The sequence below is a fragment of the Barbatula barbatula genome, assembly GCF_947034865.1.
Source record: "Barbatula barbatula genome assembly, chromosome: 1".
NCBI lineage: Eukaryota > Metazoa > Chordata > Actinopteri > Cypriniformes > Nemacheilidae > Barbatula > Barbatula barbatula.
The window spans coordinates 6,386,065-6,507,311 of record NC_136766.1 but is presented as its reverse complement, the minus strand read 5'-3'; the positions used below and the strand labels follow the sequence as shown (position 1 = coordinate 6,507,311).

Below are 121,247 nucleotides of genomic sequence, written 5' to 3'. Positions count from 1 at the left end.
AGCGACGTATCGAGTGGGCGGGGCATTGCCACGCACCGCACGCACGCACACACACACACACAAATAATACAATGTAATACAATGTAATACAAATATAGAAGCAGATCAATATTATCAATATATTAATATTAAGTAATATAATGCTTTTTTGACAGTGTCTGTAGCATGTTTCTTTTTTTTAATTGCTAAATTTCTCGCTTTGATGATAGGCAACCTCTGTTTTGTGCCATCAATGCAATCACGTGACCTGATCATAGCGACGTATCGAGGGGGCGGGGCATTGCCACGCACCACACGCACGCACCCACACACACACGCGCGCACACACACACACACACACAAATAATACAATGTAATACAATGTAATACAAATATAGAAGCAGATCAATATTATCAATATATTAATATTAAGTAATATAATGCTTTTTTGACAGTGTCTGTAGCATGTTTCTTTTTTTTAATTGCTAAATTTCTCGCCTTGATGATACGCAACCTCTGTTTTGTGCCATCAATGCAATCACGTGACCTGATCATAGCGACGTATCGAGTGGGCGGGGCCTCACGTGAAACAAACTAAACACCGTCGTGCTGGCTTGCCGTACACACTCAGTACAACCAGCGCGTAACGACGCAAGTACTTTATTTAAGAAGTGACATCTCATACTTTCCCCGCACTTGGCTTTTGTTTGCATTCTTTTATCATTTGGGAGAAGACGAAACGATGGCGGTCTGTTAGGATCTGCGTGTGAAGAGCAAGTGTGTTTTCATTTCTTTGCGGATCGGAGGCTCTGCGATGCCCTCTGATTTCACGTCGCTTTTCAGCGCGGATATCGACCTCGATTCGCCCAAGTCTCTGTACTCCAAAGGTAACTCACTGCACATTTAAAATGGGGTCTTAAAATCGTACTCTTTTTCCCAAAACCTAACAAGCTGTCTAGACAGCATCAATGGGCACGACGTTGGCATATGGAGCAATTTTGGGCATCTACAGTATAAGTGCGTTCTAAGTCAGGTGAACTCGCTATGATGCTGTCTAGGTAGGGAGCACGCTAGGTTTGAGACACAGCCCAAATTCCATCCGACTGGCGAAGGTTTTGTTTACATAGTCTATGTGACGAGAAAAGTTGCTTTGTGGGGTGATGCCAACATTGCATGATTCTGTTTGGGTTGAGGGAGTGTGTAGTACACAGAGTTTATTGATCCTTGCGGTTTTATGTCGATACATAATGAAATGAGGTTTAATTGTGTACATTATTGTTTGTTTTATAACTTTGTTGGCTGTAGATACTTTGAAAGTCTTTATTGGATATTACAAACAGCAGAGATGGGGATGAAATAAGTCATATAGGATGTGTCTCTTTGGTCATGTCTAAACAGAATAAAGCAGTAATCTTCTGTTATGAACTGCAGTAAATCAAACTTCCACTAAAAACTTTATTTGTGGTTGCTTGTAACATTGTTCTCATAGTTTGAGAGTCATTATAGACTCTCTCTTCTTTTCTATTGGTGCCTTTTTAATTTCCTGGGCTTTAGGCGTTTTTTATAGGGAACATACGAAGCCTTAGATAGGATGCAGACTTTAATTTGCCAAGTGATTTAATAGATTTTCTCCTGTTATTAGAGTTTTCTTCTTCAAAGACAGTTGTTATTTCTCTGGTGTCTATTGTAGTAAACTAAATCAGGGCTTTGGCACTGCCCCCTGCATGGTCACACATGTTACGTAAGACTCAGCCTAATCTCATTTGCTTAGGTTTTCTAGGTAAAGAGCTGCTGGCCACCACTGCTGTTGTTATTATGTTTGCGTTAGTTCACACACAGCTGGATTCAAACATTTACACCATTGCGTTTTTTGGCATTGGTTTTGTGTAATTTCTTCAGCAACAATTTAACTTGATAAAATGTGAGTTCATCTGAATGTTGCTCAGCAGCTGTCGTTTTCTCTCTCTTTGTTGAGTACTGAAAGCTGCTTAGAGTAATAAGTTAACAACAAACAACCACTCTCTTTTCCTCTATCCAGTGTTTACTTCCTCTGGACAGATATCTTAGGTGTACAGTAGTTTACTAAGTGGAACAACCTCAAGTCACCAAGTTAACATAAGGTCAAAGGGATGCTATATTGCTGTTAAATTAAATAGTATTACAGGCATGCAATATAATAGGCTTAAATGCAGATTTAGCCCTTTCTAAAGTCCCAGGCCAGGGTTTTAGACCCCAGGTTTTGTTCTGTCAATGCACGTTTAAACTTACGAGATTTTCTTGCCGCCATAACATCTGCAATCGACCTTTTCACATTGTTGTTTCCCTTTCCATGTCCCTGCTGCGTGGATCTCTGAGTGGACCGGCTAATGAGCTCTCGTGTCATGTGACAGGGTGCTAGAGACGACAGTGGGATGAGACGTAGCTAAGCATATGGCCGTGCATTCCCTGAAGCATAACAAAATGCCCCAGAGATGTGGCTCGTGAATGTATTTTTAGATAGATGTTGTACGGTAGTGAGCAGTGGGGCCACTGCTTTGAAATCACATCATTGTCCTCTGCGATGTGGAATTGATTTCCAGCCAAGATCCGATTCTTTCCATGCAGCCGGTCACCATTATCTATAAAGGCAAATCCTGTTATGTCATCCTTTAGATTAGTTTTGTTCATAGAGTCTATAACAGATTCTGCGAAAGCGCTCTATCTATAGGTCTGTGTTGGGGTAGTTGTTATGGCATGTCAGTCAGTATTAGATTCCATATATCTAAATATACCTAAAATGATGTTTAACAACATTCTCATCCTTGGATAAGCATTATACATTAACTTTATGAACTTTTTATGATTGTTATGTGAAACGCTTCATACTACAGCATTTATAAACTGCTAACCTTTTTTAATAAACTGGAAAACATAACATAAGCAAATATAAAACATAAAAGCAGTGACTTATAATATACACTTTTTGCTTTTTTACAATAGTTTACGATCATTAGTGAAATTGGGACACAGAGCAATGCTTTTTTAATTTAAGTTAAAACTGTGATGACATTTTAAGGGGGGGATTTAATGCTGTTTTATGTATTCTGACTTCTTTATAATGTTAAACGTGCTGGCTTCTGGTGCTTAACATTGTCAACTTGTCAAAAAAGGAATTGGACGTATTAATTAGTATTGCTGTGCTCGATACACTTCCCCAATACGATCGTATTGGGTTCCGAATTTTTTTTTTAACATGAAAAACCGTTATGTTATATATAACCGTCAAGATTGGCCTGTGGGCCTTAGGTGTACAGTCTTGCGATAGTGAAAGAAGTTGAGGTGTGTTTGTTTGTTCACGGCATTTCAGTGATGGATGTTATATAAACAGTGTCTATAACGCTGGATTTTGCAGATCGTTTGAAACTGATAGAGGGTGCCATCCCAGCACTAAAAAGATGCGGACATGAACATATATCTGTGTTTTGGCAATCGCCGCATACGTGCATATTAAACTGAATCAAAACAGTTATGCAGGGATAATGCGATGATGTATTGTGTGCTTGTGATTTAGTTCCTTCCCCCGCATCCACCAGGATGTTGTCTGTTTTCGGAAATGATCGTACAGCTGCATATATCTTTTATAAATGTGATCAAGCTAAATACTCTTCGGAGATATGAAGTATGCAATACTACTTTATACTCAAAATTAATATGAGATTGGAAGAAACTGTGCATTCAACCGGAGCTTAAAACATTTTCTGTGAAAACTAGTTAGCTTTTGACATAAAAGTGTCATTTGTGAGTTGCACATTATATTATCTGTTTAGCTAACAACAAAACTAATGTTTTATTAGTTCCACGTGGACTTCCTCATTGCTCTGAAGCGGAAGGTAAGTGGTGTCATCTCACCTGCAGTTCCTTTTAGAGTTACAATGGGAGGACATTGATTCATACTTTATTGTTAGTTAGCGAGCATGCAATGTAGAATGAATGCTTGAATGGATTCTATGGCAGCATTGTATAAATCCCTAAAAGACGATCCCAGAATGCATTGCACCGAGTTCAGTAAAAAAAGTTTTTAGTGCGGCGTGCGGCGCCAACTTCTGGGTTTGCCAACATAAATACTTCTCTGCACCACTCTATTGAGAGCAAGATTGCTCACAAGTGTTGGAACAGAGCTTATCAAATTCTTGCAACATATTAAAGGTCATTTATATTTCACCAACACCATTCTCCAGACCCCGTGCATGTTTTCTGTCTACACAAAATGAAAAGACCCATGTAGAACAAAATTAAGGCAGAGCAGTTTGGACTTAATACTTGAATGGCATTTCACAGCCTGCTGAAATGGACCAGTCAACTATGTGACAGCATCGCAAGTTCAACTGGCCTTCAGTGAAGCAAATGAGAAAATCATTTGGAGTCTTTTAATGTGATCTTTGAACATACATCTTGATACATTTATTGTGCTCAATATTAATGATAATTTTGTATTTCTATAAACATACACTTACGTATATATTTAAGAAAAATGTAAATTTCATAATTTATATTGGTAAATATATCTAAATATTTCCTAAAGATGTTGCAGTCTAGCAGCCATGCTGGCACAGACATACAGTGTAATCCACCATCACATTCTTCCAAAATTGACTGATGACACTGACACACTTACAACAGACCTTACAAACCCACCGAAATACTTTGAAATGTTCTGGTTTGTTCAAAGCCTTAACAGAGCTTCTCATTATTTTGTAATATTTGCACCTGTTGGTCATTCCTTTTTAACCAGCATATAAATATACTGTACGTACGTATATGTACGTATGCATATTTTTGTGGTTATAAATACAAAATTTATATGCACAGTACGCAGACATATATTACGTAAACACAATCCTTATTCTGGATGTGATTATAAACTATTAATTGTTTGAAAAATGAATGCATAGGGTCTCAAATCAGATTGCTCTGGTTGGTATACGTATTTATAAAAGCAAAAAACACTTAAAGGGATCGTTCACACAAAAAAGACAATCCTCTCATCATTTACTCGCCCTCAGATTGGTACAAACCTGCATAAATGTATTTGTTTTGCTAAACACGAAGGAAGATATTTTAAAGAATGTCAGTGACCAAACAGTCTCATGGACTCATTCTCCATTGACTCCCATAGGATTTATTTCCCTACTATGACAGTAAATGGGGGATGAGATGTGTTTGGTTAACGACATTCCTCAAAATATCTTCCTTTGTGTTTAGCAGAACAAAGACATTTGCACATGCAGGTTTGGAACAGTAAATGATGACAGCATTTTCAGTTTTGGGTGAACTGTCCCTTTTAAACATAACCGTGTAAGCTGTGTTTATTGTGGCAACATATATTAAAGCAATGCCTCTGTTACCAATACACTCTTTGTTTATTGCTAGTTGAGAGAAATGACAGATGTCCAGACCTGTTTTAAGTTATGAAATCTGATTCTCGAAACCTCTTTTGATGTGTGGAATTCTTTATTGGTTTTGCTTCAAGGTCAGGAGGGTGTAAAGTGTGCTGCTGTCATGGCCCAGTAACTTCTGCCTCCACATTCCTCGGTTGTTAATAGTTAACGCTAACCAAACTATAATTTAACAAGAGACAGAAAAAATTGAAGAGTAAAAATATTACCTCCCCCACTATTTGCTGTGCACACGCTCGCAATGTTGTTTTAGGACCAACAATGAAACGCACGAGTTGTTGAACTGTTCCATCAGTCCCTGGCAACTACAAGAGAGCGGCTGTACAGTATGTCCCCCTCCTACATTAAAAACAAAACAATCTACAGGTATTCCACACCTGCTGTGACATAGAAATGATAGGATTTCATATTTTAAACAATAAACAGCTTGTGCCAAGCTACATTATAGAATGCAATGGTTGCAAGGACGTTGCGATCGCTAAAGTGTTGTTACCATTTGTTGGTTTTTACCATGTTGCTTTGTGGTTCCTCTGGTGTGCTAGGTCATTTTTGACTGTCCAAGCCATTGCTGATTTGTGTTTTCAACAGTTTTTATGACACGTGTTCCAGCTGTCCAACTGAGACGGTGTCACCTCAAGTCAACTTATCTCTTCGGCTGTCTCGAAGATATTTCTCGAAATGTTTGATCAGACATGTGTGAAACCCTCAAGCTCTTTTTAGTCTTCCGCCAAGCCTCTGCCACATTTTAATATCACACAGTGTTAAATATGTAGGAAGCTAATCTAAGCTTCAAGGAGTACGCTTTCCAGTGGCTGATGAGAAACGCTTACAGGGTTACAGGATCGACTTACCACCTAAAACCGAGAGCTCATCGGAGAACATGCTTTCTTGTCCCGCAGTGTCCGTTACCAGACAAGCCTTTTCGCTTTTTGTGTCATCCACCGGCCAGATCTCACACTGGACAGGAGAGATGGGTCGTGAGGGTTACTAGGCTAAGATTGCATGTCGGGTTAAAAATAGTCCAAGTTTTGAACCCTATCGACAGCCGTTCGTGGCTGTATATTCGGATCCAAACTTGTAAGCGAATCGGTGCTTTGCTGCTTAAAAGGGTTTTCTTCAAAGACAAACATCGTGGGTCACACACAAACCATTTTTTTGTTCCTCTCTGTGGGGTAGGGAAGGGAGATACGGCCTTGCAGTTTCTATTTCCTGTGTTTTCATTCTTACTCTGAGTCACCTGTATTCCCTGTAGGTGGGGGAAAGAGTTCATTCAGATGCTAACTTACCCCTCCCGACACAAGACGACAAACGATTAACCGAATCCCTCCAAATATGTTGTAGGTATGCAGCCGTGATGACACACTTACAGTACAACTTAAAGACCCACTGAAATACTTTGAAATGTGCTGCTTTCTTCAAAGCGTTGACATTTTCAACTGAAACTAGAAATTAGGGTGGTACATATATTCTGACTCCAAGCCTATAGCGGTTCGTTTCAGTGACAGCCTGGTATCTAATAAGAAGCTAAGGTGCAGGATGATGTCAACCCTATTGGCAAACGTTAGAGAATACACACGTTTTGAATGTGGATCTTTCTCAGTGTTTTGGAGCACTCTTATTTACACAGGGGGTACGGAAAGTATTCAGACCCCCTTACATTTTTCACTCTTTGTTATATTGCAGCCATTTGCTAAAATCATTTAAGTTCATTTTGTTTCTCATTAATGTACACACAGCATGCCATATTGACAGAAAAACACAGAATTGTTGACATTTTTGAAGATTTATTAAAAAAGAAAAACTGAGTATTCAGACCCTTTGCTGTGACACTCATATATTTTACTCAGGTGCTGTCCATTTCGTCTGATCATCCTTGGTTCTACGGCTTCTTTTCAGTCCAGCTGTGTTTGATTATACTGATTGGACTTGATTAGGAAAGCCACACACCTGTCTATATAAGACCTTACAGCTCACAGTGCATGTCAGAGCAAATGAGAAGCATGAGGTCAAATGAACTGCCTGAAGAGCTCAGAGACAGAATTGTGGCAAGGCACAGATCTGGCCAAGGCTACAAAAACATTTCTGCTGCACTTAAGGTTCAGAATCCTTAATGGCATAATCCTTAAATGAAGATGTTTGGGATGACCAGAACCCTTCCTAGAGCTGACCGTCTGGCCAAACTGAGCTATCGGGGGAGAAGAGCCTTGTTGGGAGAGGTAAAGAACCCACTGTGGCTGAGCTACAAAGATGCAGTCGTGAGATGGGAGAAAGTTGTAGAAAGTCAACCATCACTGCAGCCCTCCACCAGCTTTATGGCGGAGTGGCCCGACGAAAGCATCTCCTAAGTGCAAGACACATGAAAGCCTGCATGGAGTTTGCTAAAAAACAACCGAAGGACTCCAAGATGGTGATAAGATTCTCTGGTCTGATGAGACCAAGATAGAACTTTTTGGCCTTATTTCTAAGCGGTATGTGTGGAGAAATTCAAGCACTGCTCATCACCTGTCCAATACAGTGAAGCATGGTGGTGGCAGCATCATGCTGTTGGGGATTTTTCAGCTGCAGGGACAGGACGACTAGTTGCAATCGAGGGAAAGATGAATGCGGCCAAGTACAGGATATCCTGGACGAAAACCTTCTCCAGAGTGCTCAAGACCTCAGACTTGGCCGAGGCTATTCTTTGGCTCATTTACACCAAGGAGGATGATAACATCAAAGATTATCGATAACTATAAAGTATTTATTTTACTAAATGTAAGAGAATAGTCAAGTCCACAGCACAACTGTTATAGCAATATAGAGGAACAATATTGTTGAGGACATTTTCACCAAGTGATAAATGATAAAAAACTGACTGCCGTAAAAAACGTTCTTATGGAAAGAGCATTTACATTTAGGTATTTAGCAGACGCTTTTATCCAAAGCAACATTCAGAAAAGATAAGGAAACAATGAAGTGATTTGTCTATAGGAGGCAATAATACACTTAGTGCTTGCATTTAGACACTAGTTTCGCACCACGCGTTCTCTTGTGGTTCACTGAGCTTTGAATGATTCATTGATGTTTTATATGTCGACAGTTTAAACGATTCGGTTCGAAGGAGTCATTTGTTTGCGAGTCGTACTGATCGCAAAGTGCGTTCATGCTAGTAAACTCACCATCTACTGTATAACGCTGAATCAACGATACATCTGCACATTACAAACTTAAAACATTGTAATGATGTACGCCATGTTAATTTAAGAAACATTTTAAGAAATTGAACTTACTTAGATGCTAAGCAAACCATATTCACCTGAACAGCTGTGAAACCCAGCAAATACAGTCTCATTGGGCTGATAAGGAAACAGCGCCTTCCATGAGTCACAATGCATATTATGGAATAAACCTGTATGCGTTCTTGCCGTATTGTCGATTTTAGTTATTGTTTATGGTGTAAAGAGGCCATTACACAATAACCGTAATATAGTGTATAGGTAAAGCACCAGCAGCTTAATGGCTTATTAGAGTTAGGTAAAAATTGAGCTTTCTGCAGATGGGCGGGTCAGACGCAAGTGGGCTGTACAAACCTCCAGAGGACTTTGCTTGGCTTATTTAATGTTGTGTGTTGTAGTATTGGTTCATCCACAGTTGTTGTAGTATTTTAGTATATTAACCAAAAAGAAGAGAAGGCCTTAATTCAGAATGGTCACTTTGTGATGAGGACCCATCACAGCTTCAGACATGCACACATGTGAAAGTGACCTATTTGTCAGATATGGTGCATCCTCCCACATGCAGTTCTCCAAGCTGCAGCGATCACTACTTGGCTTATTAGGCTATCCATTATAATCTTCTCCAAGTGGCTTTGGATAAAAGCATTTAAGTGAAGGACAATGCAAAGTATTTTGCTCAGTAGCGCTATATTTTTTTGACTTGTGACATGACTGAGAAGCTTGTCATGTTGATCTAAGCAAAGTATTGACTTATTTATACGTTTGGTTTAAAATGTGGTTTGTTTGTTTTGTTTAGTGCAGTTTTTGTATCAGTAATATTTTCTGAAGTCGATATCTTTCATTTTTGTTTTCTAGGTTGCTTAGATTAGACACATTTCTACTCAAAAAGTGTGTTCAGGATGTTTGTTTTTGTAAGTGTTGTGAGTTTTAAGATTTACTCTCTGCTTCATCACTTCACTGTAAGTTTATTATTTTGGTGATGCCGTTTCTCAAGTTGTCCTTTTTAACAAGTAAGACTTAAAATAAGAATTAAACTGTGGGATGTTTTTATTTTTTTACAGCTAAACTGTCTTGTCTTTGTAAATCTTTGTGAATAACGGGTGTTACACTCCTGCGAAGCGTCACAACGCTCTTCTGTTCTTCCTCACATATTTTGCTACCAATTCAAGTTTTATATGAATGAAGTTATCCTAAAACTTTTTTCTATCGGTGCGTTTATTTTTCCAAAGAGTGTGGGAGAATTTAAGAGGCTGATATCTGTGCATCTTTTATATATTTTATAACCAATTTGTACATTCTTCACAACAGTCAAGGCTAACTTTCATCTAAGCCCCTCCTATTGAAGAAGCCAGCATATTCTGTGTTAGGTATGTTTTGATGCTGGTTTGTTCTGATTTAAGCTGGTCATATACTGGTTCAAGATGGCCATGTGCTAGTCCGGAGTTGGTTTAAGCTTGTGAGGAACCAGCACATGACCAGCTTAAACCAGCTAAAACCAGCACATGACCAGCTTAAACCAGCAAACAAGCATCAAAACAAACCTAACCCAGCGTATGCTGTTTTTTCAACAGGGCAGTGTCAGTTTCTGTCCTGGCCTCTCCGCCCTGTGAAGCCGCTGGTAAACATCACCGACAAAGGCTTGATTCTGTGCTAAAAACACTTCTGAGAGCCAGCTGAGAGCTCAAGCTGTTTCCTTACACGTCACCTCAGGTGAATCAAAGCTTCATGTTGCCATGCTGAATAAAGCATTATTTCATGCATTACAAATATCCTTCGCTAACATATTGGTGGTAAAAACAAATATGCACCTCATTACCTTTAGAACATGTAATGTTTATATTGCTTTTTTATCATGAATGTAGTACAGTTTCAACTTGTTGACTCAAAGGTCTAGGTTAAGAGGAATGTTTACCCAAAAACAAACAAAATGAAAAGAACCCTAACGCAGTCAACGCAACTTCAATTTCATGCGCTATATTTCAAGTCTTCTGATTGCTTTGTGTGGTAAAAGATGTGTGAAGATTGTGATCGTGGTGTGAGATTCTTTTTTTCCCACATTCAATGAACTCTTGGCAACCTAACTTAGATCCAAAACATCTCAGAAAAATAGTTGCCCTCACGTCAACAGTCATCAAGGTCTTTGAGAGACCTCTTCTATCCCTGATAAGTTGGACCCTCTTTCTCTTCAGTCGTCGTACTGAGGGCGCCATCTCGCAAATCCTGCACTCTTCCCTCACGCACATTGACAGCAACAATGGGAACTATGTTTGGCTGCTATTCATTGACTACAGCTCAGCTTTCAATAATATAAGTTCCAATAAGCTCACTGTCAAACTCCTGAATCTTGGTCTGAATCCTTCGATTGGATCCAAGATTTTCTCACTGACAGACCTCAGGTAGTGAAAGTAGGTCAGTTCACCTCCAACTCCATCACCCTGAGGGTAGGAGCGCCACAGGGCTGTGTCCTGAGTCCCCTACTCATCTTTCACTATACACATGACAGTGTGTCTTCTCACAGCTCCACTACTATTATCAAATTATCAAAAAAAAGAACAATTGTCTCCTTCTGAACATGACCAAATCCAAAGAGCTGATTGTGGACTTCAGGAAGAGGCAGCAGCGAACTATACTCCTCTTATGATCAAAGGGACCCCTGTGGAGAGGGTAAGCAGCCAAGTTCCTCGGTTTAAACATCTCTGAGGACCTGTCTTGGACTTCACACATTCAGACACAGGTAAATAAAGCCAGGCAAGGACTGTACCGTCTGTGACAGCTGAGGAAATTCAGGATTTCACCAACAATCCTGGAAACTTTTTATTCAGGGGTGTTAAACTGTTGATGTGGGTGTTGTTCTTTTTTTAATCTCAGAATGAACGAGGAGCCCAAGGGAAAGCTCGCCCTCCTAGGTTGGATTTACGTGGAAGCAAAGAATGTGTTATTTGTTGTATGCCTTTGGTAACTTCATCTAGTGTATAGGTAGAATGTATACAGTTATTACTAGGGGTGGGTGAAAAAATTTATTCACAATAAACATCTATTAAATCTACTAGAGATGCGAATCGATTCACAAATTTCGAAAATCGTAAATATTATAACGTAATGTCTTTGGAACAAATAAGGCAGAAGTCAACTGCAAGAGCGGTGCACCACCCGGACCTCTTACAGAGTGCAGAAGTCACAGCGGAGCATATAGGAGAAAACCAAATTCATTCATCCCAGTAGGACTAAACTGCAAGGATGGTCTTTCTCTGTATTTGCTCTGTGCAGTGAGTGAGCGGCAAGAAGAAACAGCGCATTCAATTTACTATACGGCAGCTGACTTATAGCGGTTCCCAAACCCTGTCACTGTTTAGTCATAAAAACATGAACATACTTCTGTAAATATCCACAGTTTGTTAGCCAGACGGACGCGCTAGGAGCTCTGCACAGGACTAATACACTAATATAACTAAAATAATCGCTCTCCTTGGTTTTCCGGGAGAATTGTCCAAAATGGGACTAAAGAAAGATATTATGAAACGGATTTTCATGTTCGAAAAAAAAACTTTCCGAAACCTATACGACCGCTGAGTGTATAGAGCACCTGCCATGGTGCAATCTAATTTGCAAAATAATTTGTCGAGTGTATAAATGATCTCCTGCCTAAATCCCTCTTGTCATTTTAAGAGAGTCATTTTCTGATCATGTCTTCTCTGATAAACGTTTATCCACCTCTGTTTTTGTGTAGAATTTGTCTTTTTAAAGTTGTTTGCACAGCAATTTCACAGAATTGGTTTTGCTAGTTGGAGGAAAAAGAGGATCAAGCCAAAAATCTGACAAGAAGAAAAACATGGGGTTGGGGTGTTGTTATGGGGCAATTGGGCCACCAGCCAAACTCATTGCTACACCCATGTTGCCAGGACTAATCAGAGCAAACATCAGGAATTTTCAATGGTGAATAAAAGTGTTAGTTGTGAATTACATGGTGTGCCTCTAACTTTTCTTTCTTTTTTTACATGCACGGTAGGCTTGAGAAATGTTGAGCTTAAGGGTTTCTGAGCAAGGAATTGGTTTTCTGTCTTTATTCAATACTATTATAACTTTGCAAATAAAACAAGGACATGAAATTCATTAAAGGATAAAGTTGACCCTGAATTTACCCAGCAACAGCCATGGTTCGATCCCAGAGGAAAACAAACAGCGGAGACGAACAAAAACTGCCAAATCTGCCAAATGCATGATTCTGAATGTGAACAATGACAACAAAATAAAAAGACATCAACATGAAAAAATGGCAGGATGGGTTTAAATCAGCTTGCATTGCATTAAGGGTATTCTTTTGTATGCATTCTCTATGAATCCAACGTGACATTGGCATTGCTAGTCTGAACCAGTTGAGCTGCAATAATTTAGCTAAATATCTCCGTTTGTGTTTCACAGAAGATTGACAATCTTGGACTGAAAGGAGCCTGAAATTGTTTTGCAGAAGCAGAAAAATCATAATGTTTACCGAATTATTTTTCTTTTTCCCAGTGAAAGGAAAACTGTGTTTGGGACATGAACAGCAGACACTGTGTCACTGTTTGTTTGGAAGGAAACTATGCAGCAAAATACAAATTTTCTCTCTTAAAAGCGAGTGGAAACACTTAGAAACAGGCCAGGTACTGATTCCGCAGCCGCAGTCATATTGCACAGTGCATATTTTCTGCCTATGTGGTTGGCAATCTTTTTACTGGAAGGGCCCTGTGCACACAGCACATGTTCCAGCATGTGCAGACCAGCCTAATAATACAGAACTTGGAAATTGTCATTAAAGGCAAATGGAACAAGATATTAATTCTTTAGAGATTGAACTTGATATAAAAATTTCATTTTTCAAAATTTTTACAATAGTTTAGGGTTGTGGGTGCATGGAGATGTGGATTCCTATCATGCAATGTGTTGTGTGTTCATGCACATGCCACAGTTGTAAAAGCACATGTCTTTATAGTAATATACCATGGTTTATGTAAACTGATATTATCATTATACCACGGTACTGCTACAACACCTAAATGGTATAGGCTGTGTAAAAAGCATCTGCTTACAGTTCAGTGATATTTGACTTGAGGGCTGGTTGTGAAAAAAACATATTTTTGTTTTCTCAAGACCTTCAAATTGACTTTCAGGAACAAGTTTGACTTACGAACAGGAGCGCCCCTGTTGATGTCTGGCATCTGTAAACTGTGTTCAGAATTTGCCTTTGCGTGTCCACTTGTTTACATGTATTCCGGATCATTAGGGATGCAAATCTAGAATAACTTTTTAAACAGGGCTTAAAACAATTGTTTTTTAAAGTGTGAGCTCCCTTAAGACTACATAAATCTGCTGTAAAGCATCATGATTTCGTGCACAGATTCATAAAGTGATTGTAGACTGTCATTTTTTAGATTAAGACTGAATAATATTAAAATAATTAATAATGTGAAAAACAGTTGAATGTCCAATAAGAAATAGTTATGGTCACCCGTCATTGACAGTTGTGCTATTCTCCTTTGATCAGTTTTGTTTAAGTAAGTTGTACCCATCAGCATACCAAACAAAGTTTGAAGGCATTGTGTTCTTCTGTTAAAAAAACCCACTACAATCACACAGTAAAGAAGGATTGTTGACTACGCCCTCTGGTACGCGAAAAATGCAATTTATCTCCCACTCTTGGTGTTAAATAAGAAGTGTGGACTTTTTCCACGTTGATGGCCAGGCAGGTCGATGTCGAGGCCTTTAGAAGGACACTGTATACCTAGAATTGGACTGACAGATGTAGACCACTTTTATGGTCATGGAAAAGTACTGAAAGAAATGTTGGTGCTGATTATCACCCCAGCCTGGCGATGAGCCACCGGAGATATTGGAAGTTCGGAGCATATATCAGTTGCTAGAAAGAAATCTGTTCAAGGATTTTTGACTCGCTGCAACGTTCGATTTTAACACTTCGTTTTCTGCTTTTTATTTCTTTAGACTCAGTATATGATCTTCTTCCCAGAGAGCTGCAGCTGCCATCTTCGAGAGAGGAGAACGCAGCCGCTATGAGTCAAAAAAGTGGTGGAGAGGCCGGACCACCCCCGACAACAGCGATTGCCACCGGTAAGCTTTACTTTGATCTTTTTACGTGTCTTGTCTTTCTGTCTCAGGTTGATTTGGGCTTTGTTCAGACAGGCAGCGACAATCTGATTTTATGAATCGTGTCTAAATTAAATATGTTTAATTCGAAAACCATATGAAAGTTATGTTGTTTGAAATATGACTCAAATGTTTTTGTATAAAATGTGCATTTTTGTGAACGGTTACTATAATATAATGATGAGTGATGAGTGAGTGAGTCAGCGGGTTCGGCATATGCCCCAATGCATTAAAAGCCTCTCGCTTATGTGCTCTCACATGCCTGGTGACTTGAGCATCATGGTAAGATGTCATGATAGAGGCCAAATATTCAGTTTGTTCTTTGAGAAAGTCTTGTGCTGATGCTAAACATACTGGATATTGATCAGACCGTCTGAACAAACAGATCCGATTTTGAAAAATCAAATCAGATTTGAGTGCAGTGTGAACAAAGCCAAATATCCTGTGTCTGACGCTGAAGATCGGCACTAACACCAGACCTCTTCTTCATAAGGCCCATCAGCATGCATACTCATGCATCATTCTCTCACATTCTCTTAAAGCTCTCCAAATGTGTTCTGGGCTTTGTTTCTTGAACGGCGCTGGGAAAAGTCACATTGCATTTGCACTGGGTCACTTTCTTTGAAAGTTAATTTTGTGAAATGGTTAGGCGAAAAAAGCACTTCGTTTAACCTTACGTAAACTTTGGCGAGTTTATGTGGCATCACATTGTTGTGGTCTGGTACAAGTTTTGGTATTCAAATCTAGGGCGAATATTTTCCATATGTTTTGCTGGTGAAAGCATTAACTGCTAAAATGTGATTTCGAGATTCTTAAAATGCAACAATAGCTGTAAATAAAAGAATATAATACTAAAGAATTACAGACAAAACAAATGATAAACATTACAGAAAAAAACAGCAGCCAGATCTTTTTCTATATAAAATTTCAATTGGCTTGTAAAGTTTTGCAGGCCTCGTGCTTCTGGCTGATGTACAACGTTTGGGTAGAGGTGGTTCACAGGTTTATTTATTATGAGGCTACGGAAAATATTCTTTTGGGAAAATAAACAATACAAAAATATCTTCTCAAAAGCATGCATTGAACGTTAGAAAACAAACTATCCACCGTGAAACCATTATTTTTTTTTGTCCAAACAACCATTATTTTTCAGTCTGTACATTCAAAATGCAATTCACTTTAGTTTCTTTTACTCTGCCCCTTTATCAAAGTGCCCAGGTTTAGGGTGAGTTTCAGTAAACCAGAAGTCTGTTGCCTTTGGACGTCTGTACCTACAGTAACTGCAGCCAAATGCATCTCTGTGACGAGGCAGGACATGCTGGCTGTAGCTGAAGGAAGGTGATGTATTTTCCAGCTTAAATGAATTTCATTGTGGGATTTTAGGATTTCACTGCAAATTGGCCTTACTACTTCTGACTTTTTTCTTTTCTTTTTTCATTAATATTTTGTTTGTGTATTTTTTTCAATTCTTGCTTAACTCTTGAATGAAGGATATGTTTTCCGAAAGCACATGTTTGTTTGACTTATCAGGGGGCAATTTCATTGCTTATTTTGTTATTTTTGTGTTGTTTTTATTTGTTTCATTACCTCTTCCCTCACACAAGGGCGGCTGTTTGGGGTTCACCTGCGTCTAAGCAGCATGCCAAATGCAGCAATGAGCAATATAGCCATGCACTCTTTTTTTTGCCTAAGAATGCTGTTCACAGCCATTCTTGTGTCACCACAGATTAGCTGGGAGAGTTGCTTGACCTCATGCTGATCTTTTTCTATTTTGTGCTCTTGTTTTTAACCCTGTCCTGTTTTTGCTTACATTATCTTCACTGTTCCACTGCTTAAGTAATGGCAAAACATAATTGCAAGTTCCATGGGGGCGATTCTGTGTAATATCCTCCACATTTCTGAAAGATAATGGGCCATGTTGCTTATTTAACTTCATGTTTTTCTAAAATCATATAATTAAATGTTGTTATATTCGTATCCGTGTTCAGTCATATGATTCAAAGAAAGTTCCAGGTGGGACATGTCAATACATGTGATTAAAGACCCCCTGTGGTGAAAATCAAGTTTTTAATGCTGGTTATATGTCTATGTGGTGTTTTTAAAATGCTTTAAGCTAAACCATGTGCAAATTCATCATTTTAAACCATTGCAGAGTATTTTCTTTATAAAACTGCACAGTTTACCACAGTCAGTTTGAAACTGCCTCTGTTTATGACATCATAACCCTGTAACCAATCACATTAACAGATTTGAGCCATACGTAAAGATGCCGCATAGACTCGACACTAAGACGATCGCTGCGGTTTCAGCTCTGCTTCTGCAACAGTTTTCACATACACATACTAGGAATTTGTGTCTTTCTTTAAAGGGGTCATATGACACTGCTTAAACGAATATTGTCGTTTGTTTTAGATGCAATGCAATGTATAAACACGATTTAAGGTTCAAAAACGCTGTATTTTCCATATACCGTGTATGTTTGTAAGTCCTCGTTCGTCTGAAACGCGCAGATGTCACCAGTTAACCAGTGCGTTGTGATTGGCCGAGCGTGTGACGAAAATATAACTCTTCTTACCATATTTGGAACATCAGGCCTTACTTGCATATACATTTGGGCGGTCTTAGTCAAACTATACTTGGATGTATGATGTTAGATGTCTGCTAAATGACTACATGTAGAAATGACTAAATGTAGATGTGTGGGGGTTTGGTTACACAATGGGTTTCAGGCAGGTCTAGGTGAGCATTCGCTTTTAGATAGAATGCATCGTTTGTTCGGACACTAAATGTTTTGCCATTTTACGTGTCTAATACATGCATGGGCAACTTATAATGCACCACACCAAAGACACAGAAAAACACGTATTCGCGCCATATGACCCCTTTAATAAATTCATCTTACGGTTTTGTTCAGTCCCCCTTGACTTGTGTTACAGTCTCTATCAATAGTGAAAGCTCTGAGAGCCCTCAGTATAACACAACACACTCGGGTTGCTGTGTTTACTTGGCCATTTGCCGAGTAAAGAGTACAGCGCGGCCACAGAAATGGAGGGCAGACTAATGAATCGGACGGAATCTTGCAGCTTTTTATACTGATTCTCCAAAGTTGGTCTCTTTTTTTCTATTTAAAATTACAATATATTTTTATACTGTAATGAAAAGTGAAATATAAACTTGGAAATGTATATAAAGTCAAATATTAACCCTTTCATTTCTGAAGCATTTAAAAATGCAAAAGGTGTCCACAATACTGACAAGTGGAACTGTCAGAGCGCTGTGTAAGGACTGGCAACATAACGTATTTGCAACATAATGCTTAACGAAAAACGCTGCCCTCGTTGTCTTCGACCAGAACAGGGTTTCGATTAATTTCATTAACAATTCTACACAAACATAAGAGCAGATGACTCGACTGTCGCTGTATCAGTTATCGTCCTGGCAAATCCTTTACTGCTCTGGCAAACTCCCCAGTCGCACTTGACTGACACTTTGGGGAAGCCTAAACTAGAGAGTAAAAAGAGTTCGCTTTAAATTAGCTCATTCACTGGTTACTGTAAAGGATTAAAATGTCACATTGTTAAATGTCAACCGGATTAAATTCATTTAAAGAAATGTTAAGGAAATGATGGTGCTATTTTGTTTCCAACATCAGGGCCCCTTTATTATTTAGGTCCATTTAGCAGCATCTAGCAGTGAGGTTGCCAATTGCAACCAACAGCTCAATCCACACCTCCGTACACTACGGTGTCTGACACAGGGCTAAGATGTCGTCCCGTTTTTACTTCTTTGCCGAATGAGATAACGTATTTATAAAACACGCTCTGTAGAGCGGTTTGTCCGTTACGGGCTACTGTAGGAAAAATATGATGAATTCCATGTAAGGGGACCCGCGGTGTACGTGGATAGAAATCACTCATTCTAAGGTAATAAAAACATGACGCTTCATTATGTAAGGTCTTTATACACCCTTAAAGACACAGTTATCTATTTTATATTGCTTTTCCGTCAATAGATCCTCCAAAACATTACTCACTTTTATATTAAAGTTGGCAAAAAAAAGAGAATTTGTGCTTGGTATTTATGTCACCGGTTAACGTCAGGCAATTTATAACATGAAAGGATTTCTTATTTAATCTATTATATGATTAAGTATAGCTAAATCAATTCTTCTGGGCAGGCAGATTTAAACAAATTCATTTAACCTGTTTGATGTAAGAAACAACAACAATTCCATTCATGAAGATATAACATGATCGACGAATGTGTTTTTTTATTTTCAGAAACATTGTATGTTTATCTTTTTTGTATCCTTTGTCAAATATTGTACTTTCAAATACATTCTCACATTCGCCTTTCAAATGTTTCAAACAGTAATGGAGTATTTCAAAATATTTCCCATATCATAGAACATGCTGGTGTTTTGAAGTAGGCAATTGTGTATTTATTCATGATACCTTTTATTAAAGTTGCAAAACAACTGTAGTATAATCCCACGTTGCAACACCCCACATATTTGAGCATTTGGATTGTAGGGGCTGGACTGGTGACCAGAAAAGTATTGAAATGAAAACAACACTGTCATCAGACCGTTGTGTTTTCATGCCACGTACCTAATACAAACTTGAGATTTATAAAATGCCCCGAATAAATTGTCAGATGATCTGCTCTTACCAACATTAGTTGGTGTTTGTTAAGTCAAAGCCCGCTCGTTCTGACTCGAATTTCACGGAATGGTCATGAGCGTTTCTAAAATGAATGTTAATCTCAGCTGTGAAATATAGATTTTGGCTGGAAATGTGCCGTCTCTCTTTAAAAACTCATAATCCAGTTTGATGCAAGGACTGGAAAAGTCATAAAAAATGAAGTTATTATATTCTTTGTATCTTCTAAGATCTGTTAAATCCAAATTTTGTAACAATGCTTTCAATAGGTGTGCTGAAATTGTCTGAAACGTTTTCCTTCTTCAATCATTTGCATGCATTTTGAAGGGTTTACCGCAGATATGCCACATGCATATGTTTTCTGTGTTTTTCCTTTAAACAACACTTAAAGGAATGCGTTTTATCAGTGAATTACTGTCGCTAACAACCTAGGTTTTTATTATTGTTCATGTCAATGGATTCAATTTATATAACTTTATTGCACAAAAGCCTTTTTTTACATATTTTCACTGGCTTTATAGCTTTAATGGCTCATTGGTTGTCTCATTTTCATTCCAGGTAGTTCACTCTGAAGCAGGGAGTGTCTGCAGTTCTCTGCTTTATAGGTCAGACACTGGTTTATGTTGTTTCTGTGGCTATGTTCACTCCCATCCCAATTTGTATACGAATTTGCTTGCATCATTTGTCACCCGTTTACAGCATCCGGTCGAGAGATGTAGACCCTCAACATATGCCATAAAAACCACGTACAAGAGCTCACTCATCAGATTTAGATCCCCTGTACCGTATACATAAATAAAGTAAACCAAGACAGGAGAGGATATTATGGCTAGCTAGCTGTGTGTAATGTCTTGGAGAGGGATGATTTGTCATGCACGGTCACGCAACACGAAATGTCTGTTTTGTTTAATGTCTGGAGGGAAACACAGATGTTATTCAGCTCAATCATTTTGTTGTTTGTTTACTTATTTTGACAGCATTCAACTGCTTTTTTGATTTCTGACATTCACCCTGCGAATTTACAATTATTCATGGCAAACCATGCCAAAAAACATTTGAAACTCACTTTTAAATGTTGAAAACAGAAGCAAAATGTCTTGATTAAAATGGGACGGCTGCCTCATGTTGATACAGATGCCTAAATATACTGTTTAATTGTACACATACAGATGCCTCCTCTGCCATGACCATGGGAAGTCCTCGCAGTCCTTTTGCTACCTCTTCCAGTTCATCCTCACACTCCACGCCGGCGTCGGAATGGGCCACAGCGGACGAAAGTGGCACGCCGGGAGATGCAGGTGGCCGAAGGAAAGCAGAGGAAAGCAAGCTCTCCGGCGGTGCCAGGGTTTGCGGAGAAAAGGGTGCCGGAACCAGCCAGCAGCAACACCAGATGACGCCCTCCAAGCGTCCTGTTCTCAACATCTCGCCTCCACCTGAGGACCTGTTCGATGATAGCCAAATGTCCTGCCAGGACGAGTTGCAGCTCGACTCGGAGCAGAGCAACAGCATCTGGATGGAAAAGTCGGCATCTAACTTCAGCATCGTGAGCTCCAGCTCTTACAATGACAACACCGAAGTGCCCCGCAAGGCCCGCAAATGCACCCCACGGCAGAAGCCAGGACCTAAGCCAGCCTCTGCTGAAGAGGCCAGCATGGACGTCTTTGATGCAGATAGTGCCAAAGGCCCACACTTTGTACTCTCGCAGCTTGGCCCAGACAGCAAGGCCTGTTCCAAAGCAAGGTCAGTCATTTTAGTACAATGGTACGTTTGTGCCTTTGAAAAAATTCTGCAGCCTTTTTTTGTTGTTTAAACCGTTCAACTCCTCCCTCTCTGTTTCTTCTGTTTAATGAAAACCAATGTTTCTTGTCATGTCATAACTTGATAGCTCTATTTTCATTATTTGAAAAGCTGTGGTTGATGGCAACCCACCAGTGAGGTACGATCTTTAGTTTGATACTCATCAGCAGTCCTTGTTTTTTTTAGTTCTGAGGGACCACAGGCATCCGGTCACAAAGGTGTGATACTGTCTGGTCAGTATCCTCAGAAAAGCGAAGGCAAAGAACTGAAGATTCTGGTACAGCCTGAGACTCAACACCGAGCGCGCTACCTGACCGAGGGGAGCCGAGGGTCCGTCAAAGACCGAACGCAGCAGGGTTTCCCTACTATCAAGGTGCGTCAGGCACAGCATTGGTTCTTCTTGTTAAGACAAAGCAGATGAAACACACATCAATGTGGTCATTTTTTACTTTTTTAAACCACACATTTTTTTGGTCCTTACAGCTCGAGGGAGTGAAGGAGCCAGTGGTCCTGCTCATTTTTGTGGGCAACGATGCTGGACGTGTCAAGCCCCATGGCTTCTACCAGGCCTGTAGGGTTACGGGCCGCAACACAACCACCTGTAGGGAAGTGGACATCGAAGGCACCACTGTCATCGAAGTGCCTCTGAACCCAGGCAGCAATATGACTTTAGCGTATGTAACTTTTGAAAATTATATATTACGCGGTCCGTTTACGCTTTGAATTTCCTTTAAATAGTTCTGCTGTAACTGAATAGCCAATAAAGAGCAGTTCCCAGTACAGATATGAATCGTTTCCAACTGACTGTCGGGTGTATTTACAGCGTGGATTGTGTGGGAATCCTGAAGCTCAGGAATGCTGACGTGGAGGCCCGTATCGGGGTGGCCGGATCTAAGAAGAAGAGCACCCGAGCCAGGCTGATTTTCCGAGTCAACATCCCACGGCCCGATGGCTCTGTGCTCACGTTACAGGCCTCCTCTTCTCCCATACTGTGCAGTGAGTGGCTTTGGGTTATTCATAGCATCTCCCTGCTGGCAAGCCCAGCTGGTGCTCTCATCACATAGGAGACGTAGAGATTAGTGCAGGGCATAATGAATGATTATACTATTAAGGTCAATGGCGTGGAGCCAAATAAAAGAAAAATTGCGTGTGGTTGCATATCCAGGTAAACGGAGTAGTAGCACTGGCCATTTAAGAAAGAAAGAAATGTATTTGTTAACTTGGTTTTCTTTTCAAGGCTGATAGGGATGGTTCAAATGAGATATGCTACGATATATCTACCAATAATCGGTATTGGTTGATAAAAGCAGTTTTTCACATTAAATTGGCTATCAGGGCCGATATACCCCATCAATCGAAAGCGGACAGGAAAATGCAATGAATTTGTGCTCTGTATGCAGAAAATTTTAAGAAACATAGCAGTGTATTATATTCATTAATAACATTCAGAAAGTTAAGAAATATTAATTTAATCTTCAGAATCGGTATCGGCAGATATCACTTTAAATTAGCCGGTATAGGTGGAGAAATTTAGTATCGGTGCATCTCTAGTTAAAGCAGCACTATAGACCTTTTGCTCACAGGCTCCCCCCATGTGGTTGAAAATTGCGGTGTGCTATTGCGATTACGATAAACTGGGAATAATGGGTCAACTTGGTTGATATCAAGGAAAATGCACACACAGATAACTGAAAATGCTGAAATTTGTATTTCTCAACTGAGATATACAGTACAAACTAGCAACAAGAACTAGAATTGCACAAAGTTTTCAAATTAAAATAAAATGTTAAACATTTAAAAAAAAAGTAACATCTTTGCATTACTGAATTAAATTAACTTATATATCAAATATATATTCTGTACACATTTTTAGAAAAATAATCCCAACAAACAGACATTTAAGCAGATTGTAACATATCATTGTTTGAACTCTTTTGAAAAAGAAACTGGATATAAATGTGTGGTTAACTCTGTAAAGCGTAAAACTCTATAATCTTTGTTGTTATTTTAAATGGTTGTTTCTCAACCAACTGGTTGAATCCTCTTTCTAAAACATTCAATTTAGTACTTTATGTACAACTTTAGTTTTGCAAATTCTGCACAGTACCTCTCTCTGCTCAGTGTCTGATATCCTGAAACAAAAATAATATCGCCAAATAACAGAGGTAGCATTTTTTCTGGGCACTAGTTCAGTGTCGGTCTGTTCTGCATCCATTTCTCCTGTCTCCACACTGCGCCCCGAAAGTCACGTGACCAAGCACAACGCGCCACCGCCACACATAGAAAATGGGCATATATCTCTTAGATCTTCTTCTTCAATTTCTCTTGTTGTACCTCGGATCCGACTTACCCCCATGGGTGCTAGATCCTTTAGTTATGCTGCCCCCCGCCTATGGAACTCTCTTCCTCTACTTTTAAAACGCGTCTAAAGACATATCTTTTTAAACAGGCTTTTGTATAACATGTTTTACTGAGACTTATCTGCACTGTACATGTATATGCTGTTGGTTTGTTGTTTGTTTTGTTTAATGCGACCTTGGGTGTTTTGAAAGGTGCCGTGAAATAAAATGCATTATTATTATAGAATGGGTCTTGTCACGTCCACGAATGCCCTTGTTTCTTTAATATAATCGCAACATTTTGCCGTCATGTAATCGCATAGCCTGACATCGCGATTGCGATATGATTAATCGTGCAGCACTATTGGAAACCATATTGCACTCTTCTGCAGTCAGAGGATGGCTTTGCACCGACCCGAACACCGAACTTGTAGAGTGTGGTTGTAGCCGCTAAGAGCCTGCTCAGGTAGCACCGGCAGTATAATTCGTCCGGTTAAGAATTGTTCTACCACTGAAAAAAATTTTAAGACATTATTTTATGGTCAACTACAAGGTGTTGCTTTAAAATGTTAGTACCCTGTTGCATTGTAGGTTGCTTGGAATTTAATCCACATGTGCAAATATTAATAAAGTAATAATAGAAAGGTTTTTAAACTTGTAAGAAACAGATGCTATTACATTTTAGCACATCATAAATCAGGATTGATAAACTTGTAGCTATTTAGTACTTTGTTGGCTCAAATACGTGAGTGAAACTTAATGGTCATGGTCTTCTGCACAGAAACATTGTGTGCGGCTGTGGTCCTAACGGCAGCTCACTTGTGTTTTCACAGCTCAGCCTGCAGGAGTACCTGAGATTCTCAAGAAGAGTTTGCACAGCTGTTCGGTCAAAGGTGGCAGCGAAGTCTTCATTATTGGAAAAAACTTCCTCAAAGGAACCAAAGTTATATTTCAGGAAAACGCTTCGGGTACATGATCAGCGTTTTATCGTAACGTGTTCTGTTTGACCCGCGACTGCTTGTATCATTGTCTGTTTTTTGTACTGCTGTAGATGATAAGTCATGGAATGCAGAGGCAGACATCGACATGGATTTTTTCCATCAGGTAAGCTGCAGCATCTGCTGCTCCTATTATTTGACTGTGGGCTGATCAAGCGCTGCAGAAATAGAGGCAGCTTTGTGCAGGTCACAGATATCACCGTCCCCAATTGGTGCCTGGCGGGACTTTGGCAAGCTTTACAGATTGCTGACCTATATACACGAACAGAATCCTCTTCCGTTGCGTTTTCAATGTTGTGTCGTGGGCAGTTTTTTGTTATGTTATATCTTGGTTTGGTTGTGGCTCTGTTGTGTGTGACTTGAGACGTAATATGTGCTACTGATTAGTGATACATATTGAGGTACATACTAAGGTGTTGCTAGGTGGCTATTTTCTTATTCAAAAGAGCCTGCTCAAAGGGACAGTTAAACCCCAAAATTCTGTGATCATTTACTCGCCCTCGAGTTGTTCCAAATCTGTATAAATGTATTTGTTCTGATGAACACAAAGGAAGACATTTGGAAGAATGTCAGTAACCACACAAATCTCATAGTCTTTATTTTCTCTACTATGGCACTAAATGGGGGATGAGATCTGTTTGGTTACTGACATTCTTCCAAATATCCTACTTTGTGTTCATACTTTTGGGTGCTTTTATTTCTTCGATCGCACAGTGCACAGTGTATAATCTATTTCTCATGTCTTTACTCTTTCAGAATCACTTAATTGTCAATGTCCCTCCATATCAAAACCAGGCTATCACATCTCCTGTGTCTGTTTGTATCTATGTTGTGACAAACGCTGGACGATCCCATGATTTCCAACCATTTACATACACTCCACAACCAGGTCAGAGTAATAAAAGTTCAGAGTTTTAAGTTTAGCAGTTATAAAACCCTTAAGTCTTACAATAATAAAACATCATTGCTTTCAGTTGTTGATTCCTCAGTGAAGAAGGAAGTCTTGCCTCCAGTGACTCCCTGTTGTTTTGAACAAATAAAAGGTGAGCAAACCTCAACATGGTTATGAGCATCACATGCAACACAATCATAAATTACCTTCTGTCTGTTGTTTTTAATAGCAATAGATAGTGCCTTGATGACCCCGGTTTTGTCTCTTGTTAAACAAGAAGAGGCGACTCCGATGGAAGTCTCCAGTAACCCCTCTGCCTTTAAGGTCTGTATGGAGAAGGGCTAAACTGAACCAAAAGCAGTATTTCAATTATTAGCCAATGAATTTCAATGATTTCTTGTAGTTAAATTATCTTATTTACAATCCAGCAGACCTCCAATGTCATCAATTCAGCTCAGCAAGCCTTAGATATGAGTACAGAGATCTCCGCCAACAGCTGCACGTTTTCCAGTCCTCTGACCCACCAAACCCGAGAACAGGAGCAGTCACAGAACTCCAGCTTTTCCAACAAAGAACCCTTCAGCACCATCCAGGAACAGGACCTTGCCCCCAGCAGCTCTTTCCACGTGCCTAGTAAATCTCTTCTCCAACAAGGAGTTCAGCCATTCCTCCTGGAACACAGAGACGGCCTCGGACAGGAGAGATCCAGCAACACCGGCGGTTCGGTGGTGGGACTTTCGCCAATAGACGACAACCCACAGCAACAGCTTTCGCTACTGCCCCCGGATGAGGTGGCACAGCTAGAGCAAGCTGTGCGGCAACTGCAAGCGAAGGGATTCTGCAACATTCAACTTCAGACTGAGAATTCGCTGTCAAAGCAGCGACAGCATCATCTTCAGCAACAGCAGCAAATTCAGCTTCAGCAGCAAATTCATCAACAAGAGCAGCAAATTCAACTTCAGCAACAAATTCAGCAACAAGAGCAGCAAATTCAACTGCAGCAGCAGATCCAACAACAAGAGCAGCAAATTCAACTGCAGCAGCAGATCCAACAACAAGAGCAGCAAATTCAACTGCAGCAGCAGATCCAACAACAAGAGCAGCAAATTCAACTGCAGCAACAGATCCAACAACAAGAGCAGCAAATTCAACTGCAGCAGCAAATTCAGCAACAACAGCAGCAGATCCAACAACAAGAGCAGCAAATTAAACTGCAGCAGCAGCAAGTTCTGGAGAATCTTCAACATCAACTATTTCAGCCTCCAGTTCAACTTTGTTGTAGTACGGAGCAACAAGGCTCTCCGCAAGTTATGGTGCAGAACGGATCTCCTATCTTCCAGCAGACACCACCACCGCAACAACAGCAGCAGCAGGCAGCCTTGTTCCAGCAAGCCAAGGAGCTCATATCAATTCAAACTGGCTTTCTTCAACAACAACCCAATCATTCCTCACAGTCCCTCTTTCACACTCCCACAGCCATGACTGAAGCCCAAAGCCCACAGGAAGCTCTTTTTCACACTCAGAAGACCTCGCCCAACCAGGATCAAGTCCAAGCTTCTCTTTTCCAAGGCAATGTCACGGTTCTCAGCGGGTCCAACATGGCCACAGATGCTCAGCCCTCTGCGACCAGCATGTTTCTTTCCCAGAATGCCATACCTAGTCAACTCGCTGTCAACACCAGTCAACCACAGCAACTGGCATTCCTCACGTCTTCTCTAGAGGCCCCATCTGTGTTTCAGACTCCAACCCAACTGTCCCCCATTCAGCAAAGCACTCCGATGGAGCAGCAACAGTCACCACAGCAGGCCCAACCTGGATCCATCTTTCAAAGCATCTCCCAGTCACCAAGCAAACTTTCCTCTGGCCAGCAGCAGACGCCCGGTTTACTCCTCAGTTCCCTAACTTCTACAGTAACACAAGAGCAAACCTCCAGTCTGTTATTTGGTGGCCAGAACAACAGCAGCCTAAGTTCTCCAGAACAACAGGACTCTTCTCTACCTTTTAGTATCAGGCAACAGGAGCCTTCTGAGCCCATGACGTATCAGGATCAGAGTGCTATGGTGGTCAACCCGTCCTCAAACAAGCCCATGTTCCAGGACCAGCAACCCATGCAGCTTGCGTCAAGTTCTGGGAGTGACCCTTCACAGTCTCTAAACCTCTACATGGCTCAACCTACCATGCCAGGGGGAGTGGCTCCTCAAGAAAACCTTTTTGCGCCGCAGAGTGACATAACTGGTATTCAGACCAGCACTTCATCACCGATACAACAGCCTGGTCCCATTTTTCAGACAACAATGAGTGGAGGCCTCAACCAGCCCAACCAAAATCCACAGCCCAATCTGTTCCTCTTTGAGATCCAGAATGGTAAGGCAATGAATATTCCTTAGTTCCCAGTAATAAGCGAAATAAAATAAATTCCCATAATTCAGAGGTATTAGTCATTTTCACCATTTCCTTTCTGCAGAGTGCCATCAACTGATGAACTCTCAAGGAACTACACTCTCCGATCAGATTATCTGCATCAATCAGTCTGGTCCAACTCAACAAGACAGCGAAGTCCAGTCTTTACTTGGGCAGTCCATGTCAGACACTGGATCTGTGCAGACCCCCATGACAACGTCTCAGAACATGGAAAAGATTGATGACCTTCTGGTGAGCCTTCAGGAGCAAGGCAATAACATCTCTCACTCCTATTAGGGCCTTTTGGGTTCAGCTGCCCAGTATCTCCATTCCACATATGATTGGATTTTGCAATATTTTCGATGCCGGACTCGGAGACATTGTAAATGCCCCAAATAGCGATTCTTAGAATTACAGTCTGTCAGATAGTACTTTTGGACAGGATTGAAAAACCAGACCACACTATATGGGGGACAACAATTATGTATCAGTGGCATCACTACAAACAAGAACTTTATTTGTAGACACCATGTCTTTCTTAGTGGGCCTTTGTGATGTTTTTAGCTGTGAAGTAAACGTATCATAAATATTAAAAGTTGGGTTCACATATTTTGATTCAAACTAATTTGTAAACACTCAATTAAAACCTCTTCACTTTCAGTACACTTGAGTATCTGTTTATAAGCTGTTTTTAAATTTGTAAGTCAACCCGTAAGATAAAATATCTAATTTAATAATACAAAATTTGCTCAAGCATTTTCCTACTAGCACTTTAAATACATTTTCAGTGTGGTTATTTGCTTTTGACTTCCATTAAACTTTCTATCTGAAGTCATGTTAACTGTATATGTAACCATGTCTTTATTCTGTCTAGACTGTATACTTTAGACTGGTCCTGTTAATGCCATCAATAATAAACAGACATTCCCGGTTAGAAATCAGATCCAATATTATCAGAATCTGAAGAAAAAAAATCAGCCTCATATATCTTTTAACTTTGGTTTACACGAGTCATTTCTTGCCATTTCATTTAGATGACATCTGTGTTTTGAATGTCTGAATATTGCATACGTTTGTGTGTCTTTATTTTATGATAAGATCTCTAAAAGCATTTCTTTATTTAAATGTATGTTTATTCTTATACTGAATCTGAAATATTGACATATGATGTTATTTTATCTAGTTTTATGAGTCAGCGTCTGGTACGCTGAAATGTGGCTTTCTTTGCAAAGAATTGTCTGACCAGTATTACCAACAAGTTATCTGAATATACTGACATACAGTATATGTTTAGGAAGCAACTCTTTATAGGACCGATCGCTCTATAGAAATATTTTTTTATCAAGTCTTATAATAGCATCTTACTGTTAACTTCTAACCATGTCAAGACCTCAGACCATGTCGAGTTAGCTCTGTCATTTATCTACATAATGAATAATTAGATTCTGTGGTTCAGTTGGTTACATTTTTCTATATTTGGTTGTGAAATGAATTTGTTATGAATGTATGTGTGAGTTCTATTGTTCTGGTTATTTCAGGCTCACATACGCGGTCTAGGGCAAGGCATGAAAAAGCTGTCAATCTGGAATTATTTTGTTGGATATATACATTATGATAAAGCTGTAATGTTTTAGAAATGGCTCAATTCTGCTTACACTGTTTGGGTTAAAGGTCAAATTGTTGACCACTTCTTTGCTCAAAACATACTTTTGTAGTCGAGACTGTTTTAACCTCGTTTTGGAGACGTTTTGATTGAAGGATGCTCTCATACATCTCTGCACGGGGAAGAACTGTGAACTTTAACTGGTTAAAGAGCTTTCCGTAATTCATTTTCATCTCTGTAAAAATACGATTTTTGTCCTTTTTGCTTTCCATAGTACTCATTATTTCTATGAATATTTACATTGTTCACCATACCTCTTGGTAGGAAAGTATTAATTTATTTTTTGCTAATGTTGTGTTTAGACTTTTCACAATTAGAATCAATGGATAATACATTTCAACCCATCTGGAGAATTGTTACAGGACTTTTTATTTACATTGTTGTTTTATTTTGTATTGTTTAAAGGAGAAAGCGTCTGTGTGCAGCCCATACACTGTTGCAACGTGATATTAAAGAGAATTCCGAAGTCTATATCATAGTGCACAGTAATAGAGTTGTACATTCCTGTTTAAACTCTCATTATCACAATGTGTTGTGTGTTAAGTCAAAATATTTAATCATGGTTCCTATCACAGCAATTTTGTAAATCAAAAATAACTTGAGTTCCTTAATTTCATTAAGCTTTTGGGAAAATAAAAGCTGTATAAACAAACACTACCCTTAACATTTGATTTTGTATATGGGTGATATTATTTATGGGTGAAATAATGTCGGAAAAACTAAAATAATTTAAAAGTGCAAGTACAGTTCGTGTCCTTTAATATAATTCAAACAAAATTGCATATTATAATGCAACATAATGTTATTGACACTTGGCATAATATTCAGACACAAAATTCATACCAAACAGCATACCTCTAAAAACAGTTTTATATTGGTTGCATGAAGTGTAGTTTAATCGTAGCTGTGCCTTTGAAAAGCAGATTATTTTCTAGTTACTATTGCCTATTTTGACAAGGTTACCCTTCAGTAGTTTCAAGAAAGACACACTTTACATTTAATTAGAAAAAAAGGATGCTATTTTATATATATTTTTAAATATTATACATTATTGGCGTATAATGTCAATATATTCCAATAAACTGCTATGCAGTTAGAATGAGAGCAAGAGAAAAACTTTCCATATTCAGTTTACTTATTTGATCTTTTAACTAAGAGAAACTTTTAATGTTGTTTCTTATTGAAGTATGATCATTCCTAATGTGCCGTAATAAATGGCACAATCATTCTTATCGCAAGCTGTTTGTGTGAGTTTAATAGAAAAGATGTTTGATGCCTCTGATTTGTTAAATGTTGTCATGACTGACAAATAGCTGACGCTGGATGTTCTTCTAAAATATACATTAATTGTGAAACCATTTGCATTTATGAAAGTTTGTGCTTTTGTTGGGCATTTGTACAATTGCAGCTATTATTTTCTGTAAATGTGCTACAAACAATAAAATAGATTAAAACAGTGCAGTTTCCATTTATTTATTTGTATTTTAACGACATGAAAGTAATAATTTAACATCATGTGTTTGGTAATTATGTTAGCTTGTTAAACACAACCTTAGATCGTTCATTATATTAAAATTTAAAAATATAATCTTTATTTAAGATGATTTATGGGTTTTCCAGTGGTTAGTGAAGGTAGTGCAGGTGACCAAGACATTTAATCGTAGTGAGTGAATGTATTTTACAGTATTCAGTCAAGTATTATTTAAGTACATCATCAAGTATTCATGTTACTATTCAGTTTTATTGCTTACGAAACAAACGTAATACATTTTTAATCACATCAAATTCGTGTATTTCTAAAAAGAGTAAATTTTTCTTACTTTATTTGTATTTCTATAAGTGTACAGATTAAGTTTTATACAATCATGAAAATATTTGTAAAAGTCTATTGTATAGTTCTCATTGAATATATATGCCATATATCGTTTATATATTTAATATATTATCCCATTTTTGTAATGTAATAATCAGGCAAAAAACAATTAGGTTTCAAATATGTATCACCTATTAATAATAATAATATAATAATAATAAATTTTGTTTAATGGCGTCTTTCAGGACACTCAATGACACCTTACAACAGAAACACAATCAAAAAACACCAATACATACAATAAAATAAAAGCACAGAGGATTATAATAAATAAGATGATTTAAAGAGGTAGGTTTTGAGTTGTGATTTAAAGATGTTGATAGTCCTGTTGACGGATATGAAAGGGTAATGAGTTCCAAAGTATTACACTTTCTACACGTGTAAATATATATAATTTTTTGACATTTGTGATTATAAAACGTACACGAACTGACCACTGATGCAATCCGAAGCAACGCTACTTTAACATTGAAATGTCGGCTAAACATTAGCCATTTTATTGCTGTTGTTGTATCGTCTCTGGCTTCACAGTCAGTCACTGGTGTGTGTGTGTTAGCGGCGGAGCGAGAAGATGGCAGACGGGGCTGTTTTGGATGGAGAGAAACTCAGCAAAAAGTACGTGCATTTAGCAGCACACCCCTATATATACTTATTCCACTTTTATGAGAGGTCTTTGAATGTTTAAGTTGTACGGTTTGTCGATCAGCTACGATACAATGCTGCTAGTTTCGTTCTGATGAAATGCACGACGGGCAACGTGGTTAGACAGTGACTTTGGTTGCATATGATGTATATTCGACATTTGCGGCTGTAATTTGCTCCCATTAACATTTCTCATACAATTATATGTGTGTATGTATATTTTCAAAGATGAATAACCGGTGTTTATAGTTGTCCGGAAGGAAACTGCATTGCATTAACGTTACACTACAGCTGTCTGTCGTGGCGTTTTTTCCCGTGTCCTTTCGCTTTCAGGTATAGAAATGACGTTTTTGGATCTATTTATTTTCTTGTTAATAAAAGCAAACTTGCCTAAAGCGAATGGTTCAATATAAGTAACTAAAGACTGCCTCAAAGGAGGCTTAAAAGTACCATGGTACAGGCTGTTTTCTAGTATGGTATTCTTTAAAATACTTTGAAGTACTATGTAAATACCGTGGTACGTAAATGTGGTAATAAGACAGTACCATGGTGCCACTGCAGTACCTTTTGTAAAAGTACCATGGTACAGGCTGTTTTCAAGTATGGTATTCTTTAAAATACTTTGAAGTACTATGTGAATACCGTGGTACGTAAATGTGGTAATAAGACAGTACCATGGTGCCACTGCAGTACCTTTTGTAAGGGTGCCATAAATCTGACCCTTATTCTTTCTTGATTCATCGAATAGGACACTCGCATCATGTTGACTCTAGGCAGAGTGTGCAGGGTGCTGAAGTTTGCTCGGCCCTGCGCTCAAAACCCGCCTTTGCTTGTACAAGGAAGTCGATGGAGAAGTGACAAAAGGTTGGTGGCGTTTCCATTTAATGTGAAAAACGACCAACCTTTTGCCACTGAATATTTCATTCAGTAAAGACTTCCAAAGCGTCCATGTGCATGTGCTTCGTGGCACATGCTTTGAGTGACGATCTCGCTTCTGTGTTCTTAGTGAGCAGAAAAGGCGCATGAAAGCTGAGAAGAAAGCAGCCGAGAAGGAAGCCAAGGTCAAAGAACAGCATGAACAGGAGACCAACGACAAGGCACAAGAAGGCGCGGATGGAACCGATGAGGAAACCCTGGACCCCAACGTATGTCGAACTCTGGTTACAGAAGTCATGTGAAACGCTTTGTTGAAATGGACAGATACATCAAACCTCTCTGCTTTCCTTGCAGCAATATTTCAAGATACGTTCACAAGCCATTCAAGCACTGAAGGGAACGTCTGAAGATCCATACCCTCACAAATTCCAGGTGGATGTATCGCTTACTGACTTCCTTGAGAAATATAACCACCTACAGCCAGGAGACCATCTAACAGACGCTGTTCTCAATGTATCGGGTAAATATGAAAAACATCTTTAAGGTTCAGTATGACTTAATTTGTAATATTTTCTAGGGGTGCTCCGATCTGGATTTTTGGGGCCGATCCCTGATTACTGGAAGCTGTATCACCCGATCACCGATTACAGGGTCTATTTGAAGCCTTCTATTTGTCATGTAGCATTATTTATTAAACGATATGTACATTACGTGTTACAATTAAGAGAAGACAATTTATCATGGATTGACAAGAAACATGTTCAGCATATTAACTTAGCAGCCTGTGCTTGGTTGTTGGGAACAGCTTAGGGCTTGACAAATACAACTTTCCAGTAGAATATAAAATAAAGACAGAATTAGCGCTAGCTAATTTAGGAAACTCCTCATATTCCTTTACGTGACTAACCTTCAAATGTCTGATGAGGTTGGTTGTGTTAAAATGTTTTGCTTTCATTCCGCCTCGTGGAATTTGCTTGGTACACACATTGCTAATGTATTGTCTTTTCACACATCTTGTACAATTGTACAAGCCATTTTAAGCAGCGCGTAAAAAAAATTTGCGCGAGTTTTGTGTCATCTGATCGGCTTTTCTGGATCGGCCTTTATAGAGACCGCCGATCAAACATCCCAAAGCAATTATCGGTCGATTATGATCGGAGCACCCTTAATATTTTCATAACTTTATTTTCTGTTCTATCTGTTCTTTTATCACACGGATATGAACATGACTTTGTTGTGTTGAACCTGAAACAGTTTTCTTACAAACCACAACAGGAAATCACAGAATAAGATGCAACAATGCAACTTTTTTTTAGGTCGCGTTCATGCTAAAAGGACTTCCGGTGCCAAGCTGCTCTTTTATGACCTGCGAGGAGAAGGAGTTAAACTGCAGGTCATGGCAAACTCCAGGTCTGATTCACTGATTTCCCAATCTGCAAGTTTCGAGAAAGAAAGCTGATTTCTTTATTGCTGTGATGTAACCCATTGTTTCGCTCCTAAATTAGGCACTACAAATCAGAAGACGACTTTTTCCACATCAATAACAAATTAAGACGCGGTGATATCATCGGTGTCCGTGGCAACCCTGGCAAGACAAAAAAGGGCGAGTTGAGCATCATCCCAATCGAGATGACACTGTTGTCCCCATGTCTTCATATGCTTCCCCACCTTCACTTCGGCCTGAAAGACAAGGTCACTTTGCATAATATGAATTACCACATGACTATATGCATCAGTTAAGATATTGTCCAAATGTATTGGTATGTATTGTTCCTACAGGAAACTAGATTCAGACAAAGATATTTGGACCTGATTCTTAATGACTCTGTGAGACAGAAGTTTGTTACCCGTTCCAAGATTATCACCTATCTTCGCAGCTTTCTGGACCAGCTTGGGTTTCTTGAGGTGAGAATGTTTTCTACAAGGTGTAGATGACCTCTGCAAAGGGCAGACAGTGAAGATTTGAACTTTATGCTGAAAGTAGTTCTGTTTTGTTTGCCTCTAAAGTTGATGTTGGTTCTTAAAATTTCAAAAAAAAATTATGCAGTAGAATTCGGTAGTCCAGTACCACATTTTACAATGAAAGGCTAAATAAAGATGTGTCATTTTGTTTTATGGTAAATGACTACGCCTTGTCTCAGCCTAATATGAACAGAAACCTCTTAAAGATCGCGTATCACAGGCGGTTTCTGCCAATCTCATATTAATCTTGAGTGCCTATACAGTAGAATTGCATATGTCGTATCTTCAGAGAGCATTTCGTTTGATCAAATTTATAAAAAGAGATGCAGCTGTACGATTATTTTCAGAAAAACACGAGCTGCTAGAGTTCGGACTAGTGGGGAGAGCGGGATGGAACTACAACACGAGCAAACAACACATCGCATTAATCCCTTCGTGTTTTGTACATTATACACGTACACGACGATTGGCAACAAAACTTAGTTTGACTTGCTGCGTGCAGATCACGTCCGGCATCTTTTAGCACTGGGACATCGCGCCATCTATCAGTTTCGAATGATCTCCAAATCCAGCGTTATATCCATCACTGAAATGCCGTGAACAAACAGATTCACCTAAACTTCACAATCGCAACAGTAGTAGCGCAGTGCATAATAAAGATGATGGTATGCGGGTCTCGCTCGTCGGTTGGCTTGTGGGCGAGCTCTGTCTTTCCTTCGCCTTGCTGTGCTTTTCCAGGAGAATTAGAGGAATTCAGAATTAGAAAAAACTTTCCGAAACAAGTTGGGAGTGCTGGGGGAGTGAACCAAGAACAGAAATGCGTTCGACTTTTCATGTTTTTAACAAGTTGTACATGTTAGGCATGAGAAGTGACTGGAAAACTATAATTGCATACTTTAGGTTTAGGGACATTTATCATACTTTTTATGTCATACTGAATCTGATTTTATTTGTCAATGTTTCTTACAGATCGAGACACCGATGATGAATCTAATACCTGGTGGAGCTGTGGCAAAACCGTTTGTCACCTACCACAATGATCTCAATATGAACCTCTACATGAGAATTGCTCCTGAGCTTTACCATAAAGTAAATCATGGAAATCTGTGTTCATAATTGATTCATTTCTGTGCAGTTTCTTAGTGGACATTTAATGTGAATCATCTTAACATGTTCTTTGTGATTGCAGATGCTGGTAGTCGGAGGCATCGATCGTGTTTATGAGATCGGCCGTCAGTTCCGTAATGAAGGCATCGATCTCACCCACAATCCGGAGTTTACCACATGTGAATTTTACATGGCTTATGCAGACTATCACGATCTGATGGAGATCACAGAGAAACTTCTATCAGGTTTGTTAAACATTTTATGTGTGTTCATAAAAAAAGTCATTTAGATATCAGTCGATGAGAGTAAAATATTTAGCTTGACTGTATTTGTTTCATAGACGGACGGCCCCAACCCCAAATTCTGATGGGAGCTTTCAGTTTTATTGTAGTTTTATTTATAAATTCAATTACCTTTTATTTTTAGAGTTTTCATCATGTTAATTGTTGTTAATTTTAAGAAATGTGTGCGTTTTATAATTGTATTTATTTTTCAACATATTTTGATATGCTTTTAATTTATAGTTATACAGTTGTAGTAAAAATATTTTATTTTCAGTTGATGATTTTAGTGGCTCAAACTATATTAAATGTATTGCTGAGACATTGGCAACATTTCTAATTCTTGTTTAGAAGCTATATTTTTAATATTAAGGCAAGTCATATAATATAAATATAAAACAAAATTGTTTTACAATTTAATAATAAACTATAATAAACTTGGTTCAAAGCTGTTTTAAAATGGCCCGATTTAGTTTTTTCGTGTCTGAATAAGTCCTGATATGTGGTATCTTTGCGCTTATTTTACTACTTGGCTTTTCCGATCCCAAACATGCTTGATATTTATGACTTTTGATCAGACTCTGACGAGACGGTGGTCTCCCATGGATTTAAAATCGGTTAAGAATTAAAAGTCGTCTATTGTGTACCCGGCCTGAAAACCACCTAAAACACTTTGAAAAGCTGTCTTCTGTCATTGTCATTTGTACAGGAATGGTGAAGCACATTACCGGAGGTTACAAGGTCACTTATCATCCAGATGGTCCAGAAGGAGCGGCCTGTGAAATTGACTTCACTCCTCCCTTCAAAAGGATTAGCATGACTCATGACTTGGAGAAGGAAATGGGGGTGAAGTTTCCAGCTCCTGACACCTATGACAGTGATGGTAAGGTTGACGGTTACTCCAGACACCTCTTTACTGTAGTGTCTGAAACGAGAGTTGACAAAGTTGATCTTTTTGACAGAAACTCGCAAATTCTTCGATGAACTTTGCGCTCGGAGAGAAGTTGAGTGCTCTCCTCCTAGAACAACTGCACGTCTTCTTGATAAGGTATGATTTAGAAATCATACCTTGGATAGCTTGTACTGAATATTTAATTTCTAGATATGGGTATAAGAAATATAACACATTTTGTTTTGATAGTTGGTGGGAGACTTCCTGGAGGTCAAGTGCATCAACCCAACCTTCATCTGTGATCACCCACAGATCATGAGTCCTCTAGCTAAATGGTAAGTGCTTGTTTTACTTTCGCCTCATTGGTGATCTTTTACCGTATAGTTACAAATAATCTTAAAGGTTGAGTGTTTGTGTTTCTTTGTCTTCCTCAGGCACAGATCTCAGAAAGGTCTAACTGAGCGTTTTGAGCTTTTTGTGATGAAAAAGGAGATTTGCAATGCCTACACGGAGTTGAACGATCCAATCAGACAACGAGAACTGTTTGAGCAGCAGGCTTTGGTGAAATTTAACTACCAATTATCTAATTTTATTAGAAAATATACTGCAAGTAAGGTTTATTTTTCCAGTCTTTTAAAGCTTGGATGTTTATATACGTTCATGTGCAAAATATCTAGTTAGATGTTTTTTAATCATGTTTTCTTGGTTTTTTGTCTTTGTATCGTCACACATTTGTTGGGAGTCAATTGGCACTGATAAAATAATGAACAGCATTTTATTGTTGTCGCTGACTTACTATAGGTTGGAGTTCTGTTTGAATAAATGTTCTCACTGTTTTCACAGGCCAAGGCAGAAGGTGACGATGAGGCCATGTTCATCGATGAAACTTTCTGCACTGCGCTGGAGTACGGCCTTCCACCCACAGCAGGATGGGGCATGGGTATTGATCGTCTCACCATGTTCCTCACAAATTCCAACAATATCAAGGTACGACCTGCTAGTAAATTTTGATGAGCCACTGATACATTTGTGACCTCTGTTTAATCTGGTTTGATGAAAACCCTGTCATTCATATAAACTGATGTGCTCACTTTAGGAGGTACTCCTCTTTCCTGCCATGAAGCCTGAAGACAATAAACCAGCTTCACCTGCAGAGGGCACATCGGTGTAGCTTCATCTGCTGCTGCACTAAAGCTATCGGTCATCTCTGACCTGCCCAAGCTTTTGTCGGTGTTCAGGGTTGGATTCCGAATATTACAGACCTATGCACTGTCCATACTCGAGGGAAAGATTATAGCGGTTGTTTTAATGTACGGCTCACTCTTTTATGGGTTATTGTCCTGTCTGTTTTCCATCGTCATTTTTCTGCAGTTTTGTGGCCTGGGTGGATTGAACAAATGATGTTTCTCAGCCATGTTTGGCGGTTTTATGATCTTCTGTCCAACTTAAAAAAAATCAAATGGCTGTGCAATTGAGTTGGTAAATAAAAAAATAGGCAAACCTAACAGAGTGTTGTATTCATGTCGTTGATGCAATTCCTTCTAGTTGTTTTTGCATTATGGAAATAACAAAATCTTGCATTACACATAATATTTTTGGTGCCGCAAACAAATCACAACTTTTAATCTAATTTGCCAAAATTGATTGATAACATATTTCACATTTTAATATTTAAAAATCATCCGACTTAACAAAAGCATTAGAAGCGTCACTACACTGTAAGTCACTTTATATAAAAGCAGTGCTCGAATTGAAGGGGAGCTGGGGGGATCCGGGACCCCATTAGGCATTAGGGACCCCCATAAGAAGTAAAAATAGACTTGGGGGATCCCTCAGATATATTTATTTGAGTAAAAATTATAATGACAAATGTGATTAAATGTATGCAATGGATATGGGCAATTTCCTGAATTATTTACAATAATTTATATTACGTTTGTATATGGGCTAGTTGTCATGTCACTTTAAATTTTAAAACAAACATTATTATTCAAAGTGTCAATCAAAAATAGTAGATACTACATCGGTAAATAATGCATGTATTATTCTGTTGGATATAAACTACTGTTCAAAAGTCATTTCTGTTCACCAAGCCTGCATTGATTTGATCCCAAATAGAGTAAAAGAAGCCTGTTCTTGTATGTAAGCCTGTTTTAAATAAATAACAGTTATGCATATTATGATCAAATATATTGTGTTTTGTATATATTGTATATTGAGAGACGAAATGTGAATGTTTAGCATCCAGGAACACCTATGATTTCCATTTAATAAATGAAAACAAGCACTTACTGGTTATAATCAAGTCCTATTAACTCAATATTGGATTATATGACCAAGTCGAGTTTAATTACTTATACTTTATATATCAGCAGTTAAAAACGTCTGGTCCAATGGCTGTGAAACTATAGTTTGCTATCCGTTGAACCCAGACTCGTGTCCTTTAACACAAACAAATCGTTCATTTGTGTTCATCGCGGTTGGACTTTGTCTAATGTTCCTTCTATCGATCTCGGCGGGAGCGCGCTTCTTCTCCCTGTCGCGCGCGCGGTCGGTCAAGTGCATCGGGCTGTTATTTTAATGATCGGTGAAGATGGCGATGTGCGCCGCGGTCCGATGCGTTTCGGCAAACTTTCCTCGTCTCACGAGACCCGCACGCATCTCTACGCGACGCGTTCCGCAAAGATCAAACGAGTTCAGGACGCTTTACGCGAGCTCGCGGCTCACGGGAGGTACAAACTTTATTACTTGTATAACTTTATTATAACTTGAACCGCAGCCACCCTGTTTGTCTTTTCCTCTTTGATGAAAAAAACCTCGATATGCTGAAAGTAAACGTGTGCTTTATCAGATGATATGCTACAGAGTAACATGTAACATGTGTTGTAAGAATGTAACATTTGTCCATCTTTGGTTACTTAACAGGTTTGGTTTCGGTCTCCGGATGCCGATTTGTTGCTTTTATTGCCGGACCTTTTTTCTTATAATTCCACTTTATCCCTTTGAATTCGTTGCTGTTTTGCTCTACTGTCTTATTACATTACATTGCATGAGTTGTTTTTCTCACCGACTTAAATAGTTTGTTCTGCAGGGGATGTAGGGGAGAGTGGGGTTAAGCGAGACATTTTTTACATTTGCTCCTCTCTAAGCGAGCTAAAATGATATATCAGTAAAATGTACACATTTCCCATTAATCCAGGATGTTTCCTAGCTATGCAAATGACCAGAATGTATTCAGGACGAAGGGCAGTGAAAATATGATTGTTTTTTAAAAAGTGGGCTTGTCTCACTTTACCCCACTCTCCCCTACTTTCTTGTTTTCCTGCTTTTATTGAATGTTTACGTGTGTCTCGTTAAAGAATATAAAAGCTAAATTTATAAGTGAGAGCGCATGCAGCATCTAAAGTTTGACCAGAGGCCCCCGACTCCGAAAGCTCTGGGAAATGTAGAACGTTTCTGAAAATCGGCTTGTTTCTCAAATGAGACTCGGTGTGATGTGACATTTCTTACAGATGATTTCAGATTTCCTTCAGATGCATCCAGAAGCAACCACATAACTGTCCTGCACGGACATGCTTCAGCCCGGTTCACAATCTGGTTTAAACCTGTATTTGTTCTGCACGGGCTGATCTGAAGCGATTGAGGCATTGCACCTCTGGAGACTCCAGAATAACATTTGTTATATATATGCTGCATCACATTTAAAATCGGATCTATCAAGTGAGACATTCAGTTTTTCACTATGATTCTTCTGTTTACAGCATTAGAGTCTTATTTCGTAAGCTGTTTAATGGTTACTTGTCATGTCACATCTTCCATGTCCAGCTCTTATTAAATTGTTCTTGTATGTAAGAGTAAATGGAGTTACAGCGAAACGTAACTAGTCGGCATGCCTTAACCTGATCCGTGCCTCCACCCTCAGAAACTGCACATTGCACTATTTTATTGTTGTGATCAGGTAGATAAGATAATTCAGGAGGGACGAAATCATTTACATGTATGCATATGGCAGACACCTATACCCAAACAACTTAAAGTGCATTACAGGATGTCTTATCCATATGTGTGTTCCCTGGAAATCAAAAACGTCTGCTGTGCTTCTAATGCAAAACCAACCGAGCTACAGAAACACGCTGTTCTGAAAGCTGTGGTCTGAAAATAACGAACGCCTTGTGATGAACCTGCCAAATGTTCAACGGTCATATGCTGAGAAGTTAATACGGTATATATAAAAACTGTTCCCAGTAGCGTCATGAATTATTAAACTTTTTCTTGTTTCGTCTCTACAGCTCTCAAGTTTACAGACAAACATGAATGGGTGCGTGTGGAGGACGGTGTAGGTACGGTTGGCATCAGCAACTATGCTCAGGTTTGCAACTCTCAAACCTCTTTAAATAGACGTTTAGCCTCTTACATAAGCACCCCTGTTTTTGAGCATTTTATTGATTGCAAAAACAAGTTCAGAACATAAATGTTGAGTGTTTATTACTCAACTGCTGAATAGGTGATGGAATATTCATGTAAATTACAAATGCAGACACTATAAAATGATTTTCCTTGGTCTCTGTGCATGTTAAGGGGTTACAAAAGCGACACATTTAATGTTTGTTTTTCTGTATGGTAATGCACCTGAAATGCAACGCAAAACTGTATTTGCAACCCATTCCTGCTATATGACAGAAAAGGGAAAAGATGTTTTCCAATGCAAGTTTTTGTGTTTTGATAAAATATTATTAAGACAAATTTTGGATTAACACGCACACGAATCACATACAATTAAACAAACATTCAAATGATTTTGTTTTATAGAGTAGATGCAGTCGACTCGCTTTGAAAGTGATATCCTGCATCGTAATGTTATAATTGTAATATTTACTTTTACAGTTTTGCTTTAAATTGGTCTTCTTTAAATACTGTGTTTTACCGTCGTTCCCTACAGGAAGCATTAGGTGATGTGGTGTACTGTGGGCTTCCAGAAGTGGGAACAAAGCTTGAACAAATGGGTAAGAACTGGTATAATTTGAATTCATATTACTTGTTGCAGCACTGGAGAGATAAATTGTAATATCCTTTCAGAGGAGTTTGGTGCTTTAGAAAGCGTCAAAGCAGCGAGCGAGTTGTATTCTCCACTTACTGGAGCGATAACCGAAATCAACACAAAGTTGGCAGATATCCCTGGACTAGTAAATACGGCCTGCTACGAAGCTGGTGAGTGCGTCTCTTATTGAAGCAAAACATTTGACACAGAATGTCTTATATGTCACATAAACATGCATTTCTCCATCTTGAAGGTTGGTTAGTTAAGATGACCATAGAGAAACCTGCAGAACTTGATGCCCTCATGGATGAAGCCGATTATGAACAATTCATCAAATCTCTTGATTCATAATGGTGTTCAAGAAACATTATGTGATATGAATAATATACAGAGCCTCTAAAATTATAATAATGATGGTTACGTTAGAACGCCACTGTTAGAACTAATACATTTCTTTGAAATATATTTATTTTGATTTTGTAATTTTCCCCCAACCCAAATAATCTTGTGTAATGTGGTAGTTTACATAAGCAATGTGTTTTGCTGTTTTACAAGCCAAATCTTTCAAAGGGCTTTCCGATACAGTTTGAGGTGCTTAACGTGGACTTCTGGTTTTGCTGATTGTATTAAACATGTATTAAACTTTCATCTCATTAGTTGTTCTTGTGCTGACACCACTAGTTTAGCTATTACCATATTTGCGATACATGATCAGGTACTGCTGAATTTGAAATATGCTGCACGTGCAAAGGAGAACATTGTGTTTTAATGCACGTGATATTTGTAAAATGCAAACAGTTTTAAAATATTCTTATGCAGTCATCATGGTTTCTTTCGCAACCATTGCAGCTTTTTTTACCGTATGCACAGTTTCTGTTCAGAGCTATTGTTTCCTCTGTGTTGATGCTTAGATTTACATGGGGAACAAAATGTGCACACGAACAATATCACTGTGACCACTCTGCAGTAGAGCAAACCTTGACCTTTGCCCTGAGATTAGGACAACAAGTGTTTTAGTGTTCTGATTAACAATGATTAATGAAGTGGAGATCATGGTTTCTTTCTCTGCAATCCAGAAGAAAGTCTGAAAGTGGTGCAAAAGACGATAAATGTGTCAAGCTTTTCACATTTCTCTGCCTAGAAAGAGATTTATTTAAATATATATAATGTTTTTTGGCCTGGCCAATATCCAAAACATATAGGTACATATACTTTAAACTATTAATACTTTAAACTAATATTAATGTGGTCGTATTCTAAAATTATAGAAAGATAAATTAGCACATATACATTGTAACCTTTATCATGGCATCGGCATCAAGGACATATAATAATAAATATTTAATTCTATTGAATCATTCTAGAAAAGAGTTTACAAAAAGTAATGCTTGTTTTGTTGAAATTAGTAACTTTGTATTAACATCTATTATTGCTCATTGCTCACATCGCCTTATTTCTCCCTGAACTCTCTGTTTAAGTCTTAACTCTGTAAGACGCTTTGGATAAAAGCGTCTGCTAAATGTAAATGCAGTGCTGCAGCGTTTGCGCTTACTTGTGAATGAGAAAAGATCAAGTGTCCTATTGTTTGAACAAATCTATTCGTACAGTGTGTGCAAATTGAAACAAAAACACACCAGAAACAATAATAAATCTATACAGAATGTGATATTAAAAAAACATTTGAGATCTGTGACGACCGGTTCTCAAAGAGAAAGGCCGGTGGCACCAGGGAGGTCACAACTATTACATTTGATGAAATTTATCATCAATTCTGTGTGGTCAAACATTAGAAAATAAGGCCAACAGTCATTTATATAAGGCATTGAATAAATTAATGTTTGGGTTTATATGAATTCTGAGACTGTGTCATAGCCTACAATTTAATGGGGTTGTCACAAAGAAGTGCACCCTAGAGAAGGGGGCATCACACACAGAGAAGGTCTGAGAAGCCCCTGTGTCAGACCATGGCCGCTTTTTACATTATTTAAAGATACTATAAAGATTTAAGCAGCAGTGATTCTCCAAATCAAAACAATTGTGAAAGAGCAACCATGCTTTACAAAATCCCCTAGCGGCCGATTGAAAACACGTGTCTATATAAGAGTCACAATTCAGATGACACATACGCGTTATTTAACCTACAAATAAAACAGATTACTTCCACATTTTATGAAGTAGCCAGTTTTCTATATAGATCACTATGATCAGAAGTAGCACGTATTTTAAGGCACATTATGATATCAATATTTTTAAATAATTAACCTGGTTTAGTGTTTTGTTATTTATTTTCGGTTATATTTCGTATATCTTATTTTGACTTAAGATGACTTACTCTTATTTTACTTTGTCAAAGTCACGCATTTCTTCGGTAACAGGTATTAGTCGTTGAACTTTTAATTTGCTTTATCCTCCACGTGCTCATATATGTCGAACAGCTTCACGCTTCCGGGTCAACGGCGCGTCCAGCGTTGCTATTGGTTCTTTTCTGCATATCCCACCAAACCTTGCGTCGCTATTTCCTTTTCCTTTTTCAGCCATATTCCGCCACGGACGGTATGTGAATTATTCCATCCAACACAAAGTTTATCCGTTTTAATCCTTATTGTTAGCTCACGAGACGGCGCTCAAATGTGTCCAGCCTTAAAGATGACTTTGTTATGTATTCAAAATTGCCATTATTGTTCGTGTCGTACTTTGATTAGACTAAAAAAAGTTGATGTTAGTATGCTGAACCTTCGGCGGGAGTCTCTCGTACTTCGTGCACTTGGCTGCATATATTTCAAATGTTTTAAGAGCAAGTCGGTAGTTTGAAATATAATATGAAGTTTGAAATATTGTTTTATTTAAAAATGATGCTGAAAGAGATGTTTACCGTGTGTTTACACTGACTAGCGCCGCAAGCATGACACCAAGTCCGGTCATTGGCAATACAAAGATGTATGCTTCATTATAATAATGGTTATAAATCAAGATATAATGTGGTTTTCTTTTTTAAATTGTGCATTGCCACATTCTTAATTGTAACTGCGTTTAGCATGTAGAAATGGGCCTGTCTGCTCATTACTGTTATGTGTGTTTTGCAATAGGAGTGAGCAATCATGGCTCCCAACCGGAATGGCATGATTTTGAACCCCCACTTTCATAAAGACTGGCAGAGGAGAGTACGTACTTGGTTCAACCAGCCTGCCAGAAAGCTCCGCAGGTAAGATGTGATGCCTTTATAGCCTTGTGGCAAGAAACCATTTGTAGGATGTACCTCATTGGTCCGTTTCCACAGGCGCAAGGCCCGTCAGGTTAAGGCTCGACAGATCGCCCCGAGACCGGTTTGTGGACCTCTCCGGCCGGCAGTCAGGTGTCCAACCGTCCGGTACAACACCAAGGTCCGAGCCGGACGTGGGTTCACTTTGGAGGAGTTGAAGGTAAAAAATATATTTCAAGCATTTGTTTAATGAAGTGAATTTGTTTAATGTTTTATAGTTTCTAGCTGGTGACACTTCCTGATGTAGGGTTATGTTAATTTCAAACAGTCAGATGATGACAAATTCTCCGGAATCGCTGTACCACCTTGATGATACACCTTGAACCCATTTTGCTGATGACTGTTTTATACATTGAACGCTTGTGATTTTACAGCAGCTCCAGGACTACATTGCTCAATGTCACACTTAGAACCCTTGTATTGTACCTTAATCTGTCCACAGGCTGCAGGTTTTAACAAAAATTATGCCCGCACTATTGGCATTGCTGTTGACCCCCGTCGCCGTAACCGATCCGCAGAGTCTCTGCAGGCCAATGTACAGAGGCTGAAGGAGTACCGCTCCAAACTCATCATCTTCCCCAAGAAGGCTGCTGCACCTAAGAAGGGAGACAGCACCGTAAGTGCCTTCATTTAGTTCAGAATGAAACTCATTTTGCAATGTCTTTAACCTGTCATTGCAATTTAGCACAGTTTATGGTTTACAGTGACTTGCAAGTTTGCATTTTGTTTGAGCGTCAAGTTCGATCCATGTTAGACCTTGTTTGCAGTCAAATGATGAAAATTTCTCCGGAATCTCTGTACATCCTTGATGATTCACATTGAACCCTTTTCCAGCTGATGACTGCATAGTATTAGCAAAAATGTTTTTCACTCCTGAATATTTTGGTCTCGATGTAACGCTTTTTGTTCTTTAGGAGGAGGAGCTTAAGATGGCAACACAGCTTATTGGACCGGTCATGCCCATCAGAAATGTATGTATATTGAAGATCTAGTCATGTCATAAAGGGTTGCTTTTTACTTTGCATGGATTTCAATCATTTCTTTAATGCCTGTGGAACATGTTCTAACTGGAGTGTACACGGTCTGTCCAGGTTCACAAGAGAGAGAAGGCCCACGTGATCACGGAGGATGAGAAGAACTTCAAGGCCTTTGTCACCCTGCGTATGACCCGTGCTCATGCCCGTTTGTTTGGCATTCGTGCCAAGAGGGCAAAGGAGGCCGCAGAACAGGATGTGGAAAAGAAGAAATAAGCAAAATTTGTAAAGAACTCTCAAAAAATAAATGTGACAAAAAAGCCTTTGTTTTTGCAGTCGTTTTTTTAGAGTCTACCATGTGTGCAGTTTCTGAATCATTTTCAATGATGATGCTGTGTTTGCTGCTCAAATATCAGTGTGATATTCGTAAAGGTAAAAAGATTCTTGTAATGGGTGCCGTAATCAGATTTTTTCTCCGGGGCTTTTCTTGTTAGTGCATTTGCAATCTTGTATCAAAGTAGGGTGAGTGAGTATTTAGTTGCTTTGGTGTTGAAATTACAGATGTGGAAGAAATGACCATTTCTGGGTTTGTTTTTCTAAATCAAAAATGTACTGTATGGTTATGTTTTGGGGTAAAATGATCATTAGTTTCATTCTGTGAACTACTAACAATATTTTGTTCAAATGAAAAGATTTTCTATTTGCATTGGTGCGCAGAAAGCTGGTCAAGATGACACAATACTGCAAAGAAAAGTTCATATTCACGTTTAAGCAATGCAACAGTAAAATTTGTTGAAAGTGTATGTGATAAACTCGATTTATCATCAGTTATCATGCTATGGTATCAGCTGTTGGATGGCTTTGATTTTATTGAAATTCAAGACACTGGACTGGAGCTTCCACAATACATCTAGAAAAGCGGAAATGAAAATCTGGAATGGTCTCATTTCTTTCTGCGGCTGTACCTTATGCTTGTGAATATTCTCCAGCAGATGGCGATATTTCACTTTAAAATATATGCTTTGTTCGTATGTGAGTGACACCTGAAGTTTTTCATCGTTTTGATAATTTTCTTTATCAGAACGGTCTCCGGTAGTGGTACGTTAACTTCATCTTACCACACTTATTTTCTTGCATTATTTGTTGAAGATGGCTGTTAATTTGTAACTGCTGCTTTTTCCACATTATTATTAATTGTAGTATTGTAGTATTAATTGTAATTAATCTGTGATTTAGTATGAATTACAGATGATGTCATTGTCCAGTGTCTGGGATCGACTGTGGGTGTGTTATGCAAACATTGCTTCTCTCCTCCTCATACCTATTTTTGTTCTCTTCTTCATTGGGCGCTTATTCTCTTTATGCTCTTTCTGTTTGGACCTTTAAGGTAGTTTCCTATAATACATATCTCCTGTTTAACACACCTGACGTTTTTAGACCTGGATGTTTCAGTGACCTATTGCTAAGAGACCATTATAGTGAAGCGGAGCGAGGATGATGAGGCCAGACTTCTGGTGTCACAAAATGGCGTGTTTCTGTAGTGTTCAACCTGAAGTGGCTGAAATCAATTATCAGTGAAGTAAAGAAACTGCAATCAATGAAGCAGAAGAGATCTTTTCCTAAAAACCTACACATGGATCAATACACCGAAAATATCTTGACCCAGGAGAGATGAGTAGGGAGATAACCATGAATAAGGTTACGTAAGGAAGTGTGTGCCCTAGTTTTACCCTTGAATGTTGGAAACTGCAGTAGAATGGGTTAAGAGTGGTCACCTGCTAACACCTCAATATGTAGTTTTCATTCTTTACCTTGATCTAAAATAAAAATGTTCAGAAAAACAATTCTGCTCCGCTATACCAAAGAGACGAATGGAATACAACTTTCAAATGTTAAAACACCTACATGCTCTTGCGTTCAGATATAGTTTTTTAATGCAGTCAACATATTAGGGTCATAAGCAGAAACATTAGACCTGCATGGATAACTCAGTTTGTGATTGGCCAAGAGAATACATGATTAGAGATGATAACAGGCTAGCAGCTGGCCGCGGAAGGGAGAGGAGGAATATAAATATATAAATGTGCATGGACAGAATTTCCCTTAAGGTAGTTGTGGCATATTTTCTCTAGCATATTGCACTTTATGTTATATAGCAGTGTTACAGAGTAAACAACCAAGAAAAGGTTTTCTCTATTAAAACAATTAATTTATTGAGGGCTGGCGTTTGGTTCAATCCCAAAAGAGAAACAGTTGCATATCGGTTAGTTTCCCACGTTTTTCTGTTTTCATTGTTTACAAGATGAGCATGTGCATTATGACCTGTTTACTTTAATTGATGTATATAAACAGTTCTAGGTTTTATATTTCTGGAAATGTTAACCCCAATGAGAATGAAATGAATGGTGCTTGAATGTTTCCTAACACGTGTGGTGATGTGTTCCAGAATACTTTGTATAAATGGGATTAATGGACGCATTTTACGTTGGCATGCATGGGTTATATAAGATATGGACAACTCTCTCAGTGTTTTTTCTGAAAAAGGTTGTGGGTGGACTGAATAAGCTTTGGAAATACAGTGATGGCAATTGCTAGAGAATGAGTGTGGGTGTTTCACCTGTGAGTATATCTTCAAGCCGCTATAAGCCACTAATTGATGTACTGTTTAAATGAGACATAATTTAATTATAGTAAATATCGCAGCTAGCATAAGGACATGACAGAAAATGTCCTCCAAATAAACAAGTCCAATTTCTTATTTTATTAAACTCAATCTTACCTTAAAATATCTTTCTTTACATGCTTCTAGAATCACATGGCATTATGTTCTGTTATCTCAGCCGCCAAAGCACGAGTTGAATTAGATTTTATCTCAATTGTCTCTCTTTTGATGTGTGCTAAGTACACCATTTTTGCCTAAAAGCCTATGTGAAGGTATCATACTCAAATTTTGGTTTAATGGGGTCAGGTGGGTGAGGAAAGTTATTGCTAAAACATGTGTTACGTAAGGCCGTATCATTCTAATTCAGCAAAGAGCTTGTTGAGAAGTAATAGTGTAACAGTGCTATTTTGTATCTTTTGCCGTTTTTACTATGAAAAATCTTTAGACTTTACTATTTCACATGTTTCAATAACACAGCTTATACTAGCTATACTATTGGGGCAATACTTGGCCCATTCCTAGTGTACATTTCCAGAAAAAGTGATTTGTGTTATTCATTAGCATATGTGCAAATTATGACAATTAGCAGTCAATGCCAACTTAGTCAACATATTACAGACGTTTTCCGAAGCCACAGCAACAAAGCAGCATTTTTTTCAAAAAGCCCCACAACCTAAGAACACCACATTCAAAGATTGAATTTTTTTAAACAAATTACGCATCAACCCAGTGATCAGCATTACCACCTCCAATTAAAACATAATTGAACGGGATATTGTCATCACAGCATTAATTCTGAAAGGACAAAATGTCTGTACTTTATGTTTATGTTTTTCATTGAGGAAATATAAATGTTATTATCCGTGTTTTCCCTGATTTCCTGGTTGAATCCTCAATAATTAACGTTTCTTGTCAATCTCATGTCATTTTGGAAAACGTGTTGTCACGCTTTGTCTCATCATGAATGAATTTCAGTGTCACTCTTTTCCATAACGCGAACACACTGGCAATGGTCCCATCAGCATCAGAGCTGTGGGCAGGTCTCTTCAGCATCAGCATCAGCATCAGAGCTTTGGGCAGGTCTACTCAGCATCAGATCTGTAAACAGGTCTCTTCAGCATCAGAGCTGTGGGCAGGTTTCTTCAGCATCAGCATCAGAGCTTTGGGCAGGTCTACTCAGCATCAGATCTGTAAGCAGGTCTCTTCAGCATCAGATCTGTGGACAGGTCTCTTCAGCATCAGCATCAGCATCAGAGCTTTGGGCAGGTCTACTCAGCATCAGATCTGTAAACAGGTCTCTTCAGCATCAGAGCTGTGGACAGGTCTCTTCAGCATCAGCATCAGCATCAGAGCTTTGGGCAGGTCTACTCAGCATCATATCTGTAAACAGGTCTCTTCAGCATCAGCATCAGAGCTTTGGGCAGGTCTACTCAGCATCAGATCTGTAAGCAGGTCTCTTCAGCATCAGATCTGTGGACAGGTCTCTTCAGCATCAGCATCAGCATCAGAGCTTTGGGCAGGTCTACTAAGCATCAGATCTGTAAGCAGGTCTCTTCAGCATCAGATCTGTGGACAGGTCTCTTCAGCATCAGCATCAGAGCTTTGGGCAGGTCTACTCAGCATCAGATCTGTAAACAGGTCTCTTCAGCATCAGAGCTGTGGACAGGTCTCTTCAGCATCAGCATCAGCATCAGAGCTTTGGGCAGGTCTACTCAGCATCAGATCTGTAAACAGGTCTCTTCAGCATCAGCATCAGAGCTTTGGGCAGGTCTACTCAGCATCAGATCTGTAAACAGGTCTCTTCAGCATCAGCATCAGAGCATTGGGCAGGTCTACTCAGCATCAGATCTGTAAACAGGTCTCTTCAGCATCAGAGCTGTGGGCAGGTCTCTTCAGCATCAGCATCAGAGCTTTGGGCAGGTCTACTCAGCATCAGATCTGTAAACAGGTCTCCTCAGCATCAGAGCTGTGGGCAGGTCTCCTTAGCATCAGAGCTGTGGGCAGATCTCTTCAGCATCAGCGCTCGAGTTTCTTTGGAGCAACAGCAGGTAAGACACTGGCGCTCATATTTATACTCGCCACTAGATTGCATGTTTATTAGTTATCCAGAAAGTTGAAAGTAAGAGTATTGTTGATGGTGTTTAATGCAATGTGTGATTATCCGGTATATTTGATGGAATGTTATAAGGCATTGGACAAAAAGGATGATTCTACGTGTGATGTACAGCACACCGATACAATACGAATAAGTCTGCGGAAAGGAGAAAATGCAATATTAAAAATCGACACTAACGCTCTGAATATTTATACGTTTTCTGGATCTTATTCTCGTTTAACACTCGAAATAAATACGTTTGTCTGCATTGCGCGGTATCGAAATAACCAGACGAATAAAGTTTTAGGTTTGCTTTAGGTCTCCACTAAAACCGTTTGTTCTACTTGATGCTTATTAACGAAAAGATCAAGTTTGATACTTGTTCATTTCGAGTGTCTGTCCTGAGCCAAGGCTGATCTGTAAACCACAAGTGATTTATAATATTATAAAAAATGTATTAAATTGCATTTGAGATGCTCGACTATATCATCCTTCTGTACCGTAATGGCTCGTGTGATGCTCATCGCCTAAAGTGGATGTCAATGTGAAAGGAGGATCCTGTGATATGATACTGAAACACAGTCTCGTGGTTTTGCGATTGTTATAAAGGGTTATAGCCTGTATTCACTCTATCTAAGCTTTTATTAATTTGTTGAAAATGAAGAGTTACGCGTAATGAGACGCGTAACGCAAAATTGCTTAACGCTTATGGAGACTATGGGAAACGAGGTTTAATCTCGTTATTTAGTTACATTAGAATGCATATTTTCATGCATACCAACGTTCTTCTGTTTATTATGTACAAATTAAGCTTACAGTTGTCTTTGTGCGATGCTGTTGTGTTTTCACAATGCAGTTCATACCTGCATCTATTGAACTTGCAATACCAACACGTTTATTTCCTGCTTAGGGGTCTATTGCTGATGCTGTCAACTTAACATCTCATCCGCGATTCTCTCCATCTTGTTACATCAATGGATACCTCTGAATGATTCCTTCACCCTGAAATATTCTCAACAGACTTGTTCTTTTCATAGTGAATCAGAGATAGAGATGTCACTCTGTAAAGAAGTCGGACAGGCGGAAAGTTAAAGGCAATCCATAAGTAAAGGTGGACTGAAGATCAAGGTGATCTCATCTTCATTGACACACGTTGTTGCCTGCCACCTCTGGGCTGGTCCTCTGCTACACTCCCCATCAGAATGAGTGACTCACTGGAAGCAACATCCCCTGTGGCAGGTATAGGCGGGCCGGCTGCTTGCGTGTCCAAGGTGGAGCTGCGTGTGTCCTGCAAGTCCCTGCTGGACAGAGATACGCTCAACAAATCAGACCCCTCTGTCATCCTCATGGTACAGAACCAGGGCCAGTGGACGGAAGTGAGTTTTTCCTCTTGTTTTCGGTGTGTGCTTATTGTTTACAATGATAGATCTGCCCCATTCTGCACTATGGTTGAATAAATATGTAAAGATAATTCATATTTATGCATATGAATGGGGTTTTGATAATATGAGTGAAAAATCATGATTCTTGATATTGCGTTAATACTACACATATGATGCCAAGGTACATTTTTCAGCTCCCTTTAAAGTTTTGCCACAAACTTCACAATGGTGTCAATCGCTCTCTTTCCGCTTCCCTACTCACATTTTGAGTGTGTTTCATTGGCCAAAAAAGACAAAATAAAAGAGAAATTTGACTGACAGCATTTATTATTACATGTTGACAGATATGTGATAAATGATTTTGCCCAGTGTAGTAAAAATCTGATATCCCGACAGCCCTACATATGAATATATGCAAATGTATTTATGAATGTTTTCTCTAAAAAGATGGCATGTACTCTTCTGTAAGCACAGGGTCTGAGTTTGATTCCCAAGTTTTTTTAACCTTCCTTGCACCGAGTCTGAACAAATTTACGAATGTGTACATTCATTTTATTCTCATTTTTTGTCACATCATTGACAGGTGTACAATGAGTCTAAATTGAAGTCGTGTGCGTATGAACAGTGTGCCGCTTATCGAAAAAGATAAAAAAGTGACGGTGTGGCGGTACACATTTGCACCTAAAGAGTGATGCTCCACCCAAAAATGAAAATGATGTCACGAATGACACACCCAGAAGGTAATTCCAAGCCTGTATACATTTCTTTGTTTGGTTGAACACGAAGATATTTGAAAGAATGTTAGCAGCTGACAGTTCTGGGGCACCCTTGACCACCTTTTACATTTTTCCTATGGTAGTCAATGGTGCCCCCGATCTGTCAGTTGCTAGCATTCTTCCAAATATCTTTCTTTGCGTTCAACCGTACAAAACAAATATTCAGGTTTGGAGTGAATTCCTGGTGAAACAATAAAACATTTTAAGTGGAGTATCTCTTTAAGGTACATTTGGTGCCAAATGTATAAATAATGTTCCTATGTAAAGCTACAAGTAAAATAGCTTAGTTTTCAATCACATCTATAGTAGATGGGTCAAGGCAATCGTCCTTGGGAGATATTGTTGGATGGTTGTATTTTTGCACAATAAATTCAGCTGATATTCCAATATCAGTGTTCATTTGTGAAGGTTAACTGGAATGGAAAGTGCAGTGGTAGGTGGGGTCACTGTTTGGATTGAATCTAGGCAGGGAATTGTCACACAGCAGGAAAGGGCACTTGCGCTTGAAGCGAAGAGCAGTCTGTTTTTTTTCTATATCAAAGCAGTCAGTGTATGAAAAAAAATATCTGGAGCCACGGCGGTGGTGTATAAGACAGCTCGGTGAAGCTGGGAAGTTGTCGGCGAGAATGTGTCAGGCTGAAGGATGAAATCTTAATCCCAGCCCTATTATTCCAACCAGTGTGTCACGTTCAACATCACAGTGAACAAAATGAGAGACGCCAGCACAGTTCAGCAGAATAGCGGCTGTATTCTTTGTGTTTTCAAAGATTATGTTTTAAAAGCAAGTCTATGAAACAGAACAATGCGAGACAAAATCACCAAGATATTGTTTTCGACAGGGCATGATTCATCGCTGCTTTGGTTTTCCAAGGTTTGCTGCCAGTCAAAATGAATTGTGTCTCTAAGAAGAATTGATTTTCATAAACAGACGGTCTCCTTGCATACCGTGTTGCATATTATCCAGTGATGGCGAAACACAAGTCTAGATTGAGAAGAATAGCTGGCCATGTCATGTGCTCGGCATCTTTCTGTCTAATTGGCTCTTTCCTTTCCACGTCTGTAACATCTTCAGTGTTTAACACTTGTCAGTTCCTCTCTTCATTTAGCGCTATTTAAAGGTACATCAGGAAGAGTGGCATCCACATGAACAGCATAAGACAAATGATGCAAAAATCTCATCGGTGTGGATAAGATGCTTGTAAAACTGAATGCATTGTCTTCACACTGCGTGATGATTAAAGTCTGAGCGCTACAACAAGTTGTTTAAAAACCGACGGTGTGAGATGATAGTAAACATGATTAGCATTCGCTGTGGAGGGCTTGTAGTGGTTTTGCTGATGGAAGTACTAGATTGTAAATGGATGAACGGCCATTTAAAGATTTTTATAATGGCAGTGTGAAAGGAGTTCTGTAACTGAGGAGAAAGAGTGAATTAAAATGTATTCCCATGCTTCCCTTGGGTAGGCTATTATACAATCTGAATGTATATAATGTAAGGAATACTGGTTGTCTCTCCATAGAATCTCTTCTCTAAAAAAATCAAATAGATATTTTTTGTACTGTAAATTGTACAGAAATACTATATATAAAATAGTTATTCTGAATGTCATCGCTGTCCTTCCGAAAGTCCCTGGGCTGTTTTTCAAGAAATAGAAAAAACATTGTACTTTTGTAATGGTTCAATACTGTAGCACTTTTTTAAATACTTTCATTGGTTAGATATATGCAAAACGCAGTAACAAACAGAAAGGCTGACAATAATAGTGAATTATTTTGTTTCAATCACAAAATATGGAGATACAACGTTTCAAAAAGACAGCAGCGATATAAGCATATGAATCACGTTGATGTTTTTATGCATGAGTTTTTTGCATACTGTACAGAAATACTTTACAGAAAATATAGTAACTCTGAATAGATATTACTCACTCTGAAAATCATTGACATTCATGGTATCTCCAATTGAGCTTTTTCAAATGGCAGAACATTTATGCAGAAACAGAAAACCGTATCAAAATCATTTTACATGCACACTGTTTGCCAAAGTATATATATAAATGTGTATGCAATATGTGTCGTGTCATTTTCATTAGTCAACATCTCCCTGTGTTGAATGTGTGCACTGAGAATTGATGTCCAGGATGTGATAACATGGAATCATTTTGCTTAAACATATGCAATAAGTACTATTCCCATCCCAATATATTGCATACCATTAAAATTCTCTTCCTTATTCTTGATTCTATAGCAAGCTACATCGATCCATGGTCATATTATCTGCCGACATTAAGCTTTAATGTCCTCATGAGATGAGTTAGCGCATGAATCGTCACAGTGTGAGATACTCGGAATCGTTGAATCTTCAATGCTGTAATTTTCCGTCAAAGACGTATCCTCAGACCAGGCATTGAAATGATGTTCAGACGTCATGCAGTTTATAAAAATCTTATCAAATATCTGACTGCTGTCAGGTTCTGTTATCCTCCAAACATCGTCCCTACAATGAAAAAAAGATGTTGAATGACTCTGCTCATACTGGAGGAAAAATGAATATTGAGTTTGTGAAACTATATTTTAACAATTTCTATAAAAGTAAAGCTTGTATAATGCAGGTTTGTTCTGAATGATTCTCTGGATCATTGCTGGTTGCTATGGTGTTGCGATTCTGGCCCTTTTCATCATACTCCAGATTAAAATCATGAATCGGATTATTAGACAAGTAACAGCAAATGTCCTCAAGAAAGATTCTGTGTTTAAAGGGATAGTTCGCCCAAAAATGAAAATTCTGTCATCATTTACTCACCCTCTTGTCATTTCAAACCTGTATGACTTTCTATCTTCCGCAGAACACAAAAGAAGATATTTTCAAGAATGTTGGTAACTAAACAACAGCGGTACCCATTCACTTATATTTTATAGGCGCAAATCCAATGCAAGTCAATGGGTACAGCCGTTTTATGCGGGCTACATACACCAGTTCGTTCCTACAACTGCTCTTACAATACTCAAACAAGCCCAGCGTCTTCAAGTAGATGGCAAAGAGAAAGCCACCGGTTTATTAAGCATCCACAGATCTCAATAATGTTTCCATGTCTTTCCCCCCACAGATTTGCTTTTATTGTGCTCATCTTGAGTTTAGGGCAGACTGATGTATTTAATGCCTTCAACAATTGTACTTGGCAGCAGAGCAGCTTAAAATGGTGATAAGTCTTTAAAGGGAGTGAACAAACAGCGGCAGGGGATAAAGACTTGGACTAGAAATGCTTTCAAAGGTACACAGAGCTTGTTGGCTCATCTCACTTGTTAGCTTGCGTCAACACAAGTGATTGGCGCTTTGACAACATCATTATCTCTGTATGTCACAGGTACCCCAGAATCGCTCTGCGCCTTCAAGAGCAATTTTGGCTGTGTACATGAGTCAACATAGCCAAATACATGACTTGAGTTTCTAACCCAGACTTCAATATCGGGAGCATGACTGATTTCTGGAGGTTGGCAGGGTGGCTGTTCCATAACTGGGGAGTTCTGTTACAAAATGGTTTTCCAACAGCAGATGTATTTGGAATTGATAAAAGGCCTGAATCCATGTGATTGCAGGAGCTGCTGGAGGCTGGCGGGTGTTTGGGGTGATAGAGGGAACTGTGGTTATTCTGAAATTTATGTAGCCATGCAGGGAGTCCTAAATCAGTTGGCTGCCAAACCTTTACAGAAATCCAGTGTAGACTTTACTGAGTTTAAACATTTCAATAATCTAATTCACTTTAACCATATAGCTTCGCTACAGAAAAATGAGCTATATTCGCATTAGTGATAACCACGTCCCCCGAGTATGGTCATCTATTATAGCCCCAAATTATTCAGCGCTACAAAATGTCTTATTCGTGTTCTCGAACAAAACAAAAATATTTTTTTCACATTTTTGACCAATCCTCTCATTCAAAATGGTGATTTTTAGTTTATTCTTTAAATGTCTAGTGTTTAAAATTAAGCTGCATCTAGTGGTGAGGTTGCGAATTGCAACCAACAGCTCACTCCACCCGTCCCTTTCGAAGTACTATAGCAGACACAGGACTTAGTTCTTCAGCTTCTTTGCCTATGGAGTTAAAAATATACAAAACACGTTCTGTAGAGCGGTTTGTCCGTTTCGGGCTACTGTAGAAACAAGATGGTGAATTCCATGCAAGGGGACCCAAGGTGTATGTAGATAGAAATAGCTCATTCAAAGGTAATAAAAAAACAAGGCTTCATTATGTAAGGTCTTTATACACCTCTAAAGACTTGGTAATGTATATTATGTTGCATATCTATCAATAGATCCTCCATTGGACATTTAAGCAAAATATAATTTGATCACTTTGTTTTTATCTTGGTATGAAATATAACGCAAACATTTCTTTACCACTTCTCTGATATTTCACTTGCATGCCAGCTTCTTTAGTTTGATTTAACCACTTGTCTAAAGTATGTTGTGTTAGTTTAGACATCAACTCTGTTCAAGGGCACATACATATATAGTAGATTGGATCACTGAATATTTTATTTGCTAGTTTGTATGTTATCGCCTGGACAGACTCTGTCAAGGCGGGGTCTGATGGAAGAGGGCCATTTCTTGCTTGATATGTGATATGCAAATGCATTAGAGGTTTGACACTGTTAGTCTGATTTAGCGTGAGCATGATTGATTCACCTTGCGTGTTGCATATAAATGGTTACTTTCCCACATTTGATGTGGCGGTATTAAATTACCTTTTAGAAAAGCACCAAAGAAAGGCTGTCCCTCTTTAACCCTTGCCATCAGCAAAATGCAAGCATTTTTTTGCAGTTGCTGGTAGGAAGTTTGAACTTTCCTAGCAGCCACCGGGGTGGCAATCAATTCCAGATCAGCTTTTGAGAACATTCACTCTTGTTGCATTATATATTGAGTAACAAAAGTTAAACTGGTGACATGCTGGTGACAAAGTGTTAAATTAGCAGCGATTGACAGAGGCAAATATATTCCGTCATAATAAATAGTTAATGTGACAAAGATCCATAAAAGGAAGAAAGGTGGTGGGAACTGGCGAACGTCACAACAAGATTTAATTAAATAAACACACAACAAAACCAACCTAAAATGTTCAACATAATATAATAAAACACAACATAAAGTCTAGGCCCGGTCCTCTCTCGTCATACACTCCTGTCACTCCCGAAGCTCCTCTGTGAGAGATGCGAGCCGATGCATGCACAGCTGACGCTCGTTGTCACTCACATGCCCGGCCTCGCACCTTTTCCTCACGACTCTCGTCCCACCCTACATGCCACAGTGGTGAATAGTGATAGTATTGTTTGTATGCATTTAATGTGCCGGTAATAAAAAATTCAGCTAATTTAAACCAGTTTATGAGCCGATTGGCTGAAACAAACTTACATTTCCTACAATAGCTGGATTTAATTCTTATTGTTTATTTTTACAGATGTGATTTATCAGGGTCGGAAGGGCTACTTTTAAAACGTGGTGCGAAATCACCAAAAAAGTGTATCCTGATAACTGTAATCCCTTTTCCTTTAATCACTTACTACCAACCCTGTGATTTTCATTAAGTCAAGTCAAGTCAGCTTTATTTACATAGCGCTTCTTACAATTTTCATTGTTACAAAGCAGCTGTACAAGAAAACATTGACTATAAGCAAAACATAAAAGGTCAAATATCAGACACACAATAAATTCCTATATGCAGTGTTAATTAAAGAAGACTATCAAATTCTAGCAGCCCCCTCGGCCAGGCAAACAGTGCAAAACAGTATGCAAACGGTGGCGAGGAACCCAAAACTCCATTGGAGGAGAAAAAAACCTCAGAGGGAAACCAGGCCTAACCAGGGGATTCCAGTTTCCCTCTGGCAAAAACTGCAGCCTCTGCACAAGCTCGACAGTGCAGAGAAAACTGGCTGATCTTTTTGTGGCTTTGATGTGCTGGACAGTAAAGTACAGAAGATCCCTTCTCTCTTCTGAATGCTAATTGTCTTATAATTTTCAGATAGCATTTCTCAACATTATGATTTCCCTGATATCAGAATACATCTCCGAGCATGATACATTAACTCATGAAGCTAATTGCCGCAGCAAGATTCTAATTCCGAAATAATTGTATTTACTCTGTTTGTTTTTGACATGCACCAGTTAACAGTAGGAAAGCAGGGGGAACTGAGGAGAAAAACATGATCATTTACAAATGAGAACTAATGTGTTTTGTATGAGAGCAAGGCCATGATCAACACGACTGCATGTGTGGAAGATGTCAGCATTCAGGCCCACGAGGCCTTCATCTCTGCTGTCTTTTCATCAACTTCAACTGGACAGAAACATACAAATAAACAATACAAGCTGTGATCTGAATGCTAATGGTCGTTTTCCACTTTTTTTAAACGAAGACAATATTCAGTGCTTGGTTTCAATGGCAAAATCGTATTCTTAGACTAAAGCAAAACAATACAAGATTTTCAGATAAATCTACTAAAACGTTGAGATCAAAACAAGAAAAAGCTGTTTGCCAGTGGGGTGAAAAAAATGATCCAATTCAGAAGGAAATACAAGATAATTTTTTTACTCGGTTGGCAAACATCCAGCTTTGTTTAAAGCACAGACAAAATTCTGCAAGAATTCTACAAAATCATTTTAATTATAAATATATCATTTTAGGATGTTTAGATAATTGTGTTGGAAAAAGTAAGTAAGAAAGTCTTTGTGTTGAGTGACTCAGTTTTGAGTAATTGCTTTCTGTGGTCTTGTATTTTAGCTGGATCGTACTGAGGTGATCAAGAGTAACCTGAACCCAGTCTTTGCTAAAGTCTTAATGCTGGATTATTACTTCGAGGAAGTTCAGAAACTACGCTTCGAGGTCTACGACATCCATGGAACCCACAGTATTGGAACCCGCGATGATGACTTCCTGGGTGGTGTGGAGTGCACGCTTGGACAGGTGACGTCATAGTTATTCTTTAGTATTTACTTTCTGCTATTTTAACCTGAGCCGCTTAAAGGGACAGTTCATTCAAAAATACTAATTCTGTCATCATTTACTCACCCTCCAGTTTACGAATAAATGTCTATGTTCTGTTAAAAGCAAAAGAAGATATTTTGAAGAATGTGGGCTGGCAAGCAGTTCTGGGACTCTGGTTTATCATTGAATTTTTTCTAGTCAATGGTGGCCAAGAACGTTTTACAAACATTCTTCCAAATGTGTTTCTTTAATACAGAATTACACAGAAAGATGAGTAAATTATGACAGAATTTTCATTTCTGTTCCTTTAATATACAGATTACTTTTTTGGTAGTTTATAATAAATCTAAAAAGTGCTGGGTTATGTTCAACCCAGCGTTGAGTCAAAAACGACCTTTGTGTTACATATTCTCGACTGTTTTAACCCAAAATGCTTGATTTTTTTAATCCATTATGTGTCAAATATAAACGTTCTCTGGTTAAATTTTACTCAACTGTTCTGTTTGTCCCTTTTTGACTCACACTGGGTTGAAAAATCACTTTTAGAGTGTAAGATGAATGTACAGTGTTCACATCGTTTTAGTTTTTACATAACAAATTGTGATTCGTCTTGTCTTTTGTGCTCCTATTCAACACTGTCAGAAAAAAAGGTCAAAGAATGTACCCTGAGGTACTAAAATGTACTCTTTAGGTGCACATGTGTTATTTTTGAAAGGGTACCGCCCCAGAAATAGCTTGGGTACATTGTGACAATTCTTTTCTAACCGTGAAGGTTTTATAGTCATATTTATTGATTCTTGCACATAGAGTAGCTGACCAAACGCGTACTGTATTGACCACCGGAAAGCGGCTGTAATGCAGAATTTAATTTACGCAGAAGCAAAAGCTGTAGTTAAGCTGTGCTTTGTTATTATTCTTTTGCTGCCTTGCAAGCTGTGCTTTTTACTTAAGGAAATGTAAATCTAGTTAGATTATTATATTGCTTTTCAGTTTTGGCATTGATTTTGACATTTTTATTATTCCTTAACCATTTTAATGTGTGCCACAGATAGTGGCCCAAAAGAAGATAGCGAAACCTCTACTGCTAAAATATGGAAAATATGCTGGAAAGTCCACAATCACAGTAAGTATAAAAATTGTGTAGACACACAGATTATTCATATTTAATTGCTTCTGCATACATTTACATATTTACTGAATGGAGGAATATGTTCTGGTACGCTTTTATAATGACACAGCTAGCTTTATATCATTAAGTATGAGTAAAGGCATTGTGTATTGATTTAATGCGCAGTATTTAATTCACATCTTCAATGACTGATGAAAAATATCATTGTATCGCAAAACGTTATATATTGTTTGCTAACTCGCTACAAAAACAAACACTTGGAACATGCAAAATGTGGAAACATGTAAAACAAGTTCAGTGACTACACGTGGCGGAAGCTTTAGTATGGCTAACATAATTTACAGCACCTTTAAGTGTTCACAGAAATACGTCTTCGGCTGTTTCTCGGAGATTGTGGTTGTCCCAGCAGATCGGTGGCGTTTGGAATCTTGCTTCACCACAGAGAAGCAATGAGAGCGAATTAGACAAAATCAATTAGTTTTTCCCTCTTAGTAGCACATGGAGTGTAATTATGGGTGGGTCGTAGGCACTTATGTGTACTCGATCACAATGCACAGTATGTAATATTACGAGAAGCCAATTTTATATGCCTAGACCTCTCCTTTTTTTTAGTACATATTACAAAATCACAAAAAGTGATTCTATTCAGTTTCGAATATATTTTTATTAAATTTGTGTTTTTTTCACATCAGTTGAGCTACAGGAACACTCATATGAGTGCTAGTATTTCAGGTTACGGTGCATTTAAAAATCAAACGTATCACGTAACAAACTTACACCCTTATCATGTAAGTAGACCGACAATCTGTAACAGGGTGAACGTCTAATAATCAAATTATTTTTAGGATTAAGATGATCCGCTAAATATTTTAATTTTCCCTTGAAAAAAGGGTTGTATACAGTTATTCTTTGACCTCTGTATCTACAACCGGAGCGTAATCCAATGAGAAGGTCATAAACAAATGAACAGTCGTTTCTGCGGATGTTCAAACATGGAAAGACCATTAGTCTGCAGTGCGCTCAGGATAAACTCTGTTCAAATTGATGAGAACGCAGAGAAATCAACACCTACGATAAGGTTGTGGTATTAAGTGTTGTCTTACTGATGAACTCTGTCTGAAAAGATTAGAAATACAAAAGTAGCTTGCGGCATCAAATTTGTGCATGCGTGGGGCTTGTTAGAAGTGAGTTTAAAAGGTTGTGATATTGTATACAAAAATACAATTTACATATTGACATTGATATTCCATAAAAGGGTAAGAAAGAAATGGTTCTTGGGGACCCAAATGGTCCTTGGGGACCCAAAAATGTTTCTTCTATGCCGTTGCTGTAAAGAATATTTTGCGTCCCCAATAAACAGTGATTTACTTAAGAATCTTTGAGCATTTATTTTTGTTGTTGTTAAACTCTGAATAACCTTGATAAACCAAACTTAAAAGACTGATTTTGGAACGTAGACATTTTTATGGGAAGCGTGAACCAACTTGTTGAGTATTTTTTTATATCAGGTCATGGGTTTAAAAAATCTGCAAGACTGAATGATTTTATGTTAAGAGTACGACGGCTCTCTCTGTTTTTCATAAGATTCATGCAGAAGAGATATCTGGAAACAATGGCTACGTAGAACTTTCCTTTTGTGCCAAGAAGCTGGATGATAAGGTAAGAGGTTTTGCTTTTCTTTTTGTGTCCATGTGCAACCATGCATTTACCCACCGTTTTGCCATTAATGTATGTAAAAAAAGAAAATTCCTTTGTAAAATGTATTTTTGGCAAGGGTGGTGATTGTCTCTTGAATTAGAAAATTGCGTCTTCCAAGAAACCTCTCAACACAACTTCAAATGGCTCCAGATCCAACAAGGTGCTTTTACGCGGCCGAAAACCCTGGCTTGCGGCCGCTTGAAGGTCGTTTTTTTTTTAAGCTGTAGCACGTTGGTGACTATTAAATGCTGAGCGTGAAACAAACGCTGAGCGCCGGCACTGTGTCTGCGGAAAAGAACGCCAGCTACTGCCGTACGCAGGCTGAAACGCCTCGGTGGACACAGCCCCTTAGGTGTTTCTCCTTCAATGTTGTGGATTTTCCAGCTCATTTAGTAGCAATTGGGGCTTTAACACCCTCATCGAATTCCTCTCTCATTGTTTGGCTACCGTATAATGTTTGAGGCTCTTTCATTCAGCTGAGGTTCCCCAATGAAGCTCCCTGGATAGCAAGTGCTACAGGAGCTGAAGCCAGTGAAAATGGCTGAGGGGAGCGTTGGGTGGTTGGCTCGCTCTCTGGGGGGAAAACAGCCTCTCCCACACACCACAGCCCACGGTGCAGCTCTCCGTGCCCTGTAGTTCTGCAGGTGTCTGTGCTTCCTGCAATGCTGCAGCACAGTTTACAGACGCCTCTGTACCTCTCGGCCCACTCTTGGTACTCATCTCTTCTAGCTCTCCTTCTCTTCAATGCGTCCATATCTCGCATTTACACGCCCGTTGTTTTCTTCCGCTTAGCTTGGGGCTACGGTTGCACTCTGCGGTTATCTGCACAACGCAGCTTTCTTTGTGTATTCCACTTGCCTTTTTTTATCTGACGTTCCTGAATTCAAACATCTCAAGTAATGGCTGGAAACAACAAATCGATATCCGTGACTTGTTCACAACCCCACATTAGTGGCAAAATCAATATATTGTCTATTTGGCTTTATTCAGTGAAAAAGAAATGCCATTTGGCATCTGAACCGTGACTGAGAGCACAGCCTGTGATTCTGATTGGAGAGGCTCATACAGTAAGCCAAAGCACCCACGTAACCATTCGGTCACCAGGATTTTGCCAAGTGGGATGTGTTCCTGGATCTTGTATCAGAAAAACATTCCCTTTAAAAAACACATACTGTAGTCACCGAGTGGATCTCTGACTCCTGGTTTTATCTCAAAACCATACACTACCCAAGCCCTGATATCTGATTGGATGATTGCTATGTCGATTCACGAAGATGCTCTGTTTGGCAAAATTGCACACCATTAATTTTCCAACACTTACCATAACAAATGCAAAATAATTGAAGAAATTATATATTGTTGAAATTGTTTATTTTACCTTTACCCAAAATATGGTTGGTTGGTTGATGGAAATGTTGTTTCAGGAATCTAATGCGTGACTATTTAGTTAAAGAATACATCACCTAAAAATAAAAATGATTAGAATATTTTTAATTTGAAATAGTTTTTGAATCAACCTAAAAACAACTTATTCCAAATAATTCAGATTCATACCTCTATCCAAGGGTAGCTATGATGAACCCGGTCACCATTTAAGGAATAGATACAGATTTTGGATGATCTTCTACCGAATCATCTGCCTCTTAGAATAAGAGTTAAGAAACAGTTCACCCAAAAATAAAAACTGTGTCTTCATTTATTCATCCTGCATTTGTTACAAACCTGTATACATTTATTTGTTCTGTTGAACACAGAGAACGATATTTGGAAGAATGCTCGTAACCAAACAGTTCTTGGCCAACATTGACTACCAAAGTGGGAAAATTGCTTAATACATTTCTTTGTTCTGTTGAACACAAAAGAAGATATTTTGAAAAAAGTAGGAAAGCAAACATTTCTGGGGCACTTTTGACTACCATTGTAATCCGTCCTACTATGGTAGTCAATGGTGGCCGAGAGCTATTCTCTTTGTTCATCAGAACAAAGAAATGAAAACCCATTTTGAACAACTCGGGGTGCGTAAATGAAGACAGAATTGTTATTTTTGGGTGAACTAACTAATCCATTAGGTGATCGCATGTTTAATAAAATAGGATTGCTCTTGGATGAAGACGTGTCTAATACGGTAACTCTTATTCAGTTCTGTGGTGTACAGTATGTGAAACCAAATTCTATGCATGTTGCATATTAATAAGCAAATTCTGCTATACGGCAATAAAACACAATCTTCAGTTGGTTAGTAATCATCATATTCTCTACAACCAAATGTTTGTTATTTGGAGGCATTGTAATATTATGTTCATATATTTTTATTTTACTACATGCACATGTCTAATGACAATGAAGACTTTCTTCGTTTGCATGTCTATGTTACAATGATCTGTTTTGTGCTTTTCGTTTTGTCACTGTTTATAATTCTCACTGTTTATGAATAACTAAATAAACAACATGTTGATGTGTACATGAACATAAGCTTATTAACATATCTTCCTTATACCCGTCCGCAAAGGCAAGAGTGTTCTGGTACTAATAACATAGCAAGAGGATTGATAGAGACTGCTAAAAAGCAATGCAGAACAATGACTGCGCTGCTATCTCGGGACTGAATCTGTCTGTTCAAATAACACTGGCTTTCTCTGAATGCAGACGGATATGAGTTGAATGGAGTGGACGTATTGGCAAATCCAACTTTATAGGAATCTAATGTCTGCTTCTGTCACGTGACCCATTCTGTGCCGTTGATGTGAAGGGCATTTCATTTTATAAAAAAGAGCGAGTGCATTTTAAGCTGAAAAGTAAAATGCTCTAGGTGATGACATTTATCAAAGACTTCGCCAGGCGATTTCTCTTCGAGTGCTGATGCTCGATTTGGTGCTGTAACTTCACTCGTCTTTCTTTTATCAGATCATAAAATAAATGCTTTGAATTCGCCTCTATTCAGAGCTATTAGCCAGCTGCAAAATCATAATTGATGCTATTAAAGATTTGAGTCTTAAATTTCTCGTGGAAATAATGAACTGCATAGAAGCGTCGGTCCGGGCTGAACTTTGCAAACACAATGACAGTTGTCAGAGGTCTAATGCATGCGATGAACGCAAACAACAGACAAATCACTTGTCTAAATCAGTCTTCACTCAAAACCGCTGGGAAGATGTTACCTTGACAACCAGATAGTGGGGGCACCTCCTCTTTCAGCATCCCTGAGGAGATGCCGCACACTAATGCAGCGAGAAATGGGGATATTAAATGGCTCATTCTTTGCACTACCCATTTCTCTCTCTCTCTCTCTCTCGCTTGCTCTTTCTCTTGCTCTCTTTCTGTGCCTGTCTCGTTTCTCTCACATCTGCACACACTTATGAACAAAGTCCTTAGTGGCTTCTCCAGGGAGATGCAATTTAAAGACCTTATGTTGAATGATTGTTTCAGACAATATCCTTGATTTGATTTGCCAGAGCTATGAGCACAATTCAAAGCTCACACATGGGCACGCATTGTATAAAGTCACGATAGTATTTTGTTCATTTTTCCATCGACAATTAGTTGTAAAATAGTATATATTTGTTGTGCTATAGTTAATTATGCTATGTTTCGGATTATGTTACGGATTTTCATTTTTTTCTACTGTTTTCTTGGTTAGTAAGGGAGTAAGGGGCAGTGTTTTGTCTTTCCTTTTTTTTCTTTTTTTTTGAAGGCTGGAAGGACTCTTAAACCCCAAGAAAGACTTTTTGTTTTTATTGTTAAAATAAACAATAAACGACAGTTTTTGAATGCAGATTTGAGTAATGTTTTTTTCTGACACTATAAGAATACATTGCTACATTTGTAGCCATACAAAAGTGATGTCCAAAGGGCATATTTGACCAATTTTGCGTTTAATGACCCCTCAGATTTGATTTAACCATAAAAAATGAGTTGGGTGATACAAAATGAAGAAAACACTACACTTGAATTTGACAAAAATATTCAGCAAAATAATAAATAAATGGATCAAAGCATATTGGGGAATATGGGTTTTCTTATAATTTGCAGAAAAATGCATGAAGCTCACATACGTTAAAGAAGACATTGTCTATTATTTTATTATTTTATCAGTTATTCATATGTCGATCCTCTTTTTGAACAGCAATCATTTTTTAGTCTCATTAAAGGTCCAGTGTAGCGGTGAGGTTGAAAATGGCAACCAATGACTCACTCCTCCCTTTCCAAGCACCACAGAGGCTGACACACGAGGACAAACATGTCGTCACGTTTTCACGTCTTTGCCAATGGAGATAACTTTTTTACAAAATGCACAACGTGCAACAACGTGATGAATTTCATGCAAGGGGACCTGCAGTGTACGTAGATAGAACTAGCTCATTCAAAGGTCTTTATACACCTCTGTAGACATGGTTATGTATATTATATTGTATTTTTGTCAATAGATCCTCCAGAAAATGACACACTGGTCCTATAAGTGTTGTGCATGTGTTGTGTCAATTTCCAAAAATTTGACTTTACATTTGCAGGAACATTTTACACAATTTTAGTCTAAATATGATCATCACGCACATTTATTTCCAAACAGTGTCTGTTCATAGAGACCGTATCTCTTAAGCCTCAAAAAGCACCTTATAAGTTTACAGTCCTCAATAAATGCTCTGTGGGAAGAAAATGTACCTTTTCATTCTGACTAGCAAGCAAACAAGGCAGCATGGTTTTGCCAGCTCCCTAAAAGCTCAGCGTTGTGGCTCAATAGAAAATACATCAACGGGGAAGCAAATAGTGCTCATCAAAACCATTTTATGACGTGTTTAAGCAATCATGCATTGAATGTTCTTCTCTTGTTTATGCTTGAACTCTTAAGAATCTCTCTTGTGACAGGATCTCTTCAGCAAGTCAGATCCATTCCTAGAGATTTACCGAATCAATGATGATGGAACCGAACAGCTTGTACACAGAACTGAAGTAAGTCGTTCTGTCTCAATGCATAATAATCTTTCTATTGCGAGTGGTTATTTCTGTTTAGTTTTCACATTGATTTTGTTCATCAACAGGTGATTAAAAACAATCTGAACCCCGTGTGGGAGCCATTCAAAGTGTCTCTCATTTCTCTGTGTAGCTGTGATGATGAAAGGAAGTTAAAGGTATATTATTAAAGGGAATCCTGTGTGATTATATTTTTTTTGTTTTGTAGAATGTCATGATCTTTTCTTTTAAAATGAAAATCGTTTTTCCTCCAAAAGGACAATTTCTGGTCACTGATGCTTCTTTTATGCTAAATAGCATCTTGCCAAAGATCTCCTTTTGTGCATCACAAAGAAATGCCATTTTATTCTTTATATTTTTATACTTATTAACTAACAAAAGAAACTGTTTTAGAGTTAATAAGCTAAATTTATATTGCCGCTTTTCCAGTCATATATTTACTAGTATATTTTAAGATATGTAAAAATAGTGATAAAATCTTATCATGTGTCGGGAAACCAAGATCATGTATCGTCTCGTAAGTTAGGTGATTCGTGACACTCCTATTAAATACCCATTTTTGTTCCTTTCAGAGAAATTTCCTAAAATAAAACCAAATTAAAATGGAAAATGAAGCGACAAATGAGTTGTAATTGTTTTGTCTGTCATCTGCAGTGTTTAGTCTGGGATTATGACTCCAGGGGAAAGCACGACTTCATTGGTGAATTTTACACCAATTTCAAAGAAATGCAGAAGATTTCCTCAGGAAATAAGGTAAGTGTGAGATCATTTAAACCTATAGTGATATCTGATATAACCATCACTGTTTCATACAGAAGGACCAGAATGGATGAAAGAAATGTCAAAAAAGCCTTTTACTATAGATCTGTGATAAAAGTGTCTTTTCCACAGTGCCTCTTTCAATTTCAGTGACGCCCTTCAATTATGGTCTTTACTGTGTTTCTGAAGGTCACGTGGGATTGCATTAATCCAAAGTACAAGCTGAAGAAAAAGAACTACAAGAACTCGGGGCTGGTTATTCTCAGCGATCTCAAGGTAAGAGTCTGTCCGTTTTTGAGCATTCACAGAGATCTCACAGTACTGGCATCAATAATTTTGATGCTAAGGAAGTGTGAGCAGCATGGATCATGACAAATATCAAATTTTTTTGCACTAACCATTTGAGTTCTTTGACAATGAGAACGAATGCATATAATCTAGTTGTTGATGCATATAATCTAGTTGTTTACTTCATCTCAGTATGAAGAGGTCATGACTGAGAGAACAAAACATTATTGAATAGAAAATTAACCTTTCAAAAAGGTAGTATTAGCCTTTATAACACTTGGTATCAAACCATAGAATAAAGAGTGGGATGGAAAATATAGTGACGGAAAATATAGTGATATCATTATTGTTGTTGGGGGGTGTAACTATCAAGATTAGTCCACAGACAAATGTATTTGTAATGTTGGCTTATACATTTGTCTTGTTTGTGTGCTGTTATTGAAAAGGCTGTTTAAATCTTCCATGATCATGTTTTTGTGTCTGTTCAATTGCTTCGTGCTCAAAAGACCAAGGCAGCAATTCCTTAAATATAAGCAATTCCAAAATATACCATGACGAAATTGGGAAGGAATTGCTGCCTTGGTCTTTTATATGATAACACCATAGATCTTTTTATATACATTGATACTGAATGCACTGCGGTGTTTATTATAAGGTACTCGCATTAAGGAAAACCATAATATTGTTTGTGTACTTGAGTACTTGACAACTGCCTCCTTATAATAAAACCCATCTCTTCTTGACTTGACAGACATATGAAAAAAAATATAAAATAATAATTAATGTACACCAACCCTCTCTCTTGTCTCAACAGGTAGTTGTCTAGCTTTTGTTGAAACTAGTATCTTTGTATTAGCACCTATTGTATTATTGCTCACTGAACTCTCTGTAAGTCGCTTTGGATAAAAGCGTCTGCTAAATGACTAAATGTAAGTCTATGTTAGTGTGAGTCTTTTCAGCAGGGTTGGATTCAGGTCCTGCAATCATGTCTTTTTCTTTAGTTATTTTGATAGAAATCAAAGACAGACGGTTGTCTCTGGTGGATCAGATAAATGCAGCGAGGTTTCTGAGATTTACCCTTCGCTTTATCTTTCAGCTTCACAGAGTCTATTCCTTCCTGGACTACATCATGGGAGGCTGCCAAATACACTTCACAGTAAGAGCGAACAGCAGTGTGCTCCACATTTAGCATCGCACTGCAACGCAACCCAGACCTTCACAGATTCACTGTCCATTCACGCCACACAAGCATGTCGAATTTACATCAGAGCCCCTCGACTGAAAACTGCCTCTTTATAATAAATGAATATAATCTATATTAGATTATACATCCTCATCAGAATACACCGTAGCTATTTAGTTTAGACCCCATTTACACTACACTGTTCGGCATCAGTTCATTTTATTGACCAGCTGCCACTTTAAGTTTTGGGAATGTAATGCATTGTTTTATGCCTGCGAGCAACAGAACAAACAAACAAACGGCCCCTTTAAAGACTTAATAAAACATTATTACCTAAAAATGGCATTTTTTTATTTACCCATTAAACCTATTATTTATCCAACCCCATATGGCATAAGAGGATAAAAGTTGACGAATGCACTTGGTTATCTTTTGACATGTCAACAAGTAAGGACTGGCATTAAGCTACAAAGCATTCTTAGATATAGCACATCATTTGTGGCTATGTTTCCTTTTTAAAGCACCGGTTTCAGGTCAAAATGACATTATGATGAGTAAATATTAACAGAATTCTCATTCTTTAGGTGAACTATTCCTTTAAAGTGACTGTTTGCTTTCCTACATCCTTCAAAATATCTTCTTTTGTGTTTAACAGAACAAAGAAATATATAAAGCAATTTTTCCTACTATGGTAGTCAATGGTGGCCAAGAACTGTTTGATTACAAGCATTCTTCCAAATATCTTTCTCTGTGTTCATCAGAACAAAGACATTTATACAGATTTACAACAATTTGAGGGTTTTTAAATTAAGGCAGGATTTTCATTTTGGGCGAACACATAAACCGTTAGTGTTTCCAGCCCAATTGAATAACAGAATAAACTCTAGACACGACAATCAACAGTTAATGACAATAAATACAAAACATCAGTATAAATAAAGACAGAAAACATTACAAAATAGAAGCACAGTATCAACCTGCATGATGTTTATGACGCGATTGAGGAGGTGCGTTAGGTGATGTCAAATACGATTTACAGTATTGCGCATGCTTGGATTGTTCAGGATTATGAATAATGTAGTATATCATAACAACGTCATGTTCACGTGACATCAAGAAATTCAGCTCATCTTAATTGATTAAGAGATAAACAACGAAGGATTTGTTATGCTTAGGCAGACAATGGCATCAAAATGGTTTTGTTCAGGAGCTAAAAAGAGAAAAACAGAGAATGACAAGCTCAAAATAAAGGTATGTTCTGCTTTACATTGTTTAATGCGTAAACTATAAAAAATAAATCAGAACGATGTCCATCCCCCTCTTTAATGTAACCCACATGAAAAAATATTATAATTTACTATAGTAAACTGTGGTAAAAGTATATAGAATTTTTATTTAAATCTGTTTATATACAGTGGTTGCACTTTAACAGCTTTGTCTACTATGTTCCACTTAAGACACAAAAACACTTCTACACGTCAATATATAAACTGTCATATTTCAGTGTTTTGTTTTCACTTGTCAAACTGCAGTGCTATGACAATTTTTACAATAGTGGGCCCATATTGCCTTGGGCCCCATGAGCCGGCCCTGTTCCTACCTAATTCTTCCCATAAAAGCAGCAAATGGATTTAGAGTATCAACGAGTCTGATGAATATTCATCCTGTTCCCTTTTCATCTTAAGATAGTTATTGGGGTTTAGCAAAAGCCGTAAAATCATCAATCGTAATGAATGTTTTTCTGCAGTTTGTTCAAATGGATTCAACATGAAAAGAAAATGTTTAACTGTATTTCTGCATTACAGAGCATATGCTGGCCATTTATGTCATTATAGATTTTAGCATCTGCTTAACCAATGACCATCCAATCTGCATGCCTCTGAGCAGAGCAAATTTACATATTGTCCATTTCATGCACAATTTTATATTGAGATGAGATTTTGATTGCATAAGTGTTTTAGTCAAGTTTTGTGTAGCATAGAAAGCCCCTGAACATTTGGCCCATTGTCAACAGATATTTCCTTTCAAATATCTTCCAAATAGGCAACTATTGTTCCAGTGTTAAAAAAGCAGTTCACCCCAAAACAAAAGTATTATTCAACTATAACCTCCTGTCAGTTCAATCCTATATATAGTATAGACTTTCTTCTTTTGTCTGAAGCAATACACTACATTTGTGTGGTAAACAGAAACAATTTCAGTTAACAATTTAATGTTGGCATCCGCCCCATTTTAAGCTTTAACTATTACAACTGGACTGGATTACCATTGTTTTTTATGGTGTTTCGTCATTTTTTACTGTGTTATTGCAGTGTTTAATGCTATTATCTCTCTAGGTTGCCATCGACTTCACAGCATCTAATGGAGACCCTCGCAATAGCTGTTCCCTACACTACATCAACCCTTATCAGCCAAATGAGTATCTGAAAGCTTTGATAGCCGTGGGGGAGATCTGCCAGGACTATGACAGGTTGGTGCTGGTGTTTTTAAGGTGATATTTTTGAGCATATATTCGGAGCTCTGTTGGTATTTTTCGTCTGATAGATGGGAACATTTGAAATTTGTCTGAAGTTTATAAGATAAGGTTTAGTGCATAAAGAAACGGGATGTGTATAAAAAGTAAACTTGTTTGTTTGCACCAAACCATATCTTTTTGTAAAAAAACTTCTATTTGGCTAATGTCATCTAGGTTAATGTTAACCAAAAGACAAACAATCTGTTTGAGGATTGAGCACAGAAATGAAATGTTGGTTAATGCTTTTTGGAGAGTTCGTCAAAAGAAGACAAGACCTTTAAGACCGAATATTATAACGATCCAGTTAAAGATTTGTCATTTGGTTGAAGAGCTTGGATAGTTGAAGAGCTTGGATAGCTAAGATGTTGGTACAATACTATAGGAATCATTTCTGTAAGCTTGGATGTTCTTGCTGTTCTTGACTTTATGGCATTATTGGTTGGTTCATCTCGCAATTTTTTTAATGAGGTATCTGGGTCTGTCTGATCCAGTGACTGTCTTTCTTCAAGATGCACATATTAACCACTGGCACTGCATGATCCGCTGGCATCACTGGTGTCTTTGGTTCATTAGATCAATATGACTGTAGAGTTCACATTCAGAAAGACGATGGAAAGGATTATGAATTGCCCTGATATGCTAACAAAAATGGTGAATTTGTATGGTAAAAAATATTCTTTCCTTCTCCTTCTGCTGTCTGATTCTACACAATATAACAGGAATATTACAAGAATATTATAATATAATGTAAAAGAACACAATAATCAAGGTCTGAAATTGACCATTTATTCAAATGTCTATGTGGTTACGGTCATTTACCGTCTGTATTGTAAACAGTCATTTTTCACGATTCTGTGTTGATTCTGTTTTGTTAGATGTTGACGATACTGCTAGACTCGCAGTGATTTTGCACACACTTTTATTCACAGTTATACTTACGAGCGAGAAACATCACAGGCAATTCATGTTACAAGAGCCACAGTATCGTAATGCCAAGTTGCATCACAGAAGCTAAAGAGGAAGAGAGAATTATGATTTTTTAATCAATGTGCTTTAATTGTTTTGAGCTTATTATGAATAGCCTTGGAGGAGTTGGTTAATAACTGCCTTTCACATTTATAATGAAATCTGTTCCAAAGGGAGGACTTATTGCTCAGATCAAAACCGAATAAATCAAGATGCAAATGAATGCTTAAGACAATGAATGATGTTCATCGGAGAGTAATGATCATATGGTGAGGACTTGTTAGTATATAGGTTCCGAGGATTCTTGAAGTTCTTCTGGGTTGTACGCCATCGCTGTGTGGGAACCCAGATCGGGCACAAGGGTGTGTTTCTGAGCCCCCCAATGACAGAGGGATGATGAGTTTTTTTTTTTTACCTTCAGATGAATGTGGAATTCAGCTTTCTCTCCTGGGGTGTTTACAGGCGAGAGAATTAAGATTATTAAATTCTGCTTTGTCTGCATAGATACCCAGGTTTAGGGATATTCTGTGCAGTTTTATCAGTGCAGAATAGATGCCAGATAAATTTCATCAACTTACATTAGAACTCAACATTCATTCTTTGCTGGAAATTGCGTTTTAGACATTTGTCTTGCCAAGGTTAATTTATCGGCATGCTTTTTATGTGTCGTATACACAGACACACACACACAATAAAAGTATATTTTTCAGATTTTTCACACAACTGCTGCTGATTGGAAATGACGTTGAACAAAAATACATCACATATACATTTATTAGATACGCATGCCTTTTATTTTCACTTTTGTCTTTTTGAGAAGATATCATTTGTGTCCAAGTCTATAGAAAAAGTCGCAAAAATAAATGAAGAAGGCACAGTGAAAGATTTCTAAGGGTTTGTTCAACCTGAGATCACCGGAATTTGTTGTATTGTGTCTACTTCAAAATAGACCACATCGTAAAATAGTTGGATTGCGTAAAGATTGAGTTGGTTTCTTCATATCTGGCCTGATCAAGAGTTTAGACAACACCGCATTTGCAGAGTAAAAAAATGTTTGGATGCATATTTTATGTGACACTCGTATAACAAAAATGTTATTAAATGGTAAAAATGCACGATGCAAAGAAGTATTCATGTACACCATAAAATATATCATTGCATATGCTACGATTTTGCATTATTTTATCCTAACTTGAGGGAAGAAGATTATTTGTAGTTCATGTGATGCTGGTGGAAATGTTTTCTCTTTATATCTTTCGAGCTGAAAGATACACATTACTTGAGGGCATATTCATCCCAATTTATTTCTCATAACGGTAGTGAAAATAAGAGAATTTTGATTTAATTTTGCATCCTGCATTCATAATGCATCCTCTTACCAAGAAGAGAAAATATCAGAAAGAGAACTTACAAAATGGCTGCGTCCGAAATATGTTTCACAACAGCTCATAGCGCTGGTTCAGAGAAAGTCTGAAACAAGGTCCACCGCTCAGATGCTTGCTAATAAGGATTCGTAATAATGTGATATCTACAAGCAATTAATAATGTCCAAAAACCAGCATCACCATTTCACATTTACACTCTTAATCTTAACACAGTAGACTGCATTCTGGTCCATTTATATATCTGGTGTCAGACCAAATGTGACTTTGGTGAGCCGAGTTATGACCCATTTCACTGTTCGTGCTCCACAGCTCCCTGCGTATTAAAAGCAGGATTAGTCCTTTTAAAGAAGTTTGCCTCTCCTATGAGACTCTGGGTAGTGTTGGGGCCTGGTTGTCTCCATCAGGATCACTCTGGAGATTTTCTGACGGAGGAGCCCTGAAAGCCTTCCCCGAAGAAAGTGAAAAGGCCACTTTCTCTTAGCGAACATGTAAAGCTCTTGTTTTCATAGAGAGAGTTCAGAGCCATTTTGTGGATGTGGTAATGGAGGTTCTTCAATAGATGACATGAAGTGCCTGTCAGTTTGATTTGTTTCCAATTACGACGTGTGTTTTATGTTAAAAAATCTTTCATTTTGTTCATTTCTGACAGTCAATAGACTATGGACAAGCAATAACAATTCTGGGTGTTTATTTAGACAAAATGAAGAATATGAATGCAACTCTCGTGACCTAATTTCACCGAGGGGTATGAGTAAGCTGCAGGCTTTTGGGAAGCTGAGATGGCATTATTTTGTAGTCATTTGCATAGCAGTTGGCACTGTGGGAAGAAGTCACAGTTGTCGGAACAGCTTGCCTCTCGATCATGGATGTGCGAATGTTAAGCATGTTGGGCATCACTGTATCATGCACATAAATCATGCTGATGGATTCAGAACATCAGGCCACTTATTGGGATTATTGGTACGTGGCAGTGTGGGGTAAGGGCCACAGTGAATGTTGTAAGGAGAGTAAGGGGTACTGCCGTTGTTCGGTTACCAAAATGTTTATGTTTAGGTGAACTATCCCTTTAAAAGCTGTCATTGTATAATGTCGTCAGACCTCTTATGTACTACGGTGGCCGGAACGTGCAAAACAAAACAAACAAGAGTAATGGCAGATTCCGCTCCCGGGCATAGTGCAAATGACAAGATAACATGATCGTGGTCTGGTTTTATTTAATATGTGGAAGTGTGGGAAAACTTCAAACAGAGTTCGGACAAAACGGTGATTTGTTCACTCTGTAACAAAATAATGGCATAGCACGGCAGCACGACTGCGATGCAAGTGCACCTCAAAGGATAACATCCTATGACTCTCCGACGAGCCTTTGTTACGGTCAATGACTCATAATAGACGTCACCCTAGAGCTGAAGATATCGGCTAGATAAAACTGTATTTAAAAACAATTATGTTTTCTTCCAATATGAAAGCACAAAGGACTTGTAAAATTTGCTCTGCCTATAAGCTTTTCAACCTATTTAATTTGTAATTTTTTATTTATTTATATTATTTGTGTAACTCCCTCTCATGTATTTGTTTTTGATCTGTTTTATTGTTATTCTTTATTTTTGTCTTGTCTGTTTCGAGCCATGGAAATGTTTTTTTGGACTAATCGACTAATTTAGTTGACTAATCGAAAAAAGAAAAAAAAAATCGACGGACTAATCGACAATAATAATAATCGCTAGTTGCAGCCCTAGATATGTACTTTAATCTGTGTCCCTGTTGGTTATGGTGAGAGGGTGACTGACGTGATCGTTTGTTTTCACTTATAAATATAAATATACACATAAGTAACCAGTAACTTCGTATTAGTATCTATCGTACTATTGCCCTTTTATGACATATCACTTATTGCTCCCTGATTCTTTATAAGTCACTTTTGATAAAAGCGTCTGCTAAATGACTAAATGTAAATAAACCTTGGATTTTTTTATTTTGATTGAAGATTTTATTTTATTTTTGCAACTTGTTGTTTTGTGTTGCACTTCTCGGCCACGGTACTTAGGTGAGGAGAACCAACTCAACTTCATACAGAACTATACTAAATACTATCAGACTAAACTGAGCAGAATGTTCTCATCGTTAAAAGTGGAACATTTGATTGAAGTTTCATCTTTTGGAGAGACACATTTTTTATGTGGAGCCATAAAAACGTTGACTTTCAAGATTTGTGCCTATGGTTATGTTATATCTTATGTTTAGCTCTCTGTGGTTCTCACCGTGCCCATCCTACTTCTGTCCCATGGCTGTGAGATGTGTTCCCTGTTGTGTTGATCTGCTGTCCAGCTGTGGCTGTGCATTCCCTGCTCACTCTGAAGTCTTTTTAATCCCATCATCCCCTCTGCTCCCCCAACACTCTCCACACACATGTTCTTACACACACATTTGCCCCAACTGTATTATTTGCTCACCCTAGTACACAAACAATATTTTAACCCTTTGAAAGTGCTAAGGTGTTTGTAAAAATTTGTTTTGATTGTTAAACTATTTAAGAAAAATTTGAACCATTGAGCGATTTTTTAAGTATATATTAATCTTTGTTTATGGTAGGTAATGCAAATACAAATACATAAATATTTACAATTTAAATATTTCAACAAGTTTAACAGCTAAGGTTCGACATGAAATAAAACGTAGAGTATGTTTTACTATTATTTATACATTAAATGTACTTTACATTTCTGCATTCGGCAGACACTTTTTTTCAAACTTTCTTAAAGACTTTTATAGTCATAAAGTTTAAAGGAATTGTTCACTTTCAACAGACATTTTCATGATAATTTACTCAAGCGTGTTGTCATCCAAGATCTTTATGTTTTTTTTTCTTTAGTCGAAAGGTTTTTGATGAAAACATTCCAGGATTATTCTCTGACTTCAATGGACTCCAAATGGTTGAAGGTCAAAATTACAGTTTCAGTGCAGCTTCAAAGAGCTTTAAATTATACCAGACGGTAATTTTCATTTTTTTTAAATGTATATGCTTTATAAACACAAATGCTCGCCTTGCTCTGTTCATGACTTCACAAAATAATGTTGAAAAGGTCACTTGACGTTTGTAGGGCAGGGCGAGGAAATTCATCTCATCTTCTCCAACAAGTTAAAAATCATCCGACATCATTGTTTTACCTTTTAGCTCCCTTTTTTGTAAACAGCGTTTGACATAGTATTTGCACGTTCAACTTGTATACACTGACTCGGGAACTTCCGTATACGTCAAGCGTGACCTTTTCAATTTAGTAACGTATAATGTGACGTTGTGAACGCTCTTTGCAGAACAGAGCAAGGCAAGCAGTGTTTATAACGCAATGACCGATCGTTTCGCTAGATAAGACCCTTCTTCATAGCCTGCTATCGTTTAAAGCCCTTTGAAGCTGCACTGTAACTGTAATTTTGACCTTAAACTGTTTGGAGTCCATTGAAGTCCACTATATGGAGAATAATCCTGGAATGTTTTCGTCAAAAACCTTATTTTCTTTTTGACTAAAGAAAAAATAAATAATCATCTTGGATGACAACGGGGGTGACTAAATTATCATGAAAATGTATGTTGAAACAGTATTTTTCAGATAGTTTGTTAGCTTTTCTAAAATAAATGTGTTTGTTTGATCGCAGTGACAAACGCTTCTCTGCTTTGGGCTTTGGGGCAAGAATTCCTCCAAATTATGAGGTAAGAGACTATTTTTGAATGTTCATGTATTGTTTAGTTTTTTTGTCCAGTGCACCTGTGCCCTTAAAACGTGTTCGACTGCAGACCTTAGAATCTATACTTTCATGGATATAGCTTCTGTTCTTCTGAAACCTTATATCTCCATATTTTGTGATTTTAACTTTTTCCCATATATCATTATTTTTAGTCACCCTATAGTTGTCACAAGGTTTTACAAATATCTAACCATTAAAAAGTATTTAAAAGTGCTTGTCAACTCTTTCTCATCATTTAAAAAGTAGTGTTTTTTCTATTTACTGAATAACTGTGAATTTGGCCATCCAAGGATTCAGAAGGAAAGCGACGATATGCTGTCATTTTGTGGAAGAAAAACATACAATTTCTATACAATTGTTAAATGTGGACATGCTCTGATTATCAAAACTCAACCAACTGTCCCCTTCAAACTCAAAACACAGCCTCTTTCATCATATACAAACCTTTGCAGAGAAACATTTTCTCAGTTATTTAAAATAACAGGCTGCAGCCTGTGTTTACAGCAAACTTCAGGATTTCATTTTGTGGGTGTGTTTGCTTAGGCTCTGCAGTAGCTACGCTCTTTTATTTTTCGAGGAAATATAACAATAAAATTAGGAATAAAAACCAGAGAAAATCAATTGCAATAACATTTTGGAGGGAGACACAGTGGTTGTTGCCTCCACTGTGGAAACTGTAGGAAAGATATTATTCTGGATCATAATAATGCCCGAAAGTTGGCAAATATGCCTGACACACACTGCATGATTTATTATCAGCAGGGTTTGACACTTTGAAATATGTTTTTCTTAAACTAGAACACTATTAGGGTATGTTAAACACGCTGAAATGTCTAAACTCTAAATGTCTTTTCTCCCCACAGGTGTCACATGATTTTGCCATCAATTTTAACCCAGAGGATGATGAATGTGAAGGTAAGAGCAGTGAGAACTTACATATTGGTAAATAAGGGAACCTACATTATGGGAACCGTGCCTTTCTGAAAAATCTAACTGAAGCTGGTTTTCCAATCATTCCGTGATTTTGCAGTCTTGAATCAGTCGTTTCATTGATTTTATCAATATATTTTAATATCTGAGTTATTCCACAATACCACGCATATTATACCGGTTGGTTTTAAATGATGTCTTTGTTTTATACACAGTTTATGTAATGCACTTTGGTTTGTGTCTAAGTAATGCTCCGATCACACGGGGCATCAGCGTTAACGCTTGACGGAGGGCGTGACGGAAGCGCGACCGACGCAATCGTCATAGTGACAACAGCAAGTTAAATTGTTCTCCGATCATGCATGAATGCAATTGGCTAGTGGCTGCACTAGATTATTTGCACAAGGTGATCTGTTTGGCTGACGCCTGCGTCGGTGCTTGAAAAGTTGAGAAATGTTCAACTTCTTGCTGTAAGCAACACCAGTGAAGCGAAGCTGATGGACCCACAATTCAGTTCGACGCATGACTTCACCCATTCGAAGTAAATGAGAAGCGTTGACGCTGACGCTCTGTGTGAATCCAGCGCAAATATCCATCAAGGCGTTTTTTAGGGACCTTTAATATAACCCGTATTATATTTACCCGTATTTATAAGTTACTTACGTCCAGCTCATAAGTCATTGGAAACAGTTAAGACTCAGAGTGAACATATAAGAGCTGTGGAAAATCTCAGGCTTGCTTCAATCGTGCAATTTCTGCAAGCCTCCCCACAAGGTTGATCCTAAAATCCACCACTTTCACTGCAAATCCTCCAGCACTGCTTTCAGAAAGAGATAGAAGCAAGCTTCCAGAGCTGAACTGATAGGTGTGTCCCCTTTTCTCTGATCAGAGATCCAGGGGGTCGTGGAAGCTTATCAAAACTGCCTCCCCAAGATCCAGCTGTATGGTCCTACTAACGTTTCTCCCATCATCAACAGAATAGCAAAACAGGCTGCTGGAAAAGAACCCATAAAAGACGCTTCTGTGAGTATCTTCAAAGTTTGTGATTAAGGCACAGCACTCAGGGGGAAATTAATTTAGATTAAATTGCAGACAATGTTTGTTTATTCATTGCACCCAATGTTGTTTATTGTATGTTTTCTCTTTATTTTTTAAACTAACTTCATTTACGGAGGTAAACAAATAGGATAATAGTACACTTACAAACTTGCACTGGTAGGTTCTTACTTTTTAGGACGTTCTGTTAACAACACTATGTGTCTGGCTATATGCTTGATTATAATAAAAAAAGGCTATCTTTTTTTTCTGAATCATTGCTGGAATGTTTACTTTTATATTTATGGGTGGTAATAATATGTGTAAGTATCTCAACAATTACAGAGTATTGATTTGCAATCGACAATATACCACAAATTATTAGTTTGAAAGTATGCCGGCACAGATCCAGTGATAGTCCTTTAGGCAAACATTAGTGACTTGAATCTGATACAGGCTTCAACCGGTTGCCAGTGGATGGGAGAAAAGCGGTGTCACATAAGCCCTTTTGGGCTGTTGGAAGACGAGGCTTGTTGCTGCATTTTGAACCATCTGGAGTGGTTTGATAGCCTTTGCAGGAAGACCAGCAAGGAGAGCATCGCAGTGGCCCAACTTGAGATCACCAGTACCTGGACAAGCAGTTGTGCCTGTAGTGCTGTAATGCGAGCTGCTACAGTGGTATCGTCTGGGCGATATGAGATGTAAATCTGAGTGTCGTCAGCATAACAGTGATCGAAGAAGCCGTGTGCCCGTATGATGGGTCCCAAGGATGTTGTGTAGATGGAAAAAAGGAGCGGTCCAAGCACCGATCCCTGAGGGACCCCAGTGATCATGTGGTGGGCAGGGCACAGCGAGGCCCTCCATGACACCTTGAAGGATCTGCCGGAGAGCGAGGATTTGAACCAGTGTAGAAAAGTGCCTGAGATTCCTAAAGATGACAGGGTTGACAGTAGTATCTGGTGATTGACCATGTCGACGGTGCAGATAGGTCTAGCAGAATCAGGACCGAGGATTTACACTCCGCCTTGGCTAGCTGCAGTGCTTTTGTGACTGATAGCAATGCAGTCTCAGTGGAGTTTTTTGTTTTGAAGCAGGACTGCTTGTCATCCAGTAGTTTTTTCTGGGATAGTAAGGAAGACACTGCCCTTTCAAGTGTTTTCGCAATAAATGGGAGGAGAGAGACAGGTCTGTAACTGTAGAGGTTAGTAGAGGGATCCAAGAAATAAAATAAACAAAGACATCTACATAATGTTTGGTTTGACTGCTGTGGTATTTAAAGGTTGAGCAACTTCTTTCAGTTTCAACTGAGAAAAGAAAGCCGATCTGGTGTAGTATGAGTGTAAATGATGAAAGAATTTTTATTTTTGGTTGAAATATTTAATTTTACTGCTGATTATCTTGAGAGTTATTTTGGGAATTAAAGCTGCTGCAATCAATTCCGAATCCCATTAAGAGACATTACATGTGATTTTGTGGTCTCAGGTGAAACATTTGCCCTTAAGCTTTTTCTTAAGCCAATTATCTACATGTTGCTCTGTTTCCTTGCTTTGACCAAACACCATGACCTTGTCATGATCTTCATTTATTATTTAATCTTAGATCACCCCTTCCCCAAAAGATCAGTTTTCAGTAAATGAGCTTGGACAGATCAATGCTCACAAACCAGGACATTCATCCAAACAGTAGACTTTGCATGTTTATCAGACCCATGGGAAAATATTGCTACTTTTAACCCAATGTCCGAACTACATTGGTGTCTTATATTTAGTACATTAATTTCAAAGTAGGTAGGAAATTTAAGACATTTACATTTCATTCATTTGGTAGATTTATCTTTTTACTGAGTTCTGAAAATTCTTCATCCATTCGTTGTTTTCTAAACCCATGACCTTGGCATAGCACTTTTCTCTACTATTTATGCTACTGACATGCTTGTCATATTGTATGGTGTATAATAAAGCACCATTTCTAAATAACAAATCTCTTCTCTGCCAGTGTTATCACATCCTGCTGATCCTCACAGACGGGGTGGTAACAGATATGGCCGACACACGGGAGGCCATCGTACGGGCGTCCTACCAACCCATGTCTATCATCATAGTGGGCGTGGGAAATGCAGACTTTACAGACATGCAGATTCTTGATGGGGATGATGGAGTCCTGCGTTCACCCAAAGGAGAACCTGTCTTGAGAGACATTGTGCAGTTTGTGCCCTTCAGAGACTTTAAAACGGTCAGTTTGAATCTTTCATCACTGATTATAAAATTGTCATTTAGTGTATTTATTGATATACATTTGGCAATTTAGTTAGTAAATTCAGATAATAAAACAATTTTCAAATCAACATTTACATTGTGCAGATGCTTTTATCCAAATTGACTTACAAGAGTGAGGAAACGATGAAGCGATAGAAACAACAAACAAGCCAGATATGAACATTAACCCAGATTATTGTATAAAGTTAAAAATATATTTTAAGTTCATATCTAATGTATTAACTAATGTTAATAAACAGAACCTTTCTGTAAAGTTTACTGATAATTTGGTTGTCTTGACATTTAAATACACAGCTGCGTAAAAAAAGAAGAGATCGTTCCAAATTTTTATTTAATAAGCATTTCTGGATGTATTGTGGTCATGCCATTGTCTGTTGAATTTCAACAAAGCAATTTCATCCAGCAATATGAAAGACTGACAGCAACGCACGACACATGAAAACTGTGGTAGAAATCAAGCTACAAAATGTTTAGAATTTTTCCTTAATCCGTATAAATCCTTAAAAGTGAATATTAACTTTCCTTTGCAGTACAAGGTCTGAAAAAATACAGAGTATCTTTATTATTTTTACCTATTTCTCCAGTTTTCATTTTCTGCACATAAATGCAATATTTGTATGTGATATTTGGGAGACTGTTAGGAGTTTACAGAATGAAACAAAAAAAATAATTTTACCTGAACACATACGCATTAATAGTACATTTAGAAAAAACTCAAAATAATTTTAAAATGGTCTCGTAATTTAAATACACAAATATTATGACTGCAAGTAAATTGCTCAAGGCGCCACTAAACTCGCAAACTGTTTGTATACTTTCAACAAGATGACTCGAGACTCTGTTGTGTTGTATTTATCTTCTTATTTTCTCATTTTCATTTTTTTCTAACTTTATTCTTAATACCAGGGTGATAAATAAACTATTATTATTATCTTTTCTTCACAAATTGTTAGACCCTTTAAGACTGTTTTTGGCTTTAAACTTTGTTAATATTTTTCAAGCACTCCTGGATACCGTAAATGACATGGTGCTTCAGTGAAACAGGCCAGCAGGCACATGCACGTTTTGTTCCACCACTGATGTGCACAGTCAGAAAAAACATTAATTGTAGAGAAGCGAGGATTGAAAATGTGTATATGCCTCCAAAATGTTATTCTCTTCCTCATTAAATACTCAACAGCACGCTGCATGGCTCTCATCCAAACAATTTAAATCACAAATTGTACTTTCCTCATTCCTTCAAAACGCAATTTGCCATGGATTTAGATTATTTGCTTTTAAACACCATTGTTTACGTTTCTCTTTTTTGTCTATATCTCTTTTTGCAGGCTTCACCGGCAGCTCTGGCGAAGTGCGTCCTAGCGGAGGTGCCTAAACAGGTAGTGGAGTACTTTAGTCACAAGGCAATACCGCCCATGAACCCAGTGCTGCATTCCGCCCCCAACTCCATCGCCAACACACCCGAATAACACTTCAACTACCTTGCCCTGTGTACTTTTACAGTACTGCAAATGGGAAAGCTGGGACAGGGCTACTCGACCACCACAGTACATCGGTACAGTTCACCGTAGTCCTGATTACATTTTCATCATACTGGTGTTAATACAGACTAGTATTTTTCTGAAATCTCGGTGCCCTTGACAATGACAGCTCACCCAGCATGCAAACCTGGTGGCCTTGTACATCTGCCCGTGTGAGGCAGACAATACATGAAATTCTCATTAGGACCACAGGCCCTCTGATCCCACTGGCTCTTTACGGATACACAGTGTTCTTCAGAGCACTTTGGGATTTTGCTCTGCCATTGTCCTGTTTTCTTTTCTGGACTCCTGGAGGACTGGAACTGAAATGTTAAAAAAATACAATGTATGAAAATTCTGTTATAGATAATAGCATGTGTAAAGGGTGTGTAACTGGGTTTGGCTTTAGCTATGCTGGACGGATATGCATGTCACTGCTAAAATCACCATCTTAATATATAGATTCGTGGTGGGGAATTATATAAATAAGCGATATGAATAGTCAAGCTTGATTTAGTATCTCGACAAAGCTCTTCTCTTACCTCACATCTATCGAATGCTTAAACAGAGTCTGATTGGGTAGCTTTATTTTGGGGAACACACTTCGACTTTAAATGTGTTATGAAAAACGTACAGTAGTCAAAGCAGCAGTTTATATTATATTAGAATCAGAGATTTTTATTTACATCTGTTTAGTAACACATGACATTAAAGTGCAAATGGCATGAAGAAACTCATTATTAATACCTTTTGATATATGTAGAATATATACATATTGCATCAGACAACACAGTGACTGAGTACAATATAGCAGTGTCATATACAGGTGATTATGCAATTCTGTGTGCATGATCACAAATACTGAATACAAATGTGTACATGCACAAACCATGTATGCCTATATTCACACTTTACAAATGCAATATATTGGATAAACAGCAAAGACAAACTTTCCATTTTTTCTATATCTTCCAAAGATATAACGTTCCAATAACCATGTGCGCATTGTTCTTGGTGGAATAACCAAAAATAACTCATAAAATGAAAGAAACAAACTCTAGGTTATCAAGCATTGCTTATCTATTGTATTTTTTTCAAGAAGTCGCTTGAAACATAAAAACTGTGACAATGTACAGTACACTGTAAAATATGTTGGGTTATTTAAACCCATTGATGAATCAAAAATGGACAAACCCAAACGTTGGGTTAAATTAACCCAGAATATGGTTACATTTGACCCAACAATGGGTTAAAACAATCAAGCAAGTTTCATTTATAGCCCAACTGTCTGATTTGTAAATTTTTGACCCAATGCTGGGTTGAAACAACCCAACTTTTCTTACAGCGTAATATGCTTATGATACATACTATATTTTGGCTCAAGGAAAAAAAAACTAGTTTAAAGAATTGAAACATTGCAATTTTTTGCAATGAATCCTGTACCATTAGGCTAAATTAATGGTTTAGCATTAACCATTAACATAGACTATATATAATGCCATGTATAGTTTCGACTATAGAATTATCTTGCTTTTCAGATTATGGCACAGCTTTAAAGTGAAACGAGTCACATGCATAGTGACGTGTCCATTAATGTGCTTAGTATATATATATATCCAAGCGCATGAATGGCCCTGAACTCTTGCTCACCCTCTCCCCCTACAGTATTTTGCAGTGTATACATGCCAGTATTGCATGAATGCTTATCATTTAATGACTGTACGTAAATGAGGGTTGCCAGGTTTTGATTCTTACATGCTGTTGATTTCTCTCCTGCAACTGTACATCTTATCTATTTGGGTTTTTTTGCAAAGCGCAGTGCTCTTGCACATTGCATGTTTTGTTAATTTGTGGTTTTCCTGCTTGCCTATTTTTATTCGATTGCAAATTCACTACATTGAATGTTTGGTGTATCCTGAGGTGAGTACTGAAATTGTTCTCTCTTGTTTGGAGAAAGTGTGTCATGCAGACGAGCAGAAGAGCGTGTTTGGAGATCGTGAGTCATCAACTCCGTAGTATTTCACAGACTGAGGTCATTGCCGTTTATTCTGGTGGAACAGAATCTTTCGATATTCAGACATCCGAGTCATTAGGTTACATAAAATCTGCTTAAAGACTTTGTGGAAGACATCTGCTGCAGAGACATTATATCGAAGAGAAGATAGACGGCTTAATTTGTCCAGAAGAAAAATCACCATTTTATTATTACACATTAAGGCACCGTATTGCAAGACACAGGAGGAATCCTTTCAGCATTTAACCTTGTTTTGTCTCACTTATGTTAAAGCATTGTGTTTTTTACTTGAATCCCATTGGGAAGCTGCATGCACTCCTGTTAATTTACCTGTCTGATTTTCTTCAATGTTTTGTTGGAAGCGAATCTGCCGTTGGACCAGCCCGTTTCCTGTAGTCTAGACTCGTAATTCTGCATCAACACTAATAAATCTTTTAAGAATTCAACTTAATGGTAGTGTATGTCATTTGCATCCAATATTTGGATACAGACACTTATTCAGTATTGTGAATATTTATTTAAAATTTGTAAAAATCAACAAAAGTATGATAGCATTAAGGAGTTATTTGTATAAATGATTGTGATTTATCTGCAAGTAGCAGCCTGTAAAGTCACAAGGGCAATTTTAACGGTCCTGTCATTTGTAATAAATATAATACGTTTTTTCTACGGGATTTCTTTTCTCAGCTAAAGGTCCAAGGTGAAATCCTCGCCCTTGCCTTAAAAAGGTCACGTTTGTGAATGTGTTGCCTCTTTTCCAACTTCGGCTTTTTTTTTTAAACTAAGTTATGTTCAATTTGTAGTTTTTACCTATTTTATGCTTTCTCATTTCACAGTCAAATGAATATTGTCATAATGCATGTTTCAAGCAAATGGAATAATTTTCCAATTTCATTCTGCAGCCTTCACACCATGATATATCCTCTTTCAAGCCTTAATCTGCTGGACCAAAGAAATACATAACACCAGGGGTGTATGTCTGGTTTAACGTGGGACACTTTCAATCAGTCACACTTTATAGATATAGACCAAAATCACGCACAAAAACTTTATACCCAAAGTGTATGGGTTGTCACTATCCAGCGGCTAGCTGGGCAGGGGTCATGCTCTTACGAAAAATATTCATGGTTAACTTCAATTAAAAAACATGCTTAGCACAAAATAATCATGGTTTACAGAAACCACATTTGAACCTGGTAGAAAACCGTGGTTTTTAATGAATGCACAAAAAACATGGTTCATTTTCACATGGGCAGCTCTGGAGTGGCACAGAAAATGTCATTATAGTGCATTATAGCAACAAACTATTTTATGTGCCTAAATTTTAATTTGACCAAACAATTTGAAATGTTCATAATCTACTCACCCTTACGTTATTTGATAAGATAAAAACATATTTTTTTCGAAATCCTGTTCCAAGGACACATGGCAACATCGACGTATAAGGCAATCTTCAATATGGCGACGTCCATTACACAGAAATGTTTACCACGAGCGGATAGAAGATTCAAACGCTTTTGTTTTATTTATAACTAAACGAAGAGCACATGATCTTACAGATGTTTATTATGTGTATATTTAATGTGTTGCTACATTTCCTTTTCAGTGCATGAATGATTGTAGTTACCATGGAGATAGTGCTGGATGCTTAATATGAGTCCTTAAGGAAGTGTTCAGCGATGAGCTGGAGCAGTTCATTGTTAAGAGATTTGAGCAGCCTTGACTCAAGATCAGGATTTTCTAACACGCATGACAACTATAATGCGCGTCTGAGAATGTGGGACTATATGAACTGTATTTGTTCTGTGTATAACATTTATGTGAAGGTTTTAATAGTCTACTGCGAGAACATTATTTGATTCAGCACTTGCAGTGCAGTTTTCTTAAAAATAGTACAGTACAAAGTGAGATTCTATAATATAGATGCGTAAAGATGCATGCGGAAAATATATGAAGTATTTCTGCTAGAATAAAAGTTGTATTTTACGCTCACGAACATCCTGTGCATCTTTCTGTAATGTAGCGTTCAAGCTCTCTGAACACATCATCCTGGTAAAACATCCAACGTGAGCCGTTTACTGATTTAATCAAGAATGTCTTCTTTTAATGGAAAACTGACTGTCTCAAATAGGCTGTGAATAGCCTCCTGAGTAAAGAATCCATCCCACATTAGGGAAGCAGATTGTCAGCACTCTGTTCAACCTGTTTAACTTTTTAAACATTAACTGGCACTAAAAATGAGTACCAGAGTCAAGGCTTGACCCAGGCACTGGTGAGAGCTGCCCATTAGTTGTGCATCAGATTAGTGATAGCAAACACTGGCCAGTCACTTTGGCAGGGAGATCCTGTATTGATGGGTTTGTTGCATTGCCTTTCAGATACTGTTGTTATTGTTAAAGTGTTCTTTATAGTTTTAAGCTGGTTGCCGTTTGTACTGGGTGCGGTTACGATGCGGTTGCTTACTGTTATATGAAATTGTTGTCTGCTTCGAAAAGTAATAGCGCACCCTTTTGATATGAGGCATAATTCAGATCTTTGGTTGTAACTATGACGGAGTTGCTTAGGATTTGCACTTAGTAGCAATACGTTGTCATTTATATACCCAAAAATAAAAAGTCATCATTTACTTACCTTCATGTCGTTCAAACCTGTATTTGACTCTTTTGACTGTTGAACACAAAAGATGATATTTTGAGAAATATCTTGGTGGTTTTGTGTCCAGTAACTCAATGTTGTTTGGTTACCGACATCCTTCAAAACAGCCTCATCATATGGGTTTGGAATGATATGAGGTTGAGTTAATGATGAAAGAATTTTCATCATTGCCTCATTTTCGTCTCATCACCAGTATCAAATATGCTTTATCTTTTAGGTTTTTAAAGGAGAAATGATTTGCCATTGCGCTACTGGTTTTCACAGGGAGCATATATTTTGCCGGGTGACCCTTACTGTCTAGATAACACACACACAAACAAAAAAACAGAATCCGAATTTCAATGGAGGTGCGTGTATTTGATGTTTGCCCTCTTTACTTTGCATTTCTGATGTAATTGAATGTTCAAAGCAAAGGCTGCACATCAGAACCATGGCATTTCAAGCTACTGACTCCACGGTGTCCTAAAAAAAGCTGTTTCCCTGGCCAGCTGGAGTGTCTGGAAAATCAATGTAGAGTCTGTTTTGAAATCGGATATTAGCAGGTACTCAAGGCTATGCCTCGCTTAAAGGTCAGTTTCATTAAAGTCCTTCAAAGTCGACTGGTCAAGGCTGGTTTGATTCTGTTCTGTCTGGTGAACCATCAAAGTCATGTTGGACAACCATTGTTCCTTTTTGATGCTGGTTGTTTAAATAGATAGTTAACCCAAAAACATTTACTCACCCTCTTGTCGTTTCAAACCTGTATGACTTTCTGTCATCTCCAAAAAACAAAAGATGATATTTTAAAGAATGTCGGTAACCGAACAACAGCGGTAGCCATTAACTTCTATTGTAAAGGACACACAACCAATGCAAGTCTTTCCCCATCATGCAGTTGATCATGTAGAAACGGATTAATGAAAAATTATTGTTGCATATGCAGGTTCTGCGGACATGAGAAGAAATATAAAAATACATCTTCTGGCCGATTTCCCGCAGCATTTTTAAATACCAAACAGACTATCGATGGTGACGTCACTGCACGCGAGAAATAAACGCGCTTTTCTGCGTAACCGGTTTATTTATATGCATGTTAACACTAGTTTTTATAGATATATGTTTATTTTGTGCTAGTAAACGCACTCAATGTGTACCGTCGTTGTACCATTACCAACACTCTTTAAAATATCTTTTGTGTTGTGCAGATAAAAAAGCCACGCAGGTTTAAAATGACAAGATGGTGAAACCTAAATGACAGTTTTTAATTTTGGGTGAACGAGTATGAACACAAACCCAGAAGATTCTCATGCTGACGACCAGCATTTAAAATGCAACATCTAAGTTGGCCTTTTAAGGTCATTCTAGTTGAGTTTGTGGGCAGTATATGAGATTAATGTGGTTAATTTCACTCAGGCCTGTTCTGCTTTGCACACAGAGATCCCTGGGGCTGAATTGTTCGTTGATTTGTATTCCAGTGCAGCTGTTTAATATTTCATTTTCCTCTCCAATAAATGCTAATGTGCAATTATACAGACTAACATCTTCCTGCGTCCTCACCAAGCTAACAATCATGTTGCTAACCACTATGCCATTTTGTAAATGATGAGCCTATTGTGCAACCAGTGAAGAAAATCAATCAGAGTCTTGATATACATTTTTAAAACAGACACATTTAGTAAGACATATTTGACTAATAAAGTAGTCAGAATCAGAGATCTATATTATGCGAAAAAGTGATCTCTTTAAATAGTTCACCTTTAACGCTGGATCTAATGTCAGAGCATCTTCTCATGACCTTCATTGACTGACCACACCTTCTTCAGATCCTCTAAGGGCTCCCTGATAGTGCCGCGGTCTCGTACTGAAAAGACCTCATCGTAACAATAGACAAGGTTGAAATAACAGAACAAATGGCACTTGTGGTTAAAGTCAACTTTAAATGACAGAAACAAATACTTCAGTCAATCGTGGAGCACAGCTCCCCTGATGAAGCCCCCGGCTCTCACTTTGAAGAAGCTTTTAAAGTCAAGTTCACCCTTGAGAGAATATCGACGTGCCTTAATGCTAACGCTTCTTTAAATGACTGCATTATCTGCTGGGATCTGAAGTCTGAATTACTTTTAGCAGTTGTCTGAGAAAATGTCTACTGTTTGGCTATTGGTTAAAAAGATTTTGGGCTTTCATGATGTCTGCCGTTTCACATGTGGGTCCAGGCAATATTATGGAAACATTTTATCTATTGACGTTACAAATGTTTAAATTAAGAAATGTAACACAGCTCTTGTCATGGCAGTTCATAGTGATCAGATAAATACAGTAAAAGCTATTTTATTTCACATGAAAAAATTAAGCATAAAGGTCTTGGCTAGAGAATTTTCATTTGACTGCACTGTTGCTTTAATAAAAGAGCTTTGCGCTACTGAAAACCATCTCTCCGCACAAACACGTGTCTGTCAAGATTCAGTCAAAACATGTTTAATTGCCCATTTCGTGCGAACTCCTGTCAGCTAGTCAAAGACTAGTTTGCCAAGACTGTTATTTTGGAAAGAGTGTTTGTGAGGGGGTTTCAAGTACAAAGTTTTCAGCCAGAGGCCAAAATAACTATTAAAGGGATAGTTCATCCAAAAATGAAAATTCTGCCATGATTTTCTCTCCCTCAAGTTGTTCAAAAGCTGCATACGTTTGATTGAGCCCAAAGAAAGATATTTGGAAGAATGCTAGTAGCGATGTGGCAACTGACCGTTAGGACATAGTTTTTTAAGCAAATTTTCATTAAATAGTCGACTACACCACCTCATAACCATGTGGGGAATAAAAGTATGAATAAGGACAAACAGGTTCATTATCCAAGGATTTTCAGGCCAGAGACGTGGCTTTATAAAAATACTCGTATTTGTATTTGGTATTTTCATCATTATCCATACAACTATGTTGTACACTAATATGGATACATCTTGTTCTCAAGAATAATGTTCTGTGTCCATTCAAAGGGGACATGAATCAAATACTTCCTGCATTGTGGTGCTAAATTGAACACTCCCATCATGAACACTGAAACATTGGGGACGTTTGAATCAAGCACATGAAATGTTTCTTGATCTAGTTAACCCTAATAATCCTCAAATCTTTTCATTCTTCAGAATATGATATTTTAAAGATCATTGGTAACCAAACATCACTGACCCCCATTGACCTCCATTGCATGGACACAAAAACACAGAGTCATTTCTAAATCTGCACAGAGATTTTTCTCTTTGTACTCCACAACCAGCTTTACTAATCTTTTGAATTGAAGAGCTTCTTGTGAATCCGTCACTTGGGTTCTGTGATGTCCCCAAAGCCTGTTCTGAAATATCATGAGCATTCTGGGTGGGAGGTGATACTGCTAGTGTCATAAATACTCTGCAGAAGGTGAGCAGGATAAGATAATAATATGCAGCATGTAAACAAGCTCAGCCCTTCTGGCTTCATTCTTTCTACGGGTAAACCTGAAGGAGCGTTGCAAATAAAAGCGATAACTTTTACTCATAACGTGCACTGACAACACCTGATAAGGGTTGAAAACAAAGAAACGTTTTGCTTATATATTTTGCTTAAGATTGATGGTTTTGCACAGACAATATTTCAAGCAAAAACAGTAGTAATATGAGAGAGTTCAGCTTACATGTGAATGAAACCAGTACTGTCTTCATTTTGATGTGAATAGTATGAGATGATTCAACCTTAATATTTTGTCTCCACTGTCTTTGAGAAACTTCCCAAAGTAAAATGCAAAGTGAAATTCATCAGCAGTTATTGTCAGCCACCTTTCTTTTCTGGAAACACGACTGCTTGTCAAGTACCCTGACCTCCAGACTGACCCTAACACATTTACCTGTCATGGAATGACGCCTACAGCTGACCGCTCGGTGTGGGACTGCGGCGATTGTGCTATCGTTAAGCAGAGAGTGTTCCTCCTGAGTCAGAGTCTTCTGGAAATATCAACCTTATTCATAACCCTGATCCTTAAATTCTAAAATCAAGAAAAAGTGAACATTGTAAGCACGTGTATTTTCAAAGCAAACCTTCATTTGAAAGTCACTTTAAGGTGAAAGTTCTTTCAACAGACAATCTGATTTTATTTCCACTTAATGTAATATGTCTTGTTTAGACAAGATTTTTTTTGTCATATTTACAACATATTTTCACTTCTACAAATTGCAATTAACAATACGAGAAATTTCATAACATACTTTTTAACACGATTTTAAAATGCATTAAAATAAAGAAAACAAATCGATGTATCTGGGTGAAAACAAACTCGGACAAACACTGTATAATTAACCCTTAAATCCGATCGGTTATTAGAAATGTTGTTCCAGGACAATGTATATATTTAAAATAGCATACTACCAAAGATAATCCAGTATATAGTAACAAGATGCGCCACTGCCATTAAAATGAATGGAGAGGAACGCAATGCTCAATACGGCCGCTCTAGCCAAGAAGGCCTAACCTTCCAATAGAACGATCCAATTGTCAATCGATAGAGACTGACGATTCTCTGAAGCGGGGCTTATGTGAGGGGCTTGCCAGCCTGTGCTGTAGCTCATGAGAAATGTGACTTTTTAACGCAATTGAATCTTAGCAAACCAAACTAATGGTACAGTCCATCATTGATCGGAAATACGCAATTTAATTGTGATTTTTGCCAGCGATTTTAGAAAAATCTGCCTGCCACCATTCAAAGAGATATGACTGTTAACTTTAAATGACGTTAATAACTGCCCATAGGCGTTGCAAACATGGTCGCCGAGTGGCACGATTGTCATAAACGGACTTTGATACTTAATGCTACTAAACTTTTCTGTTAAATCATAGTAAAATAATACTTATCCTAACCCTAAAAACCAGCAATTCAAATGTTGTCCCAAGCCTAAAGTAATGTACATCCAGGAGCATGTCCTGTTTGGCAAAAACGGTGCTTATGTCAGAACTGATCTGTGTCTGTAGTCCTGTCGTCAGTGGTTCACTCATCCTTACAGGGGAAGACGCACTTGTCTGACTCACATCTAAATCAATGCCATCGATCAGACTGCTGGGAGAAGATTCATATACAGGTAGACCAATAAAGCATTCCTCTTTTGGTGCTGGCATTTGAGGAGAGAGATAAAGATGTACTGTAGATCCAAGCTTAATGTGTTGAGTCAACTGTAATTTGTATGTATTATTATTATGTATAAATAATGTGGCGCTATCAAAACAGGACTCTGTTTTTCAAAGTAGCCCGATCCACCCGACGGTTAGAAGAGGGGGATGCATTACTTTCAACTTATATAATTGCTATAATTGCTTAAAGGTGACATGTGTGATATCAAGGTTGATATAACTAATAACTTCAGAGGTGTATAAAGACCTTACATAACCTTACATTACCTCATATCTATTAGCTTAGAATGAGCTATTTCTATCTATATACACCGCGGGTCCCCTTACATGGAATTCGCCATGTTGTTTCTACAGTAGCTACGTTAAGTCCTTCGGCAACGTGACAACATCTTAGCTTCGATTCATCCCGAAAGGGAGGAGTGAGCGGTGGAGTGAGCCGTTGGTTGCATTTCGTAGCCTCACAGCTTGATGCCACGAACTGATGGTTGCATCTAAATGCAATTTTTTTATGTTAGCATTTACATTTACGTTGTCATTTAGCAGATGCTTTTATCCAAAGCAACTTACAGATGAGGAAACATTGGAAGCAATTAAAACAACATGGGTTAGTCCATTAAAGCCTAGCACAGTATGTATTTTTTATTTTTTGAATAAGAAGAAATAAAGGGAAGAGAATAAGGAAAAATCAATCAGCGACGTGTTGACGGAAGAGATGCGTTTTCAGGCGTTTTTTAAAGATGGCAACCGAGTCTGCTGATCTTGTAGCAGCAGGTTGATCATTCCACCAATGTGGAACAGATCCAGAGAAGGTACGGGAGAGTGACTTTTTTCCTTTTTGGGATGGTACCACTAGTCGTTGTTCCTTTGCAGACCGCAGTGATCTGGCAGGAACATAGGTCTGCATTCGCGAGTGGAGATACGATGGTGCAGACCCGGTGGTTGTCTTGTAGGCCAGGAGCATAGCTTTGAACTTTATGCGGGCAGCAACAGGGAGCCAGTGTAACCTGATGAAGAGCAGATGTCAAAGCTGACAACCACTTTTAATACTTTTTATGGTTAGATATTTGAAAAACCCAGTGACAAACATAAATTAAGACTACTAATAATGACTTAAAAAATCGTGCAATATGGAGATATGAGGTTTCAGAAAGACAGCGGCGCCTATCTGCACACAGAGATGTCCATACGTCTGGAGGAACATTAATGTTTTTTTTAAACTTGTTAACACAGAGGGATTTGCTGTGTATGTGTTTTGGTATATCTCATCAGTACTGTATTTAGACTGTGACTTCCTGCGTTTGCCATCTCTTAATAGTTAATCACACTCCTCTGTGGGGTGGATTAAACAAGAATCCCTGCAAAAGAGTCTTCTGAGGTGAATGGAAGCAAGTTTACGTGCTTGTATTGTGTTCTTTACTTTTTACTAAAAGCTGTTTTGATGTTTCCTTGGCTCCGTTATTTTATGCCCCATCTGCGTGCTCTGATTTGACAGGTTATTGAACGCCTCCTCTGTCTGGTCTTTTACTTTCCCTTGAGCAACCTGCCAAAGACCCACCTATGCTGGTTTCAGCTGGTTTACGTCGGCTTGGTGCTGGTCCAGCTGGGTGGCACACGTTATAGCTTTGGGGTGAACAGGTTTAGCTTAGGTGGTAAAGCTGGTTAAAGGTCCGGTGTGTAATATGTTGGAAGATCTATTGAAAGAAATGGAATATAATATGCTTAACTATGTGTCCAGAGGTGTGTAAAGACCTTGCACAATGCAATGTTATGTTTTTATTTCCTTAGATTGAGCTATTTCTATCTACATACACCGCATGTCCCCTTGGAATTCACCATAGCAGCCCTAAACAGACATCTGCTCTAGAGAACACATTTCGTAAATATGTCCTTCGGCAAAGAAGCGACATGTTTGTTCATGTGTCAGCCTCCGTAGTGCTTCGAAAGGGAGCGGGGAGGGGTGGAGTAAGCTGTTGGTTGCAATTGGCAACCTCACCACTAAATGCCGCAAATATGTCCACGTTGCTCCTTTAAATAGCATGGTTTTCTGGTGATGCTGGTTGATTTAAGCTGGTTGAAGGAATGATGGACCCCCCAAAAAATGTTATTATTTATTTACACTCATGTTGTCTAAAAAATGCATGGAACACAACAGATGTATCAATAGTTTTATGTCCATACAGTACGTCAGTGGGGTTCAGTGTGTTATAATTGAGGAAGGAGTTTTCATTTTTGGGTGAACTATCCCTTTCAGCTAAGTTAAAGCAAGTTAGGTTTATGTAGAACAAAAAATACCCAAATGCCATTCCTTGTAAACTCGGGTGATGAGGGCATTAAGTACACTTTATTTAAGTACACTAGACTTCCATAACGTAAATTTAAGAGACTTGCTTTAGTTTCTGAACAAGGTGACCTGTTCCCCTTCTAAAACCGCTATATAATCCTTCTGCATGGATAAGTTATTTCATCTCCAGCATTAGTGCAATAGAAGTGCAATAGAAGCCTATTGATATTTAACCCTCACTTTGGAAAAAACGGTTCTCTGCATCTCAGTTTATTTGCAACCTCCTGCGAGGAAAAATTGAAGGTGATTCTCAGTGTTGATGTTGCCTCTGGTCTTACTCTCAGGTTGCTTTCCACACATCTTGCCAGGATATATGAGTCACTTCCTGGACTTCATTTTCTAATCTAATCTTTGTCTCTGAATGCTTTCTGAACACACTGACCTCATGCATTTAATGTGCAAGCTAAAACTGCAACATGTTGTTTTATGGTAACTGGAGATCGCTGCATTCAGCTGAAAAATGTCCATTGACCTGAAAAATGTATCTGTTTGACGCGTTGGTTGGATTTACCAGAGCTGTGAAGAATAACTTTAACCTTACTAAAGTGAGCCAGAGTAAATGAAACGCAAGGTCTTGCCCGACAAGTACTTCAGAAAGTGTTTTCTTCCTTAGTCCATCTTCTGAAAAATGGGTTCGCAAAAGATGTAAAACTTCCTTAGTCCATCTTCTGAAAAATGGGTTCGCAAAAGATGTAAAAAGACAGCCCAGAAGCTAAATGGTTCATAAATGGAGTCATAATCTTGGTTAAAAAAAGGAATACTATGAGCAGTTTTTGAAAAACACCGGTCTCTGTTGAGGGATCATGTAATGTAGCATCTGGTATCATCCTCAGAGAAAAGCTGCTTGTGTGGCTTCTCAACCCTGAAGCATGAAGACTTTTCCATATCTGGCTTACTATTACATCCCCCAGATTTGTGACATACAGTGTATCGTCGCTGTCAGGTAGAAGTCTTTCATTTCAATATTTTAGCTTTTTTTCCCTCATACATCCTTACAGTTGGTCGTCCTTCATATCTGTCTGTGGGTTTTGCAAAAGTTAACCAATGGCAAGTTTTAAAAAGAGCGTAACTTTTCAAACTGTCCTCAAACTGTCAGTAAACACTCACAACCAAATATACATTACTTAGTTTCCATTTTCCAAAGAAGCCATTAATATTCACAAAAAGGGTTAAATATGAGCGAGTTAAGGAGGCCGCACACTGTGCGATTTTATATAGGTAAGGTTGTTGCTTGTCACACTATACGAACATGATCGCAGTTAAAGTCATGTCACACTCTGCGATCACACCTGTAATTTATGACAGATTGTACGACACATGCAAGAAAATGGTCCGGCATATCAGTTGGTGGCAGTAATACACAAATTCATTGTTTATCAAACGCCAATAAACCTGCAGTAGAAGTTCGTCATCAGCTCATAACACGTGCAAAAAAAGTTTTCCCTCTGTCATGATACAGTGGTGATGACACGTCGAACAAACAGTCTTTCTCTCTTAATAATTCAATAAGGTTTTCTTCTTTTTGTACAGTCCACTTCGCTCATTTCGACATTTTCTCTCTGTGTTTTTTCTCCGCTGTAATTGCGTCATCGCGTTCTTTGCTCCTATTGTTTCCTGATAAGACGCTCGTCCGAGGAGACGCAACACTGCAGAATAGTAGCTCAAAATTTCTGACATTGCCAGGACCTTTGACTGAGACGCGGCCAAATCTTGACAAAAACCCTACAGTGTGCGGTCACCTTTAAGAGAAAAAAAGTTTCCTGCAGTCTTCAGCTAAACAGACGGACAGATATTTATATTTCCATTGTACATGCTTTAGTGATTCTAGCTTAATCTGTCTGATTCATGAACTCTAGAGTGCAAAATCTTATGAACCATGTGGACAGAAAGCGTGTAGTAAGGACAAATCTCAACACAAAACCCAAATAACATGTGGGGCATGTTGGTTTTGCTGAGTTCTGTCCTCTGCTTACACCACAATATGTAATTCGGGGGCTTTGGCTCAGGATTACAGATAATAGATGAAACGTACTGTAATTTGTAGAAGCAATTATAGATGTGTAATTCAACATTACCTAATCTTTGTTCATTATATCAGAGAATGGAGCCCTTTCCAGACGACCCGCTGCATCACCTCATCACATGAAACATGAGCAGACCAGCGGTATTGAGTTATCCAAGCACTGGGTGAGAGAGAGAGAGAGAGAGAGAGAGAAGAGAGAGAGAGAGAGAGAGAGAGAGAGAGAGATGAGAGAGAGAGAGAGAGAGAGAGAGAGAGAGAGAGAGAGAGAGAGAGAGGAGAGAGAGAGAGAGAGAGGAGAAGAGAGAGAGAGAGAGAGAGAGAGAGAGAGAGAGAGAGAGAGAGAGAGAGAGAGAGAGAGAGAGAGAGCACATTGTATACTAATATTGATGCGGCGAGCACAGTCTCTTCTTAAATATGTCCTTTTACCTGCTCACACTGTTCTTTTAACAAGTCCAAAAGATCAGTAGCTACATTCTAATCTGAAAAACTAATATTTAACATTTCATTCACATTTCAGAGAAAAGGAAAGTTTCTGCAGTGACCTTTGAAAAGTTTATACAATAACAAGCAGTCCCCAGTTTGTCTTGTTTAGAGTAAAATGGCTTATGGTAGGTCTTCCCTTTTGTTAAAACTTTTAATATAAATGTGTGTGAAGAGGTTTCATATCAGGAAGAGTTTTAATAAAATACATACTGTATGAAATTATGGTAACACATTACGATAGGTGCTACGGTATTTGTGAACATTAAATTACGTTAAAGCATTCGCTAAAAATAAACTAACAATGAACAATACTAATACAACAATTATTCATGTTCGTTCACGTTTAGGCCACAATATGGAATAATGTTGTTGTGAAATATCCAAAATCACTTGCACAGTGTGATATATGTCATGCAGTTGTGTGCTTATCCCAAATGTTCCCAAGAATGTGCAAATCCATAGAAATTCCTTTTTCAAATAATGGCCTGTCCCTTGTCTCCCTTGTATTATTCGCATATCAGTGACTCAGTATGCTCCGCAATACCCTCAATTTCCGGTTGGAGAAACTATGCAACACGTAAGAGTTGTTATATACAGCATCTGCATGACCACCGTATACAGCATACTTAGCATTACATTCCACGTTTCTTGCTAAATCATTGCGATGACACAAAATAAAATTAATTCATTACCTCGTCCGCTTCGCCTTTGTTGTTGTTTTGAAAGTGCACCATCTAGCGGTCCAAAGTTACATATTGTGGCTTTAATTTCAGCATTTACTAATACACAATTAAAATCGTCAAGCTGGGTCTGTTAACATTATTTAATGCACCATGAACTAACACGAATAACCGTATTGAGATGTACTAACATTAACAAGGATAAATAAATGCTGAAAAACTAAATTGTTCACCATTAGCTATTGTTAGACTAATGTATTTACTGTTGACAAATAGCACCTTGTTTGAAATTGTTACCGAAATAATTACTAATACAACACTTGGTCCTTTGATGTGGTCCCTTCACTGCTAGTTACTTGTGTTTATTTCGAGACTGCATTCACATTTCACAAAATAAAAATGTCACTTGTCCATGTAATGAAAACAGCATGCAAAACCTTGATATTGATTTGTCTTAACACAAATCAATTAGCATCAACTTCACTCGGGTGAATCAAATACGTGAATGAATTGCACACCAAAACATCTCAAGCAATATTTCATTATAATTTATCCGACTGTAGAAAGGAAGTGCTGTCAGTCTAAAACTGTTTTTCTCCACTCAAGTGTTAATAAAAGAACAATGCTAAAGAAAAGACTATTGAATATACAGATGAAAATGTTTGAAATACCATTTTCTGTTTATTACTAACAGGCTCTGTGACATTTAGATGATTGACAGGCTCTAAATAAGTAGAGAAAATCAAAAAAAAGTCCCTTGTGGACAGTATTATATTATGATTTATTATTCTGTTTTGTCGACCGGGCAAAAACTTTGCCGAATCTTTCATGTTGATTTTTGTGTGTGATGTGTTCTTTACATGTACAGCCCATCAGATTATTTTAACTAGATTAAAATCATTGGATATGATCGTTCCCATTTCTTTCTTTCGAGCCATTCCTTTGTGAGTTTGCTTGCATGTTATCCGGTCGAGTGGTCCACTTTAGATAAGCTAGACAGACATTGAGGAAGACATGCTTTAATTGATAATAATAATTTATTGTATGTGTGTGTGCGTACATGCTCGCTAATGCGAATGTGTGTGTTAAAATGTCATTCAGTGTAAAGTGTAAATGGCTGTATTTTTAAGGTTTATGGTTTTGAAGTAACCGGTTTGAAACTAATCTAGTGTTTCTTATCATGTTATTCACTCTTTATAGGCTTGTGTGTCAATATTATCATATTATTTTTTTTGTAAGGGATGGGTCTTTACGGTCATAACATGTCAAGGACAATTAAACAATTATCTTGGTTTAACCAAAAATGCCAACTAAATTTTAGACTGTCATGTTGACATTGTTGTCATGATCCCGCCTTCCTAGAAGTTGTTTATCTTGTTCTGGCCGACGCGATCATGACCATTTCGTGTGTTTTGTTTTGGAAGCCATGTGCTCTCCCGTCCTCCGTCTTAGCCCAGCCCCTCCGTTTCCTTATTCATTATCCAATATTTAATTTATCCCTTAGTTTCTTTCCTATTTAAGGTCTGTGGGTCTTAGTTTGGATTGTTTTGTTATTCCCCCACTATGTCTTGTTAGTACTGTAAGTTCTTTACTGTAAGTTAAAGGTTTGGTTTTATATTTTATCCTGTTATGTTGTTGTCTTGCTTCCCCCCTCGAGGGATTTTTCTGTTCAGTCTTGTTTTCATTCTGTTTTAATAAATGAGCTTTGTTAAAGAGCTGTCTGCATCTGGGTTCTGCGTCATGCATTTCATGACAATAGTATTGTAATCCCAGTAATATCTGTAATATAATGAGGCTGGTACACTGTTAACGATTTGCTTGTATTTTTACAGTACGTTACTGGCAGCACGGTTGCCAGTAAGTTACTGTATTTTGATTTACAGTGCTGTACTGCAATAGATTTTACAGCACAAAAAAATATTGCTGTATAAATAAAACACAGCACTTTACTGTATTTTTACTATATTTTTATAGCAATTTACTGTAATACCTATATTGACAAATTATTACTATTTAATTCTTATTGGCAATAATTACAAATATTATTATATATTTTAGCTAGTTTGGATATAAATCTGTAGTTATTAATATTATAAAACTGCTATACTTGACATTATGAATCAGAAAGGCAATCCAAGCAATGTTAGCATCAAATATATTTTTATTGAATCATTTCATTGAAACAAAAAGTATTAAAACATTTAAAACAGTATTGAAGAATGATGTATTACATTAACAACAACTGAATAATGACTATGTACAGTAGTCAACATTTAAAGTGGATCAAAAAGGCGAGAACAATACCTATTCTTGTAACTTTTTTGACCCACTTCAAATGTTGACTACCATATATATTACAACATTTAAGTGAGCAAAAATAGTCATACATTACACATCAAAACAAACAATAGCAACAAAGTGACAGGTGTCATCTAACATTGGCAAAGAAAACACTGGTCTGTAGTTAAAATGTTCCATTCAAACTGAGTGTCCTGTGTGAGAGTATTGTGTGTGGGTGTGTAAGAGTGTTGTGTGTGGCTGTGTGAGAGGGTTGTGTGTGGCTGTGTGAGAGTGTTGTGTGCGGATGTGTGAGAGTGTTGTGTGTGGCTGTGTGAGAGTGTTGTGTGTGGCTGTGTGAGAGGGTTGTGTGTGGCTGTGTGAGAGTGTTGTGTGGGTGTGGGTATTTTTGTCGAGAAACTACATGACTTGCAGTTGTAACTGGACATCCTGGGATGACTTGCTTGGTTTAAAAAGGACCAAATCCTGCCAAAATATCAATGGTGAGACTGTAACACAAAAAGTCAAAAATAACAACATCTGTTAGCCATAGAAATAATTACAAATTGTGAAGTAAATGGTGAAAGAAAATTCAGTAACACTTTACTATAAGGTTTTATTCCATAACATTTATTAATTGTTTAGATAATATGAACTAACAATGAACAATACATTTTTCAACATAAATAATATTTGAGAATTCATTATGAATTAACTAATGTGAACAGCGATCAATTGATTGATTTAAAAATGTATTGCCAAATGTTAAAATGTATTAACATCCTATGTTCACAAATAGAACCTTATTTTAAGTGTTACTAAAAAGTCAGAAGTAAAACCAGAAACAGATTTGAATAAAAGTTGTATTACATATACATGGTGAATACTTACAGAGACTCATAAGCCCAGGGTGCAAAAGTGGACCAAACTGTGACGTTAGAGCTGTAAGAAAAAATATATAATGATATGTTACTTGCTGAAATTTAGAAACCATGTTTATTATATACGCTTAAGATAGTCAATCAAAAATGTAGCAAAATGATCATTTAAATGTTTTCCCCTGTATACATTAACATTAAGAGTTCAAATATTTGGGATTGCATTTTCTATACCATTGGTGTAGCAAAAGTCGATGTGTTTTTGGAAATGCATTTAAAGCTGATCGCGCTCCTCTTTCCGTACAGCGTCATTACGTAAAGGCGGAGTCAGCAGCGCTCCTTAACAAAGTACGAGCATTGATTTGAGGTGTTGGAAGCTACATATATATTGTCATAAAAAACTTTTTGGACAACTGAATGTAAAACACAAAGAACAACATATCTGCTTTTGCTTATATAACGTAAATACAGAAATAAGCGCGCAAACACATTTATAAATATGTTAGCAATGAAAACAGCAGTAATCTGTATGGATCGCACTCATCGCAGTTAAATATGACGTTTCACTTTGTGTGAAGAAGTTTGGTAGCTGTGTGGGCTACTTCACAGTGACTTTGTTATTGCGTATGAGATTTATTTTGGAGGAGTCTTAGTTAAATTGATAAAAGATAATATTTTATTTGAACACGGGAGTTTATCTATTGCCAAATACAATTGGGTTTACCTAGCTTGCTATTGTAAACGAACTTCAACTATTCAACAGAAAATAAACTCACCAAAACCCTCATAAATGGTTGAAATAATCCTATATTCATTAATTGAGATGTGTAAATCGGGTTTAAGCATTGGGTTGATTTCTAGTTTAATTTCTGAGGTAGACTGCAACGTTTGTTGGCGATATCTCTCTCTTTCCACGTTTAAAACAACATTGTGACAAACTATTGTGCAAAATACTAAAACAAAATAATTGTTTTGCATTTAACACATAAAATAAACCAAACTGAAAACTTACCGAACTGCCAGAAATCGAGTATCCGCCTCCAGCTGCAGCCAGTAGATGGGCTCTGTGTGATTTGACGTGATGACATTGTGGCGCACTTTCGCTACACATTAAAGCAAGGCTACAGCGAGGTTACAGCGAGACCAAAATTTACTGTAAAAGTTTCCCGCTCAATGAAAATTACCCAGAATGCATTATGAGCTGCAGTATTTTACTGTAATATACAAATGCAGTATTGTACTGTGGATTTTTACAGTAATGTGCTGCTAATCTACAGCGACATCTAACAGTGTATATAAACTCCTAAAGTGGCATATTTGGGGACTATTTATAGAGATTATGTAGGTAAACAGATCGGTTTGTATACAGAGATGAAGAACATTCTGCTTGTAGAAGATACAACGCCTTTAAATGCTTCGTTTCTGTTGCTCTCAATTCAGAAAATCCCAACAGGATTTTTGAGTTTCAAAATGCATCTAAAAACTTCATGTTTTTGCTGATGCCCTCAAAAATTGTTCTTCTTTTATCCCAATGCTCAGTCAGCAAGCAAAAAGTTAAATATGGGTCAAAACTTTTTAAGAACAAGAATAGAAACAAGGTGTCTTTTTAGCATAAACCTGTAACAGATATATGACTATTATTAAAGGCCTTCCTCCTGAGAGAGGCTGCTAACAATGGACAAGATAACATTTCAAAAAATGCAAGCCATCAGCACTTTAAATTCTTAGAAAAATACATTGTGTAAAGGTGTATAGTACACAGACAAGATTTCAGCCCATAAATGGATTTTATAATGTTGGAAAAGTGCTGAATATTCTTAACCAGGAAAAGGGAAATTCAGACTTGATAGAAACCCATTGATACCAGAGTTGAATGGCTACAATTTAAAACAGCGGATTATAATTTGAGGGGAAAACGTCAAGTGGATTATATTGCTTCAACTCTGTAGTTAAAAGGCTAACCAATAACATGATGTCAAAACTATTTAATATTAGACCAAAAGCATATTTTTACCAAAATATTTAACATATGTTGTTCAGAGCCACTTTTTGAATGTCACTTTTGGGATTGTAGATTCTATTTCTTGTGCTTTTTTGTGAATACTGTAGCTTTAAGATTTTCTATAATCCTAACACGTGTGCTCCGAAACGTTGACAAAAAAATTGCATTTAGACGATATAAGCATTCAAACCTACAGTCACTTCCGATAAAACTATTTTGTTTGACATCATTCTGCACTTCAGCCTCTCATCAGATCTCAGTCAATGAGGCAAACTAAATGCAACTGTCTGTTTTAAAAGATGGAGGAGCCATTCGACATGTTCCACATCTCAAGGCATTGAAAAGGAGTGCATTTTAAGGGATCTTTAATACTAGACAAGAATGAAGTATACATTTTGAATGTAGGACGTAACATTAAAGTAGTTAACATTCTGTCTTCATTTACACGCCCTCTTGTGATTTCAAACCTGTACGACTTTCTTTCTTCTTCAGAGCGCAAAAAAGAAGATATTTTCAAAAATGTTGGTAACAGAACAGCACAGCCCCTCGTTCACTTCTATTGCAACCAATGCGAGTGATTGTGAGGCTGTTAACAACATGCTTCAAAAAATCTTCATACAGGTTTGAAATGACAAAAGTTGGAGTAAATGATGACAGAATTTTCAATTTAAAGGTGAACCACTCCTTTAATAATAGACCAGTGATGGTAATAAGATAAATTTTAATCTCTAAAATATTATAACATTGCTGTCTTATTGTAAAAAACAAAACAACTCTGTTATTGTGTCAACGTTTTATTCAAATAACTAATGAGGTTGTAATTGTTGATTCATTCTGTTTGTGCTCAAGCTCAATGGAGCCGTTCATTAGATTTTCCAGTTTCATCTCCTGCTTGGATGTTTATCACTGATCAGGAAGCCCATGACAGAACACAGGAAATCTCTGTGCGGATGATTTATGTGTTTTAGGGTAATTTGTTTACGCAATAAAAAATAAAAACAGCAATCAGGTAATCCATTACCGTGGACGTGTGAATGACAGTCTTATTTCAGTGAGCCTTCATACACATATGCACAGTCAAACGTCTGTATACCCTTGCCATTCTCATTAGCTCAACTGGAGTAACATTCAATAAACTTGCCATGGGCCATTACCGTAGCTAAGGCTGTCTTATTTATTGACTCTGGTGCTTATAATACCATTATGTGCTGCCTGAGCTATAATATTAAGGGTGCAATGATGTGTCAGGTGTTCAAAACAGTCACAGTCCTTGCATGTAATGAACCTTTTTATGTACTGTTTGAAACGTAATACTTCATACGTAACTTCAGAGTTTGTTTGTGAAGCTGGTGAGTTCAGACCAGGTCCCCTTTACTAGACCCCGATACACAGAAGCCCCCCAAAATGCGACACGCTGGTATTTAGAGAAGGTAATTTAATCTAAAATGTTCGCTCGCCTTACAGGGAATGGTAACATAATAAATAAAGCGCGAGCTTTGGCCTTTCTTGATCAACCAGTGTTACACCACTAAATTCGGATTGTACTGTTCTGGAACAGTATTGTGAATAAAATAAAATAAAATGTATGTTTTTAGGTGTCTCATCTTCTGGAAGAGCAAACAAAGAGGCTTTCTTTTTGCAACGAAACACACAGCGTCTCCACGACATGGCTGCGACGGTGACGAAACAATGAGATTTACACCCACCCTACTTGCGTATACATTTGGGCGGTCTTAGTAAAGTCATACCACGAAATGACGTACATTCATGGGGGTGTGGTTACACGAGGCATTTCAGGCAGGTCTGGGTGAGGATTCGCTTTAAGATAGAGTGCATCTTTAATTTTTGCAATTTTTTACGTTTCTAATACATGCATGGGTAGCTGTTAAATGAATGTGCATTTAAAATAATCTAAAATTTGAATAAACTTGAAAAATGGTTCAGTTCATGTTGAGTCAGAGCTTTAAAATGATATATGCCCCCGGGGAGGTGGATGTGAAATAGACCGTGCATGACTAAAACGCAAGAGATGGTGGGATATTTTTTAAGAAATGTCACATCTCCAGAAGTTAGAGGCTATTTGCATTTTAAAGCACAAAGAGCAGGCTCGACGCTGTGGATAATTGGGCAGGTCAAACACTCTGGCTCTATTGTGTGTCTTTAGAAAATTAGGCAGTGAGGCAGATGATAGTATCAGAAGAGCGGTGTGGTCATGCAAGAGTACTGGTCACAGATGGCTGTAATTAGGAGGAAGGAGAAGAGGTCGAGGTAAGCGCTACCCTGTTCCAGGCTCACACCAGACTGGATCTCCTGCGGTCCTGAGAGGAAGGAAAATGTCAGGAGAATGAGCAAAGACAGGTGAGTCAAAATGTTGGCAACCGGCGAACAATGGTGGTACCCCTTCACTTGCACGGGTTTTGTGTCCATACAGTAGAAGTCCGTGGGTACCGCAATGGTTACAAACATTCTTCAAAATATCTTTTGTGTTCTGCAGAAGAAAGTGAAGTGAAGTAATATGGGTTTGAAATGACAAGAGGGAGAATAAATGGCAAAAACAATACAATTGATCGAATGCAATGTTTTCCTTTATAATCTGATGGACTGCATTGAAAAATTCCTCCCCTGTCTTCATGATCCACAAGGAAATGTCAGAGCTGCTGTGAAGTGGAGAAAGGAACAAGGAAACATGCTGTTCTTCGACCTCACGCAATGTAGCAGACAGTTTCATCTGCAAGCCGACAGCCTGCAAGGGTTAAGGGGAGGATGACAGGGGTGCCAGCTCCGACAGTGCCAAGTGTGCGTGTGCGAGTGAGATACGCTGCGTGACGACCCCTCTGGGTATGCGAGTGTGTGTGTTTGCGAGCTGAAGTCTGAGGCATGCAGGCCCTCAGATGTGCTAAACATGTCAGCAGAGGTGTTGCTGACTGTCCCCTGAATGACGTGACTCCACCTGGGTTACATTGCACTCTGACATTTTATTCTCAGCTGTCAAACGCTAAACCAGACAGTCTGATAAACACGGGACACACATTTTTATTTAATCCAGAGAGTTGTCAAACTTCTGCACTTCTGAAAGGAATATATTTTGTGTTAAATTGGAAAATAGGTCATGTGAGTTTTGAGCTGCATCAGGGGCCTGACAATGACAAAATGTGTGGTTTCAAGCCAAATATTTCAGGTGTGACTCATTTGCAAGGAGTAAATTTAGCATGGGAGATTTCTGTCACACCGTTTTGGGGAAATACTTTTTTCGCCTACACTAGTTGTGCATACAGGGGCGTAGCAAGTGGGGGTGACTGAGTACATAGGGCCTTGGCATGTGAGTGGCCTTGAAGTTCCTAAAATGATGATTATTATTATTTTACCATGAGCGCCTATACTGCGCGTCTGTGCAACTTCTCTGTTCTCCGCTTATTTTGAGAAGCTTCGGCAGATGTCAGATGCACAGCACGCATGCAACAGCGACCTGCACGATAGGTAGATGAAGCACATGTTAAATTACTTTACAGCTAGCGCTTGATCCGATAAAGTAGTATTTGGGTAGTTTGCATTTTAGTATTTGTTGGAAATGTATATGTGCAGTGGCAGTATTTTGGAAGTATATTGAAAATCCATCTCGGTGGTCTAAATTAACACCAAATTCGTGTTCTTTGCCTTCACAAATATTAGGCAGTAGATTGAGAGTTATATTAGGCAGAAAACTCAAAAAGGCTGCTCACTTTAAAACAATCACTTGAAAACAGTGTACACCGAACTACGGAGCGCATTAAGGAACAAACATATCACGCTTTTTGTTTTTATCTGTGAATTGAGGTCAACGTTGGATATGCACGACGTTGAGGCAGTTCTTCTGACATGTTCAATTAATCCCTAATAATATATAAACATTCAATAGGTTTTATGAGGCGACGCTGGAGGGTCCTCCATAGGAATTCACTATCACAAACTAAAACTACCTACGTTTAACAACCTGAACAACGACCAGTTAAGCCAAAATGTTTGTCAAACCTTACTTGTGATTAATTATAGCTTCCGGTAAAAGAACGAGCCCTTATTGAATGGAGAAAGTGAAAAGTCTTGCGTTAAGCGTTTCTTCCCCTTGGAAGTCAATTATAAGGAAACAGCTTAACGTACCAAAACAACAACCACGGAAAGCCAAAAGAACTACATTTGTTTATCACTGATATCAAACATAAACATGATAACAGTTTTATGTTCTCAGTAAGTTCGCAGCCTTGAGCCACGTTATGTGGTTTCTTTATAATGAGAGACTATTCTTATTCCTTGAATAAGTGCTTGTTCTTTTAACAGTAGCTAGTGTTTTTAACACTTAAGGTTTAATCGAAATTTGTTTTTTTAAGTTGTTGTGGTTTCGGTACGTTGAGCTGTTTCAATATAATGGACTCATATGGCCGAGATTGATCACTTTATCCGTTTTATCAGGACTCGATCTTTGCACCGCCATGACAAGGTTCTCGGGCATTAAATTTGAGCTTACCTGGTCATTGTTTAAGTATGTTAAACCTTATTAAGTCATCCGGCTTGGCTCATCAGGTTAACAAGACACTTTTATCCGTTGTTCAGTCAATGCTCGCTTTTCCCCCCTTATGAACATCAACGTTTGCTACACAATAAAAACACCTTTCATGGTTTGATCAATTTGAAAAGTCAAAAACGACGCAAAACACAGGTATTTTGAGTTTGTTGAATTCCTATGGAGAAAATCACTTCCTTCCCTCCATGAGCACTTTGTGCAGTGCCGTGACGTCATGTGCACACGACCTACTAAAACAATAGCATGCCAAAGTTAGGGGAGCCATTTTTTCTTGACATTTATGCAGTACTAGCCTATTCTTACACTACACACATTACTGTGGGTAACATAAAATACACTATTTATTTTACTATTCAATAGTCAAATGTGTAATGTTTTGGACTACACTGCACAGTGTCTCTATTAATGAGACACAATTCAAATACAATATAATGAAACCGTCAATACATGTTTAAGGGGATACTGAGATGATCTAATCATATTTTAGTATCACAATTCATACAGAAATCATATTCAGTGCTGCATTATAAATAAATGCAACAATTTACTTTTATACAGTATATTTGCTATACAGCGTGTAGGGTCCCCACACATTGCCTTTGCACAGGGCCCGAGATTCTGTGCTACGTCCCCCTGCATGAATATGCATGATATAAAAAAGTTAGGGGTGTAACAAAGCACTCACAGTTTGATACAATACACAATTAGTTCGTAGGTAATATCACAATATTTGATTTGATCAACAAAAAAAATTGTTTTTGTACCTACAACCAAGAGGACCAAGTTTATCTGAGATATCTGTCAAATCATTTTGGGGAAATACTTTTTTCACCCAAACTACTAGTTATGCGAATGCAAGATATGTGAATAGTGTACTTTTTATATGCATATATAGCCGGAGAAAAAATTAAGAGACCATTTCAAATATCATTTTGCAGATTTTTTTATTGACTATTTATAGGTATGTGTTTATGTAAAATGATCATTTCCTCTTTTGTGTTCAACAGAACAAAGAATTTTTCCGTCAATGGTGGCCAAGAACTGTTTGGTTGTAAGCCTTCTACCAAATATCTCTCTTTGTTTATCAAAACGAATAAATGTATACAGATTTGAAAGAACTCAAGGGTGAGTAAATGACAGAATTTCCATTTTAAGGTAAACTGTTGCTCAAAAATGCTACATATAAAGGCAGAACACTAGATTTTGCCCAAAAACTGCCCGAAGCCAGACATTTTCATAAAACTCTTTTTCATTTGTGTGAATTTACTAATCATCCACCTTTCTTTCCTCATGTGACTTCTGAAAAATCATGTAATTGTATTTCACAGATTGAGTAAAGTACGGTGTGGGCACAACACTAATCCAAAGATCTACATTCTCAACAAACATATCTCCTTTCATGTTTGTGAATGTGTGCATGAAAACCACAGTGGCAGCTGTGTCACAGATTCAGCAGAAACGAAAATCTTCCTGGATTAAAACACAAGAACTGCCAATGGCTTCCAGCAAGAGCGCCATAGTGAGAACAGGAGGTGCCGCGGAAGATGAAGAAGACGGAATGAATGGATACTCGGATGCTAGCAGAGATTAGTCGTTCTCAAGACTCTCCTCGTGAAGCCTTGTGTTTTCTGTCTCTAATCTGTGCCAATCAGACAGCACACTTGGACTCATTTCGATGTAGGAATGAATAGCTGGAGGCATACGTGATAGAGCACTGATTGTGGGTAAAGCTCTTTCTGCAGAAAGTGATTAGTAAGAGGCTTTCCACTGCTCACTGTGACTTTTAGATTCCGTAGGATCTATTCGTGTAGACTATCGTCACAAGGTTTCATCTACATAAATACATAAACAAACATAACTTGGCATGCACACTTTGTGACCCCTATTTAACTTCTGGTACACATTCACAAACAATAGAGTGCCAGTAGATTATTTCTGATAAAAATCTAAAGAAACAGAGAAGAACCGTTACTTGGCTAAAATTGTCTCTCCAATATTTTGAATTTAAACTCTGATACCAAGCTCAACCGCTAGATGTCAGTGTACCAAACAGTTTGTTTGAATGCGACCAAACAGCAGGACCCATTCAACAAATTGTTCATTTAATAAAAATTTTACACAATAAAATAATAATATACATTAACATAAATAAAAGAAAATATAAGAAGTCATATTATTAGACTCTATTCAAATTTGAACCTGAAGTTAACTGGGGGTCAGGTACGCATGTCCAATGAAATGGTTTATACAATCCCTTTGCGCAGAGCCGTGACGTCATGTGCACACGACCTATTAAAATAATAACATGCCAGAGTTATAAAGGTCAATAAATATATTATTAAGACACTAGACAAATACGAACCTGAAGTTAACTGGGGTCAGGCGCGCGCGTCCAATGAAACAGTCTATACAATCAGTTTATATTTAGGTAATTGTTAGTTATAAATATGTGTCTGTAACTGAGTACCAGATATTAAAATGAAAGCATGCAGCCAGATCACATACTTGAAAAAGGAGAATCCTTGAGCTTCACCACTGACTAGCAAAAGCAAATAGTAAAGCTTATATCAAGTTTCTGCCAATCTCATATTAATCTTGAGTACCTATACAGTAGTATTGCATACATCGTATCTTTGAAGAGTATTTCGTTTGATCAAATATATAAAAGAGAGATACAGCTGTGGGATTATTTCGGGAAAAACACGAGCTGCTGGAGGCAGACAGTGGGACGGAACTACAGCACGAGCACACAAGACTTGATCCCATCCCTTCATGTTTTTTACATTATGCACGTACACGCCGATTGCCAACAAAACACAGCGCAGCCAAGGAATCGGATCCATGTAACGAAACAGGAATCCAGATTTATAAAAACTTTCCTAAAAAAGTTGGATTGCTGGGGAGTGTATCAAGCACAGAAATACTACGTCATACATCAAACTCTTTTTTTAACAAGTTGAACGTGTTAAACATGAGAAGCCAGCACGTTCAACAGTGTAAAGAGGTCAGAATGCATGAAATAGCATGTTCCACATTGCACATTTGAATAAATTCATCCAGATTGCTGCCTGAAGTTTTTAAATTTACAAAAGGAAACATTTAGGTGATTACTTAGTTTACTTAAAAGTGTGTATGATTTTATTAAAGCGGATCTTGCTAAAAATAAGGCCAATAAGATGTATCTTACATTAAAGATCATTTTTTGTATCACAAAACTCCCAAACTGCTTCGGCATCTTTTAAAGGCGCAGTGTTTGATAAACAGCGGCCACTAGCGTTGTATTATAGATTTGCAATGAATATCTCTGTCCAAACATGATGGTGACCACCACAGTACAAAAATATGTTGTCGGCTGCAATAGCACGTCTTCACATATTGACGCAGGGGAAGAGATAATGAGGGCATTAGAAACACTGTAGAAAGAGCGATTTCTTATTTATTACATAAGGTCTTTGGATTTAGAGTAAAAAAAGAAGGATAAAAGTCAGGAGGCGGAACGTTATTTTCTAAGTTTTCATTGCGGAAATAGAATTTTAGTTTCTGGTTCCCATAACCAAAAACTCAGTGAGATAGTGCTGCACAAGATCAGAACGCATTTTGACCTCTGTCCCCCATGATCATAATTTAAGAGGGCCGCCGGCATCCTACGCGGAGGCTACGCGTTGCAAAGGAGAATGAGCGGGAAAGCGATTTACTGCCCTTATGGGAAGGCAACACAAGATGCCGCCCGTTTTTCTGAACGCAGGGTTCTTGATGGGGTGTAGGAGTGTGTGAAAGGATGCCGGCGCAGATCCAGTGATTGTCCTGTAGGCAAGCATCAGTGACTTGAATCTGCTGCTGCGTTTTGAACCAGCAGGAGTGGTTTGATAGCCTTTGCAGGAAGACCAGCAAGGAGAGCATTGCAGTAGTCCAACCTTGAGATTACCATGGCCTGGACAAGGAGTTGTGCCGCATGCTCAGTGAGATCAGGGAGGAGAGAGAGACTGTGCTGTTGGATGCGCCGAATTGTCCCTACTAGCCGTAGTTTCCAGAGTTGGTAGGAATGCTGACGGCTCCCCTGTGGCTGATCCTCTTATGGCGGGATCTCTTGTCGCAGGTGAACGGCTCGGTAGGGCACCCCAGACCGGAGGTATGGAGCCTGCATATTTGGCAGGTCAGGGCAAGGAGCATCTCCTGAACGTTCCCCAATGATTTTTAATGTGAGAGCCCTGTCGACCAGACGTCTGTACAGTTTGGAAATGGCAGGTTTTCTTTTCATAGTGTAAGGTGAGAAACAAAACTGCAGCTAGCTGTGACGTATCGGTCATCCTGTCGTTTCTGCAGGATTATCTTGATGCGGGATGCCACACTGAAGGTGTATGTGGTTGCTATTTCGGCAAAATAATAACCAAGAAAGAACCATCAGGTAACGTTATTTTCTGGTAGCAGAACAATAATAAAAAAAGAACCATTGGGGAACGTTTTTTTCTGGTTATTTTCTGGTTGCAAAAAATAACCAATAAATAACCACCAGGGAACATTACTTTCTGTTTATTTTCTGGTAGCAAAAAATAAAAATAACCATCAGTTAACATTATTTTCTGGTTATTTAAAAAAGACAGCCTGCAACGTTCTGGGAACGTTATTTTTTGTTCCCAAAAAGATAACCAAAAGTGAACCAAAAACAAACATTCGGGGAACGTTCTGTGTTTGCTGGGATATTGTTTAAGTTATTATGCAGAAGGTGATTAGAAGACGAAACTAAACAAACTCACAATCCGTTAACCCAAAAACAAGTATTTTCGCACACGCTTCTTATGCACATACATTTCCATCATATTGTTTATTATATAACTAAATAAATGGACCTGTTTGTTCACTATTTTTTGTTTTTTTATCTAAGTGATCAGGCTTTATAAGTGTACATTCCCTTAAAAAAACTCTGAATAACTTGATTACAGCACACCCTGTCCTCAAAGGAAAACACATAAATAATGGTTACAAAGAAAATTACAAAGTTGCATAAAACCTTACTACATTATATGTGCAATTTGTGTTTATCACAACCTGAGCAGGCAATTCTACAGAAACACAACAAAGCTCATGTTCTGGGTTCATGAACGTGCTTCTTTTCTCCGGATGCTAAAATTAAACCTGCATGTTCCATACGCAGGCCAAAGGCCATCAAGCTCTGTAATGATGGATGAGTTCTTGCTCGTCGATAAGAAGACAAACACAGTTCTCTCCATATCATTAACCCTTTCAAATGCATTAACAAAGCCCAGGGGATGAATGTGCTATAATATCAAGGTCTAACTCTCCAACATGTTATTTTGTCATGATGTTACCGTACTTGTGCGCCCACTCGTGTCCTTTTATTTGTCTCTCTGGGTAACTATAATTCTGTACATTAATCCAACATTCATTTCATTCGAGTCACAGATGTAATGAGGTTTAAAGACTATTTGCAGTATTTTGTGAAACGAGACGACAAGAAGCGAAAGTATTTTATTGAACAAACAAACTTTATGCACAACTACTATCTTATTGATAGTTTGGTCTTTTGCTTTCAGAAGCAGGAGTCTGAATGTTCTAATCACTGTGTAGCACATATGAAAAGGTCTTTCATTCTTTAACGCTGCAACATTAAATTGTCAAATATAATTGTTATAAAAACTCTCTTTCTGGTGATGCTCTTGCTAAACGACACAGAGACTTACTTAGAATCAGCTTCACACAATGCTATAGAATACATTTACATTCAGGAATTTTGGCAGTCAGATGCTTTTATGCAAAGAGTGCATTCACATTTCATCGGTATGTGTCTTTCCTGCAAATCGAACCCACAACCTTGGTGTGATTAGCACAGTTGAGCTAAAGTAAGCATCAGATTAACTATGCAGCTCAGGGTTTTAGTTGTGCTTCACAGATATAAAGGATATAAAGGATCAATCAAATAGTGAAGCGTTTCGTACTTATCATTTTTGTCCAATAAATGATCAAACATGCAAAATATTCACTTGGTCGTGCCTAGAGACCAGTGTTAGTTTAATTTAATCTGAAAAAGTAATTAATTACTGGTTAATAATTACATTATTGTGTAAGTAGATTACTTTACAAATGACTCTTTCCAAAAAGTATTTAATAACGTATTACTTTCTATATCCTATATCAAACTTGATTTGATTCAAGGATTGAAACAGCTTATTTAATTCATCCAAATAAATAATAAATGACTAGGTTACATAAATTATTCTTATTAACTGACCAAAGTATACAAATGGGTTGTTATAGTTAGACATGTATTTTTTATGTCATTTCCACTATTAAATATATTACACAGTATTAAGTTCCAGTACATCAGAAGAAACTGTAATAAAGTTACAGAAAAATAAGAGTAATCCCTTACTTTACTCTTTCAAGGGAAAAGTAATTAAATTACAGTAACTAAATACTTAGTAACTAGTTACACCCAACACTGCCAGAGACAAGCTCTTTTGACTTGACTTACATTGCAGTATAGGCAACCTTGGTTAAGACCTTAACGTCGCCTAACATTATGGTCCAACAACCCCCACATTTGTTAAATTTTGATTTAATTTCAATTCAGTTTATTTAGTAGAAAAATGTAATAGAATTTGTTATGGGTGCTTCTAAGAAACTTAAGAAAATGTTCAGTTAAAGACTAGTTCCTTTAACTGCTACAATACAAACCACAAAACGAGATACCATGCAAGTCTTGGCCAGTCACTTTGCCAATGTTCTTTGTTTCTCAAGTGCTGCGGAGTGTACAATTCCATATGCTTCGCTGGCACTTTCACAATATTGTTGTGTGCCGCTGAGACGCCCGTTAATTTTTAATTAGTGTTATTCTCAACAGAAGATATTGGCAAGAACAACAAATATGTTAGTTATTCCCATGCTAAATCCATTAATGAGATGCAAATGAGCTTTGTTATTATCTGATCAGTGACAAAATGATTTTAAACAGGCGTGGAAGTAGGAAGCCTGAATTTCCTGTTCATGTAAATATCCATGACTAGTAAAGAGAAAAACAAGATGAGATATGAAGCTATTACTTTTGTGCTCTTAGGATGTTGAAGTCGACCAGTATGAACTGAAAATAAAAATGGACTTGTCGAAAACTTGGCCAGAGATTAGATCTACGGGGTTTCTACAGTTTTTACAGTTTGTGTTAAAGTGAGTTAGAGGAGTCATGGGGATTTTTCATAGTTAGAAGCAGCTAACCGAGTCTCATTAAAGATCCCTGAAGCTCTTTTGTATCCAGAGATTAGAGGATGTGGCCCATTATACAGAAGTTTCCTTTTATGTTGCAGCACAGTTTGGAACATTAGATAAACCGCCTGACTGCTTCACAATTCATTCTTTAAATAGAGAACAGGCAATGGGCTATGATTTTCTGGTGTGACAGTGAGACCCAATTTTTTGTCCCCTAGCATGGCAAAATCGCTTCATTGAGTGACCTGGATGCTGGTGATTTGGTAATATTTTATTTGAGATTTTTTCCCCAGATCATACATAGTTTCTCTGGGCCCGTATTCACAACACAATATATAATATATAATTTCACAAAAGGCTAAAGGTAGCTCCTAACTTGCCGATTTAGGAGAAACTCTTAAAAAGAAAAGGCGTGTCAGTCTTTATTTTAGGACTCCTCCATTTGTGTGCTAAGAGAATTTCACAAAGCATTTTAGCGCTAAAACTAGCTCCTAAACTTGTGTGACGTTAGGGGTAGTGAAGAGGACTTCTAAGTCACTAAGACCAACTCACAGCAATCCTAAAATGGATGTAACACCGGCAGTCTCTCTTGAAATGTTGACATTTTAGAAAGATTTCTGGACAATGAGCTTAGTATAGTTTATTTGTCAGGTTTAATTATTGATCGAAAATATGCTATTAAATTCTCTATTTTGCCAGCAATTTGCCCTAGACTTGCAACTTGCTAAAATAAAAAGCTGCATTCTTGCTGTGATGTAAATAGCTGCTCGGAGCCATTGCAAACATGGCCGCCATTGTAAGCAGACTGGTAATAAGCACATGAATGTTAAGATTTAAGCTACTTAATTCTGAAATTATACCACTATACTTTGTGATCAAACATAATTACTATATTTTGTGTTTTTCTTTTTTCCAAGCTATGGCTTCAGTAAATATGGAGTGAAGTACATGTAATATGGACTGTTTTTTATAATTATTAAAATAAATTTACCATCATTATTTTTTGTGTATGTTGTTTTGGAATAGTTGGATTAATGGCATGTAAATAGGATAATATAATATAATATAATAAACTCACATGATAAAGCATATTGTAGATAAAGCCAGATAATATAGAAAGATTGCCATTATATTGCCATTATACAGAATATTCCAAACTAAATGAAATAAACCTTGTCTTGCTATGACCGAACACGGCTGCCGTCCCAATAACGTTGTCTCTTAGCGCGCTACGAAGACTCTAAAGGAACACCTTAACTCCCCTTATACATTTTCTACGTGTGTTCCCCGAACTTTACCTTAGAATGTTGCTAAAGGTAAACCTTCTTACGTGCGACGTTAGTGCTGAATAGGTTGATATTGATGCCTCGAGAATCGATTGTTCACTCTAACCTTCACTGCGTATAGGGTAAAGTCTTGAGAAAACGATGTTCATTATAAAGAAGTGCTTTAGAAGTAGAAATAGCATTTATCTGTAAATAGTATAAATAAATAAATAAATATGTGTGTATGTATGTATTTATAATTTTGCAAGTGTGCGATCCCACACCCTCGCGGTCATAAGTTTTCTGCGTCAACCAGCTACATTAATATGCTGTTGGCTTCGCTTGCTTTTGAAAGGGTCAATTATAATCTCATAATTTCCCATAGTGTGTTAATGTTCTCCACAATCTTTTTTGATTACCCACCAGCCATATTACATTATTGGCGTAAATCACTGATTTGTGTGATTTGATGACTTACCCAATAAAAGTGCAAACATGCAAGACATACCAACAACCATTATGCCGGGAAAAAAGACCGCTAGAAGAGGACCCCCAGCTTTACTTCCGCCGAAATGGCCATACTGCTGGATGAGGTGGTACATAGATTGGTTTTTCTAAAAACACAAAAAAGAAATCTGAGTAAGCATAGCCATGAAAATGGCAGCTTCTGGTTCGTGCACCTAGATAGAGGGACGTTGTTCGTAAAAAATGGCACGATTTTGCGAGCGCTGTCAAAGCAAGAGGGTCTGCAGTCCGGAGAGACTGGGAAAGAACAGGTGAGGGACCCAGCTCTGTGCCTGTACTGAGCCCCGATGAGGAAAATGCCCTGGCAATCCTCAGAGAAGCGGCCTCACAGGGTATCTCAGGGGGGATTGATCTGAGAGCAGTTGTGGATACATGCTCTCAGAGCACGCCATTGTTACCCATGTTAGTTCCATTTCCTGTCCTATCTGTCTCGTTCAGTTTCTAGGCTAGACCATAATTACTCATTGTCGTCAACTAGGTAGCAGAGCCAATAAGGGATTGCCATATTCTATAATAGTCTCAAAGGAAAGTTTGTGAATCAATCTGCACCTTCCACCGTGGCTCTGCCAGTCGCTTAATGCTGTAACACGATTTAATTTACCCGCTGGGGTGAAGCTATCCTGAATAAATCAAAGAGGGAGGGGACATAATCTGTTATCTCTGTGATGATGATCATCAAGTCAGGGTGAAAGCGTTCTTGATCATCCTAAATCTATTATGTCATTTCACTTTGCCTCCTTTTTATGTTAACCAGATGCCGAAGCACTGCCATGCCCGACGGAGCTCTGAAACTGTGAATATCTGATGGTGGTGATAGCCATGTTTGCTGTTTCACATCTCCCAATCTGTAGCTGATGAGATTTTGTGATGCTTTTCTTTTGAGCGAATAATCAAAGGGACTTTGAAATTGAAAGCATTGGAAATCATTGCCACAACCATCTCATACTTTTGAAAAAAATATTATAAACCTATAGCTTATGTTTGCATGATGCATTCAATATCAAGCTGTTGACGCACTTTGCAGAACTTACAAACTTTTTTATTTTCATATGAAAAAAAAGGTTGATCCATTTAAGATGTGGGCTGCTTTTTCCGGCTTTGTGTTGTTCACGATGAATCATCATTTAATGAATCATAATGAGTTTAATGTCTGGACCCGCAGGCTTGCTTAAGGGCTGCTTAATAGTCCAATAATGTCACGCGCATGGTTTATTTTTGATTCTTTCCTTTTTCTGAATTCCTTTTTTAGAATTGTTTAGTTCTGATTGGCAAAAAGCCATGCAGCACCCGTCTATGCCAATGGACGTTTTCCTTTTGTTTCAGAAAAGGTTAAAACATTGGAAGTTTGCCTAGCCGCAGACAGCCGCAGACACAGTGTATAGAATGGGTTTATGAAAGCATTTCCTAAGAGTGATGATGGGTTTGAATCAATGTTTCCGAGCTAACAAACAAGAATGAGAGCACAGTTGGTAAAAGTCAATAGCTTTTGCTGTCTCTGTAGACTTTGTAGAAAAGCAGTGGTTGCACAACACTTAAATGTTTTTTTTTTTGCTAACTGAAAAATGCCATTTTGTATTTATGATGCTTGACTCGAAGGAAGAATGGTCAGGAGGTTAAGAAAACGTATGATGTGTAGGGTATATTTGCAATTTTAAAAAAAATTATGCTAGCTGAATGCCATTGTAACAGATAACATGATGTTATTTTGTGTTACTTCACTTACATCTCCTGTAAATTCAGTCCCTTTCTTGCAGTTTACTCATTGGTTCAATTCTTATTATTCAATTCAATGGCACCTCAGTGGTTTAGGGGTTAACAGTGATAGCATAGGTATATTTTAAAGTACATTGAGTTTTTTCATATAATCACTGTAGGAAGGTTCAATAAAAGGAATGAAGGAGGTGGGAACCGGCGAACATAAAACAACTTTTAAACTCATAAAACGGACGGCATCAGGCTCCGGCCCACGGCGTATGGCAGTGACTCCTCTGCTCCCTCTCGGAAGGCAGCCACCCCACCTCGAACCAGGAGCCTGTTATACAGAGATATAGATGTACTGTATAGGTGATTGTGCAATAAAAGAAAATCATGGCTATTTATCATATACTGTAGTAGTAATTGAGAATAAGCGCCTCCTGAAAAATAACTTGTGAGAAATGTGATTTAACAATATCCAGAAGGTCACAGGTGTCTATCTGCCGCAAGCATGAAGTAGGGGAGCAGCTGCCATCAGAGCTATTCCCCAGAGATAAAACATACTATTTTAGGGATTTCTCTCAACCGCAGACATAAACAACAGCCGAATATATGTTCAAACATCCAAACATGCAGAAGGATTGCATATACAGCCCCGGAAAAAATTAAGAGACCATTTCAAATGTTAATTCCTTGATGAATTATGGCCATTGTTGTCCAGCGTCAATTTCAATAAAATCAAACAACAAGAGTGGCGTCAAATCCACCAACAGCACCGAGAAAGACCGACAGCATGA

At 38.0% G+C, this 121,247-nt stretch overlaps 5 protein-coding genes across 9 annotated transcripts; all 5 read left to right on the top strand.

Moving 5' to 3' along the window:
* Positions 1–545: 545 nt before the first annotated feature.
* nfat5b (nuclear factor of activated T cells 5b) lies at positions 546–30,185 on the top strand. Of its 3 annotated transcripts, XM_079462596.1 has the most exons (14): positions 603–866; positions 14,606–14,731; positions 15,979–16,105; positions 20,598–21,168; positions 21,412–21,598; positions 21,709–21,899; positions 22,049–22,221; positions 24,398–24,532; positions 24,616–24,668; positions 25,319–25,451; positions 25,537–25,605; positions 25,684–25,778; positions 25,886–27,818; positions 27,919–30,162. In XM_079462596.1, exons 4-14 carry the CDS (start codon positions 20,612–20,614, stop codon positions 28,149–28,151), a joined length of 3,759 nt encoding a protein of 1,252 aa, XP_079318722.1. In that variant the 5' UTR covers positions 603–866; positions 14,606–14,731; positions 15,979–16,105; positions 20,598–20,611; the 3' UTR covers positions 28,152–30,162. The 3 variants fall into 3 exon arrangements, with proteins under 3 accessions (XP_079318720.1, XP_079318721.1, XP_079318722.1); XM_079462594.1 differs by lacking the exon at positions 15,979–16,105 and having other exon boundaries at positions 546–866; positions 25,883–27,818; positions 27,919–30,185; XM_079462595.1 differs by lacking the exon at positions 15,979–16,105 and having other exon boundaries at positions 562–866.
* Positions 30,186–31,667: 1,482 nt separating this feature from the next.
* kars1 (lysyl-tRNA synthetase 1) lies at positions 31,668–39,444 on the top strand. Of its 3 annotated transcripts, none has more exons than XM_079463632.1 (15): positions 31,886–32,005; positions 32,781–32,896; positions 33,039–33,177; positions 33,263–33,428; positions 34,225–34,318; positions 34,414–34,600; positions 34,688–34,813; positions 35,840–35,959; positions 36,060–36,222; positions 36,968–37,141; positions 37,221–37,306; positions 37,400–37,485; positions 37,585–37,711; positions 37,994–38,137; positions 38,247–39,440. In XM_079463632.1, exons 2-15 carry the CDS (start codon positions 32,793–32,795, stop codon positions 38,319–38,321), a joined length of 1,791 nt encoding a protein of 596 aa, XP_079319758.1. In that variant the 5' UTR covers positions 31,886–32,005; positions 32,781–32,792; the 3' UTR covers positions 38,322–39,440. The 3 variants fall into 3 exon arrangements, with proteins under 3 accessions (XP_079319760.1, XP_079319758.1, XP_079319759.1); XM_079463633.1 differs by having other exon boundaries at positions 31,986–32,365; XM_079463634.1 differs by lacking the exon at positions 32,781–32,896 and having other exon boundaries at positions 31,668–32,005; positions 38,247–39,444.
* A 96-nt stretch (positions 39,445–39,540) lies between these two features.
* Positions 39,541–42,836, top strand: gcshb (glycine cleavage system protein H (aminomethyl carrier), b). The gene is made up of 5 exons (XM_079464744.1): positions 39,541–39,882; positions 41,440–41,519; positions 42,090–42,153; positions 42,227–42,358; positions 42,442–42,836. Exons 1-5 carry the CDS (start codon positions 39,744–39,746, stop codon positions 42,537–42,539), a joined length of 513 nt encoding a protein of 170 aa, XP_079320870.1. The 5' UTR covers positions 39,541–39,743; the 3' UTR covers positions 42,540–42,836.
* A 1,476-nt stretch (positions 42,837–44,312) lies between these two features.
* rpl13 (ribosomal protein L13) lies at positions 44,313–46,744 on the top strand. Its single transcript, XM_079464732.1, has 6 exons — positions 44,313–44,741; positions 45,275–45,390; positions 45,466–45,607; positions 45,890–46,063; positions 46,362–46,418; positions 46,539–46,744. The coding sequence occupies exons 2-6, from the start codon at positions 45,287–45,289 to the stop codon at positions 46,695–46,697; spliced, it is 636 nt and encodes a 211-aa protein (XP_079320858.1). The 5' UTR covers positions 44,313–44,741; positions 45,275–45,286; the 3' UTR covers positions 46,698–46,744.
* Positions 46,745–51,114: 4,370 nt separating this feature from the next.
* On the top strand, positions 51,115–87,170 carry cpne7 (copine VII). The gene is made up of 15 exons (XM_079451413.1): positions 51,115–52,554; positions 60,113–60,295; positions 61,365–61,439; positions 63,030–63,104; positions 68,007–68,090; positions 68,180–68,269; positions 68,766–68,864; positions 69,060–69,146; positions 70,255–70,314; positions 72,678–72,811; positions 78,862–78,916; positions 79,815–79,866; positions 80,771–80,904; positions 82,912–83,148; positions 84,521–87,170. Exons 1-15 carry the CDS (start codon positions 52,381–52,383, stop codon positions 84,659–84,661), a joined length of 1,680 nt encoding a protein of 559 aa, XP_079307539.1. The 5' UTR covers positions 51,115–52,380; the 3' UTR covers positions 84,662–87,170.
* Positions 87,171–121,247: the final 34,077 nt, after the last annotated feature.

Coding starts and splice junctions, on each gene's coding strand:
- cpne7 (XM_079451413.1), top strand. CDS start 52,381: ATGAGTGACTCACTGGAAGCAACATCCCCTGTGGCAGGTATAGGCGGG. Junction 70,315..72,677: donor GCTGCCAAATACACTTCACA/GTAAGAGCGAAC, acceptor TTATCTCTCTAG/GTTGCCATCGACTTCACAGC. Junction 72,812..78,861: donor ATCTGCCAGGACTATGACAG/GTTGGTGCTGGT, acceptor GTTTGATCGCAG/TGACAAACGCTTCTCTGCTT.
- gcshb (XM_079464744.1), top strand. CDS start 39,744: ATGGCGATGTGCGCCGCGGTCCGATGCGTTTCGGCAAACTTTCCTCGT. Junction 42,154..42,226: donor AACAAAGCTTGAACAAATGG/GTAAGAACTGGT, acceptor ATATCCTTTCAG/AGGAGTTTGGTGCTTTAGAA. Junction 42,359..42,441: donor TACGGCCTGCTACGAAGCTG/GTGAGTGCGTCT, acceptor TCCATCTTGAAG/GTTGGTTAGTTAAGATGACC.
- rpl13 (XM_079464732.1), top strand. CDS start 45,287: ATGGCTCCCAACCGGAATGGCATGATTTTGAACCCCCACTTTCATAAA. Junction 45,608..45,889: donor TCACTTTGGAGGAGTTGAAG/GTAAAAAATATA, acceptor ATCTGTCCACAG/GCTGCAGGTTTTAACAAAAA. Junction 46,064..46,361: donor CTAAGAAGGGAGACAGCACC/GTAAGTGCCTTC, acceptor TTTGTTCTTTAG/GAGGAGGAGCTTAAGATGGC.
- kars1 (XM_079463632.1), top strand. CDS start 32,793: ATGTTGACTCTAGGCAGAGTGTGCAGGGTGCTGAAGTTTGCTCGGCCC. Junction 36,223..36,967: donor CACAGAGAAACTTCTATCAG/GTTTGTTAAACA, acceptor TCATTTGTACAG/GAATGGTGAAGCACATTACC. Junction 37,486..37,584: donor ATGAGTCCTCTAGCTAAATG/GTAAGTGCTTGT, acceptor TGTCTTCCTCAG/GCACAGATCTCAGAAAGGTC.
- nfat5b (XM_079462594.1), top strand. CDS start 794: ATGCCCTCTGATTTCACGTCGCTTTTCAGCGCGGATATCGACCTCGAT. Junction 867..14,605: donor CAAGTCTCTGTACTCCAAAG/GTAACTCACTGC, acceptor TTATTTCTTTAG/ACTCAGTATATGATCTTCTT. Junction 25,606..25,683: donor TTGTTTTGAACAAATAAAAG/GTGAGCAAACCT, acceptor TGTTTTTAATAG/CAATAGATAGTGCCTTGATG.